The 144,179-nt window shown below is 37.2% G+C and overlaps 1 pseudogene; it reads left to right on the forward strand.

The window, feature by feature from the left end:
- Positions 1–86,470: 86,470 nt before the first annotated feature.
- LOC127691165 (tubulin alpha-1 chain-like) lies at positions 86,471–87,321 on the forward strand (annotated as a pseudogene).
- The last annotated feature ends 56,858 nt before the right edge of the window (positions 87,322–144,179 follow it).

Here is a 144,179-nt window from a genome sequence, read left to right on the forward strand (position 1 = left end):
TCTAACGCAGACACCAAACCTGACACTTGCTGATGCCAAGATATGCTGCTGGACAGGAGCCTGGCATGGCTGTCCGATGAGAGTCTCTGCCAGCACCTGACTGAGACAGATATAGATACTTAGAAGCAACCATTGATCTGAACTCATAGATCCCTATGGAAGAGTTTGGAGAAAGACTTACGGAGTTGAAGGGGATTGCAACATCATAGGAAGAACAACAGTATCAATTAACAGGACCTCTCAGAGCTCTCAGGGACTATGTCACCAACCAAAGAGCATACATGTGTTCGTCTGTGGCCCCTGCTACATATCACTGCCTTGTCTGGCCTCAGTGGGAGAGGATGTGCTTGGTTCCATGGAGGCCTGCTGCTCCAGAAAAGGGAGATGCTAGAGGGGTGAGGTGGATGCAAGTCAGTGTGTGGGTGAGCACCCTCTTAGAGGCCAAGGAGAAGGAGGATGGGATAGTAGTTTCATGGAGAGGAGGCCAAGAAGGATGATACCATTATAAATGTAAATAGTAATAATAATAATCAAATAAAGATTATGTGATGCTCTTTGTCTTTAACATTGTTTTCACCTAGAATTATGGCCAAAGCCAGAGCTATATGAAGAAATTAAATGATAATTTAAATACACCTGGAAAATAATCATAGGCCAATAGCCAAATTTTAAATTTGATTTCTTCAAGTACTGACAGACAAACATTATAATTGCTGTCTGTTCACCACAAAAGCTCCATTTTTTTTAAATCAGCCTCTGACTAAGAAACAGATTGCCCTTGTTCTGTAAAATCTCTGTCCTTTTCTTCTCACTGACCACATAGCCAATGTGCATGAATTAGAAAGCCAAGATTTAGCATTTTCTTCAATTTGTCTGGGGCAACAATAAATTAAAGATTCATTTCTGAAAATAGCAAACTCCATGCATACAATGCTGTTCAAATCAGACAGACATCTGTTTTATGGAAGAATGAAGCTAATGAGGCTCAGTTATGCATTAGTGTATAATTTTCATTCATTCTCATGGGTCAAAAACTTATTAGGTTAACTCTAGATTTTTGTTACTAAAATGAGTAATGTTAATGCAAAGAATACATGACTGCGAGGATTAATGTTTAAACACAGTTACAGTTCTGCATCAAATGCTAATATATCTGTAGGCATAGACAGTAGGCTGATCTCAACCTATGAATACTTCCTAAGTATAGTGGAAATGCAGTTATATGTATTTTTTTAGTAGTTGACACAAAACTGTATTTTGAAAAGTGTCATATCCAGCTCATCTCCACTTACAGGATTGACTGAGAGAAGGAAGAAAAGAAAAAAATGGTAAACACATATACACACAGCAAAACTAAAGTCAAGCCACTTGGAAAAGCAGCAGTTGAACAAGCAGGGTTTTCACATACAGATAAACAGGAAGGCAGAGTTATTGCATACTAAACAAGGTATTAGGTTCAACAACCTTGCAACAGTCTCTATAAGGAACCAATCTTCAGGATATGAATATCAGAGCAAAGAGAAAACTGTGATGTATGCTATTGGGCATATTTTCAGCACCTGCACATGGACCAGAAGAAGGTTTTATCATCCCTTTGATAGGTGCCCCTACATCAATGTGTAGGGGCACCTGACTTGTCTTTTTTCCCATGAGTCCTTGATATGGACTGCTTGGCTCATGTCAACCTGTCAACAACACAAATTCATGCAGGACTTCAGAAGATGAGAGCGTTCTACACTCTTCACAGAACATTAGTTTCAGTTATAATATATACGAATAAGAATTCTATGGCCATCCCTGACCTCTGTCTCTTAGAATCTTTCTGTTTCCCCTTCCACAATGATCCCTGAACCTGAGGTAGAAGCTATGTTGTAGATATATCAATAAGAGCTAGGCTCCACATCTCTGCATTTTAATTGGTTTGGTTTTCTGTAACATCTTTCTCTGTTGAAAAGAGAAGTTACCCTGACAATGGATGAGGACTATACTTATATGTGAGTCTAGAACAAATATTTAGAATTTAATGAGGGATTATTCTGCTTTAGTAAAATGGTACTTGTCAGTTCTTCTCCAAGTCTACAAGTCACTATCCATGAATAGTTGGATAGAGGTCGAGGAATCAGAATGATTTCCCTCATACTGAGCAAATACTTGCTGACTGGAGCTGGATATAGCTGTCACCTGGGAGGCTCTGCTGATGCATGACAAATAAAGAGAGGGACACTCTCAGTCAGCTATTGAACTGAGCACAAGGGTCCCCAATGGGGGAGCTAGAGAAAGGACCAAAGGAGCTGAAGGGGTTTGCAGCACCATAGGAGTAATAAAGGTGTGAGCCACCCATTACTCCCAGAGCTCCCAGGGACAAAACCATCAAGATAGTATACATGGTGGTGTGATCCATGGCTCCAGAGGCATAGGCAGTAGAGGATGGCCTTGGTGGAAATCAAAGGGAGGAGAGGCCCCTGGTTTTGGAAAGTCTCAATGCAGCAGTGTAGGGGATACCAGGACAGGGTAGTGGGAGGGGGTTGATTGGGGAAGAGGGGGAGGGGAGATGCCTTATGGGACTTTTGATGGGAGACCAGGAAAGGGGACAACATCTGTAAATAAAGAATATATCTAATAAAAATAACAATTAAGAAAATTAAAAAAAAAAGAAACTATGTTGAAGGTGATACATTTGTGAAGTTGGGGAAGCCAATATTGATGTTTCCATGCAATAAATTTAGGACATAAAACAGTCTTCAACTTTTAGGTATTATTTTTTACAGAAAAAAAGAAAGAGAAAGATTTTTCTATTAGTAATGGAGAGGCAGAGGGCATATCACAAACAGCTGTTACATAAGTTCCTTAAATCCAGTAATCTATAGTTCATATCAGAAATATGTGATGTGGATAGGCATGGGGTAGGAGGATAGTTATTATTTTCAATTTCTTTTTTATTGAAAACAGATTCATCTCTCTTATAATACATCCCAACTTCAGTTTCTCCCCTCTCCCTCCCTCTTCCTGCCCTTTCCCACAGATACACTCCCCTCATTTCCACTTTACAATGTATAGCCCTCTACGTTCTAATGAAAAGTAAGCAGTTTCTGAAAATCCCTAAACAGAGAATGAAGTATTCTTATGAACTGTGACATACAGACCCATCTGAGGTTCACAAATTAAATAAAAATAATGATCTCTACATTAAAGAGAAATACAATATGAAATATAGCATTGTTGGCAAACAAATACACCAGATCTATAATCTAAAATATACCTTTTAAAGTATTTTTATGTAAAAAAATTATTCTGAAGAATAACCAGATGTACTGAAGAATTTTAAACAAGGTATTTTTAGCTCAGGAATATCATACTTAAATACAGACAATTAATTAGAACATTCCTTGTGTTTTCTTCTGGTCAGAAATATCCTTTTTTTGGCAAAAAAAAATCAAGTAGAAATTTCTGATTTCTCTGGAAACTCAGTTGTGCCATATGAAGTTTTTCTGAAAGCTGTCATATGAGAGGCCATTTTGCTGAAGAGGCATATGAGAGGAGGTTTTCTGAGAACAGACAGGAGGTATTTTTTTCTGAAAGCTGCCTTGAGAAATGGCTTGTGATGTTTTGCTGGAGAGGATGCTTTAGAGAGTGTGGGATGTTTGGAAGGAATATAAATATAAGCCCACAAAGAGTTAGAGGACACTTTCTTTGTTCACCTTACAATGCTTTGCTGGTCTTTGCTGATCTTCTCTTGTCTTCACTTTCCATAACTTTATAGAGAGAAATGCACCTCCTGGTATTGTGGCTGCTTCCTGCAGCTTTCAGGGACTTGGGCTGATTTGGCAGACGCTTCTCAGTTTCTTCTGGCTCAAGCCTCTGTTACTCATTGTGTTTGGTGTTTGTGACTGGACTGGACTGCTGCTACTGATTCTTGTTAGGAATCCCCCCAAAGCATTACTTCTAAACAGGTTCACATCCCCTGTTTCCTATGCCTTTTGTCTTTCCTACCTTTGGTCAATGGGCTAAAAAAGAGGTTGAAGACTTTAAGAACCCTTTTAACACGGGTTTTGAAAAACCCAAGCCTGAAGAATTTAAGGGCCAAGAACACAAGTCCATCTGGTACCTATGCTGCTTTTTCTAGGGCGTGCTCTGTGCCCATAGTTGCCCAAAATTCAAAATGTACAGATTATGCTAGTCACTTCTTATCACTCTTGTGACCAGTTCTCTAAGTTTATCTTCATAAGTACAGATTTAACCTTTGGGTTCATGTTTAAACCCCAGGAAATCCACAGAAGATGGCTGTAGATATACATTGTTGTAAGACAGATTCCTGTTTAAATCTGAGGCCATGGCTGTATGGGGTGACCCATGAAGCACAGAAAGATATGTACTTCCACTGAATTCTTAACCAAGTTTCACACCCCTTCACAAAGCACCTATGATACGCACTACTGCATATCATTATGATCTGGCTGTACTGCAGAAAATAAAATGGAACCACAAAGAAGTAAACACACAGAATTTTGCAATCTGTTTAAATATTTTAGGAAACAGATGATATGTCCAAATTTTGGATCATGACTATATTAAATTGGATATTTTATTTATTTACACTTCAAATGTTATTCCTGTTCTTGGATTCCCTTGTGCAAACCCTCTATCCAATCACCTAGGCCCTGCTTCTATGAGGGTGCCCCACCCACTCCTACCTCACCACTCTGATATTCCCCTACACCAGGGCATCAATCCTTCACTGGATCAAGGGCTGCTCCTTTCATTCATGCCAGATAAGGCTGTCCTCTGCAACATATGCAACTGGAGCAATGGTACCCTTCATGTGGACTTTGTTTGGTAGTTTAATCCCTGGGAGCTCTGGTGGGGTCTGGTTGGTTGGTATTGTTGTTCTTCCTATGGGGTTGCAAAGTCCTTCAGGCTCCTTCAGTCCTTTCCCAAACTCCTCCGTTGGGGTTCCCATGATCAGGACAATGGTTGACTGTGAGCATCAGCCTCTAAATTTGTCAGGCTCTGGCAGAGCCTCTCAGGAGACAGCTATATCAGGCTGCTGTCAGCAAGCGTCTCTTAGCATCAGCAATAGTGTCTGGGTTTGATGTCTGTATATAGAATGGATCCCCAGGTGGGACAGTCTCAGGATGGCCTTTCCTTCAGTCTCTGCTCCACACTTTGTCCCTGTATTTCCTTTAGACAGGTGCAATTCTGAGTTAAAAATTTGGAGATGAGAGGGTGGCCTCATCCCCCCACCAGAGGCCTTGCCTAACCTCATGGTATGATCTCTAAAGGTTTTCCCTCCCCTGTGTTGTGTATTTCAGCTAATGTCATCCCTGCTGGGTCCTGTGAGCCTCTTGCTTTCCTGGCTTCATGACCATTTGTTTTAATAGATTGTCATTTCTTCAAAGTGGCAACTAAAATTCAGAGATAAATTAAAAATCAACTGAAATTTTTACATGTTTACAACTGGGTTGATGACAACAATGCTACTGCACTAGGCATAATAAGAGAGTGTGATTTATAAATCATATGTGGCTAGTTTGGTGTCTGGGAATCAAGATTTCCATTAGAGTGTGGAATATTGTGATTTAAATATCTGCATTCAGGAAAACAAATTGGTGAATTATTAGCTAATAGCCAGTGAAAGTATGAAGTTAATATCTGAAAAGTTGTAGCACAAGAAGAGACAAGGAGAAAAAAAATCAGTGAGCAATGCAAATAGTGAAGGATACGAACTTGAAAGAGACATTGAAAGAAATGTTTAGTCTAGACAATTAATAATAATCAGAATAGAATATAAAAATAAAGTTAAGTATATTTTGTTTTTTTTCAACACTTCTACTAATTTTGGGAGTATAATCTGCCAAAGTTCTCAGCCATTTAAAACACTTTACCCTTAATTACAAAAATACATATAATATATTGTAACTCAATTTCAATCAGTGATGTTCTGCAGATCTTTCGCTCAAGTAATTTATTATATTATTTTGTATCATTTTCATTTGATATACTAAAATAATTTATTTAGCCTGGCAGTGGTGAAGCACGCCTTTAATCCCAGCACTTGGGAGGCAGACACAGGTGGACTTCTGAGCCTGGTCTACAGAGTGAATTCCAGGACAGCCAGGATTACAGAGAGAAACCCTGCCTCAAAAAACCAATAAAATAGTAGTAGTAATAATAATAATAATAGTAATAATAATATATGTATTCTTCATTAACTATTATATGCGAGAAACAACATTTAGAACAATTGACTTATTATCTTCCTTAATAATAACAAAAACATTTTAACGTTATTCAATTTCCTCACTTTTGGAGATTTTTGCAAATCTCCAAGTTGAAGTTTGGTGAAATGAAGTAGCTTGGTCACTATCACAAGCTTGCAAGTAGTTGATTTAGACTTAAATCTGCCATTGCAGACCTTTATCTTGCTATTAACAAAAGAATCAGACAATATAGATACTCTGATTCAAGTTTGCTGATGTCTCTCAACCTTCCATATGGTTAAGTAGTATTAGACATCTACACAGAAACATTCTTACCAGGTCCACACTACATGAAAACACAGAATCAGCTTAAAGTAGCTATTTCTTCCTTTGACAAATTAAGTAACTAAGAATCCATCAGTTTTAATTGAATAATTTACATTTAATTAAATATTTATACCTTGATATAATAGCCAGTCCTTGTCTTTAAACTGCACTATTCCTATAAAGTATAAAAACTCAGTATATGCAAACAATTGAGAAGACCAATATTTGTATATGTGACAACTGCCGAATAATGTTTAATTAACATTCAACTGTAAATATATAATAACAGAATTATGAATATATTCTAATAAAATCAGATAAATTCTAGATAACTTAGTATAACAGAAAATAAAATAATTGTAAATGACCTCATAATCATCTGCATGTAAAGTGACATAGCTAATGACTTAAAATAGATCTGACATATAATCATCCTAAAATTAAATGAACAACATAAATTTTGTTCAACACTGCTTTCTTCTTGAAATATTTTTAAAAGGCCTCATTCCTATTAAATATTCATAAGTAAATTTCTTATTAGTGAGAAACAGTCAATTATATACAACACTATTTTTAATTACTAACTTGTAAGCATTTTCATATGCTGTACTAAAGAAGGTAAGTTTTCCAAACACCCTTCAGTCAGACATGATGTTGCAGAATGGGTGTGTTGGGAAATAGCAGTACAATGCGAAGGAGTCCAGGTAAGGATTCAATACTGATGATGTCACAGAAGCCAGAAAACTCAAACCAGACCAATTACTTCTTCCAATGAACAATTTCAGGTGAAAATGCGAAAACAAAGGGGGTATACAGTGGAACACATTTCAACACATTGTAGCTTCCATGATGAGATGTTTTCTGTGCTTTGATGTGTGTGTGTGTGTGTGTGTGTGTGTGTGTGTGTGTGTTTGTGTGTTATTTTAGAGAGGGAAGTTACAGAGATAGAGGATAGACATAAAGGGAATGGGAAGATGAGTGGGACTGGGCTACACTGTATGAAACTCACAGAGAATCAATAAAAAATTAAAAACAAAACAAAATGGGTGTGTCATAAATCTGGGTAAATTCACTAAGAAATGTATGATAGGTTTCTAGTGTTTATAAATAAACACCTTCTAAGAGTCAGGCAGTAGAAATTTACGCAAAATAGAGCATACAGTGACAGAAAAATGAACTATTTACCTTCAGAAGATTAATTCAACAGAAATATTCTAAGTATTTATAAATACACATTAATATATATTGTACTTTTTAGACTCGTATACAGAAATGTATTTGTATAAAGGAGATAAGATAAGGGAAAGATGGTAGTGGAACATGACAGAAAAATAGATCATATTGATGATAAATCTATCTTTTCTATAAACTGACTTTAATAAAAATATTAAGCTTTCACTGGCTATGAAATTTTTCTGTAAATATTTTTATCAATAGTGAATTTCCATTGAGTCAGTATCTGCCAAAGCATAAAAATGGGGTCAAGCACATTAGAATGTTTGAGACACTGCATTTTTCTACACACTTGGGTGGTTTCTGATTTATAAATTATCTTTTAACATACTAAGCTAATTCCACATTTCTATATGACATGTTATTATTGATTTCATTCCTTTTATGAACTAAGATACACTAAGGAGCAGGAAGTAGAACGATAAAGTAGAATTCTTTATGTCGCCAAGCTGTCAACAGATGAAAAAGAAAAGTTATATGCTACTCCAGCTTGGAGCATGGAAGGTCATAAAATTAGAACAACACATTATAGTCATTATGGTAACAAATTAAAGAGGTAATCAGTGTTGTCACCATTTCATGATATACCCTTTTCATAATATGGCTAACAAAACCATGTTTGCATATTTTACTTTCATATTTAATAAGCATATGGCACTACTTACAAGTTATTATAGTTATTAAGGATAATTTTGGATCTCATTGACTAGGCCACACCAATTAGAAATTTATGGAATGTAGGAAGAACATTTTAATAGATTTGTATAACTAATCTGCTACCTAAATACAAAATATCTCAAAGCATATTTTATATTTAATTACTCATTAAAAATACTGAAGATCATCTCCTATGTATCAGAGACTATATTTTACTTACAGAACAGAAATGAATAGTACAGTCACTGATTACATTGAACTTAAGGTCTGTGGTAAAAACATATAAGTTTGTGATGGCAGTGTCATTTCCTAAGCAATATTACTAATTGATGTCCAGGTGCTATAAATGTAAACGAATAAATGGGCTTGTCAGTAAACTCTCAAACTGAAAATCGTACTCAGATGAGGTTTATGTTTCTTGAAGTGATATCAGATTCCATAAAGAACTCTGTTGCTCTATAAAACAAAAGTATAACACTGTTGCACATAATGATTAACACCTGTTAGCCATATGTTAGCATCGTATGCTCCCAAACTAGAAAATAATTAGAATTATAGTTAGTTAGAAATCACGTGTGGAACAGACTGAATGTAGAGCAAGATAGTCACCTACATAGGAGCTCTGCTCAGTAACGATGCTTAAAATTACTCTAAAACCTAAAATTCATAGATGAATCAAAGCTGTGTGCATATTTATCAAAGAAGCATCTTTACTATCCTGCTATCAGATGAAAAGGTACTAAATGCACTTCTACATAGCTTTAGATCAGAAAAATAGGTGCATCGTAAGGAGCACGCACTGAATATGGATTATAGAGAACATGGGAGTAAAGGATTTTGTGTAGAGAAGTGAAAGATAGCCCAGTGGTGATGCACACAATACGCACAGATTCACTGAACAAGAGAGGTATCAAGGAAAGGCAGAAACCATCTTCGCTGTAGTGGGCGATACTGATCCAAAGCTTTGGAATATTTTGTTGCTGCAATCAATTAACAGCAGCAGTATGCTCAGAATTGCATCTGAAAAGAGAGTGAAACATCATACAAGTAATAGAATTTGATGACATTTACCAAGAGAATGGAAATAGAGAGGACACATGAATGGATGATCTCATGTTTCACTCAGAAGAGAAAACTTTGTAGAAATGAAATTTTATCTGTTTCAGATGTTAGAAAACTGTTTCTTTCTCAATATATATATATATATATACATATATATATATATATATATATTACACGTTGTGTACAATGTGATGTTTAAAGAGAATAAGTCATTATAATGAACACTATTTTCATCAGATATTTTTCTTCTTTTGGGAACTAATACATTGTATGTGTGTGTGTGTTTGTGTGTGTGTGTGTATGTTGTATGTGTACACATCTGTTTCTCTGCACCTCTATGCTAAGGCCAGAGGGTCATGAGAAGGCCTTTCACTATCACTCTCTAACTTATCTTTTGAGATAAGAATTTTCAGTAAATAAGAAACTCATAAAACTGGCTAGGCTGGCTGTCCAGCTAAGTTCAGGTATTCTACTTTCACATCTACCCCAGTGATAGGGTTATAATCATGAAACCCTGGCTTTTACACAGATGTTAAGGATCTGAACTTAGGTCTTTATGCTTGCAGGTCAGGCATCTTTACCAGCTGAACTGTTTGCTTAGCCCTTCGTCTGACTTTAGATGTAAACTTCACACCATGTTCAAAGGCAGGCTTATTTAAAGCCTGTATCAGGATTTCCTATTTACAGAGTTTTCTTCCTCAGTTGAGGAAGAGTCCCTCCAAGATATGCCTGTGGTCATGGGATGATTTGTTTTGTGTATACAAAAGTTAGATATGTAACTGAAATGTACTAAGATCACTTTTCTCCCTATTGAGCTGCACCCCGTGATAGCCCAGGATTCATTTTAGCAATGATCTGTCTAGCTAAGGGGAAATGGAGTTGATGATATATATTGAGGTTACTAGAAAATATTCATAAGACTTTCTCAATTCTATGCACATCCAAGCTGTTGCTGCCTGATTCAATGTAAGTATGGCTTTTAGAAACACCCTTTTCACTCAATAATCTATGATGTTGTTAGAGGCAAATTGCTGTATAGATAGCATGGGCAGATTCCCTGACCCATCAAAATATAACTTGAGATAAGAGATGACTTGTAATTTTTTTTTAAAAATCACACGTATTACAAAAGTATGTATAAAGATGTCTCAGTTTGGAGAAAAATTCTCAAAAGTCCATGAAATTTTCAACCATGAGTTATAAAGTAAAATAAACTACTATAAATAATCCAAGTAAATACATCAAAAACATTTATTTTTTCTTTTCTCACAATACAAAACAAAAGGCATAAGAAAAAAATCATAGCATGAAGCGTTGACTATAGCATACAATGAGGTTTAAGAGGAAGCTATTGTGTAAGTCAGCAGTAATTGAGTGAACATCATGGTGATTCTCTAAGATCCTGCAATAGTAAACAGAGAGAAGATTTAAGCATAATATTAACTATAATTACTTTTCTCATCCTACACACATGCAAATTTTACGTTTAATTATACATTTATAATTTTACACTATTTTTAAAGTTGTACCTCCCAAAATGGGTAGGACCCAGCTGCACTAAATCTAGCTGGTCCTTGTCAGTGTTGTGGGAAAAGAAAAACAGTTTGAAGGTACTTCTTATATGATCACTATACTTGTGTTGAAAGGAATGGAAAAAAAATATCATCGAACCCTATTCACTGATTTATAGGCTATTAACGAAGAGTCTAATGACTTTAAATAATTTTAGGGCATCATTTATTGCCGTGAGATAAGTAATATTTCAAAGGTATCACTGTCATAAGACAAATTTCCATTAAATTTTGAGGGCTATAGCCTTAACTATTTAAAGCTTTTTCTATTTTAGTTTAACAATTAGTATTAGTCTTAGAATTAATATACATTTTAGCAATGAAATAACATTATCCTTTTTATAGTTTAAACTTAGAAAATATTATATATTAAAGGTTTTTACTTTTAAATCATCTCTAAGGTAAAACAAATGCTTAGAAAACAATATTTTTTTCTTAATTCTGCAAGGGTATCATGTTATGTACTGGCCAGAATCACTCCTAGATGTCTTAGAAAAATAGAAGGAACTAAATGTCCATAAAAATGATCATTCTGATTCATTGACTGCAATTCTTAAAGATACTGATATTTAGACATGAATAAGAGAAAAAAAGCAATTTTCTAAAATGTCAATTGTTCAGTTTCTGCTAGCCTGCAGCCTTTCAAAATTACAAAATACCTTTGGCAGACAGTATGAGAAGTTTCACTATCCTTCCAGAACAGAGAGAATAATGTCATTATATTTGTCTATTTATCTTCACCTCATTATGCTCATTTCTCAGACTTAATTTTTAAACTGTAAAATTTTATAACTTTAAATGTGTCCTTAACTCTATTATTGAAGTTAATACCCCTAAAACAACAATACCAAAAACCTGAGTTGGTATGTGATTATTGTTATTTAACTCTAGAAACATTTGTCAGGTTATTTGCAAGAAACTTTATTATTTTAAAAATAAAGCATCTAGGAGGGGTTCTCCCTAAAGCACTTCATTGTGACAATATCTATGATGCCAAACTAAACTCCATCTCTTAGGACTGAAGCACATGACTAACAAAAAAAATAGATATAGAACTAATATAAAATATGAATAATAATTTATCATATATCTGCTGAAGTACATCTAAACCATGATATAAAAGGTGCTCTTACAATGTACTCAACACTCCTGTAACAAAGGCACATTAGTGACAGAAAACAGATATATCATGAACTCAAATTTTTATTTTATAAAAATAAAGTCTCAAGAATTGAGGATCTACACACCCAGGGAAAGTGGTTTAAAATTGCAAGCTCTGTGAGGATTCACAAAGGGACGAAAGCCAGCAAGGCCTCTCTGGGGAGCACTTGTTCCTTCATGCTGGTCATGGGCCAGGACAGCTCTGGAATGAGGATTTTCAGGAAAAAGCAGAGCACAGGTGAGAAGAAGCAAACCAGGACAGCCGGGTTTTATACCCAGCTGTAGGAAGGGAGAGACACAGATTTGAGTGTTTGCCAGCACTGACTCCAACTCACTGTGTGAGCTCCAGGAGCAGTGGGAGATTTTCAAAAGTTAAGGAAGAGGAAACAATTGAAAAAGCAATGACAAAACCCAACAATTGACTTCTGAGCGCCGCATACACACACAAACATGTATGCCTGCACACTCACACAGACACATACACCACACATATGCATATGCACTAGTGCACACACATACACATACACATACACAAACACACACATATGCCCACTTATATAGACACATACACATAGACACATACACATGCCTGAACACATAGGCACACAGACATAGACACAAACATACATGCGCACACACACACATAATGACATAAATGAAATTTCATATCATTGCCAATGTCTATAAACAGCTTCTTGGTAGATTCAATAGTTGTTCCCTTATATAGCTATATTCACATTACATAAAATATTTATGTTTTATACCTGTGTCACATGTTACATATAGAAAACTCATCATGATTCTTACCAATTCCAAGAATCAAAAATAATTTTCTCCAGGGAAAAGCACAGTAATTGGTTATATTATACCATATTGTCATCCCTGACTCACATATATGAGTAACGTTATAGAAACTGTGCAGGTTATGTTTCATACTATATATGAATATAATACAATGTATGCATGTGATAGAATTTATTGAAAAAAGGAGCAATAAATTTTAAGATCAAAAATGGGCACATGAGAGGGCTTGGATGGAGGAAAGGGAAAATAGAAATGAGGTAATTGTTATATTATGATTTTTAAAATAATTTCAATTTTATTATTAGAGTTTTTTCTTTTTTCTTTATTTTATATATATATTATTTTGTATATTCTTTGTTTACATTTCAAATGATTTCCACTTTCCCAGTCCCCCCCTCCCTATATGTCCCATAAACATTCTTCTCTCCACCCATTCTCCCATCACCTCTTTCCTTTTTCTCTCTCCTGGTACTCCCCTCCAATGCTAGATCAAGACTTCCCAGGATCAGGACCCTCTCCTTACTTCTTCATGGGAGTCATTTGTTATGCTAATTGTGCGTTAGGTATTCAGAGCTTCTGGGCTTATTAATATCCACATATCAGAGATTGCATTCCATGTGTATTCTTTTGTGATTGGGTTACCTCACTTAGGATGATATTTTCCAGATCCAACCATTTGCCTAAAATTTTTTGAATTGTTTTAATTGCTGAGTAGTATTCCCTTGTATAAATATATCACATTTTCAGTATCCATTCCTCCATTGAGGGACATCTGGGTTCTTTCCAGATTCTGGCTATTATAAATAAGGCTACTATGAATATAATGTAGCATGTGTCCTTATTGCATGCCAGGGAATCCTTTGAGTATATGCTCAGGAGAGGTATAGCAGGGTCCTCCGGAAGTGTCATGTCCAGTTTTCTTAGGAACAGCCAGACTGATTTCCATAGTGGTTGTATCATCTTAGAACCCCACCAGCAGTGGAGGAGTGTTCCTCTTTCTCTACATCCTCGCCAACACCTACTGTCTCCTGAGTTTTTAACTTTAGCAATTCTGACTGGTGTGAGGTGAAATCTCAGGGTTGTTTTGATTTGCATTTCCCTAATGACTAATGATGTTGAGCATTTCTTAAGGTGCTTCTCGGCCATCTGAATTTCTTCAGGTGGAAATTCTTTGTTTAGATCTGTACCCCATTTTTAATAGGGTTATTTGGTTCCCTGGGGTCTAACTTCTTGAGTTCTTTATATATATAAGATATTAGCCCTCTATTGGATGTAGGGTTGGTGAAGATCTTTTCCCAATTTGTTGCTTGCCATTTTGTCCTTTTGACAGTGTCCCTTGCCTTACAGAAACTTTGTAATTTTATGAGGTCCAATTTGTCAATTCTTTTTTATTTTTTATTTTTTATTTTTTGGTTTTTTTTTTTTTTTTGATTTTGTTTTTTCAAGACAGAGTTTCTCTGTATAGCCCTGGCTGTCCTGGAACTCAGTCTGTAGACCATGCTGGCCTCGAACTCAGAAATCTGCCTGCCTCTTCCTCCCAGAGTGCTGGGATTACAGGCATGCGCCACCACCACCCAGCCCATTTGTCAATTCTTGATCTTAGAGCATAAACTATTGGTGATCTGTTCAGGAATTTTCCCCTGTGCCCATGTCCTCAATGGTTTTCCCCAGTTTCTTTCCTATTAGTTTCAGTGTGTCTGGTTTTATGTGGAGGTCCTTGATCCACTTGCAGTTGAGTTTAGTACAAGGAGATAAAAATGGATCAATTCACATTCTTCTGCATGCTGACCTCTAGTTGAACCAGAACCATTTGTTTAAAAGGTTATCTTTTTTCCACTGGATGTTTTCCGCTCCTTTGTCAAAGCTCAAGTGACCAGAGGTGTGTGGATTCACTTCTGGGTCTTCAATTCTATTCCATAGATCCACTTGCCTGTCACTGTGCCAATACCATGAAGTTTTTAATACTATTGCTCTGTAGTATTGCCTGAGGTCTGGGATACTGATTCCTCCAGAAATACATTTACTCTTGAGAATAGTTTTAGCTATCCTTGTTTTTTTGTCATTCCAGATGAATTTGAGAATTGCTTTTTCTAACTCTGTGAAGAACTGAGTTGGGATTTTGATGGGGATTGCATTGAATCGGTAGATTGCTTTTGGCAAGATGGCCATGTTAACTATATTAATCCTGCCAATTGATGACCATGGAATATTTTTCCATTTTCTGAGGTCTTCTTCAATTTCCTTCTTCAGAGACCTGAAGTTCTTGTCATATAGATCTTTCACTTGTTTGGTTAGAGTCACACCAAGATACTTTATATTGTTTGTACTTATTGTGAAGGTTGTCATTTTCCTAACTTCTTTCTCAGCCTGCTTATCCTTTGAGTATAGGAAGGTAACTGATTTACTTGAGTTGGTTTTATAACCAGCCACTTTGCTGAAGTTGTTTATCAGCTGTAGGAGTTCTCTGGTGGCGTTTTTTTGGATCACTTAAGTATACTATCATGTCATCTACAAATAGTGATAATTTGACTTCTTCCTTTCCAATTTGTATCCCTTTGACCTCCTTATGTTGTCTAATTGCTCTAGCTAGAACTTTAAGTACAATATTGAAAAGATATGGAGAGAGAGGACAGCCTTGTCTAGTCCCTGATTTTAGTGGGACTGCTTCAAGTTTCTCTCCATTTAGTTTGATGTTGGCTACCGGTTTGACGTATATTGCTTTAAGTATGTTTAGGTATGGACCTTGAATTCCTGTTCTTTCCAAGACTTTTAGCATGAAAGGATGCTGAATTTTGTCAAATGCTTATTCAGCATCTAATGAAATGATGATATGGTTTTTTATTTGAGTTTGTTTATGTAGTGGATTGCATTGATGGATTTCCTTATATTGAACCATCCCTGCATCCCTGGGATGAAGCCTACTTGATCATGGTGGATGATCATTTTGATGAGTTCTTGGATTTGGGTGGCAAGAATTTTATTTAGTGTTTTTGCATCGATACTCTTAACGGAATTTGGCCTGAAGTTCTCTTTCTTTGTTGGATCTTTGTGTGGTTTTGGTATCAGCTTCATAGAACGAGTTGGATAGTGTTGCTTCTATTTCTATTTTGTGGAATAGTTTGAAGAGTATTGGTGTTAGGTCTTCTATGAAGGTCTGATAGAATTCTGCACTGAAACCATCTGGCCCTGTGCTTTTTTGGGGGTTGGGAGACTTTCTATGGCCCCTTTTATTTCTTTAGGGGTTATGGGACTGTTTAGATGATCTATTTGATCCTGATTTAATTTTGGTGTCTGATATATCTCTAGGAAACTGTCTATTTCCTCCAGATTCTCCAGTTGTGTTGAGTATAGGCTTTTGTAGTAGGATCTGATGATTTTTTGAATTTCCTCAGTTTCTGTTGTTGTATCTCCCTTTTCATTTCTAATTTTGCTAATCTGGATACTGTCTCTGTGCCCTTTGGTTAGTCTGGCTAAGGGTTTATCTATCTTGTTGATTTTCTCAAAGAACCAGCTCCTTGTTTTGTTGATTCTTTGTATGGTTCTCTTTGTTTCTACTTGATTGAGTTCAGCCCTGAGTTTGATGATTTCCTGCCTTCTACTCCTCCTGGGTGAAATAGCTTCTTTTTGTTCGAGGGCTTTCAGGTGTGTCGTTAAGATGCTAGTGTATGCTCTCTCCATTTTCTTTTTTGGAGGCACTCAGGGCTATGAGTTTTCCTCTTAGCACTGCTTTCATTGTGTCCCATAGATTTGGGTATGTTGTATCTTCATTTTCAATAAATTCTAAAAAGTCTTTGATTTCTTTCTTTATTTCTTCCTTGACCAAGGTATCATTCAGTAGAGTATTGTTCCGTTTCCACGTGTATGTGGGCTTTCTGTTGTTTTTTGTTGCTATTGAAGACCACTTTTACTCCATAGTGATCTTATAGGAGGCATGGGATTAGTTCGATCTTTTTATATTTGTTGAGGTCTGTCTTGTGACCAATTGTGATCGATTTTGGAGAAGGTAACATGTGGTGCTGAGAAAAAGATATACCTTTTGCTTTAGGATAAAATGTTTATATATATCTGTTAAATCTAATTGGCCCAAAGCTTCAATTAGTTTCACTGTGTCCTTGTTCAATTTCTGTTTTCCCTGATTGGTCCATTGATGAGTGTTGAAGTCACCCACAATTATTGTGTTAGGTACGAAGTGTGCATTGGGCTTTAGTAAAGTTTCTTTTATGAATGAGGGTGCCCTTGCATTTGGAGCATTGATGTTCAGGATTGAGAATACTTCTTGGTGTATTTTTCCTTTGGCCAGCAAGAAGTGTCCCTCAGAGTCTCTGTTGAAGACTTTGGGTTGAAAGTCAATTTTATCTGATATTAGAATGGCTACTCTGGCTTGTTTCCTGAGACCATTCGCTTGTAAAATTGGCTTCCAGCCTTTTACTCTAAGGTAGTGTTTGTCTTTGACACTGAGGTGTCTTTCCTGTATGCAGCAAAATATAGGGTCCTGTTTACATATACAGTCCATTAGTCTATGTCTTTTTATTGGGGAACTGAGCCCATTGATGTTAAGAGATATTAAGGAATGGTGATTATTACTTCTTGTCATTTTTGATGTTATTTTTTAAATTTAATTGGTTATCTTCTTTTGGGTTTGATGAAAGAAAGTTAATATTTTGCATTTTCCAAGGTGAGGTTTCCCTCCTTGTATTGGTGTTTTCCTCCTATTATACTTTGTAGGGCTGGGTTTGTGGAAAGATATTGGGTAAACTTGGTTTTGTCATAGAATATCTTAGTTTCTCCATTTATGGTGATTGAGAGTTTTGCTGGGTATAGTAGTTTTGGCTAGCATTTGTGTTCTCTTAGAGTCTGCATGAGATCTGCCCAGCATCTTCTAGTTTTCATAGTCTCTGGTGAGAATCTGGTGTGATTCTGATAGGTCTTCCTTTATATGTTACTTAGCCTTTTTCTCTTACTGCCTTTAATATTCTTTCTTTGTTTAGTACATTTTGGGTTTTTGATTATTATGTGAAGGGAGGTATTTATGTTCTGATCCAGTCTGTTTGGAGTTCTGTAGGCTTCTTGTATATTGATGGGCATCTCTTTAGGCTAGGGAAATTTTCTTCCATAATTTTATTGAAGATATTTGCTGGCCCTTTAAGTTGTAAATCTTCACTCTCATCAATGCCTATTACCCTTAGGTTTAGTCTTCTCATTGTGTCCTGGTTTTCCTGGATGTTTTGGGTTACAAGCTTTTTCCCTTTTGCATTTTCTTTAACGATTGAGTCCATGGTTTCTATGGTATCTTCAGTGTCTGAGATTCTTTCTTCTATCTCTTGTGCTCTGTTGTTGATATTTGCATCTATGGCCCCTGATTTCTTCCCCAGGTTTTCTATCTCCAAAGTTGTCTCCCTTTGCGATTTCTTAGTTGTCTCTACTTCTGATTTTAGATCCTGGATGGTTTTGCTCAGCTCTTTCACTTGCTTGTTTTTGTTTTCCTGTAATTCTTTAAGAGATTATTTTGTTTCCTCTTTCATGACCTCAGGCTGTTTACCAAAGTTCTCCTGTATTTTTTAAGTGATTTTTGTGTTTCCTCCTTATTGGCTTCTATCTTTTGACCCATATTCTCCTGAATTTCTTTCAATGATTTTTGTGTTTCCCATGTAAGGGCTTCTAACTTTTGATCCAATTTTCCTGAATTTCTTTAAGAGATTTATTTATGTCTTTCATGTGTTCCTGTAACAGAATCATGACCAGTGATTTTAAATACAAATCTTGTTTTTCTGGTGTGTTGGGGTATCCAGGACATGCTGGTAATGGAGGATTGGATTCAGATGCTGCCATATTGTCTTGATTTCTGTTAGTTAAGTTCCTATGTTTGCCTTTTGCCATCTAATTCTCACTGGTGTTAGTTGGTCTTGTCAATGCTGGACTCACCAGTTCAAGTTGCCTCTTCCTAGCTGGCCTCCGGGTGCACAGCTGGCCTCTTGTACTGCCTGGAGATGGGGTGCTGTAGCCCAGGCTGTTCCAGATCCAGAGGCAGAGACTGGAAGGCTCCTGCCAGAGGCCTCAGGACTGGATCCTGTGGCCCAGGCTGTTCCCAATCCCAAAGCAGAGACTGGAAGGCCCCTGCCAGAGGCCTCATGCCTAGATCTTCCACTCTGCAGGGCTGGACTCACCAGAGCATGCTGCTTCCTCCCAGCAGGCCTCCGGGTGCACAGCTGGCCTCTTGCACTTTCCAGAGATGGGGTGCCGTGGCCCAGGCTGTTCCTGATCTTGAAGTGAAGAACAGAAGGCTCCTGCCAGAGGCCTCAAGTCTGGATCCTCTGCTCTACAGAGCCGGACTCACCAGAGCATGCTGCTTCCTCCTGGCCAGCCTCCGGGTGCACAGCTGGCCTCTTGCACCCTCTGGAGATGGGGTGCCATGGCCCAGGCTGTTCCCAATCCTGAAGCAGAGACCAGAAGGCTTCAGCCAGAGGCCTCCACAGATAGGTTTCTAAAGTACCTCATTATTAGAGTTTTAATTGCTATGATAAAATATCATGACAAAGCAACTTGGAGAGACAAGGATTTATTTTATCTTCCAATTTTAGGTAACAGTCCATCACTGAAGTCAAACAGAGCAGGAATTCCCACAGGGCAGGAACCTGGCAGCAGGAACCAATGTAGAAGACATTGACAAGAATTGCTTGCTGGCTTTCACTCATGGCTGACTCATCCTGATTTCTTAAAGGACCCAAAAGCAGGAACCTAGAAATGGCATCATTCACAGCAAGTCGGAAAGTTCAACTTTAATTGTCACAACAAACCAGTCATTAAGTGAAACAATGTACAACATGCTGGTGCAGATGTCAGCAGGAAGGGGACATTTTCTCAGCTGAAGTTCCCTCTTGCAATGATTATAGGTTTGCGCCAAGTGACAGAAAGCAAGCAGCAGAGTGAATTTCCATAACGTTTCTATGTAACAGTTCAAATTTTGCCATAGAAAAACTTATTTTTATGACCTCATTTGTGTGTGTTTGGGTATATGTGTGTGCATGCATGTATACACATGCATATGCATATGTGTGAACACACATTTGCCACAGTGCATCTAAATATGAAAGAACTTGAGTCAGCTCTCTCCTTCCACCATGCATGGGCATCAGACTCAGACCATTAGACACAATCATTTCAGCCTGCAGGACCACTACTGGCTGCAAAGGCCAGCAAAGCCTCAACTTATAAAAGTCACCATGTAATTTGTAATAGAACACATTTCATAACTTCACATTTCCAAATTAATGACTGAGTTACTGTATTTGCCAAATTAAGTCTTCAAAATTAAATTTCTTTTGTATATCAAATACAGTCATGGTGACTAGGTGATTAATCGTGTTTATTGTGCCTCTATACAAGGAACTGCCTGAAGTTTTAGCAAATATTGCCCTCTAAATCTATTGATTATCAATTTACTTGTCTTGGTGACCAAGCAAGTAAATTGCCGTGATTTTGCTGTTGGCTTAAAGATATTTTCCTTAATAAAATGTATTTAAATTACTGAGAATGGTGATGTTTTAAGTTTCATAGCATTCTTCATAAAAATACATGAAGGACCAAAAAGGAATGCATTTCAAAGTATTTATCGTTGCATGAAGAAAAATAACTCTGCACTTCACAAAGGATGAACTAAAGTGGCATCCTGCCATTTTAATAACACTTCTGTATTAGCCTGACCCTATCTGTACACATTGATTGGAACATCATGTTATGTGTTCTTTTCAAATGGCCCAGAATAAATGACCCTGCTGTGCAGCAGTCATTACAAGACAATTTAACTAGTGCTCCCAGGTCATCAGTTGTTGAAAGAGGAAGATTATCCAGAACTAATAATATAGCAATGATACTCAGTATATGATGATATAAAAGCAAATAAAAAATGGGGAAGAAAAAGAAAGAAAATGCAACTGCTCTGTCCAATCCTCCCTTTCCAAAATAAATATTGATTTAGGCCCACAAAATAGTTTCTTAGACCATTGCTGTGGTAAGTGTTATTCTGAAGTGTGCATATATTGTATTTATATTGTAAGTCCAAAAACAAAAAAAAAAGCTAATCATCAAATTCAGATTGAATAATTATATTAAGAAAACACAATTTATGCCTAATGAAAAACACTACAGGATGACACACTTAAGTGTCTTAGGACAAATGAGTATCTGAATGAATAGAGTCTCCTCTGCATTTTCTAATGTCTGCTCTGTTCTAAAATGATGAGACTTTGATCCTACAGCCAGACTTGGTCATAAGGCACTGAAAATGTTGAGTAGCTGTGTGATGGTTAGCACTGTGTGCTTGACAGGGGAAACTGCTGGGTGCTCTTGGGTCTGCTTGTCACTATATTACTAATGAGATGCAATGTCCTTCTTCGCTAAATCATACACTGAAGCAATCAATATTCTTTTTAAAATGTGTAAACACCTACATAGCACTGTTCTGAGTGTGTGGTGAGAAATAGATTCTAGAAATATGAAATGTAAACAAGGATATAAACTCCATGTATCGTTACTGTCCTGATGTTTCATGTTTGCTTGTTTTGTTTTGTTTTTTGTTTTGTTTTGTTTTGTTTTTTGTTTTTTGGGGGTTTTTTGTTTTGTTTTTTTTGTTTTGTTTTGGTTTTTGTTTTTTTTGTTTTTGGTTGGGAAAGAGGAAATATTTTATTTACATTGCTTGTAATTCTTTTTTTTTAATTTTTTTATTCGATATAATTTATTTACATTTCAAATGATTTCCCCTTTTCTAGCCCCCCCACTCCCCAAAAGTCCCGTAAGCCCCCTTCTCTTCCCCTGTCCTCCCTCCCACCCCTTCCCACTTCCCCGTTCTGGTTTTGCCGAATACTGTTTCACTGAGTCTTTCCAGAACCAGGGGCCACTCCTCCTTTCTTCTTGTATCTCATTTGATGTGTGGATTATGTTTTGGGTATTCCAGTTTTCTAGGTTAATAACCACTTATTAGTGAGTGCATACCATGATTCACCTTTTGAGTGAGTTACGTAATGCATTGAATGGTCTTAGTTGAGAAGTAAAAGGCCTGATGGTGCTAAGCAGGACTAGGAAATGTCTGAAATTGCATAATTCATTTTATAGAAGTGATAAGACACTAACCTGAAAAGGTCCACTCTTACTGTTTTATTTAGTCCTCATCTATATCTGAGAACTGTACAGTACCATCCAGGGTTACAACATATGAACTTTCATTGTTCCCAGGGCCACTTTCTTCATACAACCTAACGCCATTCTTATGCTGAGTGATTTAGTTTAGACAGATACGTAAGTTGTTCCAAACAAATGACTTCCTAGAAATTCCAGTGTTTCCCCATGAATATCAGGGATTTGTAGAACAAATAAATATTTCTGGCATTGCATAATTTAAAAGTGTCTTTCAGGTGACTGTAATGTGCTCCCTGTGTGTGAACAAGTATTTCCTATCTCATTTTTGAAAATTATAGGATTGGGACACTTAGCATGTAGTAGCTGCTGACACCTCAAGCTTGAAACAATCAATAAGATATCTTTTATCCTGAGGGAAATTATCTGTGCTACCTTCTCTTCCATTCTTATTCCACATCAAGTCAAATCAAGCACTTTCTCCTAAAATGCATTTGGGATTTACATTATTTTGTTACCAAAAGACAAATTTAAGTGTTAAAATCTTTCTTATGAATTACTGTAATATTCTCTTCATCATTATCCCATCTCTATTGTCTATTCTAAGCTTTTACTCATATAATAGCCCAAGTAACCAATTAAAAATATAAATTCATGTTATTTCATTAAGTGAAACTTTTGAATGAATTTTAGTACCCCAGATTTGGGTGAAGACAGAGGAAATTGATTCCATTTAATATAACTCTCATATAATATATATTCAATATACAACCAAGACTTTTTTCAGTCCTTAAAAATCACACTTCTTTTCCAACTCTTCTGTTTATCTTCCTCAGTTTCTGTTGCTAACATTTCTATTCCTTCTCATCTATTCTTGAAAGAATCACTGATATTGGCCATGATATAAATTAGCAACATTTATAATATTTTATAATAACATGAACATTTATTACGTAGTATTGATTTAGCTACTACACTCTACAAGGATTTTTATCACCTACCTTTCCCATTAATAAGATTCTGAGAACAATGGCAGAGTTTTCTGTCTCTGAGAGCCACTCAGAACTAATCTCTTAGCAAAGTATATAGGAGTTCTAGTTAAAGGATGAAAGAATGAATCACAGTGTTATGGTTGTTGAAGTGTCCTCATGGCAAAGCTACTCTTCCAATTCACTTGACAGTACTAATTCAAGTGCAGCTAGGAAGATGCTGTAGACTCTAGGGTCTTACTATAGAAACCAATTGGAAACCCTTAAAAGCAGGGCTTGTCTGAGGCAGAGAAACTTTACTGGAACTCTTGAACTCTACTTGGTAGAACATTAATTGAGACTTTACTACAAATGTGTGATATGTGATGAAGCTACTCATTTGCTCTACCTAAAATATAAAATGGAAAACAACAGTGCTTGGGCCACAGTACCAATGATCTAATGGGAGGCTTAAGAAAGGCATAGTAGTGGATGTGGAGCTTTAGTAACAATGTAGATCCAACAATGTAGTATTTTTTAAAAGATTATCATTAAGGAAGCCTATCATATCTCTGAACTCCTCCATGATATTAGGTAGTAGTCTGTTATTGACACCTCTATGCTTACACAAAACTGCAATATCTCACACTTCTCACTGCAATTGTATGCTGTTACTTGAGCCACTTATGTCTCTTCTCTGTTAGTTATAGAAAACTAAGAGTTTCTCTATATCTATAGATTTCTTAATGATTGGGGAAGCAATTCTGGTTTCTAAACTAAAATAAGCAACAATCACTCCTTTGTTCATTCATAAGAGCAAAATAGTATGTAGATCACAGAGCTAGCATCAATTAATTCTGATTAAAAATATTACAGTTGATTAGACACTACAACTCTTATTCCCAAACATTCTGCTCAGCACTGTACCAGTGAGCCAACTTCCATTTACATCAATTGAAAATTTTCACAAAAAGGATAGGTGAACTCCAGACTAAGAAAATGCAAACAAATATTCAGCCCCTCCTCTGTTAAATCTTAAATTTAAAGTTTTAAAGCTGTTTTCATGTTTTTTCTTTAAAAACTCATTAAGTTGACTAAATCCAAAATACTGTTATCCTTCCATGAATAGTATAAAAAGAATCATACTTACTCAAAGGCAATATAATTAAAACCAAAAAAGAGATTCTTTCAAATTGCAGTACAGCACAATCTCACTTTATAGGCTATTTTACCATGATTAGAACAAGAAGATTGCTATGAGTTTTATTCTAAAGAGTACTGTAACCATGTACACACCTTCTTGGAGCTAATAGTAGCATTACCTACCTCAATTTCAAAATGGTAATTTTGAAAATTGCACATACCAGAAAATTTATAAAGAATAGCTAGACTCATTTTTCCAGTAATTATTTCATAAAATACCTTTATAATATTAATGAAAATATTTCCCACAATGATGCCATTGATGTAAGTATACATTAAATTATCAGAGATTTGTATAAGATATAAATATCTATTTAAATGTTTAAGTGACTTAGATCTTATATAACATATATAGATAAATTCACCATACAGCTATGTCTCCCTGTACTGTGAATATTTGTTTGAGAATCCTTAAATATTTTTTAATAATACGAATATCACAAGGGGTATATAGTGAGCCTGTGCAGCATATATCCATCACTAGTATTTTAATATAGTCAAGATATACAGCTCAGCTTACCACTTTACAGTAAAATTTCATATTTTGAATGTTATGAGACTTATCTTAAATAACAATTAAAGAGCAAAGTATATCAAACATATAAATCAGTAAGGAATTATTATCAGCAGGTATATATAGGGCATGGGATTGTATGCACTGTGCTTTTCTAGAACTGGCTACCCCATAGGTTTATAGAGATAAGCATAAGCACTCACACACGATTACTGATATATAGTCTGTTGCTATGATGATGGTTGATAGCACTGGGGCCAGCTATTTTCAGCTTCGCTATAGATGTATACAGCAGAACTACTTATGTAATTTACCACCGATCAATAAGTCCTATAGAGCTTGCAGAATTTAAATTTACTCATCTTTTTAAACATATAGGAACATTTGAGAAGGTGAAAGAAAAACAAACTGGAAAAAAAGGGGAAGATTCTTTACAACTCTTGTCTAGTCACAGTTTCCAAGCATTTCTCCACATCTAACAACATTTTTAAAGTGATATACAATTCTGCATTATAGCTTTCTATTTTATATGGCTATGGTGTTCCTAATCCCCTTTCACGGCTTCATCAACGCATAATTGGCAATTACATAACAACTCCTCCAATTATTTTCACCCAATTATATCAGAAATGCAGAGTTCTACGGCAGCAAGAAGAGTATGTGAGACACTGTCATTTGTGGATATAAATACATAACATGTCAATCTCCTTGCATGCTAAACTGATATCACCATTCTTTGTACATAATTTATCCCTAAATCTGTACCAGAATATACCCAGAATACGGTGCTTATGTAGAACCAAGCAGCTACGCTCTGACATGTGTTAAACCATGGGTTCAAACCCAAGCACCAAAAAACATGGCAGACAGAACTGATCTTTGATTCCTTTCTGCTCTCTCCTGAGCAAGGTATTTCACCTTTCTAGGAAGTAGTAAAATGTGGAAAATGGGGGCATTAATAATAATAGCTGTCTATCACTGATCATGACATTAGCTGAACACATATAAAGACACTTCGAAATATAGGCATTATTCCCTGTATATGTTACCAGTGATACTTATTAATAAAGAAACATTCCATTGGGGCCAGTTGAAGGGAAGAAAAGAATGTATTCTAATGAATGCAATAGTAAAGGTATAGCACTTTAATGAAAATGCTAGACTGCACTTAACTATTTGAGAATATGCTTAGGAATTAGTGCAAAGTAGTGAGAAAGGACTCAGGCGTGTAAAGGGGGAAGGTTCTAATGTCATTAGAATACCTGTGTTTGCTAATTACTGGTTAATGAGGATAGAAACTTAATTTTCTAAAGGGGAAAAGGGACACAATCTTTTCTGAAGATTATGTTGAAAAGTATGAATCCTCTGCTTGAAAAAGATATTCCTCCATGGCTGATTACTTTACATTTCAGAAGAGCATAGAAAAGATTTAATTTAATTTTTTTAATATTTTTATTTTCTATATTCTTTGTTTACGTTCCAAATGATTTCCCCTTTCCCGGATCCCCTCTCCCCATATGTCCCATAAACCTTCTTTTCTCCATCCCTTCTCCAATCACCTCCCTCCTTTTTCTCAGTCCTTATATTCCCTTCCAATGCTAGATCAATCCTTTCCAGGATCAGGACCCTCTCCATACTTCTTCATGGGAGTCATTTTTTATGCAATTTGTGCCTTGGGTATTCAGGGCTTCTGGGCTAATTAATATCCACTTATCAGAGATTGCATTCCATGTGTATTCTTTTATTTTTTAAATTTATTTCTTTGTTATTTATATGAGTACACTGTAGTTGTCTTCAGACACACCAGAAGAAGGCTTCAGACCTCATTACTGATTGATGTGAGTCACTAGGTGGTTGCTTGGAATTGAACTCAGGCCCTCTGGAAGAGCAGTTAGTGACTTTAACTGCTGAGTCATCTCTCCTGCCCTGAAAAGATTTTAAATTGCATGTATTTTTCTAAAGCAAATGCTCAAAAAAAATGAGAATAAGAGATAAACCTATCAAAACATGTTTTTAAGGTGCGTGAAATGACTAGCTGATGTCAGTTATTATACTATTACCAGTACCAAGGAATGTAACTGACCAAACATTTCAGTGCTACTGAATGTACTTTATGTTTTAATTTCTGTTTTACACTCTATATAAGGTCAACACTAAAGTGCTATTTTATGCAGTTAAAGATTTTGTTGGCTCCACAAAAATGTCATGATGTCAGAATGGGAGTTAAAGGAAGCATAATAACAGTTGGAAATAGCAAAATTTCTAACAGTGACAAAAGCCAAGAGAAAGGATCATTGTATTAATTAATAAATTATAGACTATATCAGATGTACATCACTTTACTCTAGGCTAGAAATTATAGGCTATTGCTCACAAACCATGGGATTTCAGACCATTAAAATGTATTTTGCCTCTAGGGAGAAGTTTTCGCATTCTAGAAATGGTCTGGTGTCTGAATAGACTTGCCTATGAAATAACTAATCACCTTCAACTCACTAAATCTTAATTATCAACACCTCAAACCCTTTTTTATGTTTCCAATTTTGCTGAAATGTTATAAACTGCATGTCATAGCATAGACAATTATTATTTCCTCACAGCATAATCAGCTACTATATGTCATGTGGTATAGAGATTAAATTTCCTGAAGTGACTGCAACCTTCAAAAGCTGCTTTTATGGTATTCATATTTAAGGGAAACCAACAAGACCGAACTGAGCCTATGCTCAGCCATAATATTACTGAATACCTGCTAATTATTTTAATGGGTTCTCAGTAGATCACTAATTGTAGAGAGGCTGAGGAAATTCAGGTGTGACTGAACAGTTAAAAACTCTTCGGGACTTCCTTCACCTAGGAGGGAGAACAACATAGCAGGATGTGCTAAACAGTATTCATATGTTTGAAAGTTTTGCACTCTTACATATCTCTCTTTGTACTCCTCCAACCTTTATGTGCAGGTTTAAAATAGTTTGTGTTTACTGCCTATGTAAAATTCATGCTGCCATACCAATTCTAATCCCTTACTCCTTTAACACCCCCCCCCCGTTTCCCCTCTTTTTCTGTCTCATGTATACCAAAATACCTAAATAGCTCCAGGGTTAATACTCATATTTCACCCAATTCAATTAGAACTTGAATCTTTGGGCTCTGTTTTCTTACTGCACATGAAGTTTTATCATAATTTATAAAATTATTTTATTTATTTACATTCTAGTCATTGTCCCCTTCAGTTCCCCCCTTTCATAATTTTTGCAATGTAGTTTAACTCACTTACCTTATACAAAAGAAGAAATTATACATACAAAAAGAAACATCAGACAAAGTAGGAAAATATAAATAAAACCAACTTCAGATTCATCTCTCCTTGTTGGAATATCATCAGAACTATAGGTCAAACAAGGAAAATTCCATAATGAGGATTATTCCACTTATCATACTAAAATGTTTTTAAAATATTACATTTATATATTTGTAGAGAAATGAGAGTAAATGAAGGCAAAACATGTTCCTGAAACAGTTTCATTGTTATTGACTCAGAGCTATCTTTTTTCCAATGTTATTCTCATACAAGTTTCAAGTATAATGTAACTGAAGTAATACAGTTTTCACTGTATTGGATCGACTTATGAAGATGTCAGTAAAAATAGCACTGTATATCAATTTTCACGTTTGTTGTTATTACTTTAAACTTTAGTACTCATTGAATATATATGTAAAACACAACAGCAGGAACATGTTTGAATATTATTGAGTGGCATTCGTGTGGTAAATGACATGGTCATGGTCCCTGCCTTCATGGAAGTTATCATTTCATAAATCCACAACACTGATCAAAAAGCTGTATATTGGTGCCAATCATAGGAGATTATTTGGGAATTCAGGAGTTTTAAAGAAGGAATAAGATTGAAGTAAATAGTTGGAAGATAATTAGTAGTTAGTTCAATGAAATGGATTTGTGTCAGTTATCTACTCAAGTTACCTATTATCTATACTGCCCTCCAAAAGAAATCATTTGACAAGAATAATATCTTGAAATTGGTTGATCCTCATAGTTCAGGATTATTCATAGCTGTTTAGGAGACAGAATCAGAAGAAAAATAAGTTTGATACTAGCCTAAAGTACAGAGTAAGTTTAAACTAAAACTGATCAAATTAGTGACTTAATCCTCAAACAGTACATCAAGTGCTGAGATGCAGCTCATGGGAGTGGACTTGTATAACTTGTAAAGTCTCAGGCTCTCTTTCCAGTTTGGGGATAAACAAATGAGCTCTCAGCATTGTAATCTTCATCTATTATTTGGAAATGAATGCAATCTGTAAAAATGAAAATAAAGAACATAAGAGAAGAGAAACATTCATATACATAGCAAAACTTGAAGTTTAGAGGATTGCTAGGGCAGTGGGGCAGAAGTGGGTAGGTGGGTGGGGGAACACCCCCATAAAAGCAGGGAAAGGGGGGATAGGATAGGAGTATATAGAGGGGAACGAGAAAAGGGAATAGCATTTGAAATGTAAATAAATAAAATTAAAAATAATAGTATGCTGCATCTTATATCTCTTATGTCCTTTCTATTGTGAGGGATGTAGACATGGCATATTCTCTTTGAGAATTTCCAAGTTGCTGTATCTCTGTCATGTTCTCATTCTTTTGTCTTTGAATCTAACACAACATTTGTTCAATAATCCATCTCAGTCTTGCCCAGCTCAGGGACACTCAATAATATCCATAGTTCATACATTGGTCTTGGACTGGGCACTGGTGTTTCACTACTTTTGATCCCTTCTCTCCTTCTTGTTCTTTTGTCTGTGTGTCACTACCCTCCTTATTGTTTCCTGACAGTACTTGACACACTCTCTTTGATAGAATTTTGCATGAATATTCTCTATGAATTAAAATTCCCATTTTTAAAATCTACACCCATCTAACTCTATTCCCCTTCAATCAATTATGATCAATTGTCATTCTCTCTGCCTAAAATTGCAACATTCATAATTTCAGTAACCACTTCTATATTTTAATTCCTATACCACTTCGATATTAATATATTCTAGCTATCAAGATCAAATACTGTTAGTGAGGAATTTTAATGAGATAATAATGGAGTGAATGAATAAATTAGATGGAAAGAATCTAACTAAGCAAGGACATTAAAGGACATAAACCCAACCATGCCACAGGGACGGCAGTAAGGTGATAAATACAACTTCTGGAAAATAAAGTAGTTACCTAAGTGCTAATGCACTAGTTAAAGTAACTCAGAGTAAACCTTCTGAGAAGTAATTTAGCCTCAGTACATCCTGCGTGCACAACTGTAACTGATGTGTGCTACAGATGCACACAGAAAAAAGTCTGGATTTGAAACTGGTACTCAATGTCACTGCAGTAATACTCTCGATTCAATTTTGACAAACTAATCTCTGAAGGTGATATCCAACTTGGGAATTAATAAGCACTGAGGATATACACCACACTGTCAGCCATGAGGCTTTCGACATTGCCAAAACTGGATTTTTCCTCTCTGTGCTTTAAAACAAAGATCCACATCGACTTTGGGCTGCTAAAATCTTATTGTTTAGCTTAAAGAAATATTGGAATCAAGAAAAGGTCCTAAGCCCTATAATGTATTTTGCACATCTGACTAGTTTTAAATTTTTAAAAAATACATATCTAATCCTCTGGTAAATGTGAACCTCAAGCAAACGGCCATGAGTTTTCATTGGCATTGATTTAGTTAGGTAACTTTTCTTGTTTTTGAAATTACAAATTATGTTCAGTTTTCAAGCTAACAGAAGAAACTTTTTAATATAATACATATCCAATTTAGAAGCTACATATTTTACATAACACTTTTTAAAATTAAATTTAGGAGTTTCCAATTCATAGGTCAGCTGAGGAATTGCCGTGCAGTGGATGGCAAGTACTAACGAATGTAATCATTCTATGCATGTTTGAAATGAAAATGGAGAATTAGCAGCTTTGTCACAAAATAAATCCCTTACTCACTCTGTGTTCACGTCTGATTTTAATGACAACTTTAGCTATCACAGCCTATTCTTCACTAAGGTAAAAAAAAAACAAAAAACAAAACAGGCAAGTGTAAAATTTAGTAGCTCATTTTGATTTGAGTCTGCAATTATCATTTTTATTGTCATCCTCATTATAAAAATTTAAATAAATGTGTTATCTATAGAAGCACCATTATATTCTATTAAAATTTAATTGCATAAGTATATAAGAAATGTTTTTTTTTATCCTATAATATTTGGTTTAAATTGGCCAAGTAAAGGTTGAGATAGAAGCAAGCAATTTAGTCATAAAAGCAAAGATAACAATGAATTACACACACCTAGGGTGAGTAAACAAATACTAAATAACTTCTTCAACACATCACAATGGGACACTTAATTTCAACAGAGTTAATGAAAAGTTCACCTGCTGAGAAGTCCCTGTTAAGAAATAAGCTGAACTAAAATTAAATGATGTGTCTCTCAGTAACTAATTGTAATTTCAGTTGCTTCAAAATGAAAACACAGAGATATATTATATTTTAAAAGGATAAAATCAAGTTATTGGTATCTGAAAATAAGGATGATTCTGCTCTCAGATAGATGCTGTTTGATTCTAATGAACCAAATGCTGTGAGTGTGGTCCTTTTTCATTTACTTTCTGCCAAGAAAATACAAAATTGAGATCTTCAAACCAAGGCCATGAAACACATTTACAGGCAGAGCCTATGTGGTATGAAAAAGGGGTGAGAAAGCAAAACTGATATTTTAAAATCCTCCATGTTCATTGATTTTTTTTATTGGGAAAAAAGCATAACACTATAGTTCCCTTGCTTTCAAAGATGTTATGAATAAGGATTCTCAAACGGAGGCTCCAAGACCTGACACTACTGATGCTATGGTGTGCTTACAGACATGGCTAACTCCTGCGAGGCACAACAAGTGGCTAACCCAGTCAGACACAGATACTTATACCCAATCAATGGACTAAAGCCAGAGGAGGGACTGTGTTTGAAAAAGGGAAAGGCTGGAAGAAGTTGTGCTGGAGGGAGACCCCACAGGAAGACAAGCAATCTCAACTAATCTGAACCCCCAAAATTTCTCAGACACTGAGCAATAACCAGGCAGCATACAGTAGCTGATATGAGGCCCCTGACACATATACAGCAGAGGACTGCCTGGTGTTACCTCAGTGAAAAAAAGATGCACCTAACCCTCAAGAGAGTTGAGGCCCCAGGGAGTGGGGAGGCCTGGTAGGGTGGTATGGAGTGGGGGTTGGGGACATCCTCTTGAAGCCAAAGGAGGAAAAATGGGATGAGGAACTATTGGAGGGAGGACCAGGAGGGGGATACTAACTGGAATCCACAACCTTTACAAAAGTAAGATTGGTTTTTAATTAATTTAGTATATGTTATGCATGGGCTGATGTGTGAGTGCAGTATGTATAGCTGAGTGCAGGTTCCCACAGAGCCCAAAAGAGGCCGTGAAACTGAAGTTGTGAATGACACAACTGCTGAATCACAAGTGCTGTGATTCAGGTCATTTGTCTGAGCAATACACACACACTTAACTAGAGCCATTTCGTCAGCCTCACCATTTTCTACTTACTGGATGATATTTAAAGGCATACTGTTTAGGCAATTTCCTAAATATTTAATGAAGTACTTCAAAATACTTGTAGAAAACACACAGCATAGACATACACACACACACATACACACACACACACACACACACACACACACACTGGAGGGGAGGAAGAAAACAGAGCCAGAGGGAGACAGACAGATGTCCAGCAACAGAGACAGAGAGAGTAGCTTGTAAACCTTTTCTGCATAATTCATGTGCATCAATATTTTTAAAAGAAAGACATAATTTTGTTTAAAAAAGGAAACAGGCAGAATACTTTCCTGTGATTAATAAATATCTCCCTTTTCCCCATGTCTACTGAAATAGGCTTCCAGGAGCCATTATAGGACAAGCTAATAGCTAGCAGGTGAACGTCCTGAGATGGCCTGCTTCAGATTATTATATAATCTACGACAGGTTCGCCCTTATTAAGCAAGGCTATAAGGAATTCATTTTAGGATTCCTGCTATTAATATGCTTTCCCTGATACTATTAAATATATATAACACTCACTAAGCAATAGCACACCCCTTTGCAACAGATCTCTGCAGATCCACGAAGATGTACTGTCCTGTAGTGATGTTATACAGACAAATAGATGACTTAAGTCTTCATGATGATCCGATAAGAATTCCTAAAATTATATCTGTGATTATTAAGCTCTTTTATACAGGGACTGCTATTAGGCTCTTTTCTGATAATCAAAACTGCAATGAGAACTCTGCCAGTCTCCCAAATGTCACCAGTCAATTGCTCTTAGGTAGTAACCAGACTTTCTCCAACTTAAAGCTCATTCCAAGAGGTTGTAAAACAATTAACCAAAGGTCATAAAAAGGGAACTACAATTTATTATAGGTGCTAGGACAGAAGATAAAATATTAACAGGGTTTATCTATACAAAACTTCACAAATAACTTAGTTATGGTTTGAAACCTTCAGTGAACCTGTGGCTCACAGACAGGTGAAGGATGTTTAGACAGATAATTATTCCTAATTGATATGCATGTAAATATTCTCTGTTGTAAACTTCTATTTTAATTTATGATTATTTTTGTGTGTGAATTTGTGATGAACTTTGTAACATGTGATTATGTATTCTGAAAGTTGTGTAAGTACTGAAGACAAAGAAGAGAGAAGAAATTTTTGTCTTTCCCCGCTTAGAGTAGAAATTTTTCCCCTTTTCCCACTTAGAAGAATTTTTCTATTTCCCCCACTTAGGATCTTTCTGCTTTTTCCCTTAGATAACTTTCATCAGAAACTTTTTACAACTTAATAGTAAATGCTATTCATTTTCTTTCTTTCTTTCTTTCTTTCTTTCTTTCTTTCTTTCGTTCTTTGTAGTTTGATTGGTTCTTTATTCTGATTGACAGACTTGGACATATAATGAACATGATCAATGTTCATGTTCCTTCCCATGATGCATCTGGCTTTAGTCATATGCATATTAAATTATGCACAAGGGTGAGATGGTAAATAGAGGATTCTTCCTAAAAACTCACTTAGAGGACAATGTGCCTTATTGTAAAGCACCCAAGTCTAGTTTAATCTAGATCAACCCTCCTTTTTTTTTCCCATTTTCTAAGTCACTTTTTCTTCCTGTGACTTCTGACTTGCAGGCTGAAAGTCAGAGCCCAGCAGTTCCTGAGATAGAACAAAGGTCACATTACTTAATCACCAGCTGTTAGGATACAGGTGTTAATCACCTAAGCCAGCAGTCTTTTACCCACAGAAAGAGCAAGAAAGTTTTCAGGACTTTTTGGAAACTATCATCAGCATTTCAGTACAGTTAGAGAATAAGAAAGCCTTGAGACCCTCAGACTTCAAAGCCATCACCAGAGTCCTACTCTGTGCCCTCCACCACTACTCTCTCCGAGTCAGTAAGCTCCTTCCATTGGCTTTGTTCAGATCATGTTTATATAGCCATTTCTCTGAGAGGAGAGGATATTTCACAGCAGAGTTGTCTGCTACACCATCATATTCTCTGAAGATGAAAGTGCTGTGGTGTAGATGTAGAACCCTAGTCAACTTCCCAAGGCTACTGAAGTCATGAACCTTAAGAAGAGCCTATTACTGCTAACTTTGCTAGATCTGCATCAATCCTAATTATATTTTAAATCTCATGCTAATGTCCACAAATGAGTGCTATCACCCCACATGAAGAAACTTTTCCTTCAGCAGTTAGAGATCTCCACAGAAAGTCACAATTGGACACCATTCAGAGATCAATGAATCATGGATGCCTAATCCCAATGGATAGATACATTTATATCACAGGACATTTTTACCTAAGGAAACCAAAGGAAACATTGCAACCATGAATCAACATTATTTTCTCCATCATAACTCGATTGTCCAAAGGATATTTACAATGTCAAGCTTCTTTCATTTTTTTTCTTTCACTACCGACATCTAAAAGTTCCATGATTTCCATCAATGATGCCTGAACTTGATGAATACTTTGTGTGTGTGTGTGTGTGTGTGTGTGTGTGTGTGTGTGTGTGTGTGTGTGTTGGTGTATGTGTCTGTGTGCATATGCTTGCTCATGTTTGTGTTTGTGCCTGCCAAATATTAAAGCAAATATCCTTTCTCTATCACCATTACATATTATTTTTGAGGCAAAATCTCTTATCGACACTGGATCTTACAGTTTCAGCTAAATATGCTGGCCAATGAGGACCTACAGTTATTACCATTAGAGACACAGGCTATCACACTTGGATTCAGGTGGATGCTGGAACTCTAAACTCAGGTCTTCATGCTTACCTAGCAAATATTTTACTGATGAAGCCATCTCTGATATCCTCCTGAACATGTCTTAGCAGTAACTATAACCAGAAAATAAAAGAATGCAGTTCATTTTAAATAGTTCCTTCAATTACAGTTAACAAGTTACAAGCTACTGATTAATATCTTTTGTCTGTGTTCTTTTTCTACTGATCTTGGCAAACCAATGTTAAGCTCTCATGAGCTTATTGACGGTTTTTCTCTTTAAACAGTTTAAATAGCTTTGATGTATACATGGTCAATAAAATATTGTTACAACCTTATTCTAATTGAAATTTGGGGCGAGTTTTCTGCCACACTCCTAACTATTTATCTCCTTGATTATTAAAAATTAAATTCTATAATGAATAGATTTACAAAGTTAATAGCTTCAGAAATTAGAAGAAAATACGTATGGAGGACAGATCAATTTAACAGACACTATTGAGCAAGCACTATGTACACAACACAACACTATTTCAGGTGCTATGGGAGATTTAAATATTAAGACAGTGTGTCTCTTGCTTAGAAAAATTTTTGATAATATCTTCACCTCTGAAAATTTTAGCATAAGAATGGATTTTCAGCCCCAGGTGACTTCAGTAAACAGCACTATTATGGAAACTGTGCAAAGCAATTCTGACCTATTGATTACTTTTCTTCATTATGTCTTTGTTTTTATTTTCTTTGCATTGAATTTGCTCTTTTTTATGATGCTGCATAAAACAGAAACCAATGTCAAGGCTTTTTGGCTTCTCCAATATATATACAAATAGGAACAAAACACATTTAAGCATTTATTCATTTTTTTCAAATTCTCTATATAACATTTTCTCTTAATTAAATTATAATTTTTTCCACTTTATTTTTAAATATCTCTATTTAATCTAAAAGTCATTTAGAAAAACGTTCTTTGTAATTTAAGAAGGTTTTTAATATTGTTTGTAAAATTTTTATTTGTTATTTCTGAATGTTTTCTAATGATTTCCTGGAAATACAACCTGTACAATTAAGTTAAATTTAGTAACTTATATTTTGTGTTCTTTATTGGTAAGCCATACTTGTGCACTAAAGAATTGCTCTTGCTATTATTTGGGGGAATGCTGTATTACTTTGAATTAAATCAAGTAAATTGGAAGTACTATTTAATTTTATGTCTCTATTAATTTCATATCTCATGGCTTTTGAATAGCAAGAAGGAAGTTCTTAAATATGTGATTATTAGTATGGATTTGACTGTTCTTCTTTTCAATTTGTCAATATTTGTTTTATGTGTTTTGAACTCATATAAAATCTACATATTCTAGATTCTTAGGTCTCTCTGGATAATGGAAAATGCATTATTAGTGGAAATGATTGTTTATATCCAGGTATTATTTCCTACTCCAAGATCATCACTGTCTGATATTTTAGCTATAAAAACTTTAATTTTAATTAATGTTTGTATTGAATGTGTTTTTCCCACTATTTTGGTTAGTTTTTCTATGCTTTGAGACAGGCTTAATTAATGTAAGCAAGTCTGGCTTTATATTTTGAATTTGGAAGCCCCATCCCTTGAGGCTACCTTTGTATACTTTTCATTGTGTGTGGTTATACACCATATATAGATTTTATTGAGAATAAATATTTATTGATATCTTTAATGTTTTTGACAGTCTAGTCATTATCCCCCTTACACCCTGCCCTTTGACAGTTCCTCATCCCATTGCTCCTCCCTGGAAGATCTCCAAGAAGATGTCCCCACATCTTCACACCCTACTACACCCCACCAGGTCTCCCTGTTTCCTAAGTCCTCAAGTCCTCCAAGGGTTGAGTGCATCTTCTCTCATTGAGGCCAGACCATGCAGTCTGAGAATGCGGAGAAAGAGGAATACTTCTCTATACCTAGCAGAATTTCAGACTGGAACACTCTGGAAATCAATCTGGATTTTCAGATTGATTGGAAATTGGGTCAAAAATTGGAAATAGATCTACCTGAAGACCCAGATATACCACTCCTGGGCATATTCCCAAAAGATGTCCCACCATGCCACAGGGGCATGTGCTCCACTATGTTCATAGCAGCCTTATTTGTGATATCCAGAAGATGGAAAATATCCCAGATTTCGCACAACAGAAGAATGAATAGAGTAAATGTGGCAGTTAGTGGGTGGGTAGGGGAGGACTCTCATAGAAGCTTGGGGGAGAGGATAGGGAGTTGGTGGAGGAGAAACTTGAAAGGAAGATAGCATTTAAAATGTCAATATATGGGCTGGAGAGATGGCTCAGCGGTTAAGAGCACAGACTGCTCTCTCGAAGGTCCTGAGTTCAAATCCCAGCAACCACATGGTGGCTCACAACCATCCGTAATGAGATCTGATGCCCTCTTCTGGTGTGTCTGAAGACAGCGACAGTGTACTCACTTAAATAAATAAATAAATCTTAAAAAAATTGTTTAAAAAAATGTCAATATATAAAATAACCAATAAAAAATGAAAAAAGAAAGAAAATGTGATACATTTACACAATGGAATACGACTCAGCTATTAACAATGAGGATGTCATGAGTTTTGCAGGCAAATGGAAGGAACTAGAAATATCATTGTGAGTGAGGTAACTCAGACCCAAAAAAGATATGCATGGTATATACTCATTCATAAGTGGATATTAGCCAAAAAGATACAGAATATCCAGGATATAATCCACAAAACTCAAGAAGGATAAAAGACAAGGGGCCCAAGTGAAGATGCTTCCATACCACTTGGGAAGGAGAAGAAAGCAGAGGATAGAGGGAGGGAGAGAACTGCATGGGCTAGGGGAAGGGGAGGGAGAGGTTAAGAGGGGAACATGACCAGGTATTGGGGGTGGGTACCATGAGGGAAGCATTGAGGGCTAGCAGAATGAATGGAAATATACAAACTTGGGAGTTGGGTGGTATGGGGGCACTCTAGAACATACCAGACACCTGGAAAATGAGAGAATCTCAAGGCTCAAAGGGAGGGACTTTAGATAAAATGCCCAGCAATGGTGAGGGAACTTGTAGAATTCACCTCCAGTAGAAAAACAGGGCATCAATTGGAAGGAAGAGGTTGTCATCCCAGAGTCAAAAACACTGACCCAGAATTGTTCCTGCCTAAAAGGATTACAGGGACAAAAATGGAGAAGAGACTGAGGGAAAGGAGGTCCAGTGACTGGCTCAAATTGGAATCTAGCTCAAGGGAAGGCTCCAAGTCCTGACATGGTTACTTATGCTATGAGATACTTACCGACAGGAGTCTAGAATGACCACCTTCTGAGAGGCCCATCAACTGGATGACTGAGAAAGAAGCAGATACTTACACCCAACCAATGGTCTGAAGTTGGGAACTCCTATGGTTAAATTAGGAAAAGGCTGGATGAATTTGTGGAGGAGGGCTACCCCATAGGGAGAGCAGCAGTCTCAACAAAGCTGAACCCCTGAGATCTCTCAGACACTGAGCCACCAACCAGGCAGCATAAACTGGCTAGTCCAACGTCCCTGACACATATAATATTTGATATTCTTTTGCTTTTTATGAAGGGGGTAAAAAGCTTACTAACAAATATGGAATCTCAAATAGAACAAAAAGTCCACTATTGCACACATACTGCCTATAAATTCAACATCTTGATTCTGCCTATTGTTTTTGTTTTTGAGACAAGGTCTCACTATGGTGGCCTGTCTAGAAACTTGCTTTGTAGGTCAGGCTAGCTGGAACTCATTTAAATTGTCTTGCTTCCACCTCCGAAGTGCTAAATTTATTTGCCAAGAAGTTATAATTTCTAGTCATATCAGAAGGTACACATATAAAACCTCACCTACATGACTGGCCAAACATGTCTGAACAAGCATGACACAAACACACATAGCAAAGTGGATTGAGAAAACCCTTCATGTCTCATCCCCAACAAAGAGCTATAGACAACAGAGGAAAACTAGGAGGCACAGATATGGCCTTTCTCAGAAAATAGCACATGATTTAGTTACACAGTGCCAAATGGTCAACCCTAACACATACATGTAAGTAATATTAAGACTAAACAGGTTATATTTATGAATGTATACACATACATATAATCAGGCGATAAAAATTAGAATAAAAAGAAGCTATGAACTTGTACATTAGAAGGGGTACATGTGGAAGAAAGAAAGGGAAGGGAAATGTTGTAATTAAACTATCAACTCAAATATTGTTAAAGAGAAGTGCCACCACGCTAGCCAAATACCAAACAATGAAACATAGATATTCCTAATATCTATAGGAAACAACACATAAGCATAAAGAAAAAGAGTTTGTAAAGCAAAACTGGAGTCATGTAGATAATTATACGTGACTACTGACATATACACATCCCTAAGATAAAGGTACACATGTACTGGTTGTTAAGACACAGGCTAGCTGAGAGGAGTAGAAGGATGTGGATTTTAAAGCCAGACTTGTTTCCATAGTTAGCTATAGCGAGTTTAAAGTTAGTCTGAGTATTTTGAGAATCTAAAAGAGTCAAGCAAAGAAGCAAATAAACAAAAAACACAGAAATACATTTAAAAACAATAAAAAGAATTGTGTCCACCCTCCGTGCCTCATAAATCCATTCCTCTTCATCTTCCATAATGATCCCTAAGTATCAGAAAAATTTATGGGAGGAAGTTGAATATTACTAAATCACAGCCTTTGGCAACCCTGAACTTCCATGAGGAGCAGAGTTTGCTAGAACTCAGACTCACAGCTTCACAGGCATGCAGGTAGGGCAGCAAGATTATATGGAAAGGAAATGATGTATGCCACTTCCTGGTTCTGTAATTAAGAAGCATCATTGCTCTGCCATGGCTGAATGGGCTAAGAGCAGTGCCTCTGATCATAAGCAAGACAGCACCACAAACAGAAGGGAGATGAGCATCTCCTATATCTCTGATGATAGAGGTTTTGCAGTTACCAAAAACTAACATCATCTTAAATGACAATAACCTATAAAAAGAACTACATCATACAAAACATTCAAAGAACTCATAAAAATTAAAAATAAAAGAAATGTCACTGTGTACCAAGACTCACACACATAAAAATCCTGATATCATTATGTTTATAGTAGAAAAATTCAAGAAAATCAACATGCATCTTCACTTTAGAAAATATTAAAAAACCCATGCTCCATAAATATAGAAGTAACCACAATAATGAACTTTTACAGTAGATCAATCTATACTTTAAAACAATACAAAACAATAAATACAAAATAATACACATAGTATGTTTATTACTTACAGTTAGAAATCACCAGCGTTCAACATTTTCTTTTCAAATTGACGCATACATACACATATGGATTGATGCTTGGAGAAAATGATGTGGAATGCAAATGATTGGGAAGTTGGCGAGAGGATACCGTGATGCTTTATACTACTTTCTTATGGCTTTTCAGGTTTCAATGAAAGAGTTCAATGATCATGAAAAGCTCACTCACATATTTAGGAAAAAAACTATGTGTAGTAATATAGGAAGAAGATAATAACTGTGAAAATCCATGCTGATCCAGACTCTAGGAATGATGAACAATTGGGAAATGGAGACTTCACTGGTAGAAGTTCTGGTGCTGCCAGTTGCTTCACAAGGTGTAAATGACATAACTCCTTTTAAAAATAAGTTTACCAACGGAGAAGGCAAGAGCAAGAGAGCAAGAGAGAGAGGAGGGAGCAAGCATCCCCTTTTACAGTGAGTCAGGCACACCTGGCCATTGCCAGGTAACTGTGGGGCCGAGCTTAGACAAAATGTTAACACTGACTGCTCTTTCTGAGTTACTGAGTTCAATTCCTATAACCACATGGAGGCTCACAATCATCTATAAAGGGATCTGATGCTCTCTTCAGGTGTGTCTGAAATCAGAACACTCATATAAATAAAATAAATAAATCTTTTTAAAAAAATTAAGTTTAAATAATTGATATATTTTATGTATTTATATTTATTTCTCATGAAGAAAAGGAAAAAAGGATATTTAAAATTTTGATATCACTGAGCTTACAGGGACACTATCACAAATACTTTATGATCACTTTACCCTCCTACATTTCAATTCTGGATGCAGGCTTTGTGGCACCAAAATGTAAATAAAGCATTCGGGGGTAGAGGCAGGAGGACTATGCACTGGAGGGTAGCCATGTGTCTGCCTCAAAAGGTCAAAACAAGTGTCTTTACCATCTATTCATTTGTTGCTATCATTTAAAATGTCTCTGATAACTTCCCTCTGTGCATTAGTTTGAAAATCACTGAAATATTGAACTGTTTCTAAAAATAAAAAGCTTTTAAAGAAAATTTGATACATACTTGCTAAAATATTTATATTTTAAATTTGTAACATTCATATGTTTGTATGGGGCTTTTGTTGTATGGATCTTTAACATTAGATCAGCTTATTAAAATATATTTGACATGAGATGACTTCTAAGGTAAGCTATAAGAGCATCAAATTTATTTTCCCATATACCACTACCAATTCTGAAATGTGTTTAGTTTAATTTTGAGTGAGATAATCTTGTAAAAACAAGCAAATAAAAAATAAATAAAAATTATAGATGTGTTGAAAATTCAATCCAAATAATCCCAAGTCTCCAAAATCTGAATTCATGGGCATGGCAGTGTTGTGTGCATATTGTATGTCTGATTATGACAAAATATAGACTAGAAAAAATACCCCAGAAAATTATGTTTTTCCAATACAACATTATTGAGTACTGGTTTCAACGAAGTTTCATGTCCTACAATATTGCAGTACTGGAAGTTTCTGGACTCATTTTCAAATTTTACTGCCATGTCTCAGCACAGCTGAATAAAAGAAAATGAATTAAATTGAGCTGTTACTGGAAATTTGCCCACTGCTCCTTTATTTGCAAATCCATTGATATATATTTCTTCCTAACATTCCCTAAAATTTGTTGTATCCACACAGTATTGCTTCTATGTACATGTCATTAAGGATGACCACTTGGAGTTGGCTTACTTACCAAGGACTTGTTCCCTCAAGAAGACTGAATCTCCTTTCAACAGCTGTTGGTTTCTTGTAACACTGCATCTAGGAGTAGGTCCTTATGAAACTCTACCCATTCATTCTGGTTTGTGAAGTATTCCTGTTATTATGCAGATTTATTTTAGGCAACAAATTGTTGAGATTTCATGACTACAGCTTCCCTGTTATGCTAGAAGGCACTATATGCAGCAGGCATTCTGGTAATCTACTTCATACAAACTTCTTGTCCCCTCTTCTGTGATGTTTCTTGAACCTTAGATGTTTGCTTTATCTCTAAAATTTGATATCAGGTTATTATACTAGCTTCAAAGGGAGAAAAAGAAGAAATTCAACTGAATCTCACAAAGCCAGCATACGCCAATGTCAACATCAGATTCATTCATGTACACACACAAAATTATCAAATTCATTTAGGCATATATCCAATCAGAATGTGAGTTAATGCAAATAACACTGATTTTATGAATATCATCATATATTTTTAAATAAATGAATATTCATATGCTATTCTGAAATGTGAAAAACTCTTCTGGTTGACTAGATGTCTGCATATATTAACTTAAAAAAACGTAGTGATATATGTCAAAATCATAAAACAAAATAAGCCACCTCTCTAGCCCCAAAATATTATTTAAAGTAGAATAACTATTTTATATTAGTCTGAACATTTACAACTGAAAAATTCCAATCATTAGTCATTATCATTAGAACATCGGTGGACTGAATTCCTCAGTAAAAATACATAGGCTGACAGAATGGATATGTAAACAGAAGACACATTTTGGCAACAAAGATAGTCATTATCTCAGTGTAAAGGGCTGGAAAATCGTTTTCCAACAAAATGGACCCAAGAAGCAAGCTGGAGTAACTATTCTAATAGTAGCTAATAACCTTGGAAAACTCTTAATCCTCCATGTAGTAACTGTGCAAATTCATTACAAGCTGATCATTTAGAGGGTGCTCAGTGGTAGGTACAGTAGTTAGAACAATTTCCCAGGAGACAGAGAGTAAAAAAGTGATTTTGGGGTTTGCAACAATAGAAACTGAATAAATGAAGTTTAGTTTGCATAGTATGATTATCCTGAATGGGAATTTTTTTCAAATACCTTGGTGAGTCAAATATATTTATATACATTTTACCAGACTGAATGGCTTTGACTGCATAAATTGGTACTGTTCTATTTGAAGGAACTGAATACAGAAATGAAATAAATAAGAACAAACTAAGGGCAGCATCCTTCAACTTATTTGCCTTAACAATGTAATGTCTACACAATGTTATCAGACTGTAAAAATTGGTTTGAAATATTTATATTTCATCATCTCTAAATTAATGGTGTCTATGTTTATTATATCATCTGCATACTGTTAAATAAAGTCCAGAACAAAAATTATACTTGCAATGTTTTAAAATTTGTTTCTTATGTATTTTAGTCAATATAAAGTTACCAAACACTAATTCACATTATCTTATTTTTAACTGCATTTTTATCATAGTATAGGAAATAACCAGAAATATAAACAAATATATTCACACACACACACACACTTTTACTTGAGCAGTTATTCTCAATCTTGGATGCATATTAGAATAGCCTGAGATGCTTTTAAAATACTGATACCCAGACAGCATCCACATTAACCATATCAGGATCTCCAGTTAGATGTAGGGAAGGACCAGGTACTGGTGATTTTCATATTTGGTGATTTCAATGCTTAGCCAATCTAGAAACAAACAACTCAAGTGTCACTGCTCAAGACTACCTTCATAGACCTAGTTAACAGTCACTACTTCTTAGAAATGCACAGGTCTAGGCCCACATACCAAAATGCAATGGGAGTGCGATAAGAATTTTTTGGATTTCATTAAAGCACAAGAAACTTCAAAGTTCTGCTTCCATTGGCTCAGTGCTCGAGTTAGGCAGGAGGCAGGTTTCTGATCCCAAAATGAGCACAAGGACAAAATGTTTACATTCCTTATCTCTCTGAAAATACTAAAATCATCCACACAGCTAAATACCTTCTTTTGTCTAGAAGAAAATAGAGATCATATTATATAATCTTTATTCAATAAGCAAACAGAACAATTAGAAATCTGTTCAAAAAAGTTTCAGAAAGTCATGTCATTCATTTCTTGTCTTCATCTGAGACAAAAATAAATTGCAAATCTTTATGCTACTCAATTATGTTTTACAAAGTCATATGTTCTACCATTATAAGCTAAACTTTAATACATATGCTAAATCTCTCGAAAAATCAGGTATAATCTGTCTCTTGTATAAAACAAAAATCACCTAAATCATTCCATATACATCATTTTCATCCCAGTTATTTTTATAATAAGCTATAAATGGACAAAGTTAATGCAAGGAAAACTTTGAAGCTGGGGGAAGGGGTATTAAAATGAAGCAAACTTTTAAATTGAAAATGCAATTGCCACACAAAGTGTTTTTTGTGTAGACTAAATTTACATAATGGAAATTCTAGGAAATCGGAGTCAATGCAAATAAGCAATGTAATAACAACTTTATTAAGATAACAGCTATATACATGCATGAGAAGAAAAATTCATTTTCTCAGCCTTGAAATGGTATTCTTCTAATAAGAATCAGTATTATAAATTCTTCACTAACAGGAGAAAATTGGCTGACACACTGATATTACATTGCTTGTGTTAACATGGTAATGCAAACTCACTTTTTTGCTACAATGTTTGCTACAAACATTGACACCATTCCATATGGTGAATGGAAACTTCAACTGAGTACTCTGCCTGAAATTTTGATTAGCGTTCCAAAGTCTTACAAGATTGGTTTACTTTCCTTATACAAAAGTATGCATCATAAGTCTACATAGTTTCCTATCACCATTAGGAAAATGTAAAGATGAAGGGGTTCTATAAGTGACCAAGGACACACATCAGCCGTAGAAAGCACATCCAATGTGTGTTTCACTCTATTTCTCCAATGCTGTGCCTTTTGTGCAATATAATTCTATTTCTTTCATTACAGTTTTATCACAGTTTCATCACACTATCACACTTAAGTGTTCATGGCCAAAATCCAATGACAGACTACATGTTGCTAAAACAATTCATAAAATTTATTTTTTTAGATCCTTATACTAATTTCCAGACAACAAAACATGAAGGAATAGCATCATCTTAATATCACAAACTCTTCCTTTTTGTGTGAATATTTCTACTCAAATTCTTTCAAAGTAGGAACTTTATGGTTAAGAGGGTTATGGTGTTGATCACTATGCACAGTGGAGTTAATTTTTAATTAAATTTTACAATTTTATGACACCCAGCTGTTTTTTATTGCTAGTTATTTTAGCTTCAAAATTGTCTACCTAGTTAGTTTTCCATAATTCAAAAACAACATATGGTGAATTGATAAACAGAGATCTACAACCAAGGAGAGAGTAACTTAAGCATGTCGGATATTCATAAGAATGCTTTTCTTCATTGTCTACATTCATTTCCTTTTATTTTCCAGTTTTGTATACCTAATTTATTATTTCTTTTTATCCAACTACTTCTATGCATGACAATATAAGAAAGATTTAAGAATTCTAAAGTCTTCTTGTTATTATAGTTTTATTTAGGTAATTATTTACAAACATGTACATCACATGAAGAATATTAGAAATAGACTTGATTGGAACCAGACCTCGAGTAGAATATAAATGTAATAAACATCAAATCCCAAGTTATTTCTATTCTAAATAATTTAAAATAATGTCACCAGTCTCATTTTTGTTTGCATCCAATCTGAAATATAATTTCAAAATAGATAGGGATTCTATTGGATATAATGGTTACTTAAATAGTACATTGTCTTTCTCATTCATTGAAGGTAATTATCATTACTCAGCACAAAACTCAATATTGAAACAAATAGTTAAGGTACCTAGTTCTATAAATAAACAGACTTGTTTCCTACCACACATACCTATTGTAGGTATTGATGCATCTGTTTCAACTTAGTTGAAATGGAATGATTAGTACTGAAGCATATATCTTAGTAATAATTTAAAAATAATCTCTATGAGTATTTTTAGAGTGAGGAAATCACATACTAATCTGGTATATCGAAGGAAAATGTAATGTATTCAATGAATAGCTGTCTTTAAATTTAGTAGAAAATGATGACTGTTTCAAGACCTTTATTTTGTGAAAGTAGTTGACAATTATGTTCATTGCAATAAAATAAGACCCCCAGTCTTCACTTCCTATATGATCTACAGTACATGAGTCTGAACTGACACTCTGACTTGCTTTGATGAAGGACAAGTAATATGAACATCTCTACATTACTGCTAAGTGTATACCTTATACCTAGCTATATTGAAGTGCTTGTTTAACATTTCATAAAAAGTTTTGTTCCTAAACCCATCAGAGTTGAAGAGCGGGGGACTGCTACATGGAGAATGATAGATGTTTGACCTTTTCCAGTTGTCTAAACTGCCCAGGTCACAGCTCCAGAGATGCTACTAAAGAAACCTCAGAGACCCTAATCCCTGGACCTCAAATATAGGGAGTAATGGATGACAGCTGTAACTTAGACCCCATATATGAGTCTGGAGTGGGTCGTCTGTCATCTTCAAGTATACAAGTCTAGGTCGCCCAAGTGAGATGGTAGAGAACAAAGAAACAATAAAGATCAATCTGATTACATCCTCACACAATTCCTGACTCTCTGGACAGTCCACGCTTGACATTTACCGGAGTTCAAAAAGATTGTGTCTGTGTATTTCTCTCAGTGTTGATGACTGTTCACTAGAGTCTGAGGCACATATGCCAAATCCCCCTTGTACCAAATTCAAAATTTATGCCTAGAGTTGGTTTTTTTGTAAGAGTTTTAAGCAAGCAAAATTAAATCCATTCAAAGCCTATTTTCTTTGCACACACTGAGAAGCTTCTAAGATTTACGATTAACAAAGAGCATAACTACAGACATAGAACAGGGATTAGTCTTTCTGTTATTGTTGAAAGACTAAGTTAAGGAGCTGAACTGAATGGGTGAAGAACCTCATATCTTTCCAAGGTTCTACAACATTTATATAAAAATGAATCATATCCTCTTCTGCACCCCAACACCATTTGTAAGAACCACATATATGACATCGATGGTTGCTCCTTTAAACCCAACAAATAATGAGTCCTAAGAAGCCTTGAAGGCAGAAATCAGGTCATTTTCCCTGTTGTATATGGGGACTCAAACATCACAGTATAGAGGAAAATGAAGCCCTAAAAGACACGAAAGGACTTTATGAATCCAACTGTCCTTTCTTCAACAACAAACTCATTTGCACCCAGGAAGTACAGTCAGGTAAATTGCTTCAACTGCTCCATGTATTATAAATAACGTCCCAAGTCAACTCTCAGACTCTGAAAACATGCTGAGTTTCAGAAAAACTCAAAGCTTACTGTCTTTACTGCATCTTATATAATAAATATAATGCACATAGTAAAAAATGAAATGACCACAAACAAAATGCAGTGCAGTTATTTCTTACTCTCACTAAAGGTACAATTGGATCTACAATAGGAAGTTTCATTTCACTGTGTTATCTCAACAAATGATCGAGTTTCCATATATATTATGTAGAAAATATGATGTCAGAAACAGAAAAAAAGCATTTTATATTTAAAATCATTGTTCTACTTGTGAGAAATAAAGCCTTAATTCTTTAATGAAGCTAAGCTTTAAAATTCAGGACATTTCTTTAAGTATACCATACATTCTTACCCAGGTTGTCAATCCATAGTTGGTGTGATTTATTTAACACAACTGATTATTCAATTTTGAATTAAGATCTTGCTAATGACAAGCCCTCCTCTTCTCTAAAAGAGATCATCATATCACTATCTTATTTCTTGCCTTCCAAGCCCGAAGAATTAACATTATCCAGTAGAAAAGTGCCATGTGAATTGTTTCATGACATTTTGGGGACAAAGCATGACATAGATATGCAGCTTCAGAAAGGAAAAACCAGGAAATAGGAATCTTGGGTTGCCAGATAATCACCTTTTAGATAAGGAAAGAGTTTTACCTGTGTTGATCTGCTGAGCACAACATCAAAACAAGACCACACTAGAGTGTGCTGTGTTTGATTTAATGAGTGGGACATACAATAATGCATTTGTATGTAGCAGTTAATACATTTTATTATGTTATAAAATTTATTGAAAAGAGTATTTGTAAACTTTTCTTTATTCCTTTGGGTTAAATAATTTCACACATGTCAGTACAAATTAAGATTTTAATATGAGATACAAGAGATATCAATTAAATCCAGTAAATTTTCTTATATTAAAATAGAAAATTACCTTTTAAGTTTTAAATCAATTCTATTTAGAAATAGTATGAAGTTAAAAGTTCCCCTACTAAAGATACATATATTTAAATAACTACATGTAAAGTATGAGTCTTATCAAGACAGAATATGTAAAAAAAACCTGTTTATATTCCCACCTTTTGGGAAATACATCAGCTATATTCAATTGTTAATTAAGCTAAGAAGAACATTCATATATTTTTTTCTAATATTTTTCACATATGTTTGCTACTTAGAAAAATTTCTGAATCATAAAATAGGTCCCTTCAAATATAAACTTCCAGTCTAGAAAATTTATGAGTATTTAATATTCAATGCTTGAATTTCTAGACAAATATTTTCTACATTTTCTCATTAAATAATCACAAGGTGAAAATATACTATATGGCAACTCATGGTTCAATATTTAGGTACAGAATTTAGCAAGGCATGCTCTGGGACCTAAAGCATTCAGAAAACCTGTTAAAATAAGTTGTTCATTCATAAGTAATACTCATGCCTATAGATTCAATCCTATATTAATAAAATTGAATATACCTACCCCTGTGACTGATTTGGCTAACAGTTAATAACTATGAGGACACTGTTATATCTCTGGTCATTTTAAAAAAAAAACATGTATTACAGGTAATAGTGTGTGTGTGTGTGTGTGTGTGTGTGTGTGTGTGTGTGTATGTGTATGTGTGTCTATGTCTGTGTGTATGTCTGTGTCTGTGTCTGTGTGTGTGTCTCTCTCTCTTTCTGTGTGCACTTACCACAATACAGATGTGCACATCAGAGGTTAACCTTTGAAGTTAGTTCTTTCCTTCTACTATGTGGGTCTCGACAATCAAACTCAAGTCACCAGTATTGGTGACAGGAGCCTTCACCCAAAAGAGCTGTCTTACTGACACTTTCTAGTCTTTACTAACTTTTAAAAAGTCAGGTTTAAAAGGTATGTAATAACGTTATTTCTTTTTTCCATTTTTTATCACACACACACACACACACACACACACACACATATACATGTCTTAAAATTTATCAGAAAAAATTATACACCTATCTCCAATTTCTTTTTTAAAGTTTAGTATCTGAGAATAGTTTTAGCTATCCTGGGTTTTTTGTTGTTACAGATGAATTTGATAATTGCTCTTTCTAACTCTGTGAAGAATTGAGTTGGGATTTTGATGGGTATTGCATTGAATCTATATAGTGCTTTAGGCAAAATGGCCATTTTAACTATATTGATTCTACCGATCCATGAGCATGGGAGGTTTTCCCATTTTTTGAGGTCTTCTTCCATTGCCTTCTTCAGAGTCTTGAAGTTCTTGTCCTACAGATCTTTCACATGTTTGGTAAGAGTGACCCCAAGATACTTTATACTGTTTGTGGCTATTGTGAAGGGGGTCATTTCCCTAATTTCTTTCTCAGCCTGCTTATCCTTTGAGTATAGGAAGGCCACTGATTTGCTTGAGTTGATTTTATAACCTGCCACTTTGCTGAAGTTGTTTATCAGCTGTAGGAGCTCTCTAGTGGAGTTCTTTGGGTCACTTAGGTAGACGATCATGTCGTCTGCAAATAATGATAGTTTGACTTCTTCCTTTCCAATTTGTATCCCTTTGACTTCCTTATGTTGTCGAATTGCCCGAGCTAGTACCTCAAGTACAATATTGAAAAGATAAGGAGAAAGGGGGCAGCCTTGTCTGGTCCCTGATTTCAGTGGGATTGCTTCAAGTTTCTCTCCATTTAGTTTGACGCTGGCTATCGGTTTGCTGTATATTGCTTTTACTATGTTTAGGTATGGGCCTTGAATTCCTGTTCTCTCCAAGACTTTAAGCATGAAAGGATGCTGAATTTTGTCAAATGCTTTTTCAGCATCCAATGAAATGACCATGTGGTTTTGTTCTTTGAGTTTGTTTATGTAGTGGATTGTATTGATGGATTTCCGTATATTGAACCAACCTTGCATTCCCGGGATAAAGCCTACTTGATCATGGTGGATGATTGTTTTGATGTGTTCTTGGATTCGGTTGGCAAGAATTTTATTGAGTATTTTTGCATCGATGTTCATAAGGAAAATTGGTCTGAAGTTCTCTTTCTTTGTTGGATCTTTATGTGGCTTTGGTATCAGCGTAATTGTGGCTTCGTAAAAGGAATTGGGTAGTGTTCCTTCGGTTTCTATTTTGTGGAATAGTTTGAAGAGTATTGGTGTTAACTCTTCTTTGAAGGTCTGGTAGAATTCTGCACTGAAGCCATCTGGTCCTGTGCTTTTTTTGGTTGGAAGACTTTCTATGACTCCTTCTATTTCTTTAGGCATTATGGGACTGTTTAGATGGTCTAGTTGGTCCTGATTTAATTTTGGTATTTGGTATCTGTCAAGGAAATTGTCCATTTCCTCCAGATTCTCCAGTTGTGTTGAGTACAGACTCTTGTAGTAGGATCTGATGATTTTTTGGATTTCCTCAGTTTCCGTTGTTATATCTCCCTTTTCATTTCTAAGTTTGTTAATTTGGATACTTTCTCTGTGCCCTTTGGTCAGTCTGGCTAAGGGTTTATCTATCTTGTTGATTTTCTCAAAGAACCAGCTCCTGGTTTTGTTGATTTTTTGTATGGTTCTCTTTGTTTCTACTTGATTGATTTCGGCCCTGAGTTTGATGATTTCCTGCCTTCTACTCCTCCTAGGCGAAATAGCTTCTTTTTGTTCTAGGGCTTTCAGGTGTGTCATTAAGCTGGTAATGTATGCTCTCTCCATTTTCTTTTTGGAGGCACTCAGGGCTATGAGTTTTCCTCTTAGCACTGCTTTCATTGTGTCCCATAGATTTGGGTATGTTGTGTTTTCATTTTCATTATGTTCTAAAAAGTCTTTAATTTCTTTCTTTATTTCTACCTTGACCAAGGTATCATTGAGTAGAGTATTGTTCAGTTTCCACTTGTATGTGGGTTTTCTGTTGTTTCTGTTGCTATTGAAGACCACTTTTACTCCATAGTGATCAGATAGGAGGCATGGGATTAGTTCTATCTTCTTATATTTGTTGAGGTCTGTCTTAAAACCCAGGATAGCTAAAACTATTCTCAGCAACAAAAGAAAATCTGGGGGAATCAGTATCCCTGACCTCAAGCAATACTACAGAGCAATAGTGTTAAAAACTGCATGGTATTGGTACAGTGACAGGCAGGAGGATCAATGGAACAGGATTGAAGATCCAGAAATGAACCCACACACCTATGGCCACTTGATCCTCAACAAAGATGCAGAAAACATCCAATGGAAAAAAGATAGCCTTTTCAACAAATGGTGCTGGTTCAACTGGAGGTCAGCATGCAGAAGAATGCGAATTGATCCATCCTTGTCTCCTTGTACTAAGCTCAAATCCAAATGGATCAAGGACCTCCACATAAAGCCAGACACTCTGAAGCTAATAGAAAAGAAACTGGGGAAGACCCTTGAGGACATCGGTACAGGGAGAAAGTTTCTGAACAGAACACCAATAGCGTATGCTCTAAGAGCAAGAATTGACAAATGGGACCTCATAAAATTACAAAGTTTCTGTAAGGCAAAGGACACCATCAAGAGGACAAATCGGCAACCAACAAATTGGGAAAAGATCTTCACCAATCCTACATCAGATAGAGGGCTAATATCCAATATATATAAAGAACTCAAGAAGTTAGACTCCAGAAAACCAAACAACCCTATTAAAAAATGGGGTACAGAGTTAAACAAAGAATTCTCACCTGAAGAACTTCGGATGGCAGAGAAGCATCTTAAAAAATGCTCAAATTCATTAGTCATTAGGGAAATGCAAATCAAAACAACCCTAAGATTTCATCTTACACCAGTCAGAATGGCTAAGATGAAAAATTCAGGAAATAGAAAATTACCTTTTAAGTTTTAAATCAATTCTATTTAGAAATAGTATGAAGTTAAAAGTTCCCCTACTAAAGATACATATATTTAAATAACTACATGTAAAGTATGAGTCTTATCAAGACAGAATATGTAAAAAAAAACCTGTTTATATTCCCACCTTTTGGGAAATACATCAGCTATATTCAATTGTTAATTAAGCTAAGAAGAACATTCATATATTTTTTTCTAATATTTTTCACATATGTTTGCTACTTAGAAAAATTTCTGAATCATAAAATAGGTCCCTTCAAATATAAACTTCCAGTCTAGAAAATTTATGAGTATTTAATATTCAATGCTTGAATTTCTAGACAAATATTTTCTACATTTTCTCATTAAATAATCACAAGGTGAAAATATACTATATGGCAACTCATGGTTCAATATTTAGGTACAGAATTTAGCAAGGCATGCTCTGGGACCTAAAGCATTCAGAAAACCTGTTAAAATAAGTTGTTCATTCATAAGTAATACTCATGCCTATAGATTCAATCCTATATTAATAAAATTGAATATACCTACCCCTGTGACTGATTTGGCTAACAGTTAATAACTATGAGGACACTGTTATATCTCTGGTCATTTTAAAAAAAAAACATGTATTACAGGTAATAGTGTGTGTGTGTGTGTGTGTGTGTGTGTGTGTATGTGTATGTGTGTCTATGTCTGTGTGTATGTCTGTGTCTGTGTCTGTGTGTGTGTCTCTCTCTCTTTCTGTGTGCACTTACCACAATACAGATGTGCACATCAGAGGTTAACCTTTGAAGTTAGTTCTTTCCTTCTACTATGTGGGTCTCGACAATCAAACTCAAGTCACCAGTATTGGTGACAGGAGCCTTCACCCAAAAGAGCTGTCTTACTGACACTTTCTAGTCTTTACTAACTTTTAAAAAGTCAGGTTTAAAAGGTATGTAATAACGTTATTTCTTTTTTCCATTTTTTATCACACACACACACACACACACACACACACATATACATGTCTTAAAATTTATCAGAAAAAATTATACACCTATCTCCAATTTCTTTTTTAAAGTTTAGTATCTGAGAATAGTTTTAGCTATCCTGGGTTTTTTGTTGTTACAGATGAATTTGATAATTGCTCTTTCTAACTCTGTGAAGAATTGAGTTGGGATTTTGATGGGTATTGCATTGAATCTATATAGTGCTTTAGGCAAAATGGCCATTTTAACTATATTGATTCTACCGATCCATGAGCATGGGAGGTTTTCCCATTTTTTGAGGTCTTCTTCCATTGCCTTCTTCAGAGTCTTGAAGTTCTTGTCCTACAGATCTTTCACATGTTTGGTAAGAGTGACCCCAAGATACTTTATACTGTTTGTGGCTATTGTGAAGGGGGTCATTTCCCTAATTTCTTTCTCAGCCTGCTTATCCTTTGAGTATAGGAAGGCCACTGATTTGCTTGAGTTGATTTTATAACCTGCCACTTTGCTGAAGTTGTTTATCAGCTGTAGGAGCTCTCTAGTGGAGTTCTTTGGGTCACTTAGGTAGACGATCATGTCGTCTGCAAATAATGATAGTTTGACTTCTTCCTTTCCAATTTGTATCCCTTTGACTTCCTTATGTTGTCGAATTGCCCGAGCTAGTACCTCAAGTACAATATTGAAAAGATAAGGAGAAAGGGGGCAGCCTTGTCTGGTCCCTGATTTCAGTGGGATTGCTTCAAGTTTCTCTCCATTTAGTTTGACGCTGGCTATCGGTTTGCTGTATATTGCTTTTACTATGTTTAGGTATGGGCCTTGAATTCCTGTTCTCTCCAAGACTTTAAGCATGAAAGGATGCTGAATTTTGTCAAATGCTTTTTCAGCATCCAATGAAATGACCATGTGGTTTTGTTCTTTGAGTTTGTTTATGTAGTGGATTGTATTGATGGATTTCCGTATATTGAACCAACCTTGCATTCCCGGGATAAAGCCTACTTGATCATGGTGGATGATTGTTTTGATGTGTTCTTGGATTCGGTTGGCAAGAATTTTATTGAGTATTTTTGCATCGATGTTCATAAGGAAAATTGGTCTGAAGTTCTCTTTCTTTGTTGGATCTTTATGTGGCTTTGGTATCAGCGTAATTGTGGCTTCGTAAAAGGAATTGGGTAGTGTTCCTTCGGTTTCTATTTTGTGGAATAGTTTGAAGAGTATTGGTGTTAACTCTTCTTTGAAGGTCTGGTAGAATTCTGCACTGAAGCCATCTGGTCCTGTGCTTTTTTTGGTTGGAAGACTTTCTATGACTCCTTCTATTTCTTTAGGCATTATGGGACTGTTTAGATGGTCTAGTTGGTCCTGATTTAATTTTGGTATTTGGTATCTGTCAAGGAAATTGTCCATTTCCTCCAGATTCTCCAGTTGTGTTGAGTACAGACTCTTGTAGTAGGATCTGATGATTTTTTGGATTTCCTCAGTTTCCGTTGTTATATCTCCCTTTTCATTTCTAAGTTTGTTAATTTGGATACTTTCTCTGTGCCCTTTGGTCAGTCTGGCTAAGGGTTTATCTATCTTGTTGATTTTCTCAAAGAACCAGCTCCTGGTTTTGTTGATTTTTTGTATGGTTCTCTTTGTTTCTACTTGATTGATTTCGGCCCTGAGTTTGATGATTTCCTGCCTTCTACTCCTCCTAGGCGAAATAGCTTCTTTTTGTTCTAGGGCTTTCAGGTGTGTCATTAAGCTGGTAATGTATGCTCTCTCCATTTTCTTTTTGGAGGCACTCAGGGCTATGAGTTTTCCTCTTAGCACTGCTTTCATTGTGTCCCATAGATTTGGGTATGTTGTGTTTTCATTTTCATTATGTTCTAAAAAGTCTTTAATTTCTTTCTTTATTTCTACCTTGACCAAGGTATCATTGAGTAGAGTATTGTTCAGTTTCCACTTGTATGTGGGTTTTCTGTTGTTTCTGTTGCTATTGAAGACCACTTTTACTCCATAGTGATCAGATAGGAGGCATGGGATTAGTTCTATCTTCTTATATTTGTTGAGGTCTGTCTTAAAACCCAGGATAGCTAAAACTATTCTCAGCAACAAAAGAAAATCTGGGGGAATCAGTATCCCTGACCTCAAGCAATACTACAGAGCAATAGTGTTAAAAACTGCATGGTATTGGTACAGTGACAGGCAGGAGGATCAATGGAACAGGATTGAAGATCCAGAAATGAACCCACACACCTATGGCCACTTGATCCTCAACAAAGATGCAGAAAACATCCAATGGAAAAAAGATAGCCTTTTCAACAAATGGTGCTGGTTCAACTGGAGGTCAGCATGCAGAAGAATGCGAATTGATCCATCCTTGTCTCCTTGTACTAAGCTCAAATCCAAATGGATCAAGGACCTCCACATAAAGCCAGACACTCTGAAGCTAATAGAAAAGAAACTGGGGAAGACCCTTGAGGACATCGGTACAGGGAGAAAGTTTCTGAACAGAACACCAATAGCGTATGCTCTAAGAGCAAGAATTGACAAATGGGACCTCATAAAATTACAAAGTTTCTGTAAGGCAAAGGACACCATCAAGAGGACAAATCGGCAACCAACAAATTGGGAAAAGATCTTCACCAATCCTACATCAGATAGAGGGCTAATATCCAATATATATAAAGAACTCAAGAAGTTAGACTCCAGAAAACCAAACAACCCTATTAAAAAATGGGGTACAGAGTTAAACAAAGAATTCTCACCTGAAGAACTTCGGATGGCAGAGAAGCATCTTAAAAAATGCTCAAATTCATTAGTCATTAGGGAAATGCAAATCAAAACAACCCTAAGATTTCATCTTACACCAGTCAGAATGGCTAAGATGAAAAATTCAGGAGACAGCAGGTGTTGGAGAGGGTGTGGAGAAAGAGGAACACTCCTCCACTGCTGGTGGGGTTGCAAATTGGTACAACTACTCTGGAAATCAGTCTGGCGGTTCCTCCGAAAACTGGGCACCTCACTTCCAGAAGATCCTGCTATACCACTCCTGGGCATATACCCAGAAGACTCCCCACCATGTAATAAGGATACATGTTCTACTATGTTCATAGCAGCCCTATTTATAATTGCCAGATGCTGGAAAGAACCCAGGTATCCCTCAACAGAAGAGTGGATGCCAAAAATGTGGTATATCTACACAATGGAGTACTATTCAGCCATTAGAAACAATGAATTCATGAAATTCTTAGGCAAATGGATGGAGCTAGAGAATATCATACTAAGTGAGGTAACCCAGACTCAAAAGGTGAATCATGGTATGCACTCACTAATAAGTGGATATTAACCTAGAAAACTGGAATACCCAAAACATAATCCACACATCAAATGAGGTACAAGAAGAAAGGAGGAGTGGCCCCTGGTTCTGGAATAACTCAGTGAAACAGTATTCAGCAAAACCAGAACGGGGAAGTGGGAAGGGGTGGATGGGAGGACAGGGGAAGAGAAGGGGGCTTACGGGACTTTCAGGGAGTGGGGGGGCTAGAAAAGGGGAAATCATTTGAAATGTAAATAAATTATATCGAATAAAAAAAAAGAAAAAAAAATTAAAAAAAAATGCTCAACTTCATTAGTCATTAGGGAAATGCAAATCAAAACAACCCTAAGATTTCATCTTACACCAGTCAGAATGGCTAAGATGAAAAATTCAGGAGACAGCAGGTGTTGGAGAGGGTGTGGAGAAAGAGGAACACTCCTCCACTGCTGGTGGGGTTGCAAATTGGTACAACTACTCTGGAAATCAGTCTGGCGGTTCCTCCGAAAACTGGGCACCTCACTTCCAGAAGATCCTGCTATACCACTCCTGGGCATATACCCAGAAGACTCCCCACCATGTAATAAGGATACATGTTCTACTATGTTCATAGCAGCCCTATTTATAATTGCCAGATGCTGGAAAGAACCCAGGTATCCCTCAACAGAAGAGTGGATGCCAAAAATGTGGTATATCTACACAATGGAGTACTATTCAGCCATTAGAAACAATGAATTCATGAAATTCTTAGGCAAATGGATAGAGCTAGAGAATATCATACTAAGTGAGGTAACCCAGACTCAAAAGGTGAATCATGGTATGCACTCATTATTAAGTGGATATTAACCTAGAAAACTGGAATACCCAAAACATAATCCACACATTAAATGAGGTACAAGAAGAAAGGAGGAGTGGCCCCTGGTTCTGGAAAGACTCAGTGAAACAGTACTCAGCAAAACCAGAACGGGGAAGTGGGAAGGGGTGGGTGGGAGGACAGGGGAAGAGAAGGGGGCTTACGGGACTTTCAGGGAGTGGGGGGGGCTAGAAAAGGGGAAATCATTTGAAATGTAAATAAATTATATCGAATAAAAAAAAGGAAAAAAAAAGTTTAGTATCAATTCTTCATTTGTTAGCTATAATCTTCTTTTTAATTTACATTACAAATGTTAACTATCCCCTTTCCTGGTTTCCCGTCCTCAAACCCTTTTTCCCACCCCCCTGCTTCTATGAGGGTGCTCCCCCATCTGCCTATCCACACATCCACTCCCCCTCAGTGGCCCATCTTTCTCCTACACTGGGGCGTTAAGCCTTCTCAGGACCAAGAGCCTCTCTTCCCACTGATGACAGATAAGGCCATCCTCTCCTACACATGATGCAGCTGGAGCCACGGGTCCCTCCATGTGCATTCTTTGGTTGGTAGATTAGTCTCTGGGAGCTCTGGAGTGTCTGGTTGCTTGATATTATTGTTCTTCCTATGGGGTTACAAACCCCTTCACCTCCTTCAGTCCTTCCCCTAACTCCTCCATTGAGGTCTCTGTGCACAGTCTAATGATTGGCTGTGAGCATTTGCATCTGCATTTCTCAGGCTCTGGCAGAGCTTCTCAGGAAACAGCTATACCAGGTTCCTGTCAGCAAGCACTTTCTAAGATTAAAATAAATATGTAATATGTAATAAATAAAAAGGAAATGAACAGCAAAACTCCCCTAAAAATTTGGCAAATCGGGCTGGAAAGATGGCCTAGCAGATAAGAGCACTGGCTGCTCTTCCAGAGGTGCTGAGTTGGATTCCCAACAACTGCATGGCAGCTCACAACCATCTGTAATGGGATCTGATGTGCTCTTTTGGCACGAGGTATACATTCAGATAGAGCACTCATTTATAAAATAAATAAATCTTTTTTAAAAAAAATGGTAAATCTAGTTGATGATCCAAAAAAATCAAACTTTGAAGTTGTTGAGGTTTGGTAAACACAGGTGTGACCAAGGTGACACTTCAAAAGACAAAAGGAGCAAGATCTTTTCCCAAAAGGCCATAAATTGCATGGTTTTTTAATACCAATGAGAAGCCTGAAAACTCTCTCTCAGATTTAAGAGATCTAAAAATCTGGAAAGAATGGGCACGTGTAGCCAGACAGAACCAAAACTGAAATCAACAGGAAAAGCACAGGTTTGTCCTGGCTCCACGCATCACAATTTCTAACTGACATGTTTCAGTGCTCTTGATAGCAAATAAACGGAAAATGGCCTTGTGCGAAAGTGATTACTGTTCCTTCTCTCAGTAAACAGTACAAACGTGATTTCTACGGAAAAATCAAAGGAACAAAGAGCCAGCCTTCTAAAGGAAAGAGCAGTACAGCCTAGTCCCAGGCCATCATCAAGAAGAATTTTCAATCTACAGGCCTATAGGAGGAAACTCTTGTCTTCCTATAACAACAAAATGGAAATCAAGAAGAGGAGATTCAGCCCTAATTTGTTTTGCTGTGCTGTGTTTCTAGCATCCTTCTCTGTCATTATTCTCTGTCATTTTGTTCACATGGGGACGATAACGTTTAGAGGGATTCAGCAATTGCCTCCCAAACCCTAAAGGATAAATATGCCATCATCCTTAACGTAGTTTAGGATTCAGCCAGAGCACAAAGCACTAGATAGAAAAGAATCTTTAGGGGAGAGGACTGGAGGGTTGAAATACTTTCTCCCAGCATCTGAATCATCATACAAGCCAGTAAAAGATGACCAAAATGGATAATGATGACAACTTTCAGGGTCTTAGAGCAGAACAGACAGTCATGGGATCAAGCAGTATCCAGAGTAAAAAATAAATCTGTTATTGGTTTTCCTAGTTACAAGCAAGCCTAAAATAATTCTCCTGTTCATTGTTGTCCTCATCAAAATAATCATGCCTGCTTCTCTACAGTCTGTTTTTCTCATATTTAACAGAGAATGGACAGTTTTCCCTGTCTGTAATGTAGTTCAAAAATTATAAAATAAGTTTTTTTAATTTTTATTTTAATTATCTACTAAGTGATGGATTTAATTTATGTTATTTTCACTCACATATGCCATTGTTCTTTGTTCTTATCACCCCACCCCATCGGAATCCCAGTCCATCTCCATCGCACGTCCTGTCACTGGTTCTCTTCCTTTCCTCTTTAGCAGAGCTACGGTCATGTCGCATGACTTTAGTTACCCTCTTTTTTCCTTATTGCCAACAATTTTTCCTCTCTCCTCATGGCTTTCATTACATACATACATACATATACACACACACACACACACACACACAGAGAGAGAGAGAGAGAGAGAGAGAGGAGATTGTGTTTAAATAATAGACTCTATACAAGAAAACATAATATATTTTCCGGTGCAAGGGGTCAAACCCACACGCAGCATGTGCTAAGTAGATGCTCTACCACTGAGCTGTATTCCCAGGCCCTATATTTGTCGTTCTGAATCTCCTTAGTTTGTATAACAAAATATTCTACAATTCACTCCATTTTTGTATAAATGTCATGGTTTCATTTTACTTTATTGTTGAAAATCTGCTATGTATATGTAACACATTTTTTATATCGTACATTTATCTGTAGATAGACATCTAGACTAGTTTCCATTTTTTAAACTGTTTTAAACAGTATAGCAGTATACATATTTAATAAAACTTTGCTAATTTAGAGTCCCTCAAGAATACATCCAAGAGTGATATAGCTGGTTCACATAGGAGTGCATTTTTCATAGACACAGCATACTGATTTCCATAGTAGTTGTTCTACTATCCATCTCCAACTGTAGTAAATAAAGCTCTTCTTTCTCCTCAACCCCATTGGCATTTTGTCATTTATTTTTCTTAATTATTATCAGTATAAATTGAATAAGCTAGAATCTTAAAGCAACTTGTATTTCCCAAATTGCTAAAGATGCTGGAAACTTTTCCAAGTATTTATTGGCTATTTGTATTCTTTCTTTGAGCAATGTTCATTGAGTTCTTTATTCCATCTATTGATTTGATAATTTGATTTTTTGTTATCTAATTTTGACAGTTCTTTGTGCATTACAAATGTCAATTTCTTGTCTGATATATAAATGGTGATCATTTCACCTTTTCTGTAGGCACTGTTCATTCAAATGATTATTCCCACTTCTGTGCAGAAGCTATTTATACAATGTAATCCCATTGATTATTTTTAAATTAGTTCCTACTCTAATGAAGTCATTTGGAAAAAGCCTGTGCCTATGCCTATATCTTGAAGAATTTTGAAGTTTTGCATCTTACTTTTAAGGTGTTTTATTTTATTATGTGTGTATGGTGTGTGTATGTGTGTGTGTGTGTGTGTTCATGTGTGCATGTGTGTGTGTGTGTGTGTGTGTGTGTGTACTCATAAGGGAAGAGATACATGTGGAGAAATTCCAGTTTTTCCCAGAGTCATTTACTGAGGAGGCCTGCTTCTAGGCAACATTTATTTTGGACACCTTTGCTGAAGATAAAGTAGCTGTGTGGCTTTATTTCTAGGTCTTGTATTCTTCATTGATCTATATATCTCCTTTCTATACTTCATTAGAGAAAAAAATTACAAGCATTATGACAGGACTAGAAATTAATAATATTAAGTAAAATTGAGAACCAGAAAAACTCAAAAAAGGTAAGAGGAAACACTGTTGCATTTCCAGAGTCTTAATGTGTGCGTGCATTTGTGTGTGTGTGTGTGTGTGTGTGTGTGTGTGTGCTATCACTTGTTTTCTGCCCTTAAACTCATAGTATGTGATGCTATGGCTTTCTGAAGCTCAGGAATGACACAAAGTCTTTCTTCTATGCTGATCTGCATAAAAGCTGGTGATCTTGAAAACATTCTAACAGGAGTAACAATTTCCTCTTTTGTTTTTAATCAATATTGACTTTTCCTTTTTAAATATTACAAAGGGTATCTTTTTCTAAGTGAGCTATGGCAGGGAACTCAAGAGCTAAGTGGTTAATTGTTCTATCCACAGTTAGTTAATTTCAACACAAACCAAAAAATCAGGTAGAAACTGACCAAAATTCTGGTCAGTGAAATAATTAAAAACTGCAAATGCTTTGAAATTCAAAACCAAAACTAAGGACTGTAAAAGAACAAGTTAGGTTTAACTGTTTGTTTCCATAGTATGATCACATATGGGACAACTGGTTTCTAAAAGAGATTTTTTTTTGTTTCTTTTTCCCACGTTTATATAATAGCTTTCATACACATTATTTTAATAATATTCTCACTGCCCCAGTCTTTTACCTGCCCAATTTTGTTCGCATTCCCTCACCCAATTTTCTTCACATTCTCCCTCCTTCTCTCTCTTTCTCTTAGAAAAGATGCAAAATAAATATAAAAACTGAGTAAAAATTAAAAGTAATAAAATAAAAATAAATCACACAAGTAAACATGAATTACGTGTTGTGATTTCTCTATTCTTAAGATTAGATGCCAAAGAATGAGAAGTGGGCACTAGAAACCTTCTTTGAGAAGAAATGTCATCTTAATATTTTGTCTGTAACTGGAAAATAAATGTTGCATCATTTGGCTAATCTGGAGGGGTAATTCTTAGGTCAGTTATTGACCTTATTACTGATGACTGATCATTTCTTCCATCACTCTAAGTATCCTTATCAACATCATAGAGCTCAGTAAGAATATAATACACAAATTAGTAACCTTCAGAAATACCAGTGTAATTCCTTACAAATATATGTATATACGTACATATAAATTGATATAGAGAGTATGCATATACATATATAACTGCAGTGTGAGACAAAGTTTCATATTTAAATATATAGTTAAATAATATTTCTTAAAATTAAGTTTGACAAATAGGAATATGATCCTATAATTGTGTGTTTTACACATACACACACACACACACACACACACACACACACACACACACACTTGCTTTGGAAAATGGCATGGTCTATTTTTTGTTCTCTTAAGAATGGTTTGGCAATCCCCAACCAGATTGCATCTCTTTCATTTGATAAGGAAATTTTTTTCTCTTTGTTTTTTCTTTATTGGATATTTTGTTTACATTTCAGATGGTTCTCCCTTTTCCCAGTTCCCCTCCCCAAACCTCTTTCCCATCCCCCTCCTCCTGCTTCTATAAGGGAGTTCCCCCACCCATCCACCCATTCACACCTCACTGCCTTATCATTACCCTACACTGGGCATCAAACTTCCACAGGACCACAGGCATCCCCTCCAATTGATGCCAGATAAGTACATATGCAGATGGAGCCACTGGTCCCTGCATTTGTACTTTTTATTTGGTGGTTTAGTTCCTGGGAGCTCTGGAGGGCTCTGGGTGGTTGATATTGTTGTTCTTCCCATGGGATTGCAAACACCCTCAGCTGCTTCTGTCTTTCCCCTAACTCCTCCATTGGGGTCTCCATGCTCAGTCCGATGATTGGCTGCAAGCATCTGCATCTGTGTTGCTTATCTTCTGTTTGAGCCTCTCAGGAGACAGCTATATGAGGTTCCTGTCAGCAAGCACTTCTTGGCATCATCAATCGTGTCTGTATTTGGTGTCTGCATATGGAATGGATCCCCGGATGGGACAGTCTCTAGATGGCCTTTCTATCAGTCTCTGCTCCACACTTTGCACCCGTATTTCTTTTAGACAGGAGCGATTCTGGTTTAAAATTTTGGAGATGAGTAGGTGGCCCCATCCCTCAACCAGGGGCCTTGCCTCACCTCCAGATATGATCTCTACAGGTTCTCCCTCCCCTTTGTTGAGTATTTCAGCTAATGTCATCCCAGTTGGGTCCTAAAGTTGGGATCACCATGAAAGAATGAGTCAAAAGTGGATGGCTCACCTTTAAAGCACAGGACATTTGTACAAAAACAGACATGGGAAAGGTGGGACCTGGTCTCGTGATTCCAGCTCCTACTCTCTTGTAGCCAGAAAAAGCTGGACCTCAGGATCCACTGTCTGAATGCAAGTGGAGGAAAATGAAGGAGATGGATAAAGGCAGCTCAGGAGAAAGCTTGAGAGAGTTGAATTTACATTACTCTCTGAATGGGAGAGCATTTTTACCTTTAGATTTTTAAATTACACTTTTCCTTTATATACAAGAGAGGTAATTTATGAAACTAATCATCGCAGTTTAAAGATGTAAGTTATTTTCCTGTATTTTAAGTAAGGTGAAACTCAAAAGTGCAATTCAAATCCAGCATGCTGGATTTTATAAAACCTTTCTAAAATAAATATGAAAATACTAATAAACAGTTGGGGTACATTTGATTTTTTAAAAATGTTGAGATTTCTAAGGGTGTTTGTCTTCTCTGTGACTTTGCTGCTCCTATGTTGCTGTTCCATGTTCGAGTAAAATGGCATTTAAGGCTCTGGAAAGCATAGCTTCATTCAGCTTTTGCTCGCGCATAAATTCACAAGCAAAAATTGCAGACAACTTTTCAAGGATGCCATTACCTCGTCTTTTAGATTAATATGACCCTAAATAATTGGTAGAAAATAACAAGCTGGTAGACGGATAGAGAGGCTAGAAAAAAAGTAGAGCTTAAGTTACTCTCATGGTCAGAACCGAACTAACTAGTGAGCTTAGCAGATGATAGCAAAATAATCTATGCTCTAGTTTGATCTAGTTACTTACCTAGGTGTCTTTTAACAACCTGTGTGAATATATTAAAATGGTAAGTAAATAAAGCTGTAAAAAATGTATTTAAATTCACTTGAGAGTGAATGAAGAAAATGGAGAGTCTCATGAAAGAGTAAAGTGGAAAACTGAAGTAGGAGAATGATCTGACACTTTGGAGGGCATCCTAATCTGTCACACTGTCTTTCCATGCTTAAAGTCTCAGGCGAATCAGGTCTTTCTTATTTTCCTTTTCCTTTGTTTGTCTTCTCTGTAGTCCCACTAATGGTACTGGCAGCGTTGGAAGTTTCCCAAGTCTGCTAAAGCTTTAGTAGAAATCAGGGAAGATGGAGAAGGATGGATGAATCAGCAATAGAAGCCTTGCATCATTCTGGCAACATCACAGTAGCTTTAACATTATCATTATCAAAGCACCTTACAATGTATAATGACTTTATATTTTTTTTAAAACACATAAATTGTTTGACTTTGCAATATCTAAGATACACATTAAATGACATAAACAGCTACAGATATATGTATATGTTGTGATAGGAATTTCAATAAAAAAGTAAAGCACAGAGCATTCTAAAGTCTCTATGTGAATTAGCTATAACCAAAAAGATAAATATCTTGTCCTTTTCACATAATGGCTTTACTTTGTATCCTGCTAATTGCTTTAGAATGCATCTGCAGTTTTCCCTATCAATAGTATTCTGGCTCATTATGGGAATTCAATTTTACTTATCTTGCACATAAATTATAGACATCTTGAAATCAGTAAGACACAGTGTTCAACTTAAAATATAACATGTGAGCTGCAAGAAATAAGGGATGACTGAACATTGCAGTGGAACAGCAAACAGCACTACATATTGTAAAAGACATTGAAGTAGGTATGAGAGAAGCTTTCAAAGGCTGCCCTTCTAGATACTTCATATGGGATATGGGGAAGAGACTTAAGTGAGCAGGAAAGTTGAAGAGCTATCACCTTTTTTATACATCATAAAATCTGACATTTTTGCATTCTTGGGTAGACTTGAGAGAAGACATTGCCTGCTTTGTTCTTACAAAACGTTTGGTGTGTATCCTGATCAGTTTTTTTTTTCCCTCAAGCTACTAGTGCTCAATTTAGAAAAGTAAAAGTCTGTCTTTCTGTCAGCCCTCATAGCTGACCTACTACTAAAATGTCACTTCAACTTCATAGTTAGACAGACAGATAGATAGATGATAATGGTGATAGATAGATAGATAGATAGATAGATAGATAGATAGATAGATAGATAGATAATGTGTGTATGCATATATCCCATGTGAAGTATCTAATATATAATATATAATAGCATCTGTATGCACAGACATCCAAATACATACATCTACATGTGTGTGTATCCAAATCTATTTTCTATTCTCCATCTGCACAATTTCTTCTTCCCCACTCCATGCGCTCAATATCATGTCAACAATATTAGCTGATAATCAGTTTTCTGTGCTCTATTCTTATCTATGTCAAGAAAAAAAAAGGCTTTATCAGAGGAAACTTTATTTTAGACATCAAATTTATTTTTGTTAAGTTTTAAGATTCATTTATTATTATTTTATGTGTATGTGTGTTTGCCTTCATGTCTGTCTGTGGACCATATGCATGCAGTGCCCACAGAGGCAAGAAGAAGCATTGGATCCCCTGATCCTGGAGTTTTAAAGGTGATTGGCAGCCATTGTGTCAGGTCTGGGGTTAGAACCAAGGGCCTTTGGAAGAGAAACCACTACTTATAACCACTAAACAGTATCTCAAACTCATTTACACATAGTTAATTTTTTAAAATCAGAACAGATACTCTGACTGAAATCTTCCAATGTCTTTCTAACTGTAAGGTGATTGCAATGATCTTTGGGTAATATCTTCAGTAGCCCAAATAACCTCATTTCCACTTAGCTTCTCACTTTATCTAATTTCTTGATCTTCGATCATTTAACTGAATATTTTTGTTCTCCCAATTCAATGCAGGATTAATGTCTAAAAAGTAATCTTTGTAGAAGAAAATGTGTTAATCTCAAAGGTTTTAGCATACCTGTATGTATGGCTTATGGAAATAGTAAGAAATCATGCTGAGTACTATATGAAAGACTCTGTGTTTTGTCCTAAAAGCTAAGGATGTTTCCCATCTGAGTACCAACCCTGCTTAACGTCTGAGATCAGATAAGATTGGGCACATTCAAGATGTTATGACTATAGATGACATAAAGATATTTAATCAAAAACAAAAATAACCCCCTCCCGGCTGTTTGTGAAATATGTGTTTTCATGAGCTTATTTTTTTGGTAATGTGAAGGAACAAATTGAAGTGAGCAAAGACTTCAAGTAAAGAAATAAGACAGAATGTTCTTGCAACTGAGGAGGTAGACAATGATAGCTTGAAATAGATTTTGCAGACTGAAGCTTCCAACCGGGATTTCTCATTTAAAAACAAAGCCTTTAATGAGTATAGCCTGTAATAGGATTAGTTATTCTCACTCAAGCCAGGAATTCTGGAGACAAAGCATATCTTGAGCCAACCCAAGCAACTATTCACACCTCACGCTTCTCATCTGAGAAATGGGACTATTGACCTTGACAACCTGTGAACTCCCTTTCTATTCTAAACCTAAATGGACAAATGTAATTTCTCCATTTTAAGATTGAGCTTAATTTATTGCTCCTTTTTTGCTCAAGTTGGGGAAAGAAAATGAACTCATTAACTTGGAATTAATCCTCCCATTGTGCTGTCTTATATCTGGAATGCCAGGCATTGATATGGACATTTTACAAATACTAATTAAACTGAGTTATCTTTATGAGAAAGGCTCCTCCAAAGAAGAGTATATTTTAAAACACAAATTCTGAATTAAGCTTATATTTTCTCTGTGTTATAAGGAATAGAATAAAACATATTTCTCAATATGTGTCAACATGTCATATATAATTTACTTGGAAATGGTATAAATTAATAATTATGCAGAGCAAAGCACCTCAAAAGCCAATGTTTATAATTACAAACTACATTTAAGGATTTAATTCTACTTGGTAATTCTAATTAATGATGGGCAGAACTACTCCAAGCCTGCATTTCAGGTAGATACTAGGTATCAAGCATAAGCTTGTTATTTAGGTCTTTAAAACTGCCTTGCTCCATATAATCATTTCAAGTAAATGGATTTCATTTTAGATATTGGGTAGAAAGAAGCATATGGAATTAACTACATTTGAACATACCATACCCTAAACACTCTAATTTCACATGGTACTCATAGTAAGCAAAAGTAATTTAAATAAAATGTGTAGACTTTTTATTTTTCAATTGTAAAAATCATATAGATTTCTAAAATAATTTTAGTAATTCATATACACTTTATAGAACATCAACATATTGAACATACTGTATAAAATCTCTAGCCAAAATTCACATATTAAAATTTACTGAAAATTGTTTCCTATTATTGAATTGGGATGCTAGAATCAAGTGATGATTCTTTTTAAAGACTCAAAAGAAGTATAATTTCTGAATTCATATTTTAAGCAATCTGAACAAAAGGAAACTAAAACCTATATCAAGACTTCATCTGACTTCAACTCATCCCTTAGAGCAGCCTACTGGAAATGTAATGTCTCTCAACCAACTAGGAAACTACATAGACTCAGCAAGTCACTAGAAATATATTCTAATATATTTGGGAAAGTGGTTCTTTGAGAAAAGCTAAAGTGCATTACCAAGAGAATACCTGGTATTCTGGAGGCATAGCTTGAGACAGAGAGATGGAAAAAGGGGGATATGGAAAAAGGAAGGGAGAGAGGAAAGAATGAGAGAGGAAGAGAAGGAAGAAGAGGAGAGGGAGGAGGGAGAGAGGGAGGGGTGAAAGTAAGATTAAAATGGAAAAATATCAAGACTGAAATATTGATTCTCATGTTTCATATTTGTTCCCTAAATTAATGTCCTAAGAAGATTTATTTCACATCTGAAGAAAGTTAGATATTGGATTTACAATGTTCAATTTGATTGATTACACTCAAGAACATATATGTTGGAATGTGTAAGTGTGGGTATGCACACAAGCACCCACCCACACTTACACCTACCCCCCCACACACATATACATGGTACATCTGGAAAAGGATGATTGTGAGAAAGAAAACTATCACAGACTAGTGTAGGCAAAAGGTAAACTTTAGAAAATGAATAGAAATGTGAACAGAAATGTGAAATGTCCAGATGTGTCATCACATCACAGAAGAGCAGAATTAATCAGGGACTGGTGAAACACTCAATCTCTCTAGAGACAAGGTGTGGAAGAACATCCTATAGTTCCTTCGCTCTGGTTATTCTCAAAATCCAGAGAGTAATTTTTACCATCAAGAAAAGAAAGAAAAAATTATACAAATGAGTGAAATGTGATTAGTAAAGTTTAGAAGAATGAGAGTATAATAAATGTTTAATATTGCCAGTGAATACGATGAGTTAAAACTTTACACCATCAGCCTGAGAAATTTTAAAAAGTGGATATTATAAAGTGTGGTAACCTAGAGAAACCAGAATGTTCAAACTGCATGGATTGGAGCACAAATTACTACAACACTCTTACAGGAAAATCAGGAAGAGTTTAGTTAAATCCACTAATGCACCCACAGCCTTCTAAGTTGTGGACTGTGGTTAATTATAACTCTCATTGTTGGTGCACAAGCGTTCAATCTATCGGAGGATGTAAAAGAGTGGATTAAATGGAGCAAGGCACTCTAGTTGTCGATCACTTGTTAAAGGGAGATAATAATAAAATGGAGATGGAAATTACAATGTATCAGTCGAGACTGAGATCTTGCTAGCACAGCAGCAAGGTAAAGGCTTCAATTCACATTGACTGAAATAGAAAGAAGCAGAGAGGTGTGCCACAGTGGCACGAAGGGGCTTTTAAGACAAATCATATATTTTGAGTCTACAGCTAGATCAGATTTGAATATCTATCTTAAACCTAACAGTGATGCCTATTGGGTAAGGGATGAATGAGTTAGGACTTGAGCAGGAAGGGAGGAAACGATGTAACAAAGAGAACAGATCATTCAGAGAGAAGTGGTGTGCAACAGTGTCAAGACAGAAACTGACAGCTAAATTCATTCAAATAAATTAAAAACATAACACTTCTCCTTAATACTGGTTTGATCCTTACCCAGATAAGCATTGTAAATTTCCTTTAGTCCTCTGCATAAATTGCTATATTGTGAAATAATTTATTTCACCAACAATATTGTTTTAGACAAGTTGCTCGCCGGGCAGTGGTGGCACATGCCTTTAATGCCAGCACTTGGGAGACAGAGGCGGGTGGATTTCTGAGTTCGAGGCTAGCCTGATCTACAGAGTGAGTTCCAGGACTGCCGGTGCTATACAGAGAAACCCTGTCTTGAAAAACAAAAAACAAACAACAAGTTGCTAATATTTCCAGGATTTTAACCCCCATGAACTACCTTCCATACTAAGGATAGTAAAACAAAATATACAATGAAAGGACTGCAGTGACACTGTTTTCCTTATTTATGTTCAAATGAATATAATTAGGTGTCTGTTGACTTAGAAATTTTGATGTTATATGAGCTTGCAAATAAATACTTCTGCATTGTCTAATCTGTTCCTTGTTGATGTTTGCTTGTCATTTTTTATTCAATGTTTTTTTTTCCTCTAACAACTGATATTGCTTGCAACAAAAGGTAAAGCCTGGAGATCTAAATGAAGTGAGCTAAAAGCCTGGGAGAGTTCTCACCTGGACACTCGACACTCTGTGGCACCCATGTTTCTGTCGTTGCTCCAATTGGAACTGGTGGAGATGTTTTCCTTCCCTCAAGACCCTTTTCACCTTGCAGCAGTGGTCCTCACTCAACCTTCTTGGAATCTTCTGTGACAATTACATTAAACCTAAGCTTCTAGATACCAGTAATAGGATTTAGAGAGTATTATACAAATTGAGTAGTGTGTTGATACTTGAAATATCAGAAACTAAATTATTGCTCTCAGTGTCTACTGCTCCTCTCCCCAGAATTCAAAGAAATCTCAATACTGATTTTCAGTTCTCAACATATTGAGTTCTGACCTTCATTAGATAGAAGCTATAAAGACCTAAATACAGAAGTATTCTCACTGTTCCCGAAGGAAAACAAAGCTGTTATCTCTTCAGAAAACAAGGTCCCAGAGAAGAACAGACAGGCATTAGTGAGTTCCTCCAATTATTACCATATATCATACATTGTCATCCAATTATATTAATCATATGTCTACATGAATACCAGCTCCTCATCACCTCCAAACAATGGGAGAAATGGAAGGTGAGTTTCTGTTGCTTTAGGTGCCTCATGTGAATCTGGCTTTGCACAGGGTCCTTTTGATTCATCTGACATAGGAAAACAGGATGAACCACCCAACCCCCCTCCACAGCAATATGAGAGCAAGAAGAGTCTGAGACATCTTCAAAGATATCTCCTTATGAACTGTGATTACCACTTCCCCATCTCTGGGCCTCAGAGCCTAAACAAAGATGAGAAGTCCTAAGGTCCTGGAACTGCCTCTCAAAGACTATCTTTTAAAATCCTTTTACTATAATTGAGAATTAAAATTTAAAAATTCTGTCTTTGTGCCTAATTAGATTTCAATTTGTAATATGTGTATGGCTGATTTGTAACATGTGTATTGACTTTCAATGTATAGAAAGCCAAAACAAAAGCAGGGGAAGACAGTGCAGTCTCCATGGGGCATATTGAAATTTACAGAATATTAAAAGACTAAAATTTAATGCAAAATGTGTTAAATTTCTATCAATTTTAAATAGTAAAATTTCTTACAAATAAAAGGAACAAAAACACATATTAAGATATTTATAAAAATGGTTCATGGGTTGATAATGCAAACAGGAAGGCTCAACAGACTGAGTATTCTCTAGACAGTAAATGCAGTTGCTAATAAAATTAAATTAATGAATGTCAATTCTAAAAATACAACTTGAAACTGCTAATAAAAATACAACTGAAGAAAATTATTTTGAAGAAAAAATTTAAGTAAAATTATATTTTTAAATTACATATGCATTAAAGAATTAATATAATTTTATCATAATCTCAAAGATAAAAGAAGCAATAATAAAAAGTAATTAATAAAAATAGAAAAATCAATGTGATAGAAAATAATACATGTTGGTTTAAAAGACAAAATTTTATTTGAGTAAAAGTTATAGACCAAATGAGATTCTTTTAATATTTTAAACAAGTCACCCCTTCCTTTTTGTTATTGGATATTTTCTTTATGTATATTTCGAATGTTATTCCCCTTCCTGGTTTTATTTCCAGAAACCCACTATCCCACTCCCCCTCCCCCTGATTCTATGAAGGTGTTCCTACACACACACACACACACACACTCCTTCCTCCCTGCCCTCACATTCCCCTAGACAGGGGCACCAAGCCTTCACAGGACCAAGGGCCTCTTCTCCCATTGATCCTGACAGGTCCATCCTTTGCTACATATGCAGCTGGAGCCATGGGTCCCTCCATGTGTACTCCCTGGTTGATGTATTAGTCCCTGGGAGCTCTGGGGGTCTGGTTCATTGATATTGTTGGTTCTTCCTCTGGAGTTGCAAACCCCCCTCAGCTCTTTTAGTCCTTTCTCTAGTTCCTCCATTGGGGAACCCATTCTTAGTCAAATGATTGGCTATGAGCATCCACCTCTGTATTTGTCAGGCACTGGCAGAGCCTCTCAGGAGACAGCTATGTCAGGTTCCTGTCAACATGCAATTCTTGGCATCCACAATAGTGTCTGTGTTTAGTGACTGTATATGGGATGGATTCCCAGTTGGGCAGTCTCTGGATGGCCTTTCCTTCAGTCTCTGCTCCACACTTTGTCTTCGTATTTGCTCCTATGAGTATTTTGTTCCTCCTTTGTACTGGCTGGCTTTATGTGTCAACTTGAAACAAGCTGGAGTTATCACAAAGGAAAGAGCTATGGTTGAAGAAATGCCTCCAAGAGATCCAGCTATAAGGCATTTTCTCAATTAGTGATCAAGGGGAGATGGCCCATTATAAGTGGTGCCATCTCTGAACTGGTAGTCTTGGGTTCTATAAGAGAGCAAGCTGAGCAAGCCAGGGGAAGCAAGCCAGTAAGTAGCATCACTCCATGGCCTCTGCATCAGCTCTAGCTTCCTGACCTGCTTGAGTTCCAGTCATGACTTCCTTTGGTGATGAATAGCAGTGCAGAATTGTAAGCTGAATAAACCCTTTCCTCCCCAACTTGCTTCTTGGTCAGGATGCTTTGTGCAAAAATACAAACCATGACTAAGACACTTTTCTATGAAGGAATTAAGCCCCTACACTTTGGTCTTACTTCAACTTGAGCTTCATATGGTCTGTGAATTGTATCTTGTGTATTTGGGACTAATATCCACTTATCAGTGAGTACATACCATGTGTGTTCTTTTGAGATTTGGTTAACTCAATCAGGATATTTTCTAGTTCCATCCATTTGCCTAAGAATTTGATGAAGTCACTGTTTTTAATAGCTGAGTAGGACTCCACTGTGTACCACATTTTCTGTATCCATTCCTCTGCTGAAGGATATCAGGGTTCTTTCCAGCTTCTGGTTATTATAAATAAGGTTTCTATGAACATAGTGGAACATGTGTCCTTCTTATATGTTGGAGCATCTTTTGGGTATACAACCTAGAGTGGGTGAGCTGGGTCGTCAGTGGCCAGATACCTACCCACACCTACTGCCTATGTCCCTCCCAGGAGGTCTGCAGTAATCAAAGACACAGGTGAGAATTTAACCAAAATATAGGTGAGAACATCAGCCTGACAACACACACAGGAAACCTGATCTAACAAGAGACCCATCCTAACCAGAGACAGCACTGCCTGCCTCCAAAGAGACCATCTCTACTAAGAGATAGCCAGACAGTCACTGGGACCAGCTTACATGGTACCCAAACCCTATCCCCACATCCTGAGCTCCACCTTTCTACAAATCTGCTTCTTACCTGGATCATATCAGCAACCTAATACCCACACATATTGAACCTCACACAAAAATAGTGGGAGACTTCAAAATCCCATTCTCAACAATGGCCAGGTTATTGAAACAGAAACTCAACAAAGACACAGTAAAACATCAAAACTCACAGAAGTTATAAACCAAATGGATTTAACAGATATCCATGGAGTATTTCATCCCAAAACAAGAGGATGTACCTTCTTTCAAGCACCTCATAGAACCTTCTCCAAAATTGACCATATTGACATAAAACAAGTATCAACAGAAAATACAGGAAGATTGAAATCATCCCATAAATTCTATCAGATCACCACAGACTATGGCTAGACTTGAATAACAACAAAAACAATTATGACATACTCATGAAAACTAAACAACTGTGTGTTCTATAATTTGGTCAGGGAAGAAATAAAAATATATCAAAGATTATAGAATTCAATAATACCCCAACTTATGAGACATAATGAAAGCAATGTTAAGAGGAAAATTCATAGCACTAAGTGCCTTCATAACAAAACTTGAGAGATTCCATACAAGCAATTTAACAGCACACCTGAAACTCTAGAACAGAAAGAAGCAAACAAAGCCAAGTGAAGACAGCAGGAAATAGCCAACACAACAGCTAAAATCAACCAATTAGAAACAAAGAGAATGATACAAAGAATCAACAAATCTAAGAGCTGATTCTTTGAGAAAAACAACAAGATTAAAAAAAAAAAAAAGCCCACCTAACTAAACTTCACAGAGACAGTATCCAAATTAACAAAATCATAAGTGAAAAGGGAGATGTGACAACAGAAACTGAGGAAATTAAAAAAAAACCATCAGAGCCAATTACAAAAGACTATACTCTACAAAACTGTAAAATCTAGATGAAATGGATGATTTTTGAAAACAATACCAACTAACAAAGTTAAATCATGTTCAGGTGAACCATTTAAACAGTTCCATTAACCCTAAGAAAATAGAAATAGTCATCAAACACCTCCCAACCACAAAAGGTCCAGTGCCAGATGGTTTTAGTAAATAATTCTACCCTCACAGTATAACTAATACCAATATTTCTCAAACTAGTCCACAAAATAGAAACACATGGAATACTACTTAATTCATTCAATGAAGCAATGGTTACTCTAATATCCAAACCACACAAATACTGAACAAAGAATGAGCACCTCATACCAATCTCACTTATAAATGTTGATGCAAAAATACTCAATAAAATTATCCAAGAACACATCAAAATCACCATTCACCACGATCAAGTAGGCTTCATCCCAAGTATGAAGGGATAGTTCAATATAAGAGAATATATTGATTTAATACATTATATAAATAAACTAAAGGAAAACAGCCACATGATCATATCATTAGATGCTGAAAAATCCTTTGACAAAATACAACACTCCTTCATGTTAAAAGCCTTAATATATACCAATATCAAACATCAAATTAAGGGAAGTTAGAAGCAACCCCACTAAAATCCAGGAAAAGACAAGGTTGCTTACTCTCTCCCTGTCTATTCAATATACTACTCATAGTTCTACCTAGAGCAGTTCTACAGAGAGAGAGAGAGAGAGAGAGAGAGAGAGAGAGAGAGAGAGAGAGAGAGAGAGAGATCAAGGGGATATAAGTAGAAAGGAAGAGGTCAAATTATCACTATTTGCAGATGATATGAGAGTATACATAAACGATTCCAGAAACACCACCAGTGAAATTCTACTTCTTTGAAGTGGCAGGATATTAAATTAACTCAAATAAACCAGTAGTTTTCTTCTACTCAAAGAATAGATGGAATGAAAAAGAAATTACAGAAACAACACCCTTCACAATAGCCACAAATAGTATAATATATCTTGGTGTAACTCTTACCAAGCAAGTAAAGCATCTGTACAAGAACTTCAAATCCCTGAAAAAAGAGATTAAAGAAGAAAGAACTCAGAAGCTGGAAAGGATCTTATGCTCATAGATTGGTAGGATTAACATAGTGAAAATGGCAATCTTACCAAAAGCAATCCACAAATTCAATGTAATCTCCATAAAAAAATCCAACACAATTTTTTAGACATGGAAAGAACAATTCTCAACTTCATATGGGAAAAAAATTACGGGGTAGCCAAAGCAATAAAAGAACTTTGAGGAGAATCATCATCCCTGTCCTCAAACTATTCTCCAGAAAGCAATAGTGGCATGGTATTGGTATAGAGACAGGTCAATCAGTAGAGTAGGATTGAAGACCCAGAAGTAAACCCACACATCTATGGACACTTGGTTGTTGACAAAGAAGCCAAAAACATACAGTGGATAAAAGAAGGCATCTTCAACAATTGGTGCTGGTTTAACAGATGATCCGCATCAAGAAAATGAAAAATAATCCTTATTTCTCTGCATGTACAAAACTCAAGTCCAAGCTAATCAAGGACTTCCACGTAAAAACAGATTCACTGAATCTAATACAAGAGAAAGTGGGAAATAGCCTCCAACACATTGATACAGGGAAATTTTCTTGACCAGAACACCAATGGCTCAGGATCTAAGATCAACAATTGATAAATGGGACCTCATAAAATTGAAAAGCCTTTATAAGGCAAAGGTGATTGTCAATAGGACAAATTGGCAACCTACAGATTGGGGAAAATTCTTCATTAAGCCTACATCAGACTTATGGGTAATGTCCAAAATACATAAACAACTCAAGATGTTAACCTCCAAAAATCAAATAATAAATTAAAAAATGTAGTACAGAGCTAAATTGAGAATTCACAACAGAATAAATTATGAATATCCAAAAAGCACTTAAAGAAATATTTAAAATCCTTGATCATCAGACAAATGCAACTCAAAAGGACCCTGAGTTGCACTTCACACCAATGAGAATAGCTAGGACCAAAAACTCAAGGGACAGCACCTTGAGTTCACCTGCTGGTGAAGATATGCAGAAAGATTAACACTCCTCCATTGCTGGTAGGTTTGCAAACTAGTATAACGACTCTGGGAATCAATCTGTCTGTTCCTCAGAAAACTGAAAATAGTTCTTTCTGAATGCCCAAATATACCATTCTTGTGCATATACCCAAAAGACACCCCACCATATGACATGAACATGTACTCCACCATGTTCAAAGCAACATTATTTGTAATAGCCAGAATGTGGAAACAACCCAGATGTCTCTCAACTGAAGAATGGATACAGAAAATGTGGCTTATTTATACAATGAATACAATTCAGCTATTAAAAACAAAGACATCATGAATTCTGCAAGCAAATGTATAGAACTAGAGAATATCATCCTGAGTGAGTTAACTCAGAACCAACAGGACATACATGGTATGTACTCACTGAGTAGTGGACTTTAATCAAAAAGTACAGAATACCCAGGATACAACCCAGATAGTAAGAAGTGTAGCAAGCAGAAAAGCCCAAGTGAGGATGCTTCAATTCCACTAATAATGTGAAAGGAAATAATCACAGGAGGCAGAGGGAGAGAGGGACCTGGGTTGGGAGGATACAGGGAGGAGAGAGGGGGAACACTATGGGGATGGTTCAGGCAAGAAGCCCAGAGGGCCAAGTGAATATATGCAGATAAGCAGCATATGGGGGTGAGAGTTGGGGTCACTCTCTAGAAAGTACCAGGAAGTGAGAGACTCTAAGGCCTCAGTGGGGGTGACCTTAGCCAAAAGTCCCAACACTGTGGAGAGGGAACTTAAAAAGTCCACCTCCAGGAGATAGACAGGACCTCAAGTGGAGAGACAGTTACTAAGCCACAGTCCAAATTTCTAACCAAAAACTGTTCCAGTCTAAAAGACCTGCAGGGACAAAAATGGAGAGGAGACTAAAGGAAAGGCTATCTGTCCAATTACTGCCCAACTTGGGATTCACCTAAAGGGAGGGCATCAAGGCCTAACTATTGCTGATGCTATGATATGCTTACAGATGGGAGTCTGGCATGGCTGTCCTCTGAGAGATCCTACCAGCAGCCAACTAAATCAGAAGCAGATACCAACCAATAGACAGAAGCTGGGGAACCTTGTGGTTGAATTAGGGAAATGCTAGAAGAAATTGTGAAGAAGGGCGACTCGATAGGAAGACCAGCAGTCTCAACTAACCCTGGACCCCAAGATCTGTCAGACACTGAGTCGTCAACCAAGGCTGGTCCAAGGCCCCTGGCACAAATAAAGCAGGGACTGCCTGGTGATATCTCAGTGGGAGAAGATGTACTTAATCCTAGAGAGACTTGAGGCCCCTGGGAAGAAGTAGACCTGGTGTGTGTAGGGGAGCACCCTGTCGGAGGAAAGGGAGAGGAGGAGTGGAATGAGAAACAGTCAGAGGCAAGACCGAAGGGTGGGTACATCTGGAATGTAAATAAAATTATTATTATTATTATTATTATTATTATTATTATTATTATTATTATTTAAGAGCATCATGTTGAGGGACATATTTAGCCCTAGCACTCAGGAGACAGAGCAGGTGGATCTTTGACTTTTTTCTAGATCACCCAGATCTAAATAGCAAATTTTAGGCTAGGCTAGTCTAGTTGAAACAGCAAGTTCCAGAAAACTCAAACCTGAAAAGTAAGACCCTGTATCAATGAGAAAAAAGTCTAAGTGTTACTTGAAAACTGAAAAGAAATGACATAAGATTAAAGTGAAGCAGGGACTAATGAAAAGTCATTTTAAATCACTAAAATACAAAATACAGCAAATAATAAAGATATTGTATCAAAGTCCCAAGTCTCTTTCTTTTCTGAAAAAAAAATAGACAAAATATTAGGAATGATTAGCAAAGATGGAAGTGACAAGCATTACCAAGGATAGTGGGATAGAAAGAAATCCCAGATATAAGAGAACTTTTTAATTTTCTTAAGTGCTTCAAACACTTTTTTGTCTGTTTTAAATTTACTTATTTATTTTTTACACTCCATATTTTATCCTTCCCCCCTCACCCACTCCACCCTCCAACTTTTCCACATCCCATACCTCTACTTGGATGTCCCTACCCCCCCCCACACACACCTGACCTCTAAACTCCCTGGGGCCTCCAGTCTCTTGAGAGTTATGTGCATCATCTCTGAATGAACACAGACCCAGCAGTCCTCTACTATATGTGTGTTGGGTGCATCATATCAGCTGGTGTATACTCCCTGTTTGGTGGTCCAGTGTTTGAGAGATCTCGGGGGTCCAGATTGATTGAGACTGCTGGTCCTCCTACTGGTTCACCCTTCTCAGCTTCATTCAGCCCTCCCTAGTTCAACAACAGGGGTCAGCTGCTTCTGTTCATTGGCTGGGTGCAAATATCTGCATCTGACTCTTTCAGCTGATTGTTGGGTCTTCTGGAGTGCAGTCATGCTAGGTCCCTTTTTGTGAGTACTCCATAATCTCAGTAATAGTGTAAGGTCTTGGGACCCCCCCCTTGAGCTGGGTCCCACTTTGGGTCTGTCGCTGGACCTTCACTTTTTATAATAAAATCTGAAAGTGTATAATAGATGGTAGAATAATCAAATTAAAAAAAAATCTAAGCAGGTCTTAGCAAATAGCTCAGTTTGTAAGTATGAGGGTGTGAGCCTGGATCCCCAGCAGCTATGTTAAATACAGGCTTAACCACACAGTCCTGAAATCCTGGCGGGGTGGGGGTGGAGGGGGGCAGTACTCTCCCGTCAATCTCACCAATCAGTGGGCTCCAGGTTTAGTGACAGAGCATGTCTCAAAAAATCTGCTGAAAGCAACTGAAAAATATGAATATGCATATTTGCACCCAACAGTGTACTCACACTCACACACACACACACACACACACACACACACACACAAATTAATGACTAAGAAACATATAAACATGAAAATAAGCAATATTTCAGCTTTAAAAAAGAACCCTGACTATTCTTTCATAACATTAAACAGAACAACAAAAAAGAGTACTTAGGTTACATGAAGTGTTCTAAGAATTAGAAAAGCAAATATTACAACTCATTTAGAGGGTCATTTTAAATCATAATTCATATTAAAGACAAAGATTAAACAAAAGAAAATTTGAATGCTAATTTATTTATGTTCTTGAATAAAAATTCTATCTAGATTAATCTTACTTTAAAAGCCTACAAGGATACTTATGGACAAATTCATCAAGAAATGAAATGATCAGAGTGTTTTAGATCTCTTACATTAGAGAATTCCCAGGCATGTAAAACACAGTCTTCAGTTTTCAATTTTCAATGTTACTATAATTTCCATACTGTAGGGTTTTTGTAGATTTTGTGAATGTACTTAACAGCTTTTGAAGGCTTGTATGATTCCTATTGAATTCCAAATCATCAAACTGGCAGCTGCAAGACAATACCTACTTCAAAGTAGCTGTTATGGCAGTAATAGTAATAAATGACAATCTTATATTTATAGAGAAATGAAACCTAAATAATGTCACAAGCAGAATCCAGAAACAAGTCAACAGATTATCCCTAACTAGGTTGCACTCAAAACTAAAAATAAAAATACCCCCAACTTAGTAAACACATTAATAATAAACTCCACGGATACCTAGAAAACATGCAATACATTTTTATTCCAAATAAAACTCCTAGGAATGTTGGATTAAAAGAATGAAAAAAAAATCTTTCTGGGCTTGTGAAAAGTAGACCTTCCCGGAAGCAGCAACAAAACATACTGTATAAAATGGGGTAAATGGTTCTTTTAAAATAAAGAACATAAATAACCAGCACAATTATTCAGATCTCTATGAGAATATTTAAAATTTAAACATAATTTGAATCATGACACATGATTTGAATATTCTAAGAAACTGATGAAACATTTTATCCCCAGAAAGTCTATGTGAATCTCCTGAAAGCGGGGAAAAGAGAAAAACAGGGTTTGACATTGGTGGAGAGACTTAGATAATAAGATGCACTAGCACACACACACACACACACACACACATGCACACGCACACGCACATGCACACACACGCACACACACACACACACACACACACGCACACACACACGCACACGCACACACACACATACACACACACACACATGCATGTTGTAGGTATGGTAGACAGTGAAGTAGGAAACAGTCTTTTTTAACAGGCAAGAAAAATCCAAGAAATTAAAACCTGGTGATAAGAAAACAGCATTTTTGGAAAAACAGGGATGGGGTTGATAGCAAAGGTTAGAGGAGTTGAGTTTGCAATCCAGCATCAGAAGGGTGGTCAGGGTTTATGTCATTCAGGATCTCAGAAGGCATGAAACAACCAGATCTGAGGAGTAATTGGCAGAAGACTGACATACTAAGTTGACAGTTTCTGACTGTTATTGGGACTCCTGGGAAAGTAGCAGGCTATGATTCTGGAACCAGAGAAATTGCTAAGGAAGTTTCTGTCATTTTTCAGGTTAGAAATGGTGGCCTTGTCAGAGTGGTGGCTGGATGCATACAGAAATCAGTCTGAAGTCAATCAAGGTCAGATGTATCTGGCTAGAGTTGGTGAGTTGAGTCTGAAGTGTAAGAGAAACCCTGTTCTCAACTAACTGGGACGAAGAATGCTGGGCTCAAAGACTTGAAAGGTCAATATTTAAGGTCTTTTGCTGAGGCAGGGTTGGACTCTGAATCCTTGGCTGTCCTGGAAGTCACTGTACATGCCAGGCTGGCCTAGAACTCATGGACATCCACCTGACTCTGTCTCCCCAGTACTGGTATTAAAATCATGCACCATCATTCCTGGCCCCAAGATTATTTTTGAAAGCAATCATTCACAACATAAGCAAGAATTAAAAGAGAACAATGGTCAGAAGCACAAACCATAGATCTACCTACTTTAAGGGCTCAGAGTAGACACTCGCCGAGATAGAGAAGATCAAGGAGAGCCTGAACAATAGAAATAGAATGACCCTAAAAGGTAGGAGGGAAGGACAGGATGAAGGTGGGAGGGAAGGACAGGATGAAGGTGGGAGGGAAGGGGGGAAGAAAGAAGGAAAGAGGGAAGGAATGAAGAAGGGAGGGAGAAAACAGTGAGGTAGGGTGAAAAGGAAGGAAGGTGGAAGGACAGAAAGAGGGAGGGAAGGTATGTGTGTGGAATGGAAGAAAGAAATTATGGAGGGAAGGAACGAATGAAGGAGGGAGGGAGTAAGGTAGAAAAGGAAAGAAGAGAGAGAAAAAGGAAGGGAGGGAGGGAGGAAGGATGGAGGGAAAAGGTAGGAAGGGGAGTGTGATGGTGGTAGCAGACAACCCCTTTAATCCCAGTGCTCATTATTTTGAGGCAGAAAACTAGGTTTGAGCTCACCAGCACATTATAGGAAATACGTGCCAATGTCTAAATTTCCTTCTTCTCTCTTCAGTTTTGTTGCCTTCATATATAATCTAGCCTGTTGCAAGCACATCTTTCTGAACTTTCATCAGAATAAACTGTTATCAAGTACAAGCCTATAGCATGCTCATACAACTTGAAGCCTCTGCTTTCTAGAAAATGTGTAACAACAAGTACTCAATGCTGCTCTTCCCAGGACAGGCATGGAGGCTTGCAGAGCTGAAAACGTCCCTGTACTTTCCTTGCTTTGATGGTAACTAGAGACAAAATGTTACTTTGAGGAAGGAGGGCATGTCTGACCAAGCTACTGTATTTTGCCTAGAATATAGCCCTGTTCTCATCATCCTATTATTATTCCTTCTAATGAGAGAATCCCTTGTTACCATAGTTAATGCACCTATGCTCATAAAGATACAAGAGAAGAAAGTGGCCCATTGAGGAGACTCCTAGGATGAGAATAAGGAAAGAGGGAAATTTAGTTGTTCAGGAAGTAATTTATAAGACTTTTCAATTAAAAGACCTATGAAGTTCTGATAACACATACTGAATATCATTTATTTTAATTCTTTTTCAAAATTCTAAATGACTATGGAGTATCTCTAATGTCAGGAACAGGAAAATGTCTTCAAAATTACTCACATATAGTACTCATGGTTGGAGCTTTTAGGTTGGTTCTATATTAGAGAAAAAATAATTTTGTGATAAAATAATAACAGGAAATTATACTTAAATAAATGAAAAGCTTTTGATTATAAATGTATTTTATTTGAGAAAGGGTTAAATGAAGAATATCCACACTATTAAATATTAACACTGTAGATAAACAATTTAAATCTGCTCAACTATAAAAGAACAGGACACAAGAGGTTAATCAAAAGCAAGCCTTAGAATATATTTACTTTTTAAAATTCTGTTGGTGTGTTCCTACTGGCTATATGTATGAATAACTTATGTTTATAAACATCCACAGAGCAGAAAAACAAAGGTATACTGTTTGCCAATAGAAGCTGTATCTCAAAAGCAGAGTTTGAGTTACATTTCTTTCACTGTATGACTCTAAGTTTATGTAGACATTTGAAAAACAATCTGTACTAAATGGATGTATTTCCTTTAATTAACCTGAGTTAGTATTAATAAGTATCACCCGATATTTACCCTGTCAAAATGACCAATCGACTCCAAAGTATAGCATGATAGGATGTGTTAAAAGAGAAATATGTTTGTATTTTTTTCCATCTGTTTATCTGTCTGTATTCATAAATAAGCACATGGAAAAAAATCTCCCCTTCTCTGCCAGTGATTACCCTATTTGTCTACTCACTTCTATTTTGTTTCTTTTTGCTTTGCCTTTAACCTGCCCTGAAGTACTTATTAATCTACAACAAGACTCTTATCCATTATACTAACTGATACTTCTTGGTAGGATGTTGGGTGCTTCCTGGCCCTCTTCCTTCTTGAATTTTCAGTGGAATCTAATAGGGCATGAAAATCACTTTTACATCCCTGAGTCACTTGCCTTCAATGTTACTGCTGACAGAACTTCAGGCAGAATCCTCTTGGCCTGTTACTTTCCTTTTCATGACACTTAATACTTATATGGGGTTCATGGTAGTTAGTAATCAAATTTTTCCTCTTTCAGAGTCACTCACTGCCCATATGATTGTATCCAAGACTATCTAAAATTTTGAAGATTTCAATTTGGTAGAGCAAACCTCCCCCAAAATTATAGTAAATAGACAAAATAAAAGCTTCCTTCTCATATAACAGTTCAATATAGGTTTTTTTGGAATGTGAATTGCTATCTTTAAAAAGAACCAGGAATTTTATGATATAAAGTGTTCTTTCTGTGTCCTTCAGCTCTTAGTCTCTGCCCTAGAATTTGGCCTTTTTCATTGTCCACTGTTGATTAAAGAACTAGCACCAGCATTAATCCCTGAGCTTGGAAGTTTACATTTCCACCAAATCCTGTGCTTAGCAGCAGATAGAGATTTCGTGCAGGACATGAAGATTTGGTGACTGGAAAATTAAAAGAGCACACATAAATAAGTAGCTCCTCAGGAATAGATGCAATTTTAACAGGGACAGCCAAGTTCATAGACAGATCAATACAGAGAAGCTATTTTAATTCAAGACAAGGCCAAAGCTCTTGTGAATGAATATTCAAAACCATCTGACACTTTCATAATTTTTGCCAATTTCACAGGTATAAATGAAGCACATAGAGCATAAGAATTTCAAGCATAATATTCATCAGGAATATGGGACATGCATATTATTTCAAATGAATCACTACACTTCGGGTGTTAACCTCGGCAATAGAAAAGCAATGTGATCCACTTACTTAATTATAAACAATGAAAATAATAATGATAAATAGTTAATGTTTGGTATACTCTTCTTTTATATTATCTATACAATTAAGTCTAATAACACATTTAACCCTCACACTGACTCTATGACTTCTAATATTCCAACATCCCATTGTACAGACAAAAACAAACAAACAAACAAAAAACAAAAAGTCAGAGGGACAAGGGGGTTAAGTGATTTATTCATTTATTCAGGTTTTACAGTAAACTTCTTGGAGGATATCCTGTTTTTACAACTCCAGGCTCCAAGTTTTGTAACCTAAAAAATCATTGGGATGAAAAATTTCCAAAGGGTTAAAAATGAATTGACATTTATAGAAGCTATTGTATTACTGTTGATGAAATTTCACAAAATTACTATTTAATATGTATATAGAAAGTACAGATATATATATTATATAAAATTGTTTTGAAAAACTGGGCATGGTGGCTTTGGTCTTAGTATTCTCAGAGTCTATGCTAGAAAACTGTCATGGATTAAAAGGCAGCCATGTGACACAGGGAGACACTATCTCAGCAGCATTGGGGAGAAGCTGGAAGAAGCTGAGGAGGAGTGCTGCCCCATAGGAAGCCCAGCTGTTTCAGCTGAACTGGACCCCCAAGATTACTCAGACACTGAGCCACCAACTAGGCTGCATACACCAGCTGATATGAGGCCCGCACACATATACAGCAGAGGACTGTATATGTGGCACTTTATTTAACCATTAGCAGCTCCTCCATGGAGTTTTAAATTTTTTTTTCTGACATCTACAAAGGGTTCTCAGGTAGACAATGGATTCCTGATGAGTGAGGTTTAACTTTCCAGACAAAAAACACATGACATAAACCCAGGTTTGATTGCTATTTGAGTGTGAGCTGAGAGCAGCTTCTGAATTCACTGTCACAGGATCACTGAGAGGACATACTCTAAATGGTAACTCTTAGTAAATGTATATGGGATGGATTTCCAGGTGGAGCAATCTCTGAATGGCCTTTCCTTCAGTGTTTGCTCCACACGTTTTCTCTGTATTTCCTCCCATGGGTATTTTATTTCCCCTTCTAAGGATGGAAGCATCCACACTTTGGTCTGCCTTCTTCTTGGGCTTCATTTGGTCTGTGAATTGTAGCTTGGGTATTCTGAACTTCTGGGCTAATATCCACTTATCAGTGAGTGCATACAATGTGTGTTCTTTAGTGACTGGGTTACCTCACTCAGGATGATCTTTTCTAGTTCCAACCATTTGCCTAAATATTTCATGAATTCACTGTTTTTAATAGTTGAGTAGTATTCCATTGTGAAAACATACCACATTTTCTGTATCCATTCCTCCTTATTACATGTTGGAGAATCTTTAATCTTCTATATTTTATGTACAAATGTCTTTTTGATTGTGAAATTTAACTATATGTATAGTTTCAATGTCATCATCAAATTTCACTTTATATTTTTCTCTTTAAATTTGTGTGTGTGTGTGTCTGTCTGTCTTTCTGTCTGTCTGCCTGTTTGAATATATGCTATAGGTGTGCTGGTGCTGGTGCTGCTGGAGTACAGAGAACGTGTTGGATGCCCTGGAAATGGCATTCCAGGCAACTGTGATCCCCTGAATAAGACATGATCTTAACTGAGTTAACAATCCACCTACCACCCCATTTTTTCTGTAGCTATATCCCGTTTTACTTAAATTTTCATCATTTTTAAGGTCTGAGTTCATAACTTTATTTGGCATAAATAAAACTGTGTGGATATTGTAATTTAATATAAGTCACATTAGGATGTTTCCTGAGCTAGTTGCTATAATATATGCCTGTAACCTCAGCCACAGAGATGCAGAGGACAGAGAATTAGGAGTTGCAGTTTAAGGAACTAAGCAAAAATAACAAATAACAAAATAATAAATAATAAAAGTTTAAGAAATTTTACTTACCCTAACTTGGCTAGTAACTGGGACCCAGTTTCTGCTTCTGTCAAACTGACCTATGAATCTATAGAGATCATGTATGGTACATCTCCATCCATGTTGACAATGCTGGTATTCAGATCAGTAATGCCTGCTGGGAGTCCTTCAGGCTGCTTTTAGATTGGATGCCAAGGGACAAGACAAGACCTCCCAGAGAGATGATAATTCCTTCAATACCTTCTTTGGTAAGATAGGAGCTGGCAAGCATGTCCCCAGGGCAATGATGTTATATCTGGAATCTACAGTTATGGACAAAATTTACACTGGTACCTCCTGCCTGTTCTTTTACCTGAGTAGTATATCAGCTGCCCATACCTATGCCAATACATCATTGGCAAGGAGATCATTGACCTTGTCTTGGACCAAATGCACAAGCTAGTAAACAAATCTTTATGATGTCTTAGTTTTTCAATGCTTTTTTCAGGAGAATTGCCTCTGGGTTCACCTTCCAGCTGATGCAATGGCTTTCTGTTAATTATGGGAAAGAAGTCCAAACTGGAGCTCTTGAATTCCCTAACCCCTTGGTCCTAGGTTTCCACTGCTGTTGCTGAGCCCTACCATTCCATCCTTAGCACCCATACCACCATGGAGCACTCTGATTGTGTCTTCATGGTAGTCAGCAAGGCCATTATGACATTCATCATAGAAACCTTATTATTGAACACCCATCTTAACTTGTAAGCCCAATTATGTATCTCATCATTGCTTCTTTCAGGTTTGATGGGACCCTGAATGTGGATTTAACTTAATTCCTAACCCACCTGGTGCCATATTTTTTTATCCACTTCCCTCTGGCTACACATGCCCCTGTTATCTCTACTGAGAAAGCCTAGCCTAAGCAGTTTTCTATAGCAGACACTACCAATGTCTGCTTTGATCCTGCTAACGACATGGTGAAATGTGATTCTCATCATGGTAAATGCATGGCTTGCTACCTATTGTACTGTGGTGATGGGGTTTCCAAAAGCACCAGTGCTGTTATTGTCACAATCAAAACCAAACACAACATTAAGTGTGTGGACTGGAGTCCCACTGTCTTCAAGTTTGGCATAAGTTACAAACTTCCAATTGTGGTACCTAGTGGAGACCTTGCTAAAATACAGAGAGCTGTGTGCATGCTGAGCAAGACCATGACTGTTGCTGAGGTCTAAGGTTACCTAGACCATAGGGTTGGCCTGACGTATGCTTCTGTGCACTGGTATACGGGTGACACCATGGAGAAGGGGGAATTCTCTGAGGTCCGTGAGGACATGGCTGCCCTAGAGATGGATTATGGGGAGGTTAATGTGGATTCTGTTGAAGGAGGGAGTAAAGGAGAGGAATGTTAATCTGTTCTTTTCAGTTCTTGTAACACATAAAAATCCCAGAATATCAGTTCAACACTATCTGACAAGCATCAATATATTTTATGCTATTTTCATTCTGCATTCATATTTGTCTTTTCCATGTATGGCTGTACAATTTTCCCTTGATGTCTTAAAGTAAGTTTTAAGAAAAATAAGATATTTTATTTTCCTTGTTAAAAAACAAATGCATGACCATTTTTCAGGAACATCATAGGGAAGTGAACAAACTGGGAAATGGAATTAATAGCAGTGAATGCTCTGAAGTAAAGACACTTAAAGAGAGCTGGTGGAAGTGCTTGATTTAGATCTGCAAAGGAGTTGGCCTTCAGCAGCTCCTGAAAGGTTTATGGAAATAAACAATAGAAGTGGGAAAGGCCATGTTTTATAACCATAATCCAATGCAAGTTTGGATTAGTGAATGTTAACTTAGAACGTTCTAAGTTGGTAGCATGAATGGTGTGAATATACCAAGCTGGAGAAAGAAAAGCCCACAAGGCCGCAATTGTACACAAAGAACTAAAGAAAAAAGCTGGAAATGAGAGAGGTGGCCATCCCCAGAAAACAGAAAGCACATTAACTATCTGTCCAGCATCAAAATCTCAGCCTTTAAAGCATACTTACAGGTAGAATTATATGGACTGATGAAGTTATATCTAGGAATACTAATGAATATGCACATACATTTTTACATGCAATAACAATTAGGTTTTTTATTAGATGTTTTCTTTATTTATATTTCCAATGTTATCCCCTTTTTGGGTTTCCACTCTGGAAACCCCTTATACTATTCTCCCTCCCCCTGCTCACCAACCCGTCAACTCCCACTTTCCTGTTCTGGCATTCTCATACACTGGGGCATCGAGCCTTCTGGGAACTGAGGGCCTCTCCTACCATTGATGTCCAACAAGGCCATCCTCTGCTCCATATGAGTCTGGACCCATATGTAACACCCTTTGGTTTGTGGCTTAGTCCCTGGGAGCTCTGGGGGTACTGGTTGTTTCCTATTGTTGTTCCTCCTATGGGGCTGCAAACCCCTTCAAGAAGCCATGGATTAGTAGTATGGTAAAGGAATTATGGGAGAGCTTAGAGGGAGAAAAGGAAAGGGAAAAATGCTATAGTCAAATTATAATCTTTTAAGACAAAAGACTGTATTTACATTTAACCTTTCTATATTATATTTATATTTATAGTTATATTATAATCTTAAGAAAAAGATTACATTTAGCTCTGTTTTGGTTGAAGAAAGCTTCTTTTCATTTTAATGTTTATTGTATATCTAATCACAAGCTTTTATGATTCAAGTAGTTCTAAATTAACATTCCCTAATCCCAACTTGCATTGGATTATGGTCAAAAACCACGGCCTGTTTCACTTCTATTGCTTATTTCCATAAAGACTTCAGGAAGCATTGTATGCCAGCTGCTTTCCAAGTCAAGCATGTCCACTTCCTCTCACTGTGTCCTTACTTCAGAGCGTTCATTGTTGTTAATAGAATTCCCCAGCTTGTTCACTTGCCTGGGATGGTCCTGCACAATGCTCTTAGTCAGGATGTCTGCTTTAGTGATCAATGCATGATGCATTCCCTGACTACAACTATGATTTCATTTTGGGGCTGAGAGCAGTGAGAGAAACACCCAAGAGCCAGCAGTAGTTAAGCTAGAGAGAATGTAAAATGACAGAAAGGCATGGACAAAGAAACACACCCAAGGGCTCCCTCAGAGGAAAAAGTTAATGTTCACCATGTGAGCGGAGTACTGGTGTAGCTTGTCTTCTTCTGACTTCTGATAAATTACAGGAAAAGGGAAGACAGATAAAACATCTTCATATCCAAGTCTAGCTGGGTTTGCTGTTTAATTCATAGTATAAATTGTACATTGTAATTGCTTAGTGTTTCCCTGCTTAATTCTTCTGTGTGTACTGTTAATGTTTTTAACCCCCTGTGTGTGTGTGTGTGTGTGTGTGTGTGTGTGTGTGTTTCTGTGTTAGCTAGTTTAAGGCCTATATTCTGAGACTGCCACACATCAGCTGTATTATAAACTGACATATAATTCCCATTCCTGGGGCCTATAAGGATCATTCTAACCCAGCTATAGTAATTACACTTAAAAAGAAATGAAGGAATGTTTTGAACCACAGACGCTGAAGAGAAGAGGCAGAGGGTGGACCATAGGGAAGAGATCCTAGAGATCTAATTGGGCTACTACAAAGAGAGGAAGACTAAATATGCAAGCATTGTTAATGGATTTGGGGTGGAGTGCATGAGTAAAAGGTTGGGAAAGGATCTCAAACTTGTGAGTAAATGTCAGTAATGTGACAGTGCAGAAGACACAATGAGGAATTGTGGCAGGAAACAGCTTTATCATCACATAATTGTATTCAGAGTTTATTTGTACAGATACTAAGGTATAAGAAATAGGAAGCTTCAAATCTTATCTTTAAAAAATTGACCTATGTTATTTGCAATAATTGTATTCTTTTATAATTTCATATATACATATAAAATATTACTTAATTTTGATCTTAGCCATTCCGATTGTTGTAAGGTAGAACCTCAGAGTCATTTTGATTTTCATTTCTCTAGTGACTAAGGACTTTGGACATTTCACTAGGTGCTTCTCAGACATTTGAGATTCCTCTATTGTGAATTCTCAGTTTAGTTCTATACCCCATATTTTGATTTGGTAGTTACATTTTTTTGGTGGTTAGCTTCTTGAGTTCTTTATATATTTTGGATAATATCTCTCTATTGAATGTGGGGGTAGTGAAGTTTTTTTTTCCCAATCTGTATGTTGTTGATTGGTTTTATTGACTATGTCCTTTGCCTTACAGAAGCTTTCCAGTTTCATGAGCTCCAATTTATCAACCTCTGATTTTAGAGAATGAGTTCTGTTTAGGGCATTTTCCCCTGTGCCAATGAGTTCAAGGCTCTTTCCCACTTTCTCTTCTATTACAGTGTATCTGGTTTTATGTTGAGGTCCTTGATACACTTGGACTTGAGCTTTGTGAAAGGTGACAAAAATGGATCGATTTTCATTTTTCTGCATACAGACAGCCAGTTAGACTAGCACCATATTTTGAAGATATTTTCTCTTTTTTCATTATATGTCTGGCTTCTTTGTTAAAGATGAAGTGTCTGTAAGTATGTGGTTTTATTTCTGGGTCTTTAATTCTATTCCATTGATATATATGTCTGTCTTGGTGCCAATATCATTCAGTTTTGAATCACTATTGCTCTGTAGTAAAGCTTGAGGTCAGGGATGGTGATTCTCTGAGCCATTCTTTTACTGTTAAGAATTGTTTTCTCTATTCTATTTTTTTTTACATCAATTTTTTTATTTTTTATTTTTTAATTTATTTTTATTGAATATTGTATCCATTTACATTGCCAATGGTAAAACCTTTTCCGATATCCCCCCTCCGCTAAAACCCCCAACTCCTCCCCTTCCTCCTTCCCCTTGCCTCCTTGTATATGCCTCTCCACCTAACACACTCCCTCCTCCCTCCCACCCCCCCCCCCCAGTTTCCCTTTGTTTGGGCCTCTGTCGAGCCTTTACCTGACCAAGGACCATTCTTCCCACTGATGCCCAGCAAGGCCTTCCTCTGCCACATTTTTGGCTGGAACCATGTCTACCCCTTGGTTGATGGTTCAGTCCCTGGGAGTCTTGGGGCATCTGGGTAGCCTAAATCATTGTTTTTTCCATGGGGTTGTAAATCCCTTCAGCTCCTCTGGACCATCCTCTAGCTCCTCCATTGGGGACCCCATGCCCAGTCCAATAGTTGGTTGTTAGCATATGCCTCTGTATTTGTAAGGCTCTGGCAGGGCCTCTCTGGAAACAACCATGACATGCTCCTTTTGATATACACTTCTTGTTGTCCATAGTAGTGTCAGGGTTGGTTGACTGTTTATAGGATGAATCCCCAGGTAGGGCAGTCTCCTGGTGGCCTTTACTTCAGTCTCTGTTCCACACATTGTCTCCCTTATTGTTCCTGTGACTATTTTGTTCCCTTTCTTAGAAGAACTGAAGCACCCTCACTTAAGTCCTCCTTCTTGGTGGATTGGTGGAGCTGGTGAATTGTAACTTATTTATTTTGAGCTTTTGGGCTAACTTCTGCTTATTAGTGAGTGCATACCATGTGTGTTCTTTTGTGATTGGGTTGCCTCACTCAGGATGACACATTCTAGCTCCTTCCATTTGCCTAAGTATTTCATGAATTCATTGTTTTTAATAGCTGAATAGTACTCCATTGTGTATTTATACCATAGCTTCTGTATTCATTCCTCTGTAGAGTGACATCTGGGTTCTTTCCAGCTTCTGGCTATTATAAATAAGGCAGCTATGAACAGAGTGGAGCATGTGTCCTTATTATGTGTAGGACTGTCGTCTGGGTATATGCCCAGGAGTCATATAGCTGGGTCCTTAGGTCAAATTTTCAGTCTAAGTCTAATGTTCTAAAGAATTGCCAGGTCAAATTTTCTGTCTATGTCTAATTTTCTAAGGAATCGCCAAATTATTTTCCAGAGTGGTTTTACCAACTTGCAAACCCACCAACAGTGGAGAAGTGTTCCTTTTCCCCTACACCGTCTCCAACAACTGCTGTCTCCAGAGATTTTCATCTTAGCCATTTTGACTGGTGTAAGGTGGAATCTCAGTGATGTTTTGAATTGCATTTCCCTGATAACTAAGGATGCTGAACATTTCTTTAGGAGCTTTAGAGCCATTTGAGTTTCCTCAGTTGAGAATTCCCTGTTTAGCTCTGTACCCCATTTTTTAATAGGGATATTTGACTTTCTGGAGACTAACTTCTTGAGTTCTTTGAATACATTGGGTATTGGACCTCTATCCAATAGAGGGGTTGGTAAAGATCTTTTCCCAATTTGTTGGTTACCATTTTGTCCTATTGACTGTGTCCTTTGCTTTACAGAAGCTTTGAAGTTTTATTAGGTCCCATTTGTCAATTCTTGTTCTTAGAACATAAACCATTGGTGTTCTGTTCAGGAATTGTTCCCCTGTGCCCACATGTTCAAGATTCATCCCCACTTTCTCCTCTATAAGCTACAGTGTGTCTGGTTTTATGTTTAGATCCTTGATCCACTTGGACTTGAGTTTTGTACAAGGAGATAAGAATGGATTGATTTGCCTTTTTTCTGCATGCAGATCTCCAGTTGATCCAGCACCATCTGTTAAAAATGCTATCTTTTTTCCACTGGATGTTTTTAGCTCCTTTGTCAAATATCAAGTGACGGTACATGTGTGGGTTCATTTCTGAGTCTTCAATTCTATTCCATTGATCTTCCTGCCTGTCTGCATACAAATACCAAACAGATTTTATCACTACTTCTCTGTAGTCAAGCTTCAGGTCAGGGATGGTGATTCCCCGAGAAGATCTTTTGCTATGGGGAATAGTTTTTGCTATCCTGGCATTTTGTTATTCCAGAAGAATTTGTGAATTGCTCTTTCTAGATCTATGAATAAATGACTTGGGATTTTGATGGGGATTGCATTGAATCTGTAGATTGCTTTTGGCAAGATAGCCATTTTTGCTATATTGATTCTACCAATCCATGAACATGGGAGATCTTTCCACCTTCTGAGACTTTCTTCAGAGCCTTAAAGTTCTTGTCTTATAGATCTTTCACTTGGTTTGTTAGGGTCACACCAAATATGACATATTATTTGGGACTATTGTGAAAGGTGTCATTTCCTTAATTTCTTTCTCATCTTGTTTATCTGTTGAGTAGAGGAAGGCTACTGATTTGTTTGAATTAATTTTATATCCAGCCACTTTGCTGAAGTTGTTTATCAGCTTTAGGAGTTCTCTGGTGGATGTCTTGGGGTCACTTAAGTATACTATCATATCATCTGCAAATAGTGATATTTTGAATTCTTCCTTTCCAATTTGTATACCTTTGACCTCCTTTTGCTGCCTGATTGCTCTGGCTAGGACTTCAAGTACTCTATTGAATAAATAGGGAGAGAGTGGGCAGCCTTGTCTGGTCCCTGATTTTAGTGGGATTGCTTCAAGTTTCTCTCCATTTAACTTGATGTTGGCTATTGGTTTGTACTATATTGCTTTCACTATGTTTAGGTATGGGCCTTGGAATCCCAATCTCTCCAAGACTTTTAAAATGAAGGGATGTGAGATTTTGTCAAAAGCCTTTTCAGCATCTAATGTAATGACCATGTTTTCTTTCCTTCAGTTTGTTAATGTAGTGGAATACATTGACAGATTTCCGTATATTGAACCATCCCTGCATCCCGGGGATGAAGCCTACCTGATCGTGGTGAATTATAGTTTTGATGCATTCTTGAATTCTGTTGGCTAGGATTTTGTTCAATATTTTTGCATCAATGTTCATGAGGGAGATTGGCCTGAAGTTCTCCTTCCTCATTTGGTCTTTGTTTATTTTAGGTATAAGCATTATTGTGGCTTTATAGAAAAACTTGGGTTCTTTGAGTTTCTATTTCATGGAAAAGTTTGAAGAGTATTGGTATTAACTCTTCTTTGAAGATCTGATAAAATTCCCCACTAAACCCATCTGGTCCTGGGCTTTTTTTTTTTTTTTTTTGATGAGAGACTATTAATGATTGCTTCTGATTCCTCAGGACCTATGGAACTATTTATATGGTTTATCTGATCCTGTTTTATGGTTGGAACCTGGTGGTATATATGTAGAAAGTTTTTTTTTTTTATGGGAGACTATTAATGACTGCTTCTATTTCTTCAGGACTTATGGGACAGTTTAGATGATTTATCTTCTCCTGTTTTAATGTTGGCACCTGGTATGTATCTAGAAAGTTGTCCATTTCATCCAGGTTTTCAAAACTTTTTGACTATAAGCTCTTGTAGTGAGATCTGATGAGTTTTTTTGAATTTCCACAGTTTCTGTTGTTATGTCTCCCTTTTCATTTCTGATTTTATTAATTTGATACTGTCTCTGTGCCCTCTGGTTAGTCTGGCTAAGGGTTTATCTATCTTGTTGAATTTTTTCAAAGAACCAGCTCCTTGTTTTGTTGATTCTTTGCATAGTTCTTTTTGTTCCTGTTTGGTTGATTTCATCCCTAAGTTTGATTATTTCCTGCGGTCTATTCCTCTTGGGGATATTTGTTTCCTTTTGTTCTAGAGCTTTCAAGTGCACTGTCAAGCTGTTAATGTAAGTTCTCTCCATTCTCTTTTTAGAGGCACTCAGAGCTATGAGTTTTCCTCTTAGCACTACTTTCCTTGTGTCCCATAAATTCTGGTATGATGAGTCTTCATTTTCATTAAATTGTAAAAAGTCTTTAATTTCTTTCTTTATTTTTACCTTGGCCAAGCTATCATTGAGAAGATCATTGTTGAAAGTCCATGTGTATGTGTGTTTTACTTTGCTTTTGCTTGAGCTTAAGACCTGCCTTAGGCCGTGGTGATCTGATAAGATACATGGAATAATTTCAATATTTCTATATCTGTTGAGGTCTGTTTTGTGACCAATTCTACAGTCAATTTTGGAGAAGGTACCATGAGGTGCTGAGAAGAAGGTATATTCCTTTGCTTTAGGGTAGAATGTTCTATAAATATCTGTTAGATCTTGTTGGTCCATAACTTCATTTAGTTTCACTATATCTCTGTTTAGTTTCTGATTCCATGATTCGTCATTTTTGAGAGTGGAGTATTGAAGTCTCCCACTATTATTATGTGGAGTGCTATGTGTATTTTGAGATTTATTAAAGTTTCTTTAATTAATATGGGTGCCCTTGCATTTGGAGCATTGATGTTCATAATTGAGAGTTCATCTGGGTAGACTTTTCCTTTGACCAGTATGAAGTGTCCCTCCTTATCTTTTTTGACAACTTTTGGTTGAAAGTCAATTTTATATGATATAAGAATGGCCACTCTAGCTTGTTTCTTGGGACCATTTACTTGAAAAATTGTTTTCCAACCTTTGACTCTTAAATAGTGACTGTCTTTGTCAATGAGGTGGGTTTCTTGTATACAGCAAAATGTTGGGTCCTGTTTACATATCCAGTCTGTTAGTCTATGTCTTGTTATAAGGGAATTGAGACTGTTGATATTAAGAGTTATTAAGAAAAAGTTATTGTTTAGTGCATTTGGTGTTTTGATTATTATGTGACAGGAGGTATTTCTGCTCTGGTACAATCTGTTTGGAGTTCTGTAGGCTTCTTGTATATTCATGGGCATCTCTTTCTTTAGGTTAAGGAAGTTTTCATCTATAATTTTGTTGAAGATATTTACTGGGCCTTTAAGATGTAAATCCTCACTTTCTTCTATACCTATAATCCTTAGGTTTGGTCTTCTCATCTTGTCCTGGATTTCCTAGATGTTTTGGGTTACAAGCCTTTTGCATTTTGCATTTTCTTTGGCTGTTGAGTCAATGTTTTCTATGGAATCTTCAGCATCTGAGATTCTTTCTTCTATCTCTTGTATTCTGTTGTTGATGCTTGCAGCTATGACTCTTGAATTCTTTCCAATGTTTTCTATCTTCAGATATGTCTTACTTTGCAATTTCTTTATTAATTCTATTTCCATTTTCAGATCCTGGATAGTTTTGTTCAGTTCCTTCACTTGTTTGTTTGTTTTTTCCTGAAATTCTTTAATGAATTTTTGAGATTCATCTTTAAGGGTTTCAGCCCATTGACCTATGTTTTCCTGTGTTTCTTTCAGGGATTTTTGTGATTCCTCTTTAAGGGCTTCTGCATGTTGACCCATGTTCTCCCATAATTCTCTATTGGATTTTTGTATTGCCTCTTTAAGAACTTCTACCTGTTGACCCATATTCTCCTGTATTTCTTTAAGAGATTTTTGTGTTTCCTCTTTAAGGGCTTCTACCTTTTGATCCATATTCTCTTGTCTTTCTTTAAGGGATTTTTGTGCTTCTACCTGTTGACCCATGTTCTCCTGCCCAGAGAGCTATAGAGCTACCCAGCTCCTACATGCAGAAGGAACCCAGGCGGACTGTGTCCAGAGTCATCTTTCACTCTGTTGTTCCCTATGTACCTGGCTGAGCTAGCTGCTTGGTCACAGGAGCCAAGATGGTGGCAACCTCAGACTGCAGGGCTCCCTTTAACCATCTGACTCTCTGCGGGTCAGATGCTCCCTTACAGGATACATGCCCAGACAGCTGTAGAGCTGCCCAGCTCCTACGTGCAGAAGGAACCCAGGCAGACTGTGTCCCGAGTGATTGTTCACTCTGTTGTTCCCTGCATACCTGACTGAGCTGGCTGCTTGGTCACAGGAGCCAAGATGGTGGCCTATTCTGTTGAGTTTTCCCCCTTTTTTCTTGCTTTTATTATGTTAAGGTATGTGCCTTGAATTTCTGGTCTCTCCAAGGCTTTTAATATGAAGGGGTGTTATATTTTGTCAAATGCTTTTTCTGCATCTAAGGAGATGATTATGTGATTATTTTCTTTGAATTTATTTATATAGTGGATTACATTAATGGATTTTCATATATTGAAACAACATTGCATTCCTTGCATTCCTGGGATGAAGCATAGTTGATCATGATGAATGATGGTTTTGCTGTGTTCTTGGATTCAGTTTGCAAGGATTTTATTGAGTATTTTCACATTGGTATTCATGAGCAAGATTGGTCTGAAGTTCGCTTTTTTGGTTGGGTCCTTGTGTGTTTTAGGTATCAGAGTAATTATGACTTCATAGAATGAATTAGGTAGTGTTCCTTCTGTTTCTACTTTATGGAATAGTTTGAGGAATATCAGGTGTTCTTTGAAGGTCTGGTGGAATTCTGCACTAAATATATCTGGCCCTGGACTCTTATGGTGACATTTAGGGAGACGCCTTCATTTCTGGTGGAGTTGCAAACTCTGGAAATCAATCTGTAGGTTGTTCAGAAGATTGGAAATAGATCTGTCTGAAAACCCTGCAATACCACTCTTGGGAATATACCCAAAAGATGCCCCTCCATGGCACACGGACATGTGATCCACTATGTTCATAGTGGTCTTGTTTGTGATAGCAGAAGCTGGAAACAATCCAGATGTACCAAGACAGAAGAATGAATGCAGAAAATGTGTTTCATTTACACAATGAAACTACTCAGCTATTAGGAATGAGGACATCCTGAGATTTGCAGGCAAATGGAACTAGAGAATATCATCCTGAGTGAGGTAACTCAGATCCAAAAGGACATTCATGGTATATACTCACTAGTAAGTGAATATTAGCCCCCCCCCCAAAAGACGTACAGAATACCCAAGATACAATCCACAGAACTCAAAAAGGTCAAGAAGCTGAAGGCCCCAAGTAAAGACACCTCAGCCCTACTCTAGAGGGATAAGAAAGCAATCACAAAGGGGGGAGGGAGGGACCTAAGAGGGAAAGCAGTCAGGAGCAAGGGGAAGCAGAGGACCTTATCTTTTATTGGGTGATGGAAAAGGACTGAAATCCTGAGTTTCAGCAGAAAGAACAGAAATAGGCAACCTTGGGAGGTAAGACACTGGGGGAAATCCCTCCAGAATATACCAGAGACCTATGAGGTGAGAGACTCTCAGGACTCAAAGGGAGAGACCTTACATGAAATGCCTGACAGTAGGGTGAGGGAACTTATAGAGCCCACCACCAACAGGAAGATAGGGCATCAAATGAGGGAAAGAGGGGCCATCCCATAGTCACAACTGTGACCCATAAGTGTTCCTGTTTGAAAGAGCTGCAGGGATGGAAATGGAGAGGAGCCTGAGAAAAAGAAGATCTAGCTACATGCCCAAAGTAGGATCTAGCTCAAGGGGAAGTCCCAAGGCTGGAGACTATTACTGAGACTATGAAGCACTCACAAAATGGGACCTAGCATGCCTTCCCTCTGAAAGACCCAACAAGCAGCTGAAAGAGTCAAATGCAGATATTTGCACCCAACCAATGTATGGAAGCTGCTGACTCCATGGTTGAATTAGGAAAAAGCAGGAAGAATCCTGTAGGAGGACCAGCAGTCTCAATCTCTCAGAGACTGGACCACCACCAGGCAGCATACACCAGCTGATATGAGAACCCCCAACACATATATAGCAGAGGACTGACAGGTCTAGGTTCATTCAGAGACTATGCATCTAACCTCAAGAGACTAGATGCCCCAGGATGTTTAGAGGTCTGGTGTAGTGTGTGGGGGGAGCATGTGGAGGGGACATCCTGGTGTAGATGGGGGTGTCAGAGGGAGGAAGTATGGGATGTGGAACAGTCAGAGGGTGGACTGGGAGGGGAATAAAATCTGGAGTGCATGTACATAAATAAATAAATAAATAAATAAATAAATAAATAAATAAATAAATAATAAATAATTTTAAAATGTAAATTGATTGAAGTCCTCTCATCATCCTCTCTTTTCTCCTTACCCCTCCTTCAAATCCCTTCTTCCATGTACCATCTTACTTTCATAGTTTTGGGTTTTTTTTTCTATGTCTGACCCACTTATTTTATCAAGGTGCCCTGCACAAACAAGAAGGGGGCTAGTTACTTGAGCAGGAGTAAAAGCAATGAATTAATGAAGACCCCAAGCAGAAACTTAAATCATGATTTACTTCAGGATTTTGCCTGAAACCTGTGTACTTGAAACATTCCCATCCCTTATAAAGTAATTGTAGAGGCCTTAATATGGAAGAATCCATTTTCTAAAACTTCATTAATTGGACAGGGACAAATTCACTATAATTGTCTTTTGTGTTCATAGTGGAGCCTGTTGACAGCCATGCCCTGGTCTATCCTAGTCCAATAACTTACTAGACATTCTTTTGGTTATGCTGTCGAAAGAGCAAAGGAGCTGTTAATTAGCAAGTGAGAATGATGCTTGATTGACTCTACTTAAATTGGATTTTGTTGACCTGCCAAAATGAATTTGTCATCAGCATTTACACATACACACACACATACACACACGCACTCTCTCTCTCTCTCTCTCTCTCTCTCTCTCTCTCTCTCTCTCTCATCTAAAGAGGGTTATTCGTAAATTCTTTTTACTCAAAAATGATATCACTGTAAAGAAAAAGCTTTGAAGTCAAAGAGATGTTGAAAATTTTCAGCTTTTCATCCTATTGAATAACTATAGGCCTGGGGAATTTTATTTAAATTATCCAAGCTACCATTTGCTAGTGTCTAAGGGATGTTAAATAAGGCTTTCTTTACAACATTAATATGATGTTAAACTTAAGCAATACAAAACTCTATTTGCACCTAGTGTTATGGCTGATGTTTATTGTATAATTATCAAGCCTTTGTAAAATGGGATGCTTTGAGAACAATAATGCTGTTATAAGTGCTTTGAAGTTGAAGATTTTTCTGCTTAGATTCATGAAGTCAGTTACCACACATATATTGGGAGAATCCAATGAGAATTTTGAAAGGTACTAAAGTTTTATAATTCCTATTTTCAACTGTTTATGATTCACATATAAGGGACCAAATCATATGAAATATGAATGATTAGATAAGGTATTTTTATCTTTCCTAAACTGTGCCTGTGTATTTTAGTTTCTCTTCAGGTGTAGGGAATAAAGGGTTGATTTTGTCTCACAATTGCAGTTCATAGTTCATCATGGTTGCCAAGCCATTGCAAAGACCTTAATGTAGCTGGTGACATCAAATTCAGAAACATAAGGTAATGAAGAATAATGTTCAGCTGGTTTTCTAAGTAATACAGAGTGGGAATAGTTCAGGATTCCCACTCAGAGAAAGACCCTCAACCCTGATTAACTTGGATCTTTCTGTAACAATTAATCTCATCAAGGTATCCCTTATTGGCATACCCATAGGCCTATTTCCCAAGTGACTATAGATCTGCCAACATGACAACATTAACCATCATATTGTATCTCCTTAAAATCAATCTGTTTGCTTAACTGAATGCAACTACATAGAGTTTTTAATTAAGCATTGTTGTTTGGAGTCTTATACTGTCAAAATTACTTACTGAATGACTATAATAGTTTAGATGTATTTATTTGCTATTGAGACAATAATCTTACTTTCCAACCACAACTTTCCCTAGCTAACTCAAAAACCAAATTTTGAGGTTATTTTCAATAGCTCTCTCTACTTTTTTAGTACTGATATTTTCACTTCTTAAGACAAGGACTACTATGATGCTTTTTACAATGGTACCCAAACTGTCTTTCTTTTCTATGCATATTTCAAATCTGTGATGATTAAGAGAAAGAGTACATGATAGAACTAAGATATACGGCATTATTGAAATACTGGGAGTGTTTTCCTGCAAAAATAATGAAAGAGAAACTGCAGAAGGGGTATTGTTGACAGAGAATGGTGAACAGTGGAATAAATGTGATGGATAAACTGTGAATGAATGGAGAATGATGTCAACAATAACAATTGTGTAAGTTTAAAATATTTAACTCATATTTAAACATTTATACTGAAATATACTTTAAGCTTTTTATAAATGTGAATACAATGCAGTAAAACTTTATGTCTATAATACACTACTGTTAAAGGCTGTTTCTTGTGCCTCCATTGTTCAAAGATATTTTGTTAAATTTGAGTCTAGCTGTAGTCACACTTATTAGTGCACACTAATCAATTTAAAGCTTCGCTGTTAAATATCCATTTATTTGTTTGTCTACTTATTTATTTTAAATCCAAAGCACAGTTTCCTCTCCCTTCACTTCTCCCAGTTCTATCCCCTCCCTTCTCTTCCCTTCCATACATTTCTCCTCATTCTTCCTTCAGAAAGGGACAGGTCTCTCGTGGATATCAAACAGCCATGGCATAAGGAGGTGCAGTAAGGCTAAGCACCTCCTCTCCTGTTAAGGTTACAGAAGGCAACCAAATAGGAGGAAAGGATCACAAAGACAAGCTAGAGAGATGGCACAGCCATCAAAGACTAGTTTCACAACCAACATTACAAATATCCTTTTTTAGTATAAAAATAAGTTTATTTTGGGGCATGCGAAGGAGAGGATGAGAAGGAAGTAAAGGCAAAGAAAGGGAGGAGACAGAGAAGGACATAGAGAGATAGAAAAGAGAGAAAGAGAAGAGGCCATCCAGGGAATATGTGGAGAGAGAGAGAGAGAGAGAGAGAGAGAGAGAGAGAGAGACAGAGACAGAGACAGAGACAGAGAGACAGAGAGAGAGAGAGAACAATAAATATTCATTTTAATATAATTAATTTCATTTCCACCTCCTAGAAAGGTACTAGACTATTATTAACATATGGGAAAGATTTCCTGCTTCATAAAAGAGTTCAACATTTTAGGTTCTTTTTTATTAGCCATAAAATTGCTTACAACTCTGTATGCTTATTCCATATAGCTTCATGGACCTGAGTCCTCGTTTATGAAGTGAGGATAAGACCTGTTTTTTTTTTTTCAACTTTGAGGTAAAATATATAACCCAGAAGATACTACATATGTAAGTCTTGCTATGATTTGCTAGATTTGCTCTTAATGTGATAAGAGTTTTTAGCACACGAACCAGTGCTAACAAGACACATTATTATCAAGCATAAGTCCACGGCTATGTTGACAATCCCTAGAACTGTCTTATTGACTTAAAATGCCTATTGATTAGGCATTCCCTATTTGTTTACTCTCTGTTTAGCAAAGGCTAGGGTGAGCACTCTCTCCTTCTTCATAGCACATCATACTTAGTGTTCAAAATTATAAACTAAAATACTCCTTATTAATTCTAGTAAAGTAGAGAAAATACAAAATTAGTAAGAAACTTCTTCCTAATAAACTTTAACAACTCAATACTTTGAAAGAAATAAAAAATTGAATCAGTATTATCCACCTACACCTTCAAAAGAAAGTCAGTGTGCAGGAAGTATTCATTGTTTGACATAGTTATGGACAGACAAATACACTATTTTAACATTCTAATGCAAGTTATCAAGTTAAAGCACACATTTTCTGGCCTATAATAAGTGGGATATAAGAGCAATATATAAAGTGACCCTGGCTTAAAAAAAGGACTTACATTAATTACAAGAGAAAGAGAAAGGGGGGATCTTTAATAAGATACCCATAACTCTCTAATAAAATTATCTAGAGATGTTCTAATGATCAAGGTATATTTTATTTATGCAATGGCTACCAATTTGCATATCAATAAGACATTTAATATGAGTTCGTTTCCTCAGGGAATCAATTCTCTCCAGTATACACATTATCAAAGGACACTTTGCTTTTTAAACATCAGTTGACACAAATTAGAGGTTCATTGCTCCCAGAATATTGCAAGGATCTTCTTGCTCTCCCTCCCTTTTAACATTATGTAAGCCCATGAACTAAAAGGAAGCTTTAGGCAAGATGCTGGCACATTGCTAAGAAGCTAAAAATAAAGTTGGAAGGCAGTAATAGTGTATATTTTTTAGAGCCTGAACCAAACATATCAACAAAGCAATAATAATAAAATCTAACCAGCAGTGCCACTGTCTCTAAGTGGAAAGAACAGCATGTACCATGGAACAAGACCAAACAAATCAACAAATCCTCTGGAAATTGCAAGACACACTTCCCAAGAAATACACAGCATTCAATTGCACAACAGAAAAGGAAATGCAACAAAGTGATCATATGTGTTCCAATTACTAAGGCTTACTAGAAGCCCCCTTAATTGATACTATCTGAGTTACATAGGCTTGTGATGCAATGATTGTTATATCTGTATTTCATTTAGTGTACAGCAATTGCTTGAAATGTAAAAATCTGCTTTTAGGGGGAACACATCCCCATAGGTCATGCTGCCCAATTACCTCCTCTCCATTGCACATCTTACTGTGACTGTATCCTACCAGTAAGGGAGGAGGATACTACACAGTTGCAACCAAAAAATCACTATCTCTTTTTCTTACCTACTCAACATGTAGCTTCAAAAGCATCATGTTTATCAGAGAGAAAAATGAGGCGGTACCACCACCAACACTACCAGCAGCAGCACTGACAAAACAAGATCCTTAGCTGCATTAAGCTACTATTGTCCTTTTAAGCAAATTGCCGAGGGAATATTCAAAGAGAAAACTGCAGCTTGTATTTGGATATGCAGGTTCCCCATCAGCCACAGTCAGAAGAAATGAATCTCCACTGAGTAAATACGTGAATGTTGGCAAAGAGAGCATAGTTTCATGCTTTCAGCACTGTACACAATGGATAATCTCCAATTCCCTTTCCTATATGAGACCTAATTCTAACACTGCTTTGTACTGCTCTGAGGAAAACCCAACACACACCTACAAAACACTGAGGGAGAAATAATCCCATTGTTAGTTATATGCAGTTCCTATTATAGAAATGCTATCATTACTGCATTCTGTTAGGAAATAGATAAAATTGGGCCTATTACATAACAGGGAAAATTCATGGTGACAAGACCTAGGGCTCATTTTCATTCATTTATTAAAAATTCTAACATTCATTAAACGTTACATATGCCAAAATACCAAAACCTATTACTTCTATTGTTCAGTCCTGAGTAAAATCTGTACATATAAAATATACAAAACTCTGTGAGAAAAATCTTTTTATTAGGAAAGCATAATTATTATATAAATGATATTATTAGTCCTTTATATTAAAATACTCATAGCTATGACTTTCAAGGAAATTACATAATTTTCAGTAAAGAAAGCTCAATCTTATTTTCATTCATTTACCCATTATTCCATACAATGAATTTTTTTCTGAGACCATTAAATCAGTCCAGAGTATCATGTGGTCTGAGATAAGGATAAATACACTCTCTATTTTAGTAAGGGTAAAGTGCACAGAATTTATGATAATTGAAACTGGAAGATGCTATTCTTGGGAGTGAGACAGAAAGGAAAAGTTTTATGAACACAGACATCAGTAAAAGACTCCTGTGTCAACCATACAATGCTTGTTCATCATATAAAACTCACCCTTTCCTAGTGTCTTACTTAGGGTTTTACTGCTGTAAAGAGAAACCATGACCAAGGCAACTCTTATAATGATAACATGTAATTGGGGTGGACTTACAGGTTCAGAGGTTCAGTCCATTACCATTAAGGCAGGAACATAGCAACATTTAAGAAGGCAAGGTGCTGGAGTATCTGAGAGTTCTTTGTCTTCATCTGAAGACCCCTAGGAGAAGGCTGAATTCCAGGCAGCTAGAAAGAGGGTCTTAAGGCTCTCAAAGTAACTGACACACCTTCTCCAACAAGGTCATATCTCCTCATAGTGCCACTCCTTTGGCCAAGGATATACAATCTCATCCATTTTCTCCCATATCCATCTCCCATCCCTACCCATTAAACTTTAATTCCTATTTAATTTGCTCTCCTAAAAAATTATAAAATACAGTTTGCTCTGCTTATATAATCTTGGATGGAAGACCTTCCACTGGAACATAAAAGACTTTTCAAGACCAACCCTTTAAAAAGACTGACTTTCATTCCCAGCAATGAATAATTGCTAATAACTCCTTAGCTACATAGGGATAGTATCTCATGCCCACTTTCCCCTTACCATATCGGGAATTTGAAAATCTTGAGCTTGTGCAGGTTTATGCATGCTATAGCAAATGCTGTGAGATCATTTTCAATTTCCCTTACATGTTCAGAAAGTAATGTTTCCTTATAGTTGTTGACCACCTCTGATTATAACAATCCATTCTTTTTTTTAATTTATTGATATATTTATTTACATTTCAAATGATTTCCCCTTTTCTGGATCCCCACTCCCCGAAAGTCCCATCAGTCCCCTTCCCTCCCCCTGTTTTCCCACCCAACCCTTCCCACTTCCCTGTTCAGATTTTGCTCTATACTGCTTCACTGAGTCTTTCCAGAACAAGGGGCCACTCCTTTGTTCTTCATGTACCTCATTTGATGTGTGGATTATGTTTTGGGTATTCCAGTTTTCTAGGTTAATATCCACTTATTAGTGAGTGCATACCATGATTCATCTTGTGAGTCTGGGTTACCTCACTTAGTATGATGTTCTCCAGCTCCAACATTTGCCTAAGAATTTCATGAATTCATTGTTTCTAATGGCTGAATAGTACTCCATTGTGTATATATACCATATTTTTTGCATCCACTCTTCTGTTGAGGGATACCTGGGTTCTTTCCAATCTCTCGCAATTATAAATAGGGCTGCTATGAACATAGTGGAACATGTATCCTTATTACATGCTGGGGAATCCTCTGGGTATATGCCCAGGAGTGGTATAGCAGGATCTTCTGGAAGTGAGGTGCCCAGTTTTCAGAGGAACCGCCAGACTGATTTCCAGAATGGTTGTACCAATTCGCAACCCCACCAGCAGTGGATGAGTGTTCCTCTTTCTCCACATCCTCGCCAACACCTGTTGTCTCCTGAATATTTAATCTGACTGGTGTAAGGTGAAATCTCAGGGTTATTTTGATTTGCATTTCCCTAATGACTAATGAAGATGAGCATTTTTTAAGATGTTTCTCCGCCATCCGAAGTTCTTCAGGTGAGAATTCTTTGTTTAACTCTGTACCCCATTTTTTAATAGGGTTGTTTGGTTTTCTGAAGTCTAACTTCTTGAATTATTTATATATATTGGATATTAGCCTTCTATCTGATGTAGGATTGGTGAAGATCTTTTACCAATTTGTTGGTTGCCGATTTGTCCTTTTGATGGTGTCCTTTGCCTTACAGAAACTTTGTAATTTTATGAGGTCCCATTTGTCAATTCTTACTCTTAGAGCATATGCTATTGGTGTTCTGTTCAGAAACTTTCTCCCTGTACCAATGTCCTCAAGGGTCTTCCCAAGTTTCTTTTCTATTAGCTTCAGAGTGTCTGGATTTATGTGGAGGTCCTTGATCCATTTGGATTTGAGCTTAGTACAAGGAGACAAGAATGGATCAATTCGCATTCTTCTGCATGCTGACCTCCAGTTGAACCAGCACCATTTATTGAAAAAGCTATCTTTTTTTCCATTGGATGTTTTCAGCCCCTTTGTCGAGGATCAAGTGGCCATCGGTGTGTGGGTTCATTTCTGGATCTTCAATCCTGTTCCATTGATCTACCTGCCTGTCACTGTACCAATACCATGCAGTTTTAAACACTATTGTTCTGTAGTATTGCTTGAGGTCAGGGATACTGATTCCCCCAGAATTTCTTTTGTTTCTGAAAATAGTTTTAACTATCCTGGGTTTTTTGTTATTCCAGATCAATTTGAGAATTGCTCTTTCTAACTCTGTGAAGAATTGAGTTGGGATTTTGATGGGTATTGCATTGAATCTGTATAGTGCTTTTGGCAAAATGGCCATTTTAACTATATTGATCCTGCCGATCCATGAGCATGGGAGGTTTTCCCATTTTTTGAGGTCTTCTTCCATTTCCTTCTTCAGAGTCTTGAAGTTCTTGTCATACAGATCTTTCACATGGTTGGTAAGAGTTACCCCAAGGTATTTTATACTGTTTGTGGCTATTGTGAAGGGGGTCATTTGGTCATTTCCATAATTTCTTTCTCAGCCTGCTTATCCTTTGAGTATAGGAAGGCCACTGATTTGCTTGAGTTGAACAATCCATTCTTTAATGATCCCTGAGCCTTATGAAGAATAGTTATAATACACAACTAATCTAGGGCTCAGCATTCAGTAGTCTCTCATCTTTTTTGCATCTTGATCAGTTGTGAGTCTTTTTATTTATCATGTACTGCCATTAAATAAATCTTTCTGATGGGAGTTAAGATCTTGCTGGAAGCAATCTACAGATTCAATGCAATCCCCATCAAATTCCAACTCAATTCTTCAGAGGTAGACAGAGCAATTCTCAAGTTCATTTAGAATAACAACCAAAAAAAAAAAAAAGAAGACCCAGGTTAGCAAAAACTACTCTCAACAATAAAAAACTTCTAGAGGAATGATTACCCCTGACCTTAAGCTATATTACAGAACAATAGTGATAAAAACTACATGATATTGGCACAGAGACAGGCAGGTAGATCAATGGAAGAAAATTGAAAACCTAGAAATGAACCCACACACCTATGGTTACTTGATCTTTGACAAAGGAGCTAAAACCATCCCGTGAAAAAAAGACAGAATTTTCAACAGATGGTGCTATTTCAACTGGAGGTCAGCAATTAGAAGAACGCAAATCAATCTACTCTTATCTCCTTGTAAAAAGCTCAAGTCCAAATGGATCAAGGACCTCCACATAATAGCAGATACACTGAAACTTATGAAGGAGAAAGTAAGAAAGAGCCTCAAACACATAGGAAGAGGGGAAATTTTCCTAAACAGGACACAAGTAACTTACGCTCTAAGATCAAGAATCTACAAATAGAACCTCATAAAATCGCAAATGTTCTGTAAGGCAAAGGACAAAGTCAATAGGACAAAGCAGCAACCAACAGACTGGGAAAAGATCTTTACCAGTCCTACATCTGATAGAGGGCTAATATCCAATATATACAAAGAACTCAAGAAGTTAAACTCCGCGGAATCAAATAACCAGATTAAAAATGGGAACAAAGATGAACAAAGAATTCTCAAGTGAGGAAACCTGAATGGCTGAGAAGCAACTAATTTTCCTGATGACTAAGGATGCAAATCAAAAAAATCCTGAGATTAAACCTCACACCAGAAAACTGGGCACCTCACTTCTGGAAGATCCTGCTATACAAACACTCTGGAAATCAGTCTGGTGGTTCTTCAGAAAATTGGACATTGTATTGTCTGAGAACCCAACTATACCACTCCTGGGCATAAACCAAAAAGATGCTCCAACATATAACAAGAACACATGTTCCATTATGCTCATCTCACCCCTATGTATAAGAGTCAGAAGCTGGAAAGAACCCAGATGTCCCTCAACATAGGAATGGATACAGAAAATGGGGTAAATTTACACAATGCAATACTACTCAGCTATTTTTTGACATTAATTTCCTGCGGTTTTATTATTTTTGAAGTATATTAAATATCAGGTTTCTTTTTTATTTTTTTAAATGTTTTAAGATGTATTTAAAGCACATAGAAAATGCAAGATGAGAACATCATATAAACTGTAACTTCAGATTACAACAATTATTACAAGAATATCAACATTCTTTTTTTAGTTTTTTTTGGGGGGGTGGTTTCTTTAATTTTATTTGATATATTTTTTATTTACATTTCAAATGATTTCCCCTTTTCTGGTCCCCCACTCCCCAAAAGTCACATAACCCCCCTTCCCTCCCTCTGTTCTCCCACCCATCTCTTCCCTCTTCCCTGTTCTGGTTTTGTCTTATACTGCTACACTTAGTCTTTCCAGAACCAGGGGCTACTCCTCCATTCTTCTTGTACCTCATTTGATGTGTGGATTATGTTTTGGGTATTCCAGTTTTCCAGGCTAATATCCACTTATTAGTGAGTGCATACCATGATTGGTCTTTTGAGAGTGGGTTACCTCACTTAGTATGATGTTCTCCAGCTCCATCCATTTGCCTAAGAATTTCATGAATTCATTGTTTCTAATGGCTGAATAGTACTCCATTGTGTATATATACCACATTTTTTGCATCTATTCTTCTGTTGAGGGATACCTGGGTTCTTTCCAGCTTCTGGCTATTATAAATGGGGCTGCTATGAACATAGTGAAGCATATATCCTTATTACATGCTGGGGAATCCTCTGGGTATATGCCCAGGAGTGGTATAGCAGGATCTTTCGGAAGTGACATGCCCAATTTTCTGAGGAACAGCCAGACTGATTTCCAGAGTGGTTGTACTAATTTGCAACCCCACCAGCAGTGGAAGAGTGTTCCTCTTTCTTGACATCCTCGCCAACACCTGCTGTCTCATGAGTTTTTAATCTTAGCCATTCTGACTGTTGAAAGGTGAAATCTCAGGGTTGTTTTGATTTGCATTTCCCTGATGACTAGTGAAGTTGAGCATTTTTTAAGATGTTTCTCCACCATCCAAAGTTCTTCAGGTGAGAATTCTTTGTTTAACACTGTACCCCATTTTTAATAGGGTTATTTGGTTTTCTGGGGTCTAACTTCTTGAGTTCTTTGTATATATTGGATATTAGCCCTCTATCTGATATAGGGTTGGTGAAGATCTTTTCCCAATTTGTTGGTGGCCAATTTGTCCTTTTGATGGTGTCCTTTGCTTTACAGAAACTTTGTAATTTTATGAGGTCCCATTTGTCAATTCTTGATCTTAGAGCATATGCTATTGGTGTTCTGTTCAGGAACTTTCCCCCTGTACCGATGTCCTCAAGGGTCTTCCCCAGTTTCTTTTCTATTAGCTTCAGAGTGTCTGGCTTTATGTGGAGGTCCTTGATCCATTTGGAGTTGAGCTTAGTACAAGGAGACAAGGATGGATCAATTCACATTCTTCTGCATGCTGAACTCCAGTTGAACCAGCACCATTTGTTGAAATGGCTCTTTTTTTCCCATTGGATGTTTTCAGCTCCTTTGTCAAAGATCAAGTGGGCATAGGTGTGTAGGTTCATTTCTGGATCTTCAATCCTGTTCCATTGATTTTTAGGAACCTGCTGGCCATCTGATTTCTTTGGGAAAATGGAACTTAATTCTACAAAGGAAAGACTGATCCTCTATTATTGATGTAACTATATAGACAAAGTCCTGACTGAACAGTCTTCTATGTTCTGCCATCATTCATGGCAGCACACTAAGCCTGCTGACTTTACCACTAAAGAAACGTCTTAGATTAGTCACAGTTCTTCAAACTGGACTTTTTACAACAATGCTATCCCCCAAACCCAGATCAAACTGTTCCCCTGGAGAAAAATGGATTACTGCTTTGTGTATGTGTTCAAGCACAGCCCATCAATTCCATATGAAGGATAGACTAGCAATTTAAATTGGAAAAATGGAATTGCACCCTGACAAGCTTACAGGGTAATACTTCTTCATTCATCCTGCACTTGATCACATAACTTGAAGTGCACATTTCCTGGCAGTGTTCTCTCTGCAGACACATACATTGTGTGAAATGCATTGCTAACATTTTATATCAGAGTATCCATGTGGTACAGAATATGATTTAGGTAAAGCAGCACAGGATACATAATTTTTTAAATAATGGAGACTCTTTGTGAAGTAGTTATAATTCTTAAAAGAATGTTGTCTAATGGAAAGAATGCATTTTAAAGATAAGATATAAGAAAATTACATCTAGAGGATCTAAGAATCCATAGTGAAAAACTGGTTAGGTGCATTGAGAATGGCTTGTTCTGCAGTCATTATGTCAGATGTGATAGTTAATAGATACAGTCACCAAAAATATCTGGGTTGATAAGAAGTTGAGATCTATTAGTGATAGCTATCTAAAATAATAATACATACCTGGTTTCAAAATTACATAATGCAAGAAGGTCATGGTATCCTGCATTTGAATGCCTAAAACATATGAATTTTAAACAAATTCAGATAAAATAATAAACATAAAATGAGTATATGTACATATTCATCACAATAAAATAACATAAAGAAAGTAATTGGAGTCAGGGAAAGAAGATCAAATAATATTGGGAGGAAACTAGTAAGCTAATTAAAAGGACAAATGTATTTCAATGCCTGATGTGACTATCCTGAGGTATCAAGCAGAGCTTTTACCAGTTTTGAAAATGGGGAATAAAAAAAAATAATAAGTACTTCATATTAACAATAGAAGAAACATTTTAAATCACACTAAGTTTTGAAAATCCTTAGGTGTAACCCTAACTAAATACACATGTGATTAACCATAAGCAAATCTGCAGTGACAGTATCTTCTCCAAGAGGAGGGTAGAACTTAGCAACAGACACATCTAGGGAATGCAGGTTTATCTGGAGAAAGAAAACAAACAAACAAAAAGTACAAAAGCCACCTCAGTACTGAAAGAAACTTTATAAAAATATTCATCCTAACATTTTGATAAAATCAGGGGGAAAAATCAGCTTTGTCCACTGGAGTGTCATTGTGTATATTAACAACACTTCAAGGCAGACCGCACACCCAAGAACAGTTGGCCAAAACAAAATAAACTCCATGTTTTGTATACTTCATATATTATTTTGCTTAAATAATTTGTGTTGTATTGGTGGCTTTTGCTTTTTTAGCTGTGATTTTCATTTTTTATTATATTTTTGAGATTACACTAGAAACATAATATTTCCCCTCCCCCCTCTTCCTTCTAAACCCTCCCATGTTCTCTTCTTTAGTCTTTTCCAAATTCATGACCTTGTCTCTCACTGTTTTCACATTCATATATGTAGATACTTACATTTATATATACATATATATGTATATATATATATATATATATATATATATATGCTCAGTTTCCATAATTCTATTTGTATGTATGATTTACTCATATTTAAGTTGGATGGTAGAGGACAATTATAACAAGAAGTTAGATGGGGAGGGAGTTGGGAAGTACCCTGGAGAAAATGGAGGAAAAGAAATATGATCAAGATATATACAAATTACAAGTAAAAAAATCATCATATAGTATAAAATATCAAATTTAATAAAAATTGTGGTATATGTGTATATATGTATATGTTTGTGTATGTCTGTATGTGTGTGGTATATATGGTGTGTTTGTGTGTGTGTGTGTGTTGTGTGCATATGTAGGGGAGCTGCAAGAGTGCTTGAAATTAGTACATATATGGAGAAAAGTTTGGGGTAGACTAGCAAGCACATAATAGATAATCCTATAATTAATAATCTGGAAAAGCAATGTATTATTCTACATATTAGCACATCTTACTCTAACCATTCTATTATGTTTTCTTTTTCTTCTATTTTCAGATAATAATCCATATTTTCCATCTTGATACTATACATCCAGTTTCTAAAGAAATGTAACATGTCTTTCAGAACAGGAACTATAGCATAATTCAAGCCAATTGTGATTTCTTATTTCCACAATCATTTCAAAATTGTTCTTAAAGTTATATCTATAGAAGATAGTATAATGCTGCCAGTTAGCTAGAGAATTTCAGAGATGTCTTATTAGAGTGTGTAAGTATATCACACTCTGTATCTAATATACTAGAAAACATGAGATTCCTCTTGTTAAGCAAACATATACATCATGATAGCATATATTTCCTCTGTAAACCTTCTAGCCATTTTCATTGTTTTATTTTTTTCACTACTCTCTTATATGTTTAAGGCAGAGATATAAAAAAAAATGTTGATTTTATTTTTAGTGGAGCTCTAACATTTCAATTTGCTTAATAAGTGTGCAGAATTATAGGGATGTATGCAATGGAATTTTCTTTTTCTAAATAGTTCCATTACTTCAGCAAATGTTTTCATTATGAAGAACTCTATTTCTTATATACTTGGCATTGTGAACTCTGTGTTTTGCCGCATCTTCCTTTATAATATTTTTCTACCAATTATATTACAAAAAAACAAAAACGCTTTTCCCTCTAAATAGCTCACCATATTTTAAAATTAAATGGAAGGAATTACCCTTGGAGCTTAGCTCACTTGCCTTTCTGCTTTATTAAATTTGCAAAGCATACTAATAATGAAATGTTTATTCAAAGCTTGAACAATTAAGCCAGGACTACTTTCAACAAAACTAGTAGACTTGTATCCAATAATTTTAATCCATTGTGATAGTTATTATTATAGTCAATTTTACTAAGTTAAGATACACTGTCGAAGGCTAGATGTATGGATCAGCTATTAAGAGGACTGGCTGCTTTTCCAGACAACCTAGGTATGATTCTGAGCACCCATATGTCTACTGACACCATTTATATCTCAAGTCCCTGGTGATCAAATACCCTCCTTTGCCCTCTAATGGCACCAAGAATGCATGTGGTACACAGGTACACATGCTAGGGAAGCACCCATACAGAAAAAAATATCAAAAGAATCACAGTGGAAATACACTCTGAATCTATGCATAGGGGCATTTCCATAATTATTTTTATTGGATATTTTATGTGTTTGCATTTCAAATATTTTTGCCTTCCTCAGTTTTACGTCTGGAACCCCACTATCCCATCCCCCACCCCCTGCTTCTATGCAGATGTTCCCCTACCCACTCCCACCTCACCAGTGTGGCACTTGGGGACCCATCCCATATACAGTTGCCAAACCCAGACACTATTGTGGATGCCAACAAGTGCTTGCTGACATGAGCCTGCCATAACTGTCTCCTGAGAGGTTCTTCCAGTGCTAGACAAATACAGAGGTGGATGCTTTCAGCCAAACATTGAACTGAGCACAGGGTCCCTAATGGAGGAGCTAGAGAAAGGAGGAACAACAATATGAACCAATCAGTACCCCTATAGCTCCCAGAGGCTAAACCACCAACCAAAGAATACACATGGAAGGACCCATGGCTCCAGCCACATATGTAGTAGAGGATGGCCTTGTTGAACATCAATGAGAGGAGAGGCCCTCGGTCCTGTGAAGGCTCAATGCCCCAGTGTAGGGGAATACCACAAAATGGAAGTGGGAGTGGGTGGGTTAGTGAGTAGGGGGAGGGGAGGGATAAGGGGTTTTTTTTGGGGAAATGAGGAAAGGGGATAACATTTGAAATGTAAATAAAGAAAATATCTAATTTATAAAAAGATGGAAGGCTCATCCTGAATGTGGATAGCATTATCCTATGATCTGTAGTCCTCCTGACCAGAAGAAAAATAAATAAAAAAAATGAGCTTGAACCACCACAAATGTCTCTGCATCTGGACTGTGGACCCAATGCAAACAATTGTTTCACCCTATGGTTACCACGCCCTACCTCTGTGCTCAAAAACTGTAAGACAAGCAAAACCCTTTTTCCTTAAGTTGAATAAGTCAAGAATTTCATCACAGCAGCAATAACAAAAAGCAATATATTCCTCACTTAGTGTAGCACCTGGTTTTAGAGAACTGAAGTTCCTCAGTTTTACAGGATCCTTTTTCATGTTTGTGTAATGATATGTAATGTAATGATATTTGTATTTACTTTCTATATTTGTTTCATGTAAAGCTGCCAAGAAAATATGCTGTTTTCAGCTTTCTTTAAAAATTAGTCCCATTTTATTCATTCAGTATTTACCTTTATGATTTCTAGATATACTACTCAAATTTAATCCTATTGAAATTCAAAATAGTCTCTGGATGGTCTTTCCCTCAGACTCTGCTCCACACTTTGTCTCTGTATCTCCTTCTTTGGGTGTTTTGTTCCTTCTTCTAAGAAGGAGCAGAGTATCCATACTTTGTTCTGCTTTCTTCTTGAGCTCCATTTGATCTGTGAATTGTATCTTGGGTATTCCAAACTTCTGGGCTAATATTTACTTATCAATGAGTGAATATCATGTGCCTTCTTTTGTGATTGGGTTACCTCATTCAGGATAATATTTTCTAGTTCCATCTATTTGCCTAAAAATTTCATGAATTCATTGGTTTTTTTTCATTTTTTATTTTATTTTATTTATTTTTTATTTACATTGCAAATGATTTCCCCTTTTCTGGGTCCCCACTTCCCGCAAGTCCCATAAGCCCTCTTCGGTCCCCCTATTCTTCCATCCACCCCTTCCCACTTCCCTGTTCTGGAATTCCCCTATACTCTTGCACTGAGTCTTTCCAGAAACAGGGCACACTCGTCCATTCTTTTTGGACATCATTTAATTTGTGGATTATGTCCTGGGTATTCAAAGTTTCTAGACTAATATCCACTTATCAGTGAGTGCATACCATGATTGATCTTTTGAGACTGGGTTACCTCACTTAGTATGATGTTCTCCAGCTCCATCCATTTGTCTAAGAATTTCATGAATTCATTGTTTCTAATGGCTGAATAGTACTCCATTGTGTAAATATACCACATTTTTTGCATCCATTCCTCCATTGAAGGACATCTAGGTTCTTTCCAGCTTCTGGCTACTACAAATAGGGCTGCTATGAACATAGTGGAGCATGTGTCCTTATTGCATGCTGAAGAATCCTCTGGATATATGCCCAGTAGTGGTATAACAGGGTCCTCAGGAAGTGACATTCCCAGTTTCCTGAGGAACTGCCAGACTGATTTCCAAAGTGGTTGCACCATCTTGCAATCCCACCAGGAGTGGAGGAATGTTCCTCTTTCTCCACATCCTCGCCAACATCTGCTGTCTCCTGAGTTTTTTACCTTAGCCATTCTGACTGGTGTGAGGTGAAATCTCAGGGTTGTTTTGATTTGCATTTCCCTAATGATTAATGATGTTGAACATTTCTTAAGGTGTTTTTCAGCTCTCCGAAGTTCTTCATGTGAAAATTCTTTGTTTAGCTCCGTACCCCACTTTTTAATGGGGTTATTTGGATCTCTGGGTTCTACTTTCTTGAGTTCTTTGTATATATTAGATATTAGCCCTCTGTCAGATTTAGGGTTAGTGAAGATTCTTTCCCAGTCTGTTGGTTGACGTTTTGTCCTTTTGACAGTATTCTTTGCCTTACAGAAACTTTGTAGTTTTATGAGGTCCCATTTGTCAATTCTTGATCTTAGAGCATAAGCTATTGGTGTTCTATTCAGGAACTTTTCCCCTGTGCCCATGTCCTCCAGGGTCTTCTCCAGTTTTTTTTTTTTTTCAATTAGTTTCAGTGTGTCAGGATTTATGTGGAGGTCCTTGATCCATTTGGAGTTGAGCTTGGTACAAGGAGATAAGAATAGATCGATGCGCATTCTTCTCCATGCTGACCTCCAATTGAACCAGCACCATTTGTTGAAAAGACTATCTTTTTTCCACTGGATGCTTTCAGCCCCTTTGTCGAAGACCAAGTGACCATAGGTTTGTTGGTTCATTTCTGGGTCTTCAATCCTATTCCATTGATCCGCTTGCCTGATATTGTACCAATACCATACAGTTTTTATCACTATTGCTCTGTAGTAGAGTTTAAAGTCTGGGATATTGAATCCCCCTGAAGTTCTTTTACTGTTGAGAAAAGTTTTAGCTATCCTGGGTTTTTTGTTATTCCAGATGAATTTGAGAATTGCTCTTTCTAGCTCTATGAAGAACTGGGTTGGGATTTTTATGGGAATAGCATTGAATCTGTAGATTGCCTTTGGCAAGATGGCCATTTTAACTATATTAATCCTGCCAATCCACGAGCATGGAAGGTTTTTCCATTTTCTGAGATCTTCTTCGATTTCCTTCTTCAGAGATCTGAAGTTCTTGTCATATAGGTCTTTCACTTGTTTGGTTAGAGTCACCCCAAGATACTTTATGTTGTTTGTAGCTATTGTGAAGGGGGTCATTTCCCTAATTTCTTTCTCAGTCTGCTTATCCTTTGAATATATAAAGGCTACTGATTTGCTTGCGTTGATTTCTTCTCAAGGTTTTCTATCTCCAAAGTTGTCTCCCTTTGTGCTTTCTTAGTTGTTTCTACTTCTGTTTTTAGATCCTGGAAATTTTTCCTCAGTTCTGTCATTTGCTTGTTTGTGTTTTCCTCTAATTCTTTAAGCGATTTTTGTGTTTCCTCTTTCATGATTTCTGCCTGTTGATCAAGGTTCTCCTGTATTTCTTTAAGTGATTTTTGCGTTTCCTCCTTATTGGCTTTTGTAATCTCCTGAATTTCTTTCAATGATTTTTGTGTTTCCCTTGTAAGGGCTTCTAATTTTTGATCCATTTTCTCCTGAATTTCTTTAAATATGTCCTTCATGTGTTCCTGTACTAGCATCATGACCAGTGATTTTAAATCCAAATCTTGTTTTTCTGGTGTGTTGGGGTATCCAGGACTTGCTAATGTTGGATAATTGGGTTCATATGCTGCCATAATGCCTTGGTTTCTGTTAGTAACGTTCCTACGTTTGCCTTTAGCCATCTGGTTCTCCCAGGAGTTAGATGGTCTTATTGTCACTGGCTGGAGCTTCAACCTACTGTGGATCTTTAAGGTTATTTCTGCAACACTGGATGACTGGGTTTCTTCTGGCACAGATTACTGATATGCTGGCTTCCTCTTTTGTGCCTTTGGAGCCCTTCTCAATCTTGCCTCAAGCAATGCTTTACTTAGGTTGTCAAGGTCAACCAGGTGTTCTCTGTCTACTCTATTATGGAGGGAAGAAGTTATGGTGGGGGTCACTCCCTCTGTTGATTCTCACATAGGACACAGGTCCTATGATGGACTGGCTTGCAGATGAACCGCCTATGTGCTCAGTTCCTGAGTGCAGGCAGACCCCTGGCGGTTTGCACCACCAGAAATCTAAGGCTCGGGGTGTTACAGTAGCTAGTGACTCTTTTGTGTCCCTGCAGACAACAAATATGGCTGCGGGGCTTCTCTCCTTCCACAGCTTCCTAGGCATCACATGGCCCTGAGCCAGGGGGCTGGCAGACAAACGCTGCCTATGTGCTCAGTTCCTGAGTGCAGGCAGATCCCTGGCGGTTTGCACCACCAGAAATCTAAGGCTCAGGGTGTTACAGTACCTAGTGATCCTTTTGTGTCCCTGCAGACAGCAAATATCGAATTCATTGTTTTTAATAGCTGAGTAGTATTCAATTGTATAAATATACTACATTTTTTGTATCCATTCCTCAGTTGACAGACATCTGGGTTCTTTCCTGCTGTTATAAATAGCTGTTATGAATGGCTATTATAAATAGCTGTTATGAACATAGTAGAGCATGTGTCCTTATTACATGCTGGAGAATCCTCTGGTACATGCCTAGGAGTGGTATAGCTGGGTCCTCTGGTAGTATTATGCTCAGTTTTCTGAGTAACCACCAAATTAATTTCCAGAGTATTTGTACCAGCTTGCAATCCCACCAGCAGTGGAGGAGTGTTCCTCTTTCTCCACATCCTTGCCAACACCTGCTGTCTCCTGAGTTTTTGATCTTAGCCAGTCTGACTGGTGTGAGGTGAAATCTCAGGGTTGTTTTGATGTGCATTTCCCTGATAACTAAGGATGCTGAACATCTCTTTAGGTCCTTCTCAGCTATTTGATATTCCTCAGTTGCCCTACCTAGGGATCCATTCCATATACAGTTATTAAACCCAGACACTATTATGGATGCCCACAAGTGCTTGCTGACTGGAGCTGGATATAGCTGTCACCTGGGAGGCTCTGCTAGTACATGACAAATAAAGAGGGGGGACACACTCAGCCAGCCATTGATCTGAGCACAGGGTCCTCAATGGAGAAGCTAGAAAAAGGACCCAAGGAGCTGAAGGGGTTTGTATTTCCATAAGAGGAACAACAATATGAGCCACCCAATACTCCAGAGCTCCCAGGGACTAAACCACCAACCAAAGGGGACACATAGAGTTACCCATGGCTCCAGACACATAGGCAGCAGAAGATTTCCTTGTTGTACATCAAAGAGAGGAGAGGCCCTTGGTTCTGGGAAGGCTTGATGCTGCAATGTAGGATCCCAGGACAGGGAAAGGAAGCAGGAGAGGGTTGATTGGGGAACAGGGGGAGGGGAGATGTGTTATAGGATTATCTGGGGTGGAGGGAACCAAGAAAGGGGACAACATTTGAAATGAAAATAAACAATATATCTAATAAAAGAAGAAATTCAAAGCAAAATGAATTTGTAGAAAAAATATTTCAAGAATTTGTTGGTAATCGAGCCAAGAAGTATAATTGTACATTTTCATAAAAATTCATACAAAGCAAGTGAGACAGAATTGTTTTAATTATCTTTAATCTTCCTTTATAATCTAGTCGTTATCTGCCTCCTAGCCGACCCTTCAACAGTTCCTCATCCCACTCCTCCTCCTCTGTCTCCAAGAGAATGAGAGGATTTCTCCACAGCCCCCCATCCCACTAGGCCTCCCCACTCCCTGGGGCATCAAGTCTCCAAGGGTTAGGTGCATCTTCTCACACTGAGGCCAGACCAGGCAGTCCTCTGCTGTATATGTGTCAGGGGCCTCAGACCAGCGAATGTTTGCTGCCTGGTTGGTGGTTCAGTGTCTGAGAGATCTTGGGGTTCCAGTTTAGTTGAGAGTGCTGGTCTTCCTATGGGGTCACCTTCCTCCACAACTTCTTCTATTCTTTCCCTCATTCAACCATAAGGGTTCCTAGCTTCTGTCCATTAGTTTGGTATAAGGATCTGCTTCTGTCTCTGTCAGTTACTTGTTGGGCCTTTCAGAAGGAGTCCATGTTAGGCTCCTATCTGTAAGTACACCATAGCATCAGTTAATAGTGTCAGGCCTTGGATCCTCTCACTGAGCTGGATCCCAATTTGGGCCAGTCACTGGACCTACATTCCGTCAGTCTCTTCTCCATTTTTATCCCTGCAGTTCTTTTAGATAGGTACAATTCTGGGTCAGAGTTTTTGACTGTGGGATAGCAACCCCATCCCTTCACTTGATGCCCTGACTTTTTACTGGAAGTGGACTCTATAAGCTCCCTGACCCCACTGTTGGGCATTTCATTTTAGGCCCTTCCCTTTGAGTCCTGAGAGTCTCACCTCCCAAGTCTCTGGTACATTCTAGAGGGTCCTCCCCTCTTACCTGCCAAGGTTGCCTGTTTCCAATCATTCTGTTGACCCTCAAAGGCTTCACTTTTGTTTCCCCTCAAATACCTGATTGTGTTCTGTTTTTTTATCCCTGTCCTGTCTCCCACCTATGTCCCTCTATCCCTCTGCCCCCTGTTTTTGTTTTCTTCTCCATCCTAAGTGAGATTAAGGTACCCTTCAGCTTGTTAACTTTCTTGAGTTCTGTTCACCTTGCATAAAGACAAGTTCAAATGGATCAAGGACCTCAACATAAAACCAGATACATTGAATCTAGTAGAAGAGAAAAATGGAAAAAGTCTTGAACTCATTGGTATAGAGGAAATTTTCTAAATAAAACTCCAATGGCTCAGACTCTAAGATCAAGAATTGATAAGTGGGATATAATGAAAATGAAAAGCTTCTGTAAGGCAAAGGACATAGTCAATAGGACAAATCAGCAACCTATAGATTGGGGAAAAATACTTCACTAACCTCATATCCAATTGAGGAATAATATCCAAATCATATAAAAACTCAAGAAGCTAAAAATCTCCAAAAAAACCCAAACAATCCAATCAAAATGACCCTGAGATTCCACCTTATGCCAGCCAGAATGGCTAAGATAAAAAAAAATCAGATAACAGCACATGTTGTCTAGAATGTGGAGAAAGAGAAACATGCCTCCATTGCTAGCAGGATTGCACACTTGCACAACCACTTTGTAAATCAATTTTGAAGTTCCTCAGAAAAATGAAAATAGTTCTACTGAAGACCCAGCAATGCCACTCTTGGGCATATATCCAAAAGATGTCCCACCATGGCACGTGGGCGCATACTCCAGGATGTTCATAGCAGCCTTATTTGTGATAGCCAGAAGCTAGAAACAACCCAGATATCCCACAGTGGAAGAAAATGTGGTTCCTTTACACAATGGAATACTACATAATACTCACAGGAGCAATAAGGGAGGCAATGTGTGGAGCAGAGTCTGAAGTAAAGGCCACCCAGAGACTGCCCTACCTGGGGATTCATCCTATAAACAGTCATCAATCCCTGACACTACCACAAGAAGCATGTACCAAAAGGAGCCTGCCATGGCTTTCTCCAGAGGGGCCCTGCCAGAGACCTACAAATACAAAGGCAGAAACTAGCAACCAACTATTGTACTGATCTTGGGTTCCCCAACGGAGGATCTGGAGGGTGGTCCAAAGCAGCTGAAGGGGTTTAGAGCCCCATGGGAAGAACAATGACTTCAGACACCCAGACACCCCTAGACTCCCAGGGACTGAACCATCAACCAAGGGGTACACATGGTTCCAGACAAAAATGTGGCAGAGGAATGCCTTGTTGGGCATCAGTGGGAAGTGTGGTCTTTGGTCAGGTAAAGGCTCAATAGATGCCCCAACAAAGGGAAATGGAGGGGAGGTGGGGAGTGGGTGGAAGTGGGAGTGTGTCAGGTAGATGGGCATATACATGGAGGTAGAGGGTGGGAGGAGGGGTAGGGAATCTTTGGGGGGCTTTTGGGAGGGGAGAAATTGGGAAAGGTTTTACCATTGGCAATGTAAACGAAGAAGATACTCAATAAAAATAAATTATTAAAAAAAAAAAAAGAATGAAGACATCATGAGTTTTGCAGGCACATGGATGGAACTAGAAAACATAATCCTGAGTGAAGTAACTCAGACCCAAAAGGACAAGCACGGTATTTACTCACTAATAAGTGGATATTAGCCAAATATGTACAGAATACCCAGGATATAATCCACAGAACTCAAGGAGACAAAAATTTAATTGATATTTCTATCCTGATCAATTGAATTGAATATTTTATTTGTTATTTTATTGAGAATTTTATTGTCCAGTCAATTTTCAATTGGACTCAAAATCATTCTAGGCTCTCCTATGATTTCAGTAACAATAATTTTTATCAAAACACATGGTTTGATTGTAATTCCCATTATAGCCTTGTTTTGGTCCAATTAGCCTGTTCCTTTTCCCACTACCAATTCCCACTTCCAATTAGATCCATTTAGACACAGAGGCATACATAGAGCTATATTACCTCATATCAGGTGTATGGACATTCTCTGTGTAGTCAGGTGTTAATGGAACTGATAATTCACTTAGATGTGTGTAATTCAACATACAGTCTCATTTATATAGCTATAGAAGTTTCTTTTGGCACACACAATGTGGAATGAATGAAATAGTTTTTGTAGTATACTTGCATGTGTATCTAGGTATCGAGGTATAGGAGATGTGTTTGAACATGTGTGCATGCACATGGAAGCCAAAGGTTGACATCTAATTTCTTCTTCAATTTATTTCTACCTTATTCATCAAGGAATTCTGTCAATTTAATTCAGGGCCTGGCAATTGGATTAGTCTAACTAGCCAGCTTTGCTGTAGGGACTGCCTGTCTCTGTCTTCCAAGCACTGGAATTACATTGGGTTGTCATACCCAGACAAAATGTAAGTGAGGTTTAACAATCCACACTCAGTTCTTTCAGTTGTATAGAAAATATGTTACCTAATGAGTGCCACCTTTCAAACCCAAGATTATATATATATATATATATATATATATATATAATATATTATATGAGAAAACAGGAAAACAAAATACCCAATTTTCAATTTAGATCCCTCATCCTGCAAAACAATCACATTTATCATATTGTTTTTGAAATACTACCGTTTCCCTATTGATCTTCCTCAAAATGATTTCATTACCTATCCAAGGTAAATATTGGCTCTCAAATTCCCTAAAGGCCTGGAATTCTAGAACTCAGTTTTCCTCAGATACTTTAGGACAGGAAGCAAGATGAAACTGAAATTCACTTCGTGAGAGTAGGCAGAAGAAGAAATAAAATATCCAAAGTTGCTTGTCAGATAGTAGATACTGAGACTGAGTGCAATTGGTACTTAAACAGAAGTAGGCATGATTTTGTGAGGCAAAGGAACCATGGATAAGGAGTCTTTTATTGAATTGAGGTGTCCCTATAGGCAGCTAAGCATATATTACAAACATTGGCAGTGTTAAGGCATTTTGTAGACTGTAAATCTATAAATATCAAAGATAGTATATGCCTAGTTCATCTTCAGATACAGCTCTAATGTAACTTTTTGTAGGCTACAGACAGTGACAGATCCCCATACCAGAGTCAATTTCTTATTGTTTAGTGTTGCACAGCACTTTCTGTGTATCAACAGGTTCATCCTTGATTCTGTATCTTATGGATAAATATTTGTTTTCTGCAGCCCATAGCATTACTTAAAGGCCTAAATAATCCCATAGTCATGAGGCCATACAAGGTCATAATTGACTAGGCACTTAATAGGTCTGTGTTTTTTAGCTTCTTATCACACACACATGCTAGAAAGGTTTAATTATATTAGAACAGATAGAACTAAATACACTGAACTATATTTAACTAAAATAAATATGTGATATTTGATTGTCGGTCCTGAGAGAATGAAAATACTGATAAAGAAAACAGAATTCATTACTGTAGGCAAACATCAGCTGTGGTCAGTGATGAGAGGTTTTGTAAGATGCTGTGAAGGTTCCCTCTTGTATGTTCGAAGACAAGCTAATGCAGCAAACAAAAATTTTAGTTTCACACTTAGAGGTAATAATTTATCCTGTGTGAACAGATGTATGTACCAAGGTAGAGAGTGAACTGAGTTGTTTACTAAGAACAAAACTTATAGAATGGGGGCAAGAAACTTTCAACAAGGCAAAGGAGGAACCTGACAAGTAGGGAGAACATAGAAGGACACTTGGAAAACAGCTACTAGATTCACATCCTGAGGAAGTGGACTTAGAACTCTGAAGTTGGCAGGGAACAAGGTGAATTTGACAGGCTGTGGTGAAAGGAGCTATACAAAAGATGAGTCACAAGAAAACTACTGAGCAAGGGGATGATTATCTTAAAAAAGAGGTGTAAATGCCAGAAAGAATATGTTATACAATCACTATTAAGTGAATAGCCAGGAAGGGCCTGAAAAAAGCATTTGGATCACTTGGAGAAAGACACGTCTCACTTAAAGGAAGTTATGCAGGAAGTGCTGTCTAAAGGCTAGAGGTAATATTGAACACAAGGCAACAATTCAGTTGATTGCTAAATTGCAGACAACTCCAGGATATCCAAGCTATTTAAATGGTGGGACTTAATTCACTGGGGTTTCATTTTGTTCTTATTTTTGAAGCATTTACAGAAATAGCAAAATAATTTAAAGGATGATTGTCTTAGTCAGGGTTACTATTCCTGCACAAACACCATGACCAAGAAGCAAGTTGGGGAGGAAAGAGTTTATTCAGCTTACACTGTGGAAACATTGCTATTGATCACCAAAGGAAGTCAGGACTGGAACTCAAGCAGATCAGGGAGGAGGAACTGATGCAGAGGCCATGGGGGGATGTTTTTTACTGGCTTGCTTCCCCTGGCTTGCTCAGCTTGCTTTCTTATAGAACCCAAGACTACCAGCCCAGAGATGGTACCACCTACAAGGGGCCCTCCCTGCTTGATCGCTATTTGAGAAAATGGCTACAGCTGGATCTCATGGATTCACTTCCCAACAAAAGCTCCTTTCTGTGTGATAGCTCTAGCCTGTGTCAAGTTGACAGACAAAACCAACCAGTACAGTTGACCACTTTTCAACTTGACACACAAACACATCACTATTAAGCCTCAACTCTCAACTTTCTCATTCATCCCCAAGATCTAAACAACTTTAAAATCCCACAGTCTCTACATATTATAAGTTCAATCCCTTAAAAATGTCCAATATCTTTTAAAAATCAAAGTCTTTTAAAAATTCAAAGTCTCTTAACTGTGAGCTCCACTAAAATACTTTCTTCCTTCAAGAGAGAAAAATTATTAGGGCACAGTCCCAAACAAAAACAAAAATCAAACTCCAATGGTCAAATGTCTGGGATCCAATTCATGAACTTCTGTGCTCCTCCAAAGGCTTGGATCAGATCTGCCCTTTGTAGCACACACCTGATCTTCTAGGCTCTAACTGCCTGTATTCCACTGTTGCTGCTTTTCTTGGTGGTCATTTCATGGCACTGGTATTTCCAAAACACTGCGGTCTTCTGCTGTAACTAGACTTCACCAATAGCCTCTCATAGGCTCTCTTCATGGTGCCAAGCTTCAACTCCTTTACATGACTGCTTCAGTCCTGTGCCATCAACTGCAACTGAGGCTGCACCTTCACCAATGGCCTTCGACAACCTTTCACAGTACTGAGCCTCAGCTGCTCTTCCTGACCCGTTCATGCCTTCAAAACTACTACCACCTGGGTGACTCTTACATATTACCAAGTCCAGCCACAGCACAAGGTACTACCTTGGCTATCTCTGGAACACAGCCTCCATGTGCTCATAAAAAACACTTCTCAGAAAATTTCACCTCAATGATGCTGATATCTTCTTAATCACTGCTAATTTCTTAGCTCCAGCTAACCAGTATCAATAGTCCCAGTAATGCAAAGGTTTTGCTTTAGTGGTTCTGGTTTCTTGCTAATCACAACTGATTCTCCAGCTAAGCAAAACTACAGAATCTTGACAATCAATACATCAATGGCCCTGATAAGAGTCTTTAATTTTCCCTCTGAAATTTTATAAGCCAGGCCTCCATCTTCTGCACTGTTCTCAACATTATTTTCCAAGCTGCCACAGAACATTCCATAGAGCTCTTAACATCCTAATGGTTTTTCTCGCTCAAAGTTCCAAAGTCTTTCCACAGTCCTCCCCAAAACATGGTCAGGTTGTCACAGGAATGGCCCACTATGCTAGTACCAATTTGTCTTAATCAGGGTTTCTATTACTGCACAAACATCATGATCAAGAAGCAAGTTGGGGAGGAAAGGGTTTATCCAGATTACACTGCGCAAACATTGCTGTTGATCACCAAAGGAAGCCAGGACTGGAACTCAAGGAGATCAGGAAGCAGAGGCTGATGCAGAGACCATGAAAGGATGTTTCTTACTGGCTTGCTTCCCCTGGCTTGCTCAGCCTGCTCTCTTATAGAACCTAAGACTACCAGCCCAGAGATAGTATCATTCACAGGGGGCCCTCCCTGCTTGATCCCTAATTGAGAAAATGCCCCACAGCTGGATCTCATGGAGGCACTTCCCCAACTGAAGCTCCTTTCTCTGTGATAACTCCAGCCTGTGTCAAGTTGACACACAAAACCAGCCAGTATAATGATAGTCAACATTTACTGAGTAAATTGTATCCAAAAGCACTTTACATAGAAATTTTTATCTTACAGTTAACTGTCCTAAAAAGCAGCCGTTATATTAAGCTCATTAAAAATGACAAACTTAATTCAAAATTGATACTGTTAAGTAAAGAGAAGAAAAATGTGAACTCATTCATTCTGAGCCCACAAATCATGATTATTTTTCTCTCATTTATCCTAGGTTAGTCTTGAACTCACTATGTGGTGGGGATGACCTTGAAATCCAGGTGTTCTTGCTTCCAATTCTTGAATGTTGAGATTACAGGCATATACCATCATTACTGGCTTATAAGGTGCTAGCAATCAAACCCAGAATTCTACCAACTAAACTACAACTATAACCCCAAATCATAGCTTTTAATACTAGAGTTCTTGAAACCATTAGAACATTATTAATACTTTGACCATATAGCTGCAGCCCACTGTCTAACAATGGCACATCTGCAAACATCTCTCCAACAAGGTATATAATTCCCACAAGTATCATCTGTGCATAAAACAAAGTATTTATAATGCATCTTTTTCTGGCAAGTATCCTATAATCTTTAGTGCAGAACATTCAAGAAAGATGAGTTCAAAAAGGTGGCATTAATTCAAGGTTCAGATTGGATGTCATTTTTAATCTTCATATGCTTATACTTACATTTGTTTGAACACTGGCAACACTGGCAGATGCTTAACTTTATAGGACAGGCTCAGAATATATCTATTTTACAATTGTTTGTCTAGTCCAACTAGAAACAAAAAGAAAAAGGAAAATAATTAGTCAAGTTTATCAAAATGAATGTAGTGGGTGTTGAGATGTGCCATAGAGAACACCCTTACAGAATTAAGATGCTTTTCCTTCTAGCCATCAGCTGGCATCTGTAGTCAACTGTTTACAGCTGAGTTCTGATTGGGAACTCTGTTAAAATGAAACTGTCTTGCCACAGCTTGCTCCCCAGCAGCTGCACCAAAGGACACTGTGATAAAGAAGCACACATACTCAGCAGTAACTTATAAAAAAAAAATCTTCACAAACAAAGGCAACAAAAGAAAAAACAGAAAAGTGGAGTTACATCAAGCTGAAAGCCTCAGCATAGCAAAGAAAGGCTGAAAATGGATAGATGACAATGTAGGTGTTAAATAGGAATACACAAATATATTCACAAACCATATATAAAATAAAATTGGGGTCCAAAAAACATAAGAATTCTAACTTTTAAATGATAAGTAAATAACCTGATTATTAAATGAACAAAAACACCTGGATGAATATTTCTTAAAAGATATGTATATGGGCAAGTGAAATAATGAAGAAAACTTACAACACCATTAATCATTGGGATGGTATAAATCAAAACCAGAATGAGATATCATTTCACCTCATTAAGAAAATAAAAATTACATAATATTGAGTGGTAGAAGTAGGGCAGGGGAAGAAAAACGTGATGAAGCATATTATATGAATGTAATTTAATAAAATATAAAAATGAATGAGCAGTATAAAAAATGAAAGAGAAGTACTTGTGAAGATATGGTGTAAAGGGTGTGCCTCTGCTTAATGGTTCAAATTTAAATTGATTCATCATGATGGAATACAGTATAGCAATTCTCCCAAAAGTAAAATAAAATTATTACATGATCCAGAAATCACAAAAAATAAGAGTATAATAATCACTAGTAGAAGCTGAAGTCGTTCGGCATGGAGAAACTGATGAGATATTTGGTCAAACGATATGTAAAGCATTATAGTCACAAATATTCAGATCCAGATATCTATTGAATATCACGGCAACCAGTTTTTAGAATTGTACAGTAATCTAGAAGCTTATTAACAGAATAGATTCCAGGTGTTCTTTCCACATAAAAACAGTAATGATGAGAGGCAAGGAATATATTACTTTTGACTAAGTATATGTATCAAAATATCACCTTGGAGGCTGGGGAAATGGCTCGGCTGGCAAAAAGCTTTCTATACAAGCATGAGAATCGGAGATTGGATCCCTAGCATGTAAATGCCAGGTGGTTAATAACACCCTGCCTGTAATTCCACCATGCAGGGAAGCAGAAACAAAATTTCTGGAGCAATGTTGTTCACTAGAATTCCTAAATTAGGGACCTCCAGATTCAGAAAGATACCCTGTCTCAATATATAATAAGGTGTAGAGCAATTAATACAGGCATGTGGTAACAGTGGTAGATATTCCCACCTGCCCTCACACACACATTGGCACACTTATGCTGCATGCACACTCATATCCACACAATTATGATAATGCAAATACACACAAAAGCGCATAGTACATTCAAATATACACACTCACAACATTACTTTGTATTAATAACCATAAGCAATTCATCAGTAAGTTTTAGGACTGGAGAGAAAGCTAAGTCTGTATCCTGTTTGCCTTCAAAACAGTTTGATTGAGTAGTCATCTTTTAAAAAAGCATGTATGATGTTGCATGTTGCAATCCCAATGCTAGACAGGAAGAGACAGGTAAATTCTTAGGGTTTTCCGGACAGCCAATGTAACATTCCTGTTGAGTTTTAGGTCAGTATAAGATTGTGTCAACAACAACAATAAACAAAAAAAGAAGGTAGAAGATATCTGATTAATGACATTATAATTTTCCTTCATGCACATGAATGTATTTGTTCCCACATATATATGTAGTCAATGTGATATGATCCCAATTATCTATTATTATCTAAAGGGAATTATGATTCCCTTTGAATTTGTTGAGTCTTTTTAGAAGGTTTTAGTAATGAACTTTCAGCCATTCATCCAATAAAGAAACTTGAAGACCCAATTAAGACACAGGAAAACATAAAGTAGCAAATATACATAATAAGGCATGGGTTTCATGGGAGAACCATATAGAAATGCCCCTTTATACCCTGATGTCCTAATAGAATTTGTAGATGTCCCATAAATCCTTCCCCCCCCCCAAAAAAACTGAATTTATTTAGTCTAAGGATGACAATGTAGCAAAGAAAAGCTCATCCTAGTGGTGTGTGTAAGGGACAGCCAACTGTCTAACAAGTTCAGCTATGACCCAAGTCCAGATCCAGGACTTTGAGTAAACTACATCATCTGTGAACTGTTGGATGTGAAAGGGTCAGTCCTGATGATCCAAAGCCATGACATCTCCACGACAGGGGCCAACAACAGGGGACCTGATGGAGTTCCAGTGAGGATCCAGTATTGATGGGAGTGGCACAAACATGTGTGTGGTAGAAGCCGGAAGCCTCAAGCAAGACCAATGACTCATTGCAATGAACACTTGCAAGGGCAGCTCTATGGACCGAGGGGTATATGGTGTGACACACTACCACACTTCCACACTTGGATGTTTCCTATGCTTTATCTTTTCTTCATTTTTGCTTGTTCATTTGTTTGTGGTTTTCTTTTGAGAAGAGGTTGCAAAGGCAGCAGACAGATATGAGAGTGGTGGGAGATGACTGGGACTGGGGTGTGTGATGTGAAACTCATAATGAATCAATAAACAGTTAAAAACAAAATAAAAATCATGGTGGCCTAGTATGCATGAATACAGATATAAATCAAGCTTTTCATGTAAATACTGATCACTTTAAAACAAAACAATTGACCATTTATTTAAATTTAAATTATAAAAAAAACAATTGACCATTATTTTAGTGTCCTTATATTTATCAGGGATCATGTATACCCTTTATGTTGTTTAAAATTTTCCAATAAGATGGGATTGTAGGGTGAAGCATTTGTCACAGTCACTACATTTGTAGGGTTTCTCTCCTGTATGAATTGTCTGATGATAATGAAGATTGCAGTTTTTGGTGGTGCATTTGTCGCATTCAAAAAAAAAAAATGTCCAAGTGTTTTGTTTTTTTTTTTTGTTTAATTAAAGTATGTCCTTTTAATAAAACAGAAAAATTTTAAATGGACTTCTTATTTGATTCATTAAAAGTGTCCCATTATTTTAAGCTTCAGAATGTTCATTGGGAAAAACAAATATTCATTAAAAATCCCTGTCTAAAATAAATAAGTAGTCCCAGTTAAGTCAGCTAAGGACAGATTGAAAATAGAGACAAGACGATGGGAACCAGTACAGGGAATATGTGTGGGAAGGCCTAGGTCCAGTCCGTGCATACTCTTTGGTGGATGGTTCAGTCTCTGAGAGGCCCAAGGGTCCAGAACAGTTGACTCTGTTGGTCTTTCTGTGGAATTCCTATCACCTTTTGGGACTGCAATCCTTCCCAAAACTCCACCCACAATTTGGCTATGGATGCTTGCATCTATCTGATTTAGCTCATGAGGAACAGACATGTTCTTAGAGAACAGACATGCTAGACTCCTGTCTGCAAACATAAGAGTATCATTAATAGAGTCAGGGACTGGTGCTTGTCCTAAGGATGGGACTCAAGTTGGGCTTGTTATTGATTAGCCATTTCCTCAGACTCTACTCCCTCTCCCATCTCTATAGAGGTGACAGAGACCTGAGATAAGGGAAGCACACAAGAATCAAGGGGGGGGGGTGGCCTTGGATTGACTCACAGCATTGGGGATATGAAACCTGAAGAGGTTACCTTCTGTATCCATGTGGGAACCTCAGTGGAGTGATTGGGACACCAACCGGCCCACAAAACCATGAACTCCAAGTTTATCCTGTCTACAAGAGACGCTGAGTTCTTTCTAAAAACTCTGTGGAACACACACGGATTCTCTGGAGAGGCTACTTCTCTTTTTCCTCTGGTTCCCCTTTTTTTTCTCATAGCTTCTTTAAACACTTTATTCCCAATTCCTTCCTCTCTACCCCCATATTCTCTCAAATTAGTTCTATGTAAAGAGAAGACGTCAATTATTTTATGATAGTATGATATGTTTTTCAGTCATTACTTCTCCCAGTAATATGGAATGTAAAAGGTGATATGCAATCAAGACTACCTCATTTTAGGTAAGGTTTTGTGAGATGTCCTAGGCTTTCTAGTACATCTAAAATGATACTACTATCCTTTCTAGTATACCTTCAATTTACTCTTTAGCTTCTATCCATAAACATGAGAAAACAAAAGCCTATAGATGAAATAGAATATTTTCCCACTTCGTGTAGTAGGACACTTTCAAGCCTGTATGTGGTAAATAAGATTGAAAATGACAGCAATGTTCAGACAGATATTTATTGATTTCTGTCATATTTAAGGGTATGTGTGGGAAGTGCTTGGCATAACTCCGGTGAATGCAATGAAAGTCCCTCAGAATAGCCATTACTAATCCCCATTTCAGATGGAACTGGGCCTTAGAAAAAATTAAATCATTTACACAGGAATAAATAAGATTTATATATATATAAATTATAGAATTTTATCAGATTTTAGAATTTTCAGACCTTGTAGATAAAAATATTTCTCAAACATTTCCATACTAGGAATTATAGGAATGTATAAAACTATTATAATGAGAATATGATATGTATTAGTAACAAAAGTAATTTTTCTGAAGGAATTACCAAAAATATAACCAAAAATATGCTTAAATGTTACAGAATGAAAATGTTTAGTTTTTCATAATAGCATAAATTTATAAAAGAGTTTAATATCTTCCTTACATAGCACCAAGATACAAGGACTAAAATAGTGGATGTATCAAATGATTTTATTCTATCAATTATGTTTTCCCCAAATATTCCACAGTAAAATGTGATAGTATCTTTCTCTCACATAACATGAACAAAGCCAGTGGAAAACACTTTGACACAATTGCTTTTACCTTGGAGCTATGCACTTCGATTTGCTATCGTTGGGAGGGCTCTTTGTACTCAGAGCTTCTCACACTGAGTTGAAATTACACCCCTTCCCTTTGGAGATTATGAAAAATGAATATCTGATCAAATAAACTGAGAGATCCTGTCAGGTATAATAGCCCCCTTCTAAAGAAACATGACAACCACCTACACAAAATGCAAGCTTGGGTAACTCCCAGCCCAATCTGAACCCTTACATAACACCTCAGTAAATATCACATAACACTTGTGATAGACTTATTGGAAAAACAAGCAAAAATAACTATTTTGTTAATAACAGTCTAACTCTGACATCCATACATTTTGTCCTAAAGTGTTAGTAAAATATCAGTCACTTCATTTATTTCCTGGCTGCCTTAAGCATGACAGATCATGGATTTGACGTATTATTTATATTTTCAGCATCCTGGCTGAATGAAAAGAAAAATGAAGAGCTACCATCTTTTTTATAAATTATAGCTACTTTTGACTCTCTGAGTGCTGAATGTAAAATGTTGGCTGAACAATTTTATGATGATATTATAACTTATTTTTATCAGTTTACATATAAGAAAGATTCAGAAGATAAGCAATTGGTATGTAACATCAATGTAAACTACATAGCAGTTATATTTTGATTTTATATTTGGGCAGCTTCACAAATTAGAAGGATTATAAGACAGAGCACTGCAATCCTATAAAGACATTAAAAGGAGGAACATCAATAAGAGGCCCTTATACTGGCAAACAAATAAGCCAGCAGTATATTGAACAAAACTATCTAGAGACATACCTAACTGTAGAAAGGAGAAAAAAGTTCTCCTGAAGTTTCATCCACAATGAAACTGTGATTTGCTCAACCAATTATGTCATCTCTAAATAGATGATGAATTATACAGTTGTAAACAGTATAATCAATGACAACAGTCATTTTTCTGCACAGGGAACCTTAGAGTAGCAGTCAGGCCATCTATCAAATACAAACATGAATGGATCAGAGGAATGTCATTAGTGAGAAAGGGCCAACGGGACACATGTGAGGCAGTCATGAGTGCTGAGCCCATGCCATAGTGACGAGTGTGACGAGAAGGAAGAAGAAAGACTATGTATTGATGAACAGTGTTCGCATGGGCACACACATGCAAGAGAGATGCATGCACAGATGTTCTATGTCAGTTAGCAAGGAACCGAGGTGACTAGGAACTGAAAACTCCAGGAATGATAATGTTGAGGAGGACAGGAGGAGGAGTACTCAGTCCTTGCATTATCAGATCATTTCAGGATTTGTCCTAAGACAGAGGGAGGGAGCACAGACCTTTCTAATATGATTCAACTGTACTTTTATAACAATTTTCTCTGCTAGAATAAATAATGTATTATCGTATGTACAGGTTCAGTCAGAAAAAAAAACAACACTTAGAGATGCTTGCTTCCATGGGGGGGGCGGGGAGAGAGAGAGAGAGAGAGAGAGAGAGAGAGAGAGAGAGAGAGAGAGAGAGAGAGAGTTCATACATCAGATACATAGCAGAAGATCCAGAAAGAACTGAACGAATTGTAGTAATCACTAAAAGGGGAAGAATGTCAATAAAGAAAGTCAAGAAGAAATGATGGGGCATGCCAGTAGATTTCTGGGCTTCATTTCTGGACCTGATACCATCCCATTTACTGAAAGTAATATATATAGGACAGTGAAGGAGACCAGACCAGAGTTTAATTGGAAGGAAAATGTTGGAAAAGTTCTTAGACCATTTAGGAAAAAATTCACATTAGTAATTAGTTGCCTGAGTTGTATGCATATATAAACACATAAACAGATAAACACATACACATATACACATACATATACATATGCATATACATATACACATACATATGCATATACATATGCATTACATATACATATACATATACAATACATATACATATACATATATGTCAATTTGTAGTAATCTTCTATGTTTTGTGTTCCACTCAGATTGGTGTTTATTATTTATTGCTTATTATTTTAGAACTTTTTTAAAAATATTTTTATTTTCTATATTCTTTGTTTACATTCCAAATGATTTCCCCTTTCCCGGATCCCCCCTCCCCACATGTCCCATAAACCTTCTTTACACCATCCCTTCTCCAATCACCTCCCTCCTTTTTCTCTGTCCTTATATTCCCTTCCAATGCTAGATCAATCCTTTCCAGGATCAGGACCCTCTCCATACTTCTTCATGGGTGTCATTTGTTATGCAATTTGTGCCTTGGGTATTCAGGGCTTCTGAGCTAATTAATATCCACTTATCAGAGATTGCATTCCATGTGTATTTTTTTGTGATTGGGTTACCTCACTTAGGATGATATTTTCCAGATCAAACCATTTGCCTAAAAATTTTGTGAATTCATTGTTTCTAATTGCTGAGTAGTATTCCATTGTGTAAATATACCACATTTTCTGTATCCACTCCTCCTTTGAGGGGCATCTGGGTTCTTTCCAGCTTCTGGCTACAAAAAAATGTGGTTCATTTACACAATGAATTCTACTCAGCTATTAAGAATGAGGACTTCCTGATTTTGCAGGCAAATGGATGGAACCAGAAAATATCATCCTGAGTGAGGTAACTCAAACCCAAAAGGACATCATGGTTTATGCTCACTAATAAGTAGATATTAGTCAAAACAACAATAAAAAAGTACAGAATACCCAAGACACATTCCACAGAACTCAAAAAGGTCAACAAGCTAAAGGGACCAAGTGAGAACACCTCAGTCCCACTTGGGAGGGAGAAGAAAGCAATCATAAGTGGGAAGGGAGAAAGGGACCTGGGAGGGAAAGTGGACATCGTTGAGGGCAGAGTAAGAGGGGAACTTGATCTGGTATTGGGTAAGGAAAAAGGACTGAAGCCCTGAGGGCCAGTAGAAAGAATGAAAATAGGCAATCTTGGGAGGTAAGGCTGGGGGAACCTCCAGAATGCACCAGAGACTCTCAGGACTCAAAGGGAGGACCTTAGATAAAAGGCCTGACAGTAGGGAGAGGGAACTTATAGTGGCCACTTCTAGTAGGAAGACAGGACATCAAGTGATGGAGGGGGGTGCCATCCCACTGTTAAAACTCTGACCCATAATTATTCCCGTCTGAAAGAACTGCAGGGATGGAAATGGAGAGGAACCTGAGGAAAAGAAGATCCCAAAAGGCCCAAAATCGGATCCAGCTCATGGGAAGGTCCCAAGTCCTGACACGATTACTGAGGCTTTTGAGTGCTCACAAAAAGGGACCTAGCCTGACAGCACTTCAGAAGACTCAACAAGGAGATGAAAGGGTCAGATGCAGATATTTGTACTCAACCAGTGAACAAAAGCTTCTGAACCCCGTGGTTGAATCACGGAAAATCTAGAAGAAGCCGAGGAGGAGGGTAACACTGTAGAAGGACAAGCAATTTCAATTAACCTAAACCCTTGAAATCTCTCAAACACCGCACCACCAACCAGGAAGCATACAACACATGATATGAGGCCCCCAACACACATACATGAGAAGAATCCTGGGTATGCATTCAATCAGAGATGATGCACCTAACACTCAAGAGATTGGAGGCCCCAAGAAGTTTAGAGGTCTGGTTGGGTGGGGGTGAGGGTGGGAGGTAGTGACATACTCATGGAGATAGAGGGTGGGGATGAGATATAGAATGTGGAACAGTCAGAGGGTGGGTGTGGGAGGGGATCAAATCTGGAGTGTAAATAAATAAATAAATAAATAAATAAAAGATTGAAAAAAGAAAAAGGGAGAAATTCTTCACAGATAAATCAATAAAGTAAAAAAGTTTTTTTTTTTTTTTAAAAAAAAGATGCTGTGGGAAGAAAACCATGTAAAATTCACTTTTGTTCATAACTAAGCCCTTTATAAACTATTGCAATGGCATGAAGAGAAGACACATTTGCTATGCAGTGGCCTAGAAGAATCATTCCAGAGTGAAGGAGGTGAAAGGAGCCTGGAGAGCAAAATGCAGTGTATGAATGTGAGTGTGTAAAGAAGATTATTACTCATAAAAGCCATGAATGGCCTGACTTTTCAAATGATACAAGGCTCCATTAGTCCTTTCAGATTTGGTTCTATTGTGACTCAGGAGAATCCCCATTTGGAGATATGTTCTAGCACAGTCAGGATAATAGGAAACTATATCAGCAAATAACTTGCAGCTGGGATAGGAAAATATTGTCACATTTCTAGTGTATTCAACTTTTCTCTAAGTTTGAGATTGTATCATTTGAAATGCTCTTCCTAGGACTTGTATGAATTCATTTTTAAAGGTAGGCTTAATTGAAAATAAGCATAAAATCAATAATATTCCCTATGTTACACAACCAAATAGTATGTGTCATGGAAATAATTTTAACATTAAAAAAAGAAATAGGGGTTGCAAACCCCTTCAGTTCCTTCAGTCCTTTCTCTAACTCCTCCACTGGAGACCCTGTGCTCAATCTAATAGTTGCCTGCAAGCATCTGCCTCTGTATTTATCAGGCACTGGCAGAGCCTCTCAGGAGACAGCTTTATCAGGCTCCTGTCAGCAAGCACTTCTTGGCATTCACAATAATGTCTGAGTTTGGTGACTGTATACAGAATGGATCCCCAAGTGGAGCAGTCTCTAGATGGCCTTTCCTTCAGTCTCTGCTTTACACATTGTCTCTGTATTTGTTCCAGTGAGTATTTTGTTCCCCCTTTCTAAGAAGGAACAAAGTACCCACACTTAGGTCTTCCTTCTTGAACTTCACGTGCTCTGTGAATCCTATCTAAGCTTTTTGGCTAATATCCACTTATCAGTGAGTGCATACAATGTGTGTTCTTTTGTAATTAGGTTACCTCACTCTGGATAATATTTTCTAGTTCCATCCATTTGCCTAAGAATTCATGAAGTCATTGTTTTTAATAGCTCAATAGTACTTCACTGGGCAAATGTACTGTATCCATTCCTCTGTTGAAGGACATTTGGGTTCTTTCCCACTTCTGGATATTATAAATAAGACTGCTATTAACATAGTGGAGCATGTTTCCTTGTTATATGTTGGAGCATTATTTGCATATATACCCAGCAGTGATATTACTAGCTCCTCAGGCAATACTATGTATAATTTTCTGAGGAACAGTCAGACTGTTTTCCAGAGTGGTTATACCAGACCTCCCAGAGCTCCCAGGGACTAAGCCACCAACCAAGGAGTACACATGAAGGGATCCATGGTCCCAGCCACATATGTAGCAGAGGATTGTCTTGTTAGACATCAATGGGAGAAGAGGCCCTTGGTCCTATGAAGGCTGGATGGCTACCTGAGTGTAGGGGAATTCAAGGGTGAGGAGGAAGGAGTGAGTGAGTGGATGGGGGAACACCCTCATAGAAGCAGGGAGAGAGGGGTGGGATATAGGATTTTAGGGGATGCAAACCAAGAAATGGGATAATATTTGAAATTTAAATAAAAAAAAATCCAATAAAAAATGGAATAGGAAGATTTCAAATGGATGAGTTACCAAGACCCAAATAACTCAGGTGCTAGTGAAGAAGTGTGCATTTACATTATTATTATGACAATGGCATCCTCAGTAGGTAACAAAACCTCTAAACAATACAGTGTTTCCTTTCCCTCACCAGGCAATCTCTTTGGTGTTTACTAGTTCCTATTAATTCCTCTCTCAGCTTCCCCAGGCTGACCACTGTTAAGGTATTGTCTAGAGAGGTATTTCACAAGAAAAGATGATAAAACTGTATCATCTCACCATCTTAATTTTATTCATCATTTTTAATACTCTCTTTATTGAGAGATCCAGAAGACTGGTCATTCATAAGCCCTAAAATTTCATGTGTTCTATTGGTTTTAACTTCCATCAATATGGACAGTTTAACTCTCACTATGGTCTTAATTACCACTAAACTTTGGACTTGTTAACTAGTATTCCCAACTTGATTTGTTTGTGAAACACCAGAGATATTAGAAACGCACACCCTGGAAGAGACTGGGCAGCAGCGGCAGCAGCAGCAGTGGCTGGTCCAGCTGAAGGACCATCAGCAGTGGAAGCAAGGTGACAGGGTCCAGGTAGGCCCTGCACCCACGACCACTGGCCATCGCTGGTCAGCTGGGCTGCAAGCAGTGGCAGATTTACAGTGCCTTTCACCGCACAGAAGCCACTTCAGAACTCTGTGGTCCCTGGTTCTGGAAAGACTCAGTGAAACAGTATTTGGCAAAACCAGAACGGGGAACTGGGAAGGGGTGGGAGGGAGGACAGTGGAAGAGAAGGGGGCTTACGGGACTTTTGGGGAGTGGGGGGGGGCTAGAAAAGGGGAAATCATTTGAAATGTAAATAAATTATATCGAATAAAAAAAAAAAAAAAAAGAACTCTGCCTCCCGCCAGTCACGAGACACTAGCCTCCATCTTGGATCTCGGGCACCAGAGAAATCAGACAGACTGAGGTACGCAAATATAACCCGAGGCCAACATCGTGGGGGTCTAAGCCCGACGGGCGTTGGTCTGCACCCAGGCCCTGGGCTGTTCGGGGGGCCATCAGGGTGCCAACCCAGCCAGGAGGTTTTTTTCCCCCGGGCCAGTGCGCGCACCGCCATTTTGCCTACAGGATGCCAGAGAGCTCTAGCAGGCAAAGCCAGCTATTAGGCATAGCCCAAGGCTAACAAAGCAGGGGTCTAGGCCCCAACAGGCCCTGGACTCACCCCAAGAACTGGGCTGCTCGGTGGGCCATCTGTGTGTCAAACCGCCCAGGAGGTTGTTAGCCCAGCAGACTCTCCCGGCACTTTCAGGGAGCGCGAGCGCACATGCCAGCCATCCTGGCCACCTGAAAGACCCAATTAACAGTCATAGCCCTAGGGGAACTTTGCTCGGGCCTTGGCCTCCCAGGCTTTTGCCTAGACTCAGGGCCTGAGCAGCTAGGCTACCTTTGTGTGCACCAACCCAGTTGGGAGATCAGCTGCTCAGCAGAGTGATCAGCAAGCAGAAAATGTCCCTGCAGCATACATCCTTCAGCACCCCCTGAAGAAGCAAACAGGCACCATCTGGATCACAGACACAAAATGGGGCAAAGCACACTAGGGCTGCAAGGGCACCCAAGAGTAGGACAGCACATCAGCAATCTGCTACAGGGGAAACCCAGCCATCCAGTGTTGCAGAAATAACCCCAGAGGCCCTCAAGAGGCTCAAATACCAGCCAGAGACAAGACCAAATATCTCCAGAGAACAAGATGGCAAAGGGCAAACGCAGGAACACTACTAACAGAAATCTAGACAATATGGCAGCATCTGAACCAAACTCTCCAACATCAGCAAGTCCTGGTTATGCCAACACACCAGAGAAACAAGATTTGGATTTAAAATCACTGGTCATGATGTTGCTAGAAGAACACAAAAAGGACATAAATGAATCTCTTAAAGAAATACAGGGGAACATGAATAAGCTAGAAACCCGTATAATGGAGACACAAAAAAACCTTAAAGAAATGCAGGAGAACTTGAGTCAAGAGGCAGAAGTCATGAAAGAGGAAACACAAAAATCTCTTAAAGAATTACAGGAAAACACAAACAAACAAATGACAGAACTGAGCAAAAACCATCCTGGATCTAAAAGCAGAAGTAGAAACAACTAAGAAATCACAAAGGGAGACAACTTTGGAGATAGAAAACCTTGAGAAGAAATCAGGGGCCATAGATGAAAATATAAACAACAGACTACAAGAGATGGATGAAAGAATCTCAGATGCCGAAGATACCATAGAAACCATTGATTCAACAGTCAAAGAAAATGCAAAATGCAACAAGCTTGTATCCCAGAACATCCAGGAAATCCAGGATACAATGAGAAGACCAAACCTAAGGATTATAGGTATAGACGAGAGTGAAGATTTACAACAGAAAGGGTCAGCAAATATCTTCAACAAAATTATGGAAGAAAACTTTCCCAACTTAAAGAGAGAGATGCCTATGAATATACAAGAAGCCTACAGAACTCCAAACAGACTGGACTTGAGCAGAAATATGTCTCGCCACATAATTAAAACCCCAAATGCACTAAACAAAGAAAGAATATTAAAGGCAGTACGAGAAAAAGGCCAAGTAACATATAAAGGAAGACCTATCAGAATTACACCAGACTTCTCACCAGAGACTATGAAAGCTAGAAGATCCTGGGCAGATCTCATGCAGACTCTAAGAGAACACAACTGTCAGCCAAGACTACTATACCCAGCAAAACTCTCAATCACAATAGATGGAGAAACCAAGACATTCCATGACAAAACCAAATTTACACAGTATCTTTCCACAAACCCAACTCTGCAAAGAATAATAGGAGGAAAACTCCAATACAAGGAGGGAAACCACACCCTGGAAAAAGCAAGATAGTAACCTTCCTTCATCAAACCCAAAAGAAGATAACCACTCAAATATAAAAATAACATCAAAAATGACAGGAAGTAATAATCACTATTCCTTAATATCTCTTAACATCAATGGACTCAATTCCCCAATAAAAAGACATAGACTAACAGATTGGATAAGGAAACAGGACCCTACATTTTGCTGCATACAAGAAACACACCTAAATGTCAAAGACAAAAACTACCTTAGAGTAAAAGGCTGGAAGATAATTTTACAAGCCAATGGTCTCGGGAAATGAGCCGGAGTAGCCATTCTAATATCAGATAAAATCAACTTTCAACCTAAAGTCATCAAAAGAGACACTGAGGGACACTTCTTGCTGGTCAAAGGAAAAATCCACCAAGAAGAACTTTCAATTCTGAACATCTATGCGCCAAATGCAAAGGCACCCTCATTCGTAAAAGAAAATTTACTAAAGCTCAAAGCACACATTTCACCTAACACAATAATTGTGGGGGACTTCAACACTGCACTGTCCTCAATGGACCAATCAGGAAAACAGAAACTAAACAGGGACACAATAAAACTAATTGAATCTTTGGACCAACTGGATTTGACTGATATTTATAGAACATTTCACCCTAAAGCAAAAGAATATACCTTTTTCTCATCACCTCATGGTACCTTCTCCAAAATCGACCATATAATTGGTCACAAGACAGTCCTCAACAAATACAAGAAGATCGAACTAATCCCATACCTCCTATCAGATCACTATGGTATAAGAGTGGTTTTCAATAGCAATAAAAACAACAGAAAGCCCACATACACATGGAGGATGAACAATACTCTACTCAATGACATCCTAGCCAAAGAAGAAATAAAGAAATCAGAGACTTTTTAGAATTTAATGAAAATGAAGGTACAACATACCCAAATCTTTGGGACACAATGAAAGTGCTAAGAGGAAAACTCACAGCCCTGAGTGCCTCCAAAAAGAAAATGGAGAGAGCATACACTACCAGCTTAATGACACACCTGAAAGCCCAGGAACAAAAAGAAGCCAATTCCCCAAGGAGGAGTAGAAGACTGGAAATCATCAAACTCAGGGCTGAAATCAATCAAGTGGAAACAAAGAGAACCATTCAAAGAATCAACGAATCCAGGAGCTGGTTCTATGAGAAAATCAACAAGATAGATAACCCCTTAGCCAGACTGACCAAAGGGCACAGAGAAAGTATCCAAATTAACAAAATTAGAAATGAAAAGGGAGATATAAAAACAGAAACTGAGGAAATTCAAAAAATCATCAGATCCTACTATAAAAGCCTATACTCAACACAACTGGAGAACCTGGAGGAAATGGACAATTTCCTTGATAGGTACCAAATACCAAAATTAAATGAGGACCAAATAGATCATCTAAACAGTCCCATATCCCCTAAAGAAATAGAAAGGGTCATAGAAAATCTTCCAACCAAAAAAAGCACAGGACCAGATGGTTTCAGTGCAGAATTCTATCAGACCTTCAAAGAAGACCTAACACCAATACTCTTCAAACTATTCCACAAAATAGAAACAGAAGGAACACTACCCAATTCCTTCTACAAAGCCACAATTACGCTGATGCCAAAACCACAGAAAGATCCAACAAAGAAAGAGAACTTCAGACCAATTTTCCTTATGAACATCGATGCAAAAATACTCAATAAAATTCTTGCCAACCGAATCCAAGAGCACATCAAAACGATCATCCACCATGATCAAGTAGGCTTTATCCCAGGGATCCACGGTTGGTTCAATATATGGAAATCCATCAATGCAATCCACTACATAAACAAACTTAAAGAAAAAAACCACATGGTCATTTCATTGGATGCTGAAAAAGCATTTGACAAAATTCAGCATCCTTTCATGCTTAAAGTCTTGGAAAGAACAGGAATTCAAGGCCCATACCTAAACATAGTAAAAGCAATATACAGCAAACCGGTAGCCAGCATCAAACTAAATGGAGAGAAACTTGAAGCAATCCCAATAAAATCAGGGACTAGACAGGGCTGCCCCCTTTCTCCTTATCTTTTCAATATTGCACTTGAGGTACTAGCTTGGGCAATTAGACAACATAAGGATGTCAAAGGGATAAAAATTGGAAAGGAAGAAGTCAAGCTATCATTATTTGCAGATGATATGATAGTCTACCTAAGTGACCCAAAAAACTCCACCAGAGAACTCCTACAGCTGATAAACAACTACAGCAAAGTGGGAGGTTATAAAATCAACTCAAGCAAATCAGTAGCCTTCCTATACTCAAAGGATAAGCAGGCTGAGAAAGAAAGTGGGGAAATGACCCCCTCCACAATAGCCACAAACAGCATAACGTACCTTGGGGTGACTCTTACCAAACATGTGAAAGATCTATATGACAAGAACTTCAAGACTCTGAAGAAGGAAATAGAGGAAGACCTCAAAAAAATGGAAAAACCTCCCATGCTCATAGATCAGCAGGATTAATATAGTTAAAATTGCCATTTTGCCAAAAGCAATATGCCGATCCAATGCAATACTCATCAAAATCCCAACTGAATTCTTCACAGAGTTAGAAAGAGCAATCCTCAAATTCATCTGGAATAACAAAAAACCCAGGATAGCTAAAACTATTCTCAACAATAAAAGAAACTCTAGGGGTATCAGTATCCCTGACCTCAAGCAATACTACAGAGCAATAGTGTTAAAAACTGCATGGTATTGGTACAGTGACAGGCAGACAGATCAATGGAACAGGATTGAAGATCCAGAAATGAACCCACACACCTATGGACACTTGATCCTCGACGAAGGGGCAGAAAACATCCAATGGAAAAAAGATAGCCTTTTCAACAAATGGTGCTAGTTCAACTGGAGGTCAGCATGCAGAAGAATGGGAATTGATCCATCCTTGTCTCCCTGTACTAAGCTCAAATCCAAATTGATCAAGGACCTCCACATAAAGCCAGACACTCTGAAGCTAATAGAAAAGAAACTGGGGAAGACCCTTGAGGACATCGGTACAGGGGGAAAGTTCCTGAACAGAACACCAATAGCTTATGCTCTAAGATCAAGAATTGACAAATGGGACCTCATAAAATTACAAAGTTTCTGTAAGGCAAAGGACACCATCAAAAGGGCAAATCAGCAACCAACAAATTGGGAAAAGATCTTCACCAACCCTACATGAGATAGAGGGCTAATATCGAATATATATAAAGAACTCAAGAAGCTAGACTACAGAAAACCAAACAACCCTATTAAAAAATGGAATACAGAGTTAAACAAAGAATTTTCACCTGAGAACTTCGTATGGCAGAGAAGCATCTTAAAAAATGCTCAACTTCATTAGTCATTAGGGAAATGCAAATCAAAACAACCCTGAGATTTCGCCTTACACCAGTCAGAATGGCTAAGATTAAAAATTCAGGAGACAGCAGGTGTTGGAGAGGGTGTGGAGAAAGAGGAACACTCCTCCACTGCTGGTGGGGTTGCAAATTGGTACAACCACTCTGGAAATCAGTCTGGCGGTTCCTCAGAAAGCTGGGTACCTCACTTCCAGAAGATCCTGCTATACCACTCTTGGGCTTATACCCAGAAGATTCCCCAGCATGTAATAAGGATACATGTCCCACTATGTTCATAGCAGCCCTATTTATAATTGCCAGATGCTGAAAAGAACCCAGGTATCCTTCAACAGAAGAGAGGATGCAAAAAATGTGGTATATATACACAATGGAGTACTATTCAGCCATTAGAAATAATGAATTCATGAAATTCTTAGGCAAATGGATGGAGCTGGAGAACATCATACTAAGTGAAGTAACCCAGACTCAAAAGATGAATCATGGTATTCACTCACTAATAAGTGGATATTAACCTAGAAAACTGGAATACCAAAAACATAATCCACACATCAAATGAGGTACAAGAAGAGCGGAGGAGTGGCCCCTTGTTCTGGAAAGACTCAGTGAAGCAGTATAGGGCAAAACCAGAACGGGGAAGTGGGAAGGGTTGGGTGGGAAAACAGGGGGAGGGAAGGGGGCTGATGGGACTTTCGGGGAGTGGGGGTCTAGAAAAGGGGAAATCATTTCAAATGTTAATAAAATTTATCGAATAAAATTTAAAAAATCATATAGCAATTCTCTCAGCATTTAT

Source organism: Apodemus sylvaticus, chromosome 8 (assembly GCF_947179515.1).
Source record: "Apodemus sylvaticus chromosome 8, mApoSyl1.1, whole genome shotgun sequence".
NCBI lineage: Eukaryota > Metazoa > Chordata > Mammalia > Rodentia > Muridae > Apodemus > Apodemus sylvaticus.